This window comes from Spermophilus citellus (assembly GCF_964194105.1).
Source record: "Spermophilus citellus genome assembly, chromosome: 16".
In the NCBI taxonomy this organism is placed as follows: Eukaryota; Metazoa; Chordata; class Mammalia; order Rodentia; family Sciuridae; genus Spermophilus; species Spermophilus citellus.
Window position 1 is genome coordinate 74,342,969 of NC_138196.1, and position 121,896 is coordinate 74,464,864.

The 121,896-nt window shown below is 42.5% G+C and overlaps 2 protein-coding genes across 2 annotated transcripts; both read left to right on the plus strand.

Moving 5' to 3' along the window:
• The first annotated feature begins 6,304 nt into the window (after positions 1-6,304).
• PIWIL2 (piwi like RNA-mediated gene silencing 2) lies at positions 6,305-64,945 on the plus strand. The gene is made up of 23 exons (XM_081269230.1): positions 6,305-6,439; positions 8,071-8,283; positions 10,401-10,488; positions 10,633-10,771; positions 11,209-11,415; positions 12,116-12,226; positions 15,824-15,941; positions 16,343-16,467; positions 17,377-17,457; positions 17,770-17,883; positions 28,937-29,125; positions 30,025-30,109; positions 30,750-30,839; positions 32,630-32,770; positions 34,051-34,164; positions 35,129-35,317; positions 37,659-37,760; positions 38,969-39,085; positions 39,782-39,870; positions 40,926-41,031; positions 60,858-61,111; positions 62,057-62,164; positions 62,886-64,945. The coding sequence occupies exons 2-23, from the start codon at positions 8,119-8,121 to the stop codon at positions 63,040-63,042; spliced, it is 2,889 nt and encodes a 962-aa protein (XP_081125356.1). The 5' UTR covers positions 6,305-6,439; positions 8,071-8,118; the 3' UTR covers positions 63,043-64,945.
• An 8,224-nt stretch (positions 64,946-73,169) lies between these two features.
• SLC39A14 (solute carrier family 39 member 14) lies at positions 73,170-120,544 on the plus strand. Its single transcript, XM_081269892.1, has 9 exons — positions 73,170-73,329; positions 105,478-105,756; positions 107,450-107,636; positions 110,230-110,399; positions 113,052-113,174; positions 113,807-113,995; positions 114,116-114,323; positions 115,163-115,347; positions 117,405-120,544. Exons 2-9 carry the CDS (start codon positions 105,493-105,495, stop codon positions 117,549-117,551), a joined length of 1,473 nt encoding a protein of 490 aa, XP_081126018.1. The 5' UTR covers positions 73,170-73,329; positions 105,478-105,492; the 3' UTR covers positions 117,552-120,544.
• Positions 120,545-121,896: the final 1,352 nt, after the last annotated feature.

Sequence of the window (121,896 nt, forward strand, 5' to 3'; positions counted from 1 at the left end):
GCTTAGGATCAAACCCAGGGCCTCTCATGTCCTAGGAAAGGGCTGTACCGCAGAGCCACAATCCCAGCCCTATTTTTTGAGAGAGAGAGAATTTTTTAATATTTATTTCTTAGTTCTCGGCGGACACAACATCTTTGTTGGTATGTGGTGCTGAGGATCGAACCCGGGCCGCACGCATTCCAGGCGAGCGCGCTACCGCTTGAGCCACATCCCCAGCCCCCAGCCCTATTTTTTGAAACAGGGTCTTGCTAAATTGCTGAGATTAGCCTTGAACTTGCAATCCTCCTGCCTCAGTTTCCTGAATTGCTGGGATTACAGGTGTGTGCCACTATGCCTTGCAGTGTGTGCTAATTTTACAAAAATATTTTTTACCTGTTGATGGACCTTTATTTTATTTATTTGCATGTGGTGCTGAGAATCAAACCCAGTGCCCCACACATGCTAGGCAAGTGCTCTACCGCAGAGCTATAATCCTGTCCTGCTATTTTTTATTGTTGTTGGTTTTGTTGAGATGAAGTTCTCACTGGGTTGTCCAGGCTGATCTAGAACTATTGAGCTCAAGCCTCCTCCTGCCTCGCTCTCCTAAACATCTGGGATTATAGGCTCACTACCACATGCAAAATTGTGTGTTTGTTTGTGGTACTGGGGATTGAACCTAGAGGTGCTCTATCACTGAGTTACACCCCCAACCCTTTTTATTTTGAGACAGGGTCTGGCTAAATCACTGAAACTGGCCTTGAACTTGTGATCCTCCTGCCTCAACCTCCCAAGTAGCTAGGATCACAGATGAGTGCTGCTGAGTCCTGCTTTCCATGTGTTATTTTATTTAGTACCAGGGGCACTTAATTACTAAGCAACATGCCTAGCTCTTTTAATTTTTTTTTTTTTTTTGAGACAGGTTCTCACTAACTTGCTTAGCACCTACTAAATTGCTGAAGTTGGCCTTGAATTTGTGATATCTGCCTCAGTCTCCTGAGTTGCTGGAATTATAGGCGTGTGCCACCATGCCCGCCTCTATGTGTTATTTTAAATTGCTATCCTAGAAATGGTTAATTAACAATCGAAGTACCCTGATAGGAAATATAAACTCCAGGAGAGGTGGATGTGAGTGAGTTAAGACATTAACATAGACTAGACACATTTGTGTCTTTCCACAATGTCAGAATTTTTGAATAACAATAAATTCACAAGCTATATTACTTTCATTGGTTGTTATTCACCGAGTACTCAAGGGTCACTTGGTAGCCAAAAGCCCAGCAATCACAGGTTCTTTTATTCCAATCTTAATTATTAATAGCTGGAACACTCAAGTCATACATCACATTTTCACAATGACATATAGATTATAGAAAGACTCAAAAGGGTTATACAGCAGCCACAGAGCTTCAGGAGGCTGCACTGAAGCAATGGGAGAAAGCAAGAAATAAGAAGTCATTGCATAGTCAGAGAAGATTAGAAACCAGATGAAGTTGTTCAGGGTGCAGAGATGTTGGGGGCAAAGAACTTATTCTACACCAGGGCCCAGAGGGCAGGTAATTCAAAATTGGTCATGTCGGGCAGGAGACAGCTGAGCTGAAATCCCAGAGACAGAGTTGAGATTTCATGTTGACTCATGCTGAGTTCACTGCATGATCTGATCATGGGTGTGTGTGTGCTATCATTAACTAGGATTGGGGTGCTTCTCCTTTTATGGGTTTCAGGTGAGGGTGTTAGTCTGGTGAGACTGATGAGCTTGTGGGCCTGGTTTTTCTGATATGGGTTTGATATGCCCATGCATCCATGTACTTCTGATTTAATTTGCTAAGTTTGTGGGTGGTTCTCTTTTATGATCACAAACTTCGTGCCTTATGATTGTTCTGGACAGTCTTTTTTTTTTAATTTCACTACAAAATAATTTATTACAATGCAGCTTTAACGCAAGACACACCTACATAGAAGCACACGGCTCTCCTGATTAGCCACTAGAGGACCATTTTCTTCACTCTGCCTTACGGACCTCTTCCAGAAAATCTTTCTGATATTGGATCTCCTTGGCCGCAGAATTTGCTTTTTCTTTAGAGCTTTATTCTTCTAACTCTTGAAACTTGCCAGCGAGGACCTTCTGTTCTGTCCTCTTCTTCTGGTGGTCCCTAGTGGTTGCTGCTTGTTTTGTTCCATTTTTTTTCCAGCTTTTTCTCCAGCTTCTTGCCCTGTACTTTGTTGCTACCATCTTTTCCCTAGGAGGGTTTTAGGGTTTGGGGTGGGCAGAATGAAGATTCCTATCAGGAGAGCCCTGGAAGGTAGAGGGGCTATGCTGGGAAGAGCCCAGGTTGGACTCGCAGCGAACACAGATGCGACCATCATGATCTGAGGGCATCTTCTTCCCTTATACACGGAGGGATCATGGTAATGTAGGAATGCCAGGGATTTCGGGGAATATTTTGCAAGAAGGTGAATGGGGCAAACTGGTCAATTTCTGTTCAACTTTCTGGGAGACGGCCAATTGGGTTCATTGTCTGCGGGGGGGGGGGGGGATCCTTATTAGTCTCCTGGACATAAAGATATCCCATGTGTTATCTAATGTGGCCAAAAGAACATTTGTCATGGTTTCTAGATCTCCTATTCTCAACAGGCCATCAAGGTCAAACTCTTTCAGATCCATTTCCTCCAACATCCAATCTGTCCCAAAGAAGGTGTCGTCCTTGCCCATGTCTGAGACATTGACCCAGGTACAGCCAACCATTCCAAAGAGCCCACCTTAGCCTTATTGCTGGAGAACCCATGAGGTTGAAAGTGCTTGGCCACCTCCAGGTAGTCATCTGAGAGACCTAGGCTTGCTTTTTGTGTGTGTGTGTGTGTGCTGAGGATTGAACCCATGGCCTTGTGCATTTGAGGCATAGGCTGGCTTTTAATCTATTTATTTATTTTTCTCTGTGTTTTTATATATATGTGTGTATATATATATATATATATATACACACACAATATGTGTGTATATGTGTGTGTGTGTGTGTGTGTGTGTGTGTGTGTATATATATATATATATATATATATATATATATATATATATTTAGTTATAGTTGGACACAATACTTTCATTTTATTTGTTTATTTTTATGTGGTGCTAAGGATCGAACCCAGGGCCTCACATGTGCTAGGAAAATGCTCTACTGCTGAGCCACAACCCCAGCCCTTCCTTTTTTTAAAATATTTTTATGTGTTCTTATTAGTTATATAATAACTATATATTTTGATATGTTATACATAAATGGAGTATAACTTCTCATTCTTCTGGTTGTACATGATGGAGAATTACATTAGTCATGCAATCATATGTGCACATAGTACAGCAATGTCCAATTCATTCTACTATCTTTCCTATTCCCATTCCCCTTCCCTTCTCTTCATTTCCTTTTGTCTAATCCAAATTACTTCTATTCTTCCCTACCCACTCCTCCTTAATGTGTGTTAACATCCACATATCAGAGAAAACATTCGGCCTTTGGGTTTGGGGGATTGGCTTATTACACTTAGCATGGTATTTTCTAGTTCCATCCATTTACTGACAAATACCATAATTTCATTCTTCTTTATGACTAATATTCCATTGTGTATATGCACCACATTTTCTTTACCCATTCATCTATTGAAGGGCACCTAGGTTGGTTTCATAGCTTAGCTATTGTGAATTGAACTGCTATAAACATTGATGCAGCTACAATATGCTAATTTTAAGTCCTTTGGATATACACCAAGGAGTGGGGTAACTGGGTCACATGGTGGTTCTGTTCCAAGTTTTGTGAGGACTCTCCATACTGCTTTCCAGAGTAAGACCCAGGCTTTCTTCAGCTTCCAAACCTTGAAGGGTGACATCAAGTGTCCTGCCAACACCTCACTGTTGAGGAAGTTCACCTTGGTCACATGGAGGATTTTGCCTCCTCGGTGAATATACTTAATTCCAAGATGACTTTGTGGGTTACAGGGGGGATGCCATGAAAAGCTCTGTGGCTTAAGTTACTGCAAAAGCCCACCTGCTACAGGCACTGCTATCTATATGCCATGGTGGTCCCCGCACCCTATGGAGGGGAAGAGGGAGGGCATAGTAATGGAGGGCTCTGTATCTAGGGGCAGGCAGAGCAGAAATGTGAGCATTATTCTTTTCCAAGTCCCATCTGGTGGTTATTTAGTTTCCCAGACAAGTTACCAAGTCATTCTGCCTTAGCACTTATTCTCAAAATGGAGTAGCTCAGGAACCAGGCACAGCCTGAAATCTGCATTTCTATACATTATGAAATGACTCAGAGCAGGACATGACCTGCTCACAGCCTGTTCTGCACAGTTGATTAGCTTTTGAAAGATTCTAAACAAATGCCCATATTTCAGGGAGAGCTTCACCCATCCCCCACCCCCACTCCCCATTCCTGGAGATGGAACCTGGAGCCATGGGCATGGTATATTTGCGCTCTCCACCTGAGCTAAACACCTACCCCATTTTGACCATTGTCATTGGGGGGTGTGTATTGGGGACTGAACTCAGGGGCACTTGACATCCCCAGCCCTAATTTGTATTTTATTTAGAGACAGGGTCTCACTGAGTTGCTTAGTTCCTCACTTTTGCTGAAACTGGCTTTGAACTTGTGATCCTTCTACTTTAGCCTCCAGAGCCACTGGGCATTTTCATCATTTTTATCTCCAACTGATACCAAAGCTAGGAAAGGTGGTGCATGCCTGCAATTCCAGTGGCTCTGGAGGCTGAGGCAGGAGGATCACAAGTTCAAAGCCAGTTTCAGCAAAAGTGAGGGGCTAAGCAATTCAGTGAGACCCTGTCTCTAAATGAAATACAAAATAGGGCTGCATATGTGGCTCAGTGGTAGAGTGTTCAATCCTGTTACTCAAAAAAAAAAAAAAAAAGAGAATTCCAATCAACACCAACCAAGATGATATGAATTTTTATTTAGTGAATAAGTAGTATTCATGATGTATGAACTGGCTACAAATACTGTACAGAGGCCACCTTCTCTTGCATGAATGTTGTGTAGCAATCTAAGGAACCCAATATGTACCTTTTTTTTTAATGTTGATCTTGATTTAGATTACAAAACAGATGTGCTTTGAAAATTACTGTTGCCTTATATCACTTGCTGAATCCAGTCCCTAAAATACTGTTTCATGTATGATGAATTTATCTTTCATGCAGGTGTAGATTCCGAAAAGGACTGAGAGAGTTCCAAAAAGGACTGGGAGCTGGGACTTCATCAAAGTTACAGAATAGTTTATGTAACTGATTTTTATTGCACTTGTTACTGAATGTTTGCATAAGCAACAGAATCCTATTTATAACATAGCAATGTGACATCTAAGTTAGGCAGGTTAAGGGGTAGAGGAATTTACAATGTTAACTTGTACAAACAGTGAGGGGACATCCTGCCAATTTCATTCCTACCTTCCTACTCCAAATAGTATTCAGACTCTATTCTCATTCAAGATGGAAAGGAGGATCCTTGAATATATGGATTAAAACAAGGCATGAAATATTTGAGGCCTTAAAAGGTAAGGTCAACAATCCTCCTCTAGTTCAGTTCCATGCAGAGCTATCTGGAGGTCTCCATAGCATCTGCCAAATCTTCCAGAAATGGCCCCAATCACTTCCTATAATCTATAGGTTGATATGGGGCAAAATTACTTGCCAAAATGTTTGGAAGAAGGGTAAGAAATATTTCTTTGGGTGAAAATATGCTTTTATTGCAGAATCAATAATTTTCTAGTTTGAAGAAGCTCTACTCAGCTCATCCATTAATGTACCAATAATAATAGACAGCATGGGGCGGGGCGATCATCTCCTTGTACTAAGTATTTTACATACATTATCGTTTGTACCTTTCCATACAACCCTGTTGATGCCTACAGATTGAACCGGGGGCCTGTGCAAGCTAGGCAAACACTCCACAACTAAGCTACACATCCAGTCCCAAGATTACTGGTGTGTGTGTGTTTATCACTATATCTTCTAATTGGGAGAAATGGGGCAAGTCAATTTCCACAAGAGCATGTAAGCTAAATCTGTGCGCAAGAGTTGCCCACGGAAAGGGAGTTAGGACCTCAAAAAACGTTTACATGCTCAGGCTGCCGCTTAATTTCTAACAATTCTTTCGGATGAACCTCCTTGCAAAGAGAAGCTGCTCCAAATGAACTGCCTCTTTTTCAGACGAACCAATGAGATGGCTGGATATTGTGAGTGGCGTGTGATTTGTCCAATGGGCTAAGCCCCGGTTTTGCACTCCATCGGAAAACTGTGTGGGGAGCACGTGGATCCTTCCGCGTGGCGAGCACGTGGATCCTTCCGCGTGGCGGATGGGTTTGAGTGCGATGTTCTTCAAGGTGCCATAGGGCCTGGGGAGGACGTAAGACCAGGTGAGAGGACAGGAGTCAGGTGTGGAAGGCCAAGGGGGCCAAGCTGCAGGTAAGGGCTGGGTGGGCTTTTGCTCTAGCATATGGTGGTGGGTGGGGCCATCCCACCCACTCCAGACCCCCCAGGAGACGCGAGGTGCCCTGGGGCTCTGGGTGGGGCGGGGGCGGGAAGTCGTTATTTGAGGCCGAGTGGGTGGGTGGGAGGAGCGGAGCACTGGGAAAGTACAGAAAGGTGTCCGGAGGGAGGAGGGAGGACCCTCGCAAGGTTTGGGGGTAATCAGACCCGCACAAGGGCTGTTGGTTTGAACAAAAAGTCCTTTTCCCTAGGTGGAAAAAGGGTGGGGGGTGGATTTGCGTTTAGGGTCCTGGCTGGGGGTTAGGCCCAGGCCTAGTGCCCCAGCTCAGAGCAGTGCTTGAAGAGGCAGGGAAGGCTGCTCTGGCCTGGCTCCCTTCCCTGTTGAACCTTTCAGTCAGCAGAGAGCTAACCAATGAAATGAGGACATGGACTTTAAAGGAGTGCCCCAAGTTAATGGAAATGCTGGTGCGGTTCAGGGAAGGGTGGAAAAAGAGGATTCTGTGATTGGTGGGTGTTATAGCACCTCTCAGTATGTGCCAGTTAGGCAACTGATTGTTCTGGATTTTTAGTTGGGGTTGGGGAAATGTGGGCAAGGAATCCCGGGTTTTGGCAACAAAAGGAGAGAGCCATTGTAATTTGAGAATGAAGGCATAACTATTTAAGAAAGGATAGATTAGTTAAAAACTTTTTGCAAATCCTTGACTGCCTCCACCTTTACTGTCTTTTCTTCATATGCGTGGATTTCAAAAATTAAGAAGAGGCTTACTTAATTTTCAGTTAAGAAAGATTCTTCCGCCTGGGGATGTAGCTCAGTAGTAGAGTGTGTGTTAAGCATGCACAAAGCCCTGGATTCTATCCTCTGCCCTGCAAAAACAAACAACAACAACAACAAAACAACAATTTCAGGGATTAGAGGCGGGTTGGGACAGTAAGAGGAGCTGTAACAGAGAGGGAGTCCTGAAATTTGTAGAATACAAAGTGATTTTGAAGAGGCCTGGTGGACCTGAAATTTTGGGGAATGGGAAGAGTATTAAATGGAATTGTGAAATCCAGCCCATATTGTAGGTTCAGAGTAGGAAGGCTCTGTACCCTGGAGACCTCTGTTCTAGTGGAGTTTGAAAGAAACATTTTGTAGAAAGGAATTGGATAAAGATTCAGAGAGTTGACCAAAGAAATCATGAAGATGAGCTTAATGCAATTACAGACTGGAAAAAATAAAAATTTGGTAAAGGAGGGCAAAATCCTATAGATATTTATTAGAATAATTTTATGATATGGCCATGTTAAGTTTATAAACCAGAATCATCCCCACATATAAAATGTATATCCTTCTACAACAGGTGGTTAACTTAGAGAACTGAATTATCTGAGGCTGTTTGGATAGAAAATGTAAGTTTGAGAAGAGATTGGGCTTTTAAAGGATTGTTAATGGAAGGTGTTTAGAATTTTCCAGGCTCATATAGAAGCTTTCCAAGTGAATATGTTATAAAAGCCTGGTCACATCAACTTAAAGTAAATATATATGTATATTTTGTAATGCTTTGTGAGTCTTTCTCTAAGGAAAAGGAAAACAATTGGGAATTTAATCTTTTTCCCAATGCTGACAGGTAATTAACCAGAACAGGTTCAACATCTGTGTCCACTGCCGACTTGCAATGGATCCGGTCCGACCACCATTCAGGGGTGTACGGATGCCAGGCCGTTGGCCACAAACTCCTCGACCTTTGGACTCAGCTCTGGGTAGAGCAGGGCCTGCAGGCAGAGGCCATATGTTTGGAAAGCCAGAGGTACCCAGCTCACAGAACCGGTCAGCACAAAGGGTAAGACCACATCTGGTTGTACAGGATTGGCATACAGCTTAGCTGTGTGAACAGAGAAGGAGTGGATTTCAGGGTTCGTTGGGACCTGGAAGTCCATACCAAAATGAAGAGGTTGTTTGTTTTCAACAAATAGTTGCATCTTCTGGGTATAAAATTCAAATCCTAGAGTCTATAAAGTACCTCATAATAAACACTGGATGGGCTTGGGTAAGGGCCCTTGATCAGTCCTCTAGCTTTAGTCTATCTATCCATCCATTCATCCATTCACAGTTGGGAGGCTTAAAAGTACAACTTGTTGCTGAACAAGTACAGCTGTAACCTTAGCTGTTTGGAAAGCTGAGTCAGGAGGCTTGCACGTTTGAGGCCAGCCTGGGTGACTTAAGACCCTTTCTCAAAAGCGGTCGTGAATGTAGCCCAGTGGTAGACTACTTGCCTGTCATGGGTTCAATCCCCAGTACTGGGGAGCAGAGAAAATAAATAAAACCACACACACACACACACACACACACAAACACACACACACACACACACACACACACACACACCCTGTTGCTTCTTTCTGAGTGTTCAGATTTTTCACCCTGGTTGGGCTCTATGATATTGACAGCAACTCTTGCATCTGAGATAACAGTTGTTAGATTTTTCCTTTTAAAAGTTCTTTGTCCAAATCTTAAAGAAAAAGAGGATTTTCAACTATTGCTACTGCAGTGTGAATGGGTGTGTGCATCCTTAATCTGTTAATTATAGAGTAATTTTAAGAACAGTATTTGTCTATAATTAATATATGTCAAAGCTAAAGAGCATGTACAGGAAGAACTTAATAATGCAGTTATGATAATTTTTAGAGTTGTCAGTATCAGTTTAATATTCTGTTAGAAGAAAAGTGAACAATAATAATCTTGTGTGTTTATTCAGATAAATTGCTCGAGTCTGTGGGTGGCTTTTAGTCATGTCACAGCTCTAATCTGTGTAACTGTGGTAAACTTTTCAGACTGCTACAGGAAAATACTAGCAGTTTTGTTGGAGAATATTAAGAAAATTTCTAATACCCATAAAGTGATCTGTTCTTTCTGAAAATTTATTAGCCCATATACTTTTCCCCACTTATCTTGGGTAAACAAATAATAAACTAGAAAAGTGGAAAAGGTAATTCTTTTCTTTTGCATTTTATTCTACTTTAGATCAAAATTATGGAATTACCTCTCTCCCCAGTACTGGAGATTGAACCCAGGTTTTTACTCTTCCACTGAGCTACATCCCCAGTCCTTTTCTTTTTTATTTGAAACAGGGTCTTGCTAAGTTGCCCAAGCTGGTAATTTTTTATTCTTCTGCCTCAGCCCCTCAGATAGCTGAGATTACAGAAAGTACCACAGCACCCCGTCAGATTGTGAACTTCTAACTAACAATTTATGCTTGAAACTCTAATGTTCTGTGATTATTAGTATTGAAAACATTTTTGTCTTTTTTGTCCTGGGGATGGAACCCTGGACGTGTTAGGCAGGCACTCTACCACTGAGTACACCCCCAGCCTGAATTTTTTTTTTTTTTTTTTAAGTATCAGGGGCACTTAACCACTGAGCCACATTCCCAGTCCTTTTTTGTATCTTATTTAGAGACAAGGGCTCACTGAATTACTTAGGGCCTTCTAATTTGCTAAGGCTGGCTTTGAACTCTCAATCCTCCTGCCTCAGCCTCCTGAGCTGCTGGGATTACAGGTATGTGCCACCATAACTGGCCTGAAAAAAATTTTATAATTTTTTTTTTTTTTTTTTTTTGGTATCAGGGATTGAACTCAGGGGCACATGACCACTGAGCAACATCTCTAGCCCTATTTAGTATTTTACTTAGAGACAGGGTCTCACTGGGTTGTTTAGTGTCTCACTTTTGCTGAGGCTGGCTTTGAACTCGAAATCCTCCTGTCTCAGCCTCCTGAGCTGCTGGGACTTTAGGTGTGCACCATCATGCCCAGTTTTATAAAATATTTTTGTCCCTTAGTCTTAAAACATTATAGAATTTGGAGAAGTTGATTTTTATTATTTACCAAGGCTTCAAGAAAGCCATTGTTTCTAGGATTTTAAACTTCATCTTAAAATAACTTACTCATCAACTTTTCCCAGGAGTCTGTGGGTTTGGTGTCCATGTTCCGAGGCATGGGCCTTGAGACAATGTCCCGGACCCCTCTGAAACAGGAAGTGCCTCCTTTAGGTAAGTGAAAAACTAACTTGAGAAACTTTGGTTGTATGTATGATTGCTTGATGCCTAAAACTGTACAGTTTATCCTAAGAAAAATAACTGTGCTTTGAAACATACTCACTCACAGTCACAGCTGAGTTTGGTTCTTCCACTCAGGCAGAGGCATTTTGGGTCGAGGCTTGTCTGCTAACATGGCACGCAAGGACAAAGAAGAAACTCGTCCCACATTTCCTGACCCTTTGGTGCTGGCTGCTGGGGATAGCAAGCTGGCAGAGGCCTCCGTTGGTTGGAATCGGTGGGTAAAGTCACTTCTCATGCAAATATCAGGTTCAGGGTGAAAGAAAAGCGCTGGGAGGGGGCATGTTATCATTAATGTTGCCAAGATGGACATTTTCTGGGATCAGGGAGCTGCTGCTAATCCAGGAAGTCACTGGCAATGATGAAAAGTGGTTCTCCCTGGGTTGTCCACAGCTTCATTTACCTCTCAAAAAGCGCCTTGGTTGGAGAGGTTCCTTTATCTGGGTGAATCTCATGCTCTCTCCTGCTCTGGAAGATGGCTGTTGGCGAGCAAATCATGACATCACGATGTTGAGAGAATGCTGAGGCTGTGCCTGGGCCTCTTTGGCTGACTCCTCTGGGAAGAGAATGTAGACTCACAGAATGATCTAGATGAAGCGCAGATATAAACATGACTAGGAAAGTTCTAATTTGCCTCCCTTTTCACCATTTCAGAGTGCTTGGAAGAGGGAGTTTGGATTCCTCTTTATTACCATTGGGAAGAGCAGCTGGTGGTATAGGCAGAGGAGTCCAAAAGTCTCCCAGTGTGTTTAGCCTGGCCACTCAAGATCCCCCACGGCTGTCACCACCCCCACCTTTGCCCCAGTCCTCATTGCATGCTTCAGACTGCCCTCCTGTCCTGACCATCGAACACAAGGAAAAGTAAGTCCAGAGCACTGCCTTGGTGGCAGAGGGCTTTCTGAGGGGTGCCTTCTGATCTTTGCCTTTGGGCTGGAACACTGTTCTGTTCTGTTCAAAGCCCTCCTTTGGAGACAGTGTGTTTTATTTTTTATTTTTAATTTTTTTGCCATTAGGGAGATTGACAAACAGGTAGGACGATTCCTGAGGAAGTGCAGTGGGTTTCACAGTGAATACATATAGTGGTATGTACCAGAGAGGGGACTCATGGCCTGTCATTTTCCTACCATTTTCAAGTTCTTTTTTTATGTTAAGATGAGGAAATAATTTAGGAGAACATTCCAGCACTGCCTAACCTTCTGCAGAACCAGGTCTTTGCTCTTGGCTAGCTGGCCTCATCCGTTCCAGCACTATGGTTGGGACAGGTAGCGTGGCCCTGCCTATCTAACTAGATGCTGCTAAGGATTTCAAGTCTTCAAAGCTTGCATTTGTACATCTTGGTTCTTGGCTTATGTTAAGTGAAGGGTGAAAAAAATCACTTCCACAACCTTTTTGTTGTTGGTGTGGGTTGTTTGTTTGTTGGTATATATGTGGGTACTTTCTTTTTCATGTTGCCCTAGTCTCATCTCAAACTTCTGAGTGAAAGTAAGTCACCTGCCTCAGACCCTGAGTAACAAGAACTACATGCTCTGGCTGCATTCTTTTTTTTTTTTCCTTCCCCCAGAGAGCTTTTTGTGAAGCAAGGATCAAAAGGAACACCTCAATCTTTGGGACTGAACCTCATCAAAATACAGTGTCATAATGAAGCAGTTTATCAATATCATGTGACTTTCAGGTATTTACAGCATTTATTCTCTCTGTCACTCACTTCCTAGAGGGCAGGAATGATGTGGTTTCCTTGGAATAACTGAATGTTTTTCTTTATAATTCTTTTTTTCATATTTTTATTGGTGCAGTATAATTGTACATAATTTTGGGATTCATTGTTCTACATTCACACATGCACATGATGTAACAGTATTATGATAATTCTTGGTGGTCCTCCCCATGCAGTGATGTCTGTAGTCAGATCCTGGCAGGAAATTTAAGATTAATATTTTTGTGTTTTATGTTTTTAAACCATTTTACCAATTCAGATTTTAACTGAAGAAATACAGGTTTCTGTATGAAGCTAGAATTGGATTTAATGTGAAATGAATAAAGCTTAAGTTACTTAAAGCTTAAGGGCCTTTTACTTGCATGTGGCCCTTCCAAGTTATTTTGACTAATATGGTACTCCTTGTCTTAAATGCACTCTGTATCCCACAAAACCTGGGTCCTCCTCTGCCTGTGTTGTCATAGTCGACATTTGATTAAATTTGAGGGTGAAGAAATAAAGGAAGAGAACTTCAATTATGTGTCAATAACTTTAGGATTTATCATCCTTTTTTAAAAATTAAGATTTATGGGCTGGGGATGTGGCTCAAGTGGTAGCACGCTCGCCTGGCATGCGTGCGGCCCGGGTTCGATCCTCAGCACCACATACAAACAAAGATATTGTGTCTGCCGAAAACTGAAAAATAAATATTAAAAAAAAAACTCTCTCTTTAAAAAAAAATTAAGATTTATATTAGTTTGTGTTCTTCTTGTAAGATCTTAGGGGAGTTGTTAACTAGAAATTGTTAGCAGGAATTGTGAAAGTGAATGACTGCTTTGAAATACCTGTGGGAAAAATAAGACAGAAGTCTAATTTTTAAAAAATTGACAGTTACTGTTTGTCAGGTATAATATGATGTTTTGATACATGTATACATTATAGAAAGATTAAATCAAGCTCATATACCTATCACATCACCTACTTGTTTTGTGATGGGAGCATTTAAGGTCTCTTGGCAATTTTGAAATATATAACACATGATTATTAACTATGGTCACCATGCTGTGCAGTAGATCGTTAAAACTATCCTCTCATTTCACTGGAGCTTTGTGCCCTTGACCAACATTTCTCCTCTCCCTCTCCCCCACTGCCTTCCACTATTCCACTCACTGTTTGAGTTTGACTTTGACTTTTTAGATTCCACTTATAAGTGAGATTGTGGAGAATTTGTCTTTCTGTGCCTGGCTTATTTCACTTGGCATAATGTCTTGTAGGTTCATCCATGTTGCCACAATGATGGAATTTCTTCTTTTATAAAGACAGTATAGTATAGTATTTGTGTGTGTGTGTGTGTGTGTGTGTAATACACAGCACATTTTCTTTATTCAAGCACTAATAGATGTGTCTTGGCTATTGTGAATAGTGATGAAACAAACACAGGAGTGATTTGTACTGGTTTTAGTTCCTTTTTATATATATTCATAAATGGGATTGCTAGATCAAATAGGAATTCTGTTTTTTGAGGAACCCCCCCTACCTTTTCCCAAAGTGGCTATACTAGGGAGTCTAAATTTTTGAAGGGCAGCTTCTAATTGATAGTAGAAGTGGAAGAATTGAAGAGAAAAGAAACAGTTATGAAGACCAAAGAAAAGAAACAGTTACGAAGACTTAATTTGAATGAGGAGGAAGGGGTTGACTTTGGCCACAGGAAAAAATGTTGCTGGATTTACTTACAAGGGGGTTCTTGGTTATTTCCTAATTCTTCTGTTTGAATTATAGAGGAAAATATCTAAAAGATTTAAAGAAGCAGGGAGAACATAGGCCACTTTAAAAGCTTGTAATAAGAATGAGAAAGGAATAGTTCCAGTGGGCAGCAGGGTGGCTTCAAGAGAGGTAGGAAAGCCCAGCAGGAACAGGGAAGGAGCCAGGAAAGGGAGCAGGCCTGCTGGGAAAGGAAGGGGAGGAGTCCAGTGTTGCAGAGAGGGTAGAGACTTTCTCTGAGAATGGCTTGATAAACCTTAAGGAAACAGAAATGGTCCTTTGAGTTCCTGTAGATCTGAGGTCACTCAGCATTGAATGGGCCATGCAGAAGACATGGAATGTAGGGTTTGTGATTGTAGATATGGACCTGTGAAGCTGCAATGTGAAGGTGCTTCTAGGTCAGTGAGAGAATACTGAGCAGATTCAATGAAGTGGGCATCCTGCAGCTTCCCCATTGTACATGAAGGGGATCTAGGAAGAGAAACTTAAATAGTGTGTTCAGAGGGTAGCTCTGTGTATGCAGGTCTGAAGTGCTCCAGAATCTGAAACCTTTTGAGCACTGACATAACATCAGTGGAAAATTCCACACCATGACATTTCATTTAGTGCCCAAAGTTATTTAAAATACTGATAAAATGACTTCATGCTATGTGCATGGTATATATTAAACATAAATGAATTTCATTTTAAGACTGAGGTGCCATCCCCAAGAAATTTTATCTGCAAATATTCCACAATCCAAAACACTTTTGGTCCCAAACCTTTCAAAAAAAGTCATATTCAACCTGTATTTAAAATTTTTTCAAAGAAATGTGATGTTAGCATGGGAGTGTTTAATTTTAGGGACAACTATGTTGGATTACCACTTGATTTTTTAAAAGTCTTTCTTCACATACTTGAACACCCTTGACCTTTTTAACCTTGTGTTTGTTCAAACTTTGGAGTTGTAAAGTAAGGTTGTATATTACTGTGATATAATGGGACAATCGTACAGAGTAGCTGCTGATACTTTTTGAAGTTTAATATTTGTAACAATGAAAATTAATAAAATATTGAAATAGCCCTAAGTGAAAAATAGCCAGAGTAAAATCCTGTGTTTTAAAAAGCACCTTTTTAAAAAGTATATTCCTCTGAGGATTCTAGAGCTGGAATTAATAAACCACAGTTGGTCCAAAGGTCAAACGTGGCCCATAGCCTGTTTTTGTAATGAAGTTCTGTTGGCACATAGTTACACAGTAGTTTACATATGTTTATGGCAGAGTCTTATGGTAGACTTGCAAGACTATCTGCCCCACAAAACCTAAAATATTTATAATTTGCCCCTTATAAAGGTTTTTGATCCCCTGATCTAAAGTCCCCTGGCTATACACACTGATATGTTACGGTAAATGTCCTTGGGGTTAGAATTATGGATTGTTTTTATTTATTTATTTATTTATTTATTTATTTATTTATTTATTTATTTATTGTAATTGTATATGGACAGAATGCCTTTGTTTTATTTGTTTATTTTTATGTGGTGCTGAGGATCAAACGAAGTGCCTCACACATGCTAAGCAAGCACACTGCCACTGAGCTTCAGCCCCAGCCCTGTTTTTATTTATTTTTTCCTAAATTTCCCAATGTTTCTGTGATGAGCAGGTGTTCCTGAGTCCATTGTAGTTTTATTAGACATCTATGTATTTTTTAACATGACCACTAGATGGAGCACTTACAAACGCTGCTTCTCTGATAACCCCTTTACCTATTGCACAGCTGTAGTAAATATTGTTATATAAGCCAAATTGAAGTGAAATCCTTTTTATTATTTTCCAGCCCCAACGTGGAGTGTAAAAGCATGAGGTTTGGCATGTTGAAAGACCATCAAGCTGTCACTGGAAATGTCACTGCTTTTGATGGATCTATTCTCTATCTTCCTATTAAGCTTCAGCAAGTGAGACCAAAGAGGACGTTTACTTTGGGTGAAACCTAAGAGTGTCTGGTGTTTTGAGTGGTGGGAAACCATAGAGTTGAACCTTTTCATTTTTAGATGGAAGGCAGATATCTGCAGAACAAAATAAAAATTCTTCAGTTTGAGTTCTATAAGAAGTACCTTCTCACATAAGAGACCTTTGATCTCAGTAATAAAGAATGACTTAAAATTTCAACTTCAAATTTTATTGGGTTTATATTACCAAATAATTTCTTAAATCCTGGTTGTCATGCTGTGACTTTGCTTTTGTAGGCATCAAAGTGAGGGGGGAAACATTTTGAAATATTTTGGTATTGTTGGATTAGATTAGGCCTTGATAATTTTGTCATTTCTTTTTACTTGTGTATATATTTTTTTGTTAGGTTCTTGAGTTAAAAAGTCAAAGGAAAACTGATGATGCCGAGATCAGCATTAAGATTCAATTGACAAAGATCCTGGAGCCCTGTTCTGATTTGTGCATTCCCTTCTACAATGTTGTTTTCCGACGGTGAGAAAATAGCTGCAGTCTTACTTTGCTTTAATTTCCATTTTGTATTTGTAGTAGTGCTCTTCAAGAAGCTTATAGCATTATATGCAGTGTGTATGTGTATAGTTGGTTTAAATAAATAATTAAGTTATTAAATGTTTAATAAATAAATTTGTTATTTACAATATATAATAATCCAAAAAGGATTGCTAAGCATTTAATAAGTAAATGGATTATCTTGATGCTAACTTAACGATTATTTCACAAGTGATAGGCCAAGTTTGGGTAAATTAGATTGGGTTTGGGGATAATTGGAAATATTTGTTGGGAGAATTTTTCCAGTTCCTGAATTTCAGGATTACAGACAGCTCATAATCGTTTAATTTCTTTTGAGATTCCTTAATTTTCTTACAGCTTTTATTCCCAAACTGCCTCTTATTTGATGAAATAGAACTTATATAGACCTAATTCTATTTGCCATATTTGTTATTCACACACTTAGAAATTGGTATTCTCTTTAGCTAATGGTGACAAGTAATGTAAATTAACCCTGGCAGATAACTCAGTATTTGGCTAGCTAGTAAGGAAGAAAGACTGCGGTCACTTGCACATACTCCAAGATAAATGCTTTGATAATCTTTATTTTTCTTTTAGCAACACTGGTCTTAACAGAAAATTTGGATTGTACAAAGAAAAAAAACATTTCTGACCCTTTAGGTTTCAAAAAGAAATCATAGCTAAGAGAAATGGAGCTTAATTTTGTTATTTTTCTATTAGGAAACCCATTGTAGGTCTGGGGAATGTATCTCAGTGTTAGAATACTTGCCTACTATGTGTAAGGCCCTGGGTCATCCTAGCACTGCAAAAAAAAAAAAAGAAAAAGAAAAAAATGTATATATAGAAAAAGCTCATTCCTACTCTTTATTTCAGGGTAATGAAACTTTTAGATATGAAGCTCGTGGGAAGAAACTTCTATGACCCTACAAGTGCTATGGTATTGCAACAACACAGGTTGGTGGTTTTTTACACCTTATTTTTTACTTTTGAATATACTGGAAAGGAAATTTTCATTGTGACTATCCTACTAAGGACAAAAATTCAACAGTTTTATGGTAGTGAATACAATTAGTTAAACTTTTTTTTTTTTTTAGCTTGGATTTTTAGTAAACTTTAGTAATGTCAATTTAATTTAGTTTGTTTCCTGGGGCTTCCTCATTGTTATCAGGAAAGGGCAATATCAGCTCAAAATATTATTTTACTTGGGGGTATGGAAATGGCCGTTTTCCTTTGGGACTCTAGGGTAAAGGCCACCTCTCTCTCCAGATTGCAGATCTGGCCTGGCTATGCAGCGAGCATCCGCAGGACAGATGGAGGTCTCTTCCTGCTAGCTGATGTGTCCCACAAGGTCATTCGAAATGATTCTGTGCTGGATGTCATGTGAGTAAATGATGGGATCATCCTTTAACACGCTGATGATTTTCTGAAAGGTTCAGTAATAGCCAGTGGTAATATAGATTAGCCACTGTTCCATTTGCAATTTTAATTGTAGAATGGATTAAGAGAACTGAATGGATATGTTCTTGTCCCTCAGTCCTACCAAGATGGGCATCTGAACAGATATCTACTGTGCTTTGAGGAATCATATTTCTTGGGTGGTCTAAATCAAATTAGATCTAGATTTGAGCCCCTGTTCTCTGAGATTATCAGAAATCTTGTGTCAGGTATCACCCCATTATATCATGGGATATGGGGTATATGTGGCCGTGGTTCTTACTGTGACTGCAGTGTCCAGGCACTCCACCCCAGAGCATGACTGTGGTTCTTGGGACCCCTGCAACTGGTATGGCTACCTTTGTCCTCTGAGCCTTTGTGTTCTTATGGACCCCTGGAAACCAAAAAAGGCCAGTTATTTTCTGCAGGTCAGAAGGGCCGGGTCTTTAGAAACATGGTAGCTTTTCCTTTCATCACCTCAGCATGGTTTGTGTACCATCCTGAGTCAACTAAAATTTAACAAATGAGGTTAAAGTTCATATGTTGTTATTAAGTTCTCAGTAATTCATTTAATGTCCCGTCCTCCCAGAACTCAGTACCATCTTAGAATGTCTGGCAAATCCTGATGGGCTACAGTTTGACGGGTTGCTCTCCAGCTGGCTAGGCACCCCTGTCTTGGAACTCCCTCTTCCCCCTCAGGTTCCAATCCTCCTGCTTCCATTGTTGTCCCTTGCCTCACTGTACAGCATAACCTTTAGTATTTTCCTGAAGAAGAGTGCATAGGAGGAAATTATTTTGAGACCTTACATGTGTGTGAATGTCTTTGGGTCACCTTAGGGAGATCCGGTGTAAAGTTCTAGGTTGGAAGTACTTTTCCTTTAGAATTGTGAAGGCATCACTTTCCCATGTTTTCACTTAAGATTTGCTGTTAAAAGACCTAGAGCCATTTTGATTTCTGATTCCAGAGTCTTTGTATGTCTCCCCTCAGGCCTCCTGGCCCTTTCAAAACAAAAAGAAGTTTTCTTTACCTCAGACTCCTTAAAGGTTTTTTGTGTTCTGTATTCCTTTCTGTTCATGTTAGGATTGTATCTGGAATGAGTTTCTTTTTGTCTGAAGAAACTCCCTGTTGAATCTGCTGATGACAAATTCTCTCAACTTTTATCTAAAAATGTTTTTTATTTTGTGTTCAAATTAGAATTCTGGATTTGGCAGATTTTTTTTCAACACTTTGAAGATATTTCATTATCTTCTGGTTTACATTGTTTCTGTTGACAAATAATTACCAGTGTTACTACTGTCTCTTAACTTGCTTATTACCATCTTTGGTTTTCAGAAGTTTTACTGTAACATATCTAATTGTGGTTTCTGTTAAAGAAAAAATCATGATACTGTTGAAGAATGTCAAAGCAGCCAGGCATGGTGGTACTTGCCTGTGATCCCAGCGACTTGGGAGGCTGAGGCAGGAGGATTGCAAGTATTCAAGCTTAAGGCAAGCCTTGGCAACTTAGTAAGACCCTGTCTCAAAATTTTTAAAAAGGCGAGAGGTGGGTGATCTGTAGCTCAGTGTAGAGTGCTCCCGGATTCCACTCCTAGGATCACACACACAAAAAAAGTTAAGGCAGATTTTGTGCAGGAACCTTGTGGCAGAAGGGTTTTTCAGTACAGGAGAAAGATTGGATTCAACTCCAAATACAACAAGGAAAAGTGGGAATTTATAGCCAAGGAGTAGTGTGAGTGTCAGTGGATGGAAAACATCAGGGGTTGGGGAGATTCTGCCTCAATAATCCTAACAGGATTCTTGCTGCAGGCTGGCCCTGGGGGGTCAGATAGCACAGTGGTCAGATAGGAAGGGTGGGGATTCTGGCTAATCCAAAGTAGTAGAATTCTTGCTAAAACAATGTAGTACTGAACAATGTAGTAATGAAAATGGAAGCCCAAAAGTTAAAGCCTGGTTGCAGAGAGAATTCAAAAGAACATGAGGTAGAGTTTGGTAAAAGATCTTGGTTGTTTCCCAGTGTTTGTGCTGCCTGGCCCTGGCCTCTTCCGTTAAACAAGCACTGTACTTATTGACATGGCTCCAATGTGTACAATATGGTAAGAATGAGGTGATGTCACCTTTTTTCCCCCCCCTAAGACTAGGGGTTGAATCCAAATCCTCACACATGCTAGGCAAGCACTGAACTACATCCCCAACCCTTTTTATTTTATTTTGAGGCAGAATCTTTTTTTTTAATATTTATTTTTCAATTGTCAGTGGACACAACATTTTTATTTTTATTTTATGTGGTGCTGAGGATCAAACCCAGCGCCCCGCGCATGCCAGGCGAGCGCGTTACAGCTTGAGCCACATCCCCAGCCCCTTGAGGCAGGATCTTGCTGAACTGCTAAAGCCAGCCTCCAATTTATGATCCTCCTGTCTCCGCCTTTCAAGCAGCTGGGATTACAGGTGTGCACCACCATTCCTGACTGAGGGGATGTCACTTCTGAGAATAGATTATAGAGAGTTTGTTTTCTGCTTGGGTGCTCACTCTGTCTCATGGACACTCACCCTCGGGGCAGTCAGCTACTATGCTATGGGCAGTTCTGTGGAGTGGCCCAAGTGAGCTTGGAAGCGTATCCTACTCCATTTAAGCCTTGAGACTTGAAATCTTGCCACACTTCAGGAGCTCCTGAACCAAGGCACTCAGCTGACCAAATTCAAATTCCTGACCCACAGAAACTGTAAGATAATAAGTCTACAAATACACATATATGTAAATAAAATAATATATAAATATATGGACAAAAGTGTGTGATTTTATTGATTTATTTGCAGTGCTAGGGATCAAACCCAGGTCCTCTCATATGCTAGGCAAGCTTTCTACCAGGGAGCTACACCTTCAGTCCCTGTGTGATCTTTTTAAACAACTTTATTGAGATATAATTTGCACACTGTGCAATCCACTAATTTATAGGGTATGGTTTGATGTCTTGTATAAAACAGCACTGTACATTCATCACTACAGTTTTTCTTTTTTTAGGTGCTAGGTAGGGATTGAACTCAGGCATTATGCATGCTAAGTAAACACTATCACTGTACTATGTCTGCATCCTTTTTTTTTTTTTTTTCAATTTTATTTTGAGACAGGGTCTTGCTATGACCCTGTAACCCATGCTAGCCTTGAATTTTCTGTTCTCCCACCTGGACCTCCTGATAGTTGGGATTACAGGTAGACCACACCTGGCTCACTACCATCAGTTTGAGAACATTTCCTTCACCCCATAAAGAATCCCCACAGTACTTAGCTTTCACTTCCCATTCCTCCATCATCCCTCAGACCTAGGCAATACGAATTTATTGTCTGTCTATCCCACTGGCTCCAAACGTTTCATATGAATGGAATCCATGTGAAATGGCTTCTTTTTTAAATTTTTAATTTTTTTTTAGTTGTAGTTGGACACAATACCTTTATTTTATTTATTTTTATGTGGTGTTAGGGAGCAAACCCAGTGCTTCATATGTGCTAGACGAGTGCTCCACTGCGGAGCCACAACCCCAGCTCCCCCTTGGCTTCTTTTTTGTTTGTTTGGTTTTTGGTACTGAGGATTGAACCCAAGGGCTCTCAACCACTGAGCCACATCCCCAGCCCTTTTTATTTTGTGACAGGGTCTTACTAAGTTGTTCAGGGCCTTACTGAGTTGCTAAGGCTGGCTTTAAACTCACAATCCTCCTGCCTCAGCCTCCCAAGCTGCTGGGATTACAGTGACCATACCTGGCAGCATAATGTTTTTGCGGTCCACCCATGCTGTAGCATTTATCAGTATTTTTGCTTTTAGCGGCTGAATAACATTTCACTGTATCAATATATATTTTGTAAATTGTTTTTCCATTTGTTAGTTGATAGTCATTTGGGTTTTTGCCTTTTGGCTATTATGAATAATGATTCATGTACAAATTTTTGTTTGGACATATGTTGTCATTTTTCTTGTATAGATATCTTGAAGTGGAATTGTCAGGTCATGTGCTCTGTTTAACCATTTAAGGGCTGGAAGATTGTTTGTCAGAGCCGATAGACCATTTTCTATCCCCACCAGCTGTATAGGAGGGTCCCTGTTTGTCCACATCCTTGCCAATACTTGTTGTCTATTTTTAATTCTAACTGTCCTGCAGTGTGAAGTGATATCCTCCATGCATGATTTGCATTTCTCTGATGACTAATGATGTCTAGTATTTTTTTCATATACCCATTGGCCATTTGTGTATCTTCTTGGAGAGGTATCAGTTTAGTTAATTTGCCCAATTTCATATTGTTTTGTTATTGAGCTGTAGAGTTCTTTATGTATTTTAGTACAGATCTCTTATCAGATGTATAATTTGGAAATATTTTCTCTTATTATATGGATTGCCTTTTTACTTTCTTCACAGTACCCTTTGAAATGAAATTTTTTAAGTTTTGATAAAGACCTATTGTTACTTGTACTTTGGGTGTTATATATGAGAATTTATTCCCCTCAAAGCAGTCTGAGATGATATATGAAAATGGATTGCTATTCACTTGATCCAGAAAACCCCACAAAATCATGCAAATAGGTTAAAATCTTTGTGTTTACTTTAAAAACACCTGTGACTGCTCAGGCTATTAAGGATATACATATTATAGAGACTGCCAAGTATCTGAACACTGTCGCTTTATTTACTTTTTTTTTTGTGATTCTTTGGATTGAACCTAGGAGCACTTTACTCCTGAACTTTATTGCAGGCCTTATTTTTATTTTGTGACAGGGTCTCACTGTGTTTCTGAGGCTGCATTGAACTTGTGATCTTCCTGCCTTTAGTTGCAGAGATTATAGGCAGGTGCCTAGCTGAACAGTGTCACTGTAAAAAAAACAATATGTTCCATTCTATCCTTACAATGGTGGAGTTTAAGTTTAAGTGTTTCCAGGACACATGGTGGGGCTGGACATAGGGTTGATGGCCCCCAAAGCCAATCTTTGGTGCACATGCTTCATAATACAGAGAGTAAAGTTGAATGTAAGGGGTTAGATGTACTTTCTCTGGTCATTGAGCAAAGCCTCTGCACTTAACAGCTCTTAGTAGGATTAACCTGTATATGGGCTTCCCAAGCCACACAGGGATCCACACTGAGAAATACCAGATTGTTCCTAAAGCAGAAGGGGAGTTAGCACACAAGAAAAAGATATTCTAGAAGAAATTGAAAAAACAAAAACTTGTGAATGTCCCATGTGTGCTTAGACCACTGTAATTTTAAAACAACAATAAGGTCTCATCATGTTGTCCAGACTGGTCTCAAAATCCTGGCCTCAAAAGATCCTCTTGTGGGCTGGGGTTGTGGCTCAGTGGTAGAGCGCTGCCTAGCATATGTGAGGCCCTGGGTTTGATCCTCAGCACCACATAAAAATAAAGATATTGTGTCCAACTACAACTAAAAAATAAATATTAAAAAAAAAAAAAGATCTTCTTGTTTCAGCTCCCAATTGCTAAGTACAGGTACATGCCAATATGTCTTACTCTGGTCATTGTAATTTTAAGTCACAATGTTTTTTACAAGTACAAAGGAGAGTGCAAGAGTTAGGGTTGTAGTGTACCTTGATATAAGAAGCAGACCTTTTTCCAGGATGAGGTCCAGACTTTGACTTAGGCAAACTCATGCTGAACAAGAAAGAAAAGCACTAGCTAGGCATAGTGGCATATGCCTGTAATCCCAGAGGCTCTGGAAGATGACAGGTTCAAAGCCAGCCTCAGCATCAGTAAGGTGCTAAGCAACTTGGTGAGACCCTGTCTCTAAATAAAATATAAAATAGGGCTGGGGACGTGGCTCAGTGGTTGAGTGCCCTTGAGTCCCTGAGTTCAATCCCCAGTACTCCCTCTCCCCCGAAAAAAGAAAAGTACTAAGGTCATCCAGGAATTTGGGAACTCTATCTCAGAGTCCAGCCTCAGATAGGAAGGGGCTGTGAGATCAGTAACTCAACTGTCATTGACCACAGAATATGGACTGAATAAACACCTTTTGCAAATTTTGACAAGATTGGACTGCTCTCATGAATTTGACCAAATATTAGCAGTTTGTGTTCTGGTCTAATGTACTTCCAACTTGAGTATCCTTACTAATTTACCTTGACACTTTTGTCATAAATGTCTGAGGTAGGTTCTTAGGTAATTTAAAACTATAATTTCCCCCTGAATACTGCATTGGCTAGAACTCCTGAATTTTTTGTTGTTGCTGAGCATTGAACCCAGGGCTTCATGCATGCTAAAAAAAAAAAAAAAAAAGAGAGAGAGAAAGGGGGAATGGAATCCTAACTAGAAAAGTTATACTCCATGTATAAATGATATGTTTAAATATACTTATGTATCTCTAACGAGAAAAAATAAAAATTGTAATGAACAGTGGCCTTGTTCATTAGGTCCAGGGGGAAAAAAATGAATACAGGGCTTGAGGGTATAGCTTAGTGGTAGAATGCTTGCCTAGCATGCATGAGGCTCTGGGTTCACTCCCCAGTACTTCAGAACAAAATAAACATAAAACCATATGTACTGTTGATCAACATGGTATAAACAGGAAGCCAAAATTCATAAAAGGTTCTAAAATAAAATCTCTAATATCATTTTTAGAGAGTAGTTAGCTTTACCTCCTCACTGTCTCTGTGTATGATGTGTGTTTGAATACCTGTCCCTCTAATTAATTTTTTTCAACTCAGATGTCTGTTCTTTAATAAATATAATTTTTTTTTGTAGTTGGACACAATATCTTTATTTTATTTTTATGTGTGCTGAGAATCGAACCCAGGGCCTTGCATGTGCCAGGCAAGCACTCTACTGCTGAGCCACAATCCCAACCCCTCATGTTTTTTTTTTTTTTCTGTTGTTGTTTTTTCTGGTACTGGGGAATGGATTCAAAAACATTCTATCTCTGAGTTTCATCCCCAGCCCTTCTTTTTATTTTATTTTGACATGTGGTCTCACTAACTTGTCTGCAGTGGCCTCAAACATGGCAATTCTCCTGCTTCAGCTTCCCCAGTTGCTGGGATTATAGGTGTTCACCACTGTGCCCAGGTCAACTGTAGGCAGGAAAAATAAATCATAGTGCATGACCTAGAAAGCATTTTTAACAAGTTACACATACTATGTCATTTGATCATTTTTGAAAAAATTAGTTTTTGCCAATGATACCTGTTTTTAAACATTTTAAAATTTTTGAGGTGGTAGTGCACACCTATAATCCCAGCAATTTGGGAGGCTGAGGCAGGATGATGGCAAGTTCAGGACCAGTCTCAGAAATTTAGCAAAGCCTAAGCAACTTAGCAAGACCCTGTCTCAAAAAATATAAAAAGGGCTGAGGATGTGGCTTAGAGGTTCAGCACCTTAGATTCAATCTCCAGTACCAAAAAAAAAAAAAAAAAAAAAGAATGAAAGAAAAAAAATTAAGGTGGGGGAGGACCATAAGAGGTTAAAAAAAAAAAAAAAACAAACCAAAATAAAATTGCTGTGATTTTTTTTTTTCTTTTTTGGCCGGGGGAGTGGATGCTGGGGTTCAACCCCAGAGCCTCATGCATGCTAGGCAAGTGCTCTACCACTGGGCCACACCCCTAACCCTACTATGTGTTTTAAAATTGCTTTAAATTCTATGTTTTATATATATAACATTTACTATTTTAGCACAAAAATCACCATTTCAACCATTTCAAAATGATAACTTAGGGCTGAGGGTGTGGCTCAATGGTAGGGTGCTTGCCTGGCATGCACAAGGTCTGGGGTTCAATCCCCAGCACCAAAACAAAAACAAATAAACAAAAAATAGAAGTGCAAGGTCAGAAGCACTTCTCTTCTTTAGTAGAGATAACTTAGTGGCATTAGGTGCATTTATAATGCTGGACCACTATCCTCACTCTGTATCTCTAGGACTTTTTCATCATCTTAAATAGAAACTGTGCCTATTATGCAGTAACTCCCAAGTATGTCTGTTTTGATATTTATCTTACTTTAAAACGTGTGTGTGTGTGTGTAAATGAATGAAAATATTTAAGCAAATAACATTTTGCCAAAAAAAAACAGTTACTTTTTTTTTTAAGAATTAAAAGTAAGGGGGGCTGGGGATGTGGCTCAAGCGGTAGCGCGCTCGCCTGGCATGCGTACGGCCCGGGTTCGATCCTCAGCACCACATACCAACAAAGATGTTGTGTCCGCCGAGAACTAAAAAATAAATATTAAAAATTCTCTCTCTCTCTCCTCTCTCACTCTCTCTTTAAAAAAAAAAAAAAAAAAAGAATTAAAAGTAAGGGGGGGCTGGGGATGTGGCTCAAGCAGTAGCGCGCTCGCCTGGCATGCGTGCGGCCGGGTTCGATCCTCAGCACCACATACCAACAAAGATGTTGTGTCCGCCGAGAACTAAAAAATAAATGTTAAAAAAAATTCCCTCTCTCTCTCTCTCTCTCTCCCCCCCCCTCTCACTCTCTTTTTTTAAAAAAAAAGAATTAAAAGTAAGGGGGGGCTGGGGATGTGGCTCAAGCGGTAGCGCGCTCGCCTGGCATGTGTGCGGCCCGGGTTCGATCCTCAGCACCACATACCAACAAAGATGTTGTGTGTGTCCGCCGAGAACTAAAAAATAAATGTTAAAAAAAATTCCCTCTCTCTCTCTCTCTCTCTCTCCCCCCTCTCTCACTCTCTTTTTTTAAAAAAAAGAATTAAAAGTAAGGGGCTGGGGATATGGCTCAAGTGGTAGCGCGCTCGCCTGGCATGCGTGCGGCCTGGGTTCGATTCTCAGCACCACATACAAAGATGTTGTGTCCGCCGAAAACTAAAAAAAAATAAATAAATAAAATATTAAAAAAAGAAAAGAAAAGTAAGATAGGTGCAAAGTCAGTGGTTTTTTATTCTCTAATATTTGATATTGGAATCACAAGATATGGGCCTATATTCTTTATTTTCTGTAATCTTCAATTCATTTTTAGCATTTTCTTGAAGTCTTCCAAATTTAGCACCCATTTTCTATAGTCAGGGGAAAGGGATTTGGTGAGAGAAAATGAAAATTATCACAGGGCTATGAGAATAAATTATAACTTGAAAATTGTTTAAATGTGGCCTCTATAATAGTAGTTGCTTCTGACTTTCCTAATTACATGTCTATTCTGAACTGTCTTTACCAGTCTGTGTATTCAAACTGAGATAAAAAGGCCATACATTTTGGTGGGCCTTGTTAACTCTTTCTAATAATCCATTAATTTAAAACATCAAGCACACACATACTGTATCTGATGTGTATTAAGCACTAACGGTACGCATAGCAATGATAATGTTTGCAAACATTCAGTTTTATTATTTTGATAGGCACAGATCTGAGTGTTTTATATTTATAGAGTCATTTTGTTCTCTCAAGAGCATGAGTTAGGTGCTTGTACTGATGCCACAGGAGGAAACTGAGGCATAAAGAGATTAAATAACTTGTCAAAGTCTCACAAACTAAGCTGGGTGTAGTGCCGCATGCCTGTAATCCCAGTGGTTTGGGAGTCTGAGACAGGAGGATTTCAAGTTCGAAGACAGTCACAGCAGTTTAGCAAGGCCCTCAGCAACTTAGCGAAACTTTGTCTCTACATAAAATACAAAAAAGGACTGGGGATGTGGCTCAGTGGTTAAGTGTCCCTGAATTCAATCCCTGGTACCAAAAAAAAAAAAATAAATAAAAGTCTTAACAACTAGTAAGTAGCAGAGCCGAGCTTTGAATCTGTACAGTTGGCTCCTGAGTCTGGAGTTGGTGTTGAAATCTCTGAGGTTTTTCATTTACTGCAGGCTTTCTTAAGGCAGGTTCTGTAGAATACTCATTACCCAGAATAGTAGTGAATATTCTGAGGTGAAAATTAAAAGGTTGGGGAGGAATCTGTGGTTCAGTAAATTGGAGGAAAATAAACTCAGTGTGTTTCTGCAAGTCCTGATGTGGTAATGGACGCTGTGCATCTGTAAAAGGTGTTATAAGATGCAGGAGGCCTCAACTTTCTGATTGTGGACACTGCCCCCACCCCCAATCAACCTCTCAGAGACAATAGTTCATGAAGAATATATCATGAGTGACACTAGCCACAGGGTACCCTAAGTCCCACTTCCACCCCATCCCCAAACCCTGATTGTCTGCCACCCTTCCTCTGCCTGGAGAGTTGCTGATATCTCTGTCCCAGCCATTTGTGTGGCACTTTTCTCCTCTCAGTAGCTCCTTCTGTAAATGTTGCTCAACTTCCCCATGTGCCTTTACATGTGGCATCTGTGAGTTTCCTGTGCTGCCTTGGTCATAGTCTTGCTATATGGGTCACTCAAGAGGACATTTGTCTATCTCAGGTCTTCTCATCACTGTTTTTTTTTTTTTTTTTTTTTTTTGGTACAGGGGATTGAACCCAGGGGCACTTAACCACATCTCCAGCCCTTGCTATTTTGAGACAGGGTCTCCCTAAGTTCCTTAGTGCCTTGCAAAATTGCTGAGGCTGGCTCTGAACTCGGGATCCTCCTGCCTTAGCTTCCTGAGCTGCTGGGATCATAGGTGTGTGCCACTGTATCTGACTTACCTCTGGATCTTTAATGCCTGTATCAATGCTTGCCTTGTGATGAGTACTTTGTATTATAATTTCTTTCTTCAACTAGGAAAGGGCATGTGTGGCTTAAGGAATGATTTTCTTGTCCTGTTTGCGTACTTTATCCTAGTGATAATGCAAAATAATTGTTTTGTGATATAAGTACCTTATGTTACAGAATACAGTGAATTTTAATTTGTTGTTGCTTTTAATATGATTTTTATCTTTTCATTATCTTTTTTTTTGGTGTGTGTGTGTGTGTGTTAATAGTAAAAAGGAGAAAGGCAAGAGTCCCTCTCTTAAAAGACACAACTGGGGCCCTCTGGTGTCATAGAGCTATAATGAGATCACTAGGTCCCTAAATTACTTACTTGTGTCCTCTGTTCCTTTCATATTACCCTGTCTGTGCAAACGTGATCCGAAAGTCCCTTACCTCTTTCCAAAGGCATGCCATGTATCAGCAGAGCAAGGAAAACTTCCAAGACGAGTGCAGTAAGCTTCTGGTTGGCAATATCGTTATCACCCGATACAACAATCGGACCTATCGTATTGATGATGTAGATTGGAATAAGACTCCAAAAGATAGCTTCACAATGTCTGATGGGAAGGAAATCACATTCCTGGAATACTACAGGTAGAAAGAAGAGATTGGATTTGGCCCAAGGGTGGGGTGGGGTTTAGAGGATATTGAGTTCCATAATAACATTCAACTTCATTATTAAAATAATGAATTTGGCAAAAAACCAAAGGCTGAATATTCTCTTTGATAAGTGGATGCTGATCCATAATGGGGGAAAGGGCATGGAATGAATGGAGGAACTATGAATTGGGCAAAGGGGAGGAAGGAGAATGGGGATGGGGGTAGGAAAGATGGTAGAATGAGAAGGACATCAGTACCCTAGGTACAAGTATGATTGCACAAATGGTACAACTCTACATCATGTAAAACCAGAGAAATGAAAAGTTGTACTCCATTTATATACAATGAAACTAAATGTATTCTGCTGTCATGTATAACTAATTAAAACAAATAAAAATAAAAATAAAAACCTGCTCTGAAATGGAAAAAAAATGGGATTGGTAGCATACCTAAGATCCAGTGAGCTTGTTTATGGGGTTGACCTGAATGTGCTATCCTGACAGTTTCCATTCTTTTAATACTTTGGGAAATTACTACATAAATTAATTGTATTTCCTTACCTGGTTTTGTTAGAATTTTAGCCTGGTTGGAGACATTAAATTCCAGTCCTTAATTATTCAACTAACTTTTCACCTAAAAAAGTTGCCTGAGCCCATTAGCCTGAGGAAGTTGTTACCATATTTCTTTCTTGGACATTAGCCTTAGTTCTCCTCTTTAATTGCATTGTGACTCAAGCCTACTTTGTCCATTATCCTTTTCCAAAGGATTCTTGACACAAGGGTTTTATGTGAATTATAAGCCTTGATCCTGGTAAGAGACAGAGACTCAGTGTGTGTTGCTGTAAGAATATCGATGTCACTCCTGAAAATTTTTCTGCTTCGTCCCTGCTCTAGCAAAAACTATGGAATCACAATTAAGGAAGAAGACCAGCCGCTGCTGATTCACAGGCCCAGCGAGAGACAGAATAACCACGGGACGGTGAGTGTATTGCCTAACTTACACTTCCAGGGCAAGGTGGCTGCTTGTATCATACCCCAAGCCTCAAGGGAGCTGTGGAGCTGTGGTTACTGTGTGGTGGGAAAGCTGGGCAAGGTTTTTGGTCTCATCTGGCAAGAGTTGCTGCATCACACTGGTAGGATTTGCTCTTGAAGTCCCCACAAGGAGGAGCTAAATATCCACATGAACAATTTAGATAAAAGGGATAAGGCGAATGTCCTGTGCATAGACATTAAAACCTCTGGATCCAGTAGGGAAGGTATGTTTAAGGGGGGGTAGGGCCCTGGGGGGAGGAGAGTGCCCTGTCACCTGACTCCCTGCCTTAAATAGGAGGATCAGGATGAAAGGAAAGAGAGGCACACAGCTTGATGGGTTGTCTTCCCATTGTCTTGAGGCCAGGCAGAAAAGTATGTTTTGTTTTTCTAGGTTTCCCTCTTTTTTTGACAGTTTCATTATTTTTCCTTTTACCCTCTATAGCAGGCTGTTTGTGTTGTGACTGAGGGGACAACCAGTGACATGATTGTGCTCCTCAGTGTAAGCTGTGGCCTGGCCATGCTTCCTTGGGCCAGGGTGTCGCCAGCCTCTTTCACTGCTGCCCTCCCTCTCTGTTCTCTCTCCAAAGCTGCTAAAAGGCGAAATCCTCCTGTTGCCTGAGCTTTCCTTCATGACTGGGATCCCAGAGAAGATGAAGAAGGACTTCAGAGCCATGAAGGTTGGCATCTACTGTTTCCAGGGGGAAAACTCCTCCTGTGTTGAGTGGTCACCTGAGCTAGCAGTTTGACTTAGAACTGGACCAGATTCTGGCTCTCACTGTGGCTTGTGTTGTCACCTGGGCAAGCCCTTTCTTTCAAACTCCTCTATCAGAAACAGGATCTGTGACTCTTCCCTCACTGATGTGGAAAAGCATGTCACAGCTTCCTTTTGAGGTAATTAGGGCAGCAGAGGGACTGAATTTCAAAGTTAAACAGCCCTGTCTTCATCCTGAAGATATGGATGATGGGTGACTGGCCATGTGACTGCACATGAGGTTCTGGAGAGAACTAAAAGATAATAGCATGCCTTCCGATTGTTTGAAGATATGGAGACAAGCAAAAAGTCAGTGAGAAGATGAATATAGACATTTGTCTCACAGGGCTGTGAGGTGCCGGGACTGTGAACTAGCCAGAACTAGCTGAGAAGCAGAGGTAGGGACAGTGCCCCTCCCAGGCAGAATGTGGCTGAGCTTCCACCCGCTGCCTGCCACTCTAGGGTCCATGCTTGAGCTACTCTGCTATCTTGCTTTCCTTGCCTGTCCTGGACTTAAATGCCAAGTCAAATTTTTATTAGTATCCTAAAGATCTTGGAGTGAAGCTGAATATTCCTGTGGGAGATTTCTTTCTTCTCTGTTACCTTCTTCTATGATTATGTAGGTCAAGGCCCTTTCTTTACAACTGCTAGTTACCTAATGACTTTATGATCACAGAGCTATCTAGATAGCCCCATAGCTGTTGTTCTGCACAGCAGCTGTACAACTCATTAGTCCAAAAAGAACAAATAAAGAACTCACATGATTCAGAATCTTCATATACACTTGCTAGATATTACTCAATAAAAGTATTTAGCAGGCACCCATATGGGTCAACACTGTGGCAAGTTCTGGGCAACAAGTGCCTCGTGCTGACATCAGATGGCTGGTATAGTGTGACAAAGTGTAAGACTGAATGTGGTTTGCTCTTTTGTTATGTATGGCTAGACGCTGGCATATGTTTTTTCCTCTGACTTTTCTCAAATTTTAAATAGGTGTACTCAAGCCCTTTTTGCTTGAGTCTTTTTTCTTTTTTCTTTTTTTTTTAAAGAGTGAGAGAGAGTTGAGAAAGAGGGAGAGAAAGAGAGAACTTTAATATTTATTTTTCAGTATTTGGCGGACACAGCATCTTTGTTGGTATGTGGTGTTGAGGATCGAACCCGGGCCGCACGCATGCCAGGCGAGCGCGCTACCGCTTGAGCCACATCCCCAGCCCACTTGAGTCTTTTTTCATAGACTCTGTTTGGAATTTCTAAATTTAGAACAAGCTTTGAGGAAGCTAAAAGATTTAGATCTCATAAGAAAAAGTCAGTAACCTTTAAAATTCTTTTATTATTCAAGTTTTAATGTATACCTTTTTCACGTTTCTGAGAAAGATTTACAAAAGTCCTCCATGATATTTGAAAATTTCTGCTGAGTTAAAAAAATTAAATAGGGACTAAGGATATAATTCAGTGGTAAAGCATTTTCCTAGTGTGGCAAATCTGAAACAGCATCCCCAAACCTAAAGAGGTTTATGGAAATATTTCAGACACATTTGGGTTTGTATATCTAACTTCATATAAGATAAATTAATATTTACATTTTGTGTGTGTGTGTGTGTGGCAGTGCTGGGGATTGAACCCAGGGCCTTGTACATGTTAGGCAAATGCGCTACCTCTGAGCCACACCCCCAGCCCAATACTTTAACTTATTATCTCCATTTTACTTCTATTTAGGATTTGACCCAGCAGATCAACCTGAGCCCCAAACAGCACCATAATGCTTTAGAATGCTTACTACAGAGAATTTCAAAGAATGAGACGGCCAACAACGAACTGACACGTTGGGGCCTCTGTCTACAAAAGGATGTGCACAAGGTAAACCAGAAGATGTGAAGGTGCAGGAACAGAATCAGCCGAGGTTCTAGAGCTGTGTGAGGCCAGCTGACAGCCTCCTCGTTTGACTTCATTGTGGAGTTTTTGCTTTATTCTTATACCTTTTTTTTTTCATCAGATGGTACTTAAATTTCCTTAAATTATGCTAGTATCATTTAGAGATTTTTTTTCCCTCTATATTTTCAAGGGATCTAAGCTAATAATTTCTGGTCAGATAGCCATCAAGAGGAATAAGTATTCACTGACAACTTACTTCAATTTAGTTTTTCAGCCCAAATTATTATTAAAGTTCTGTATGTCTTTTCGTTTCCTTTTTTGTTGTTGTTGTTCTTTTATTCCCCAAGTTGTTTTTTCTCAATTAATTAATTTGTGTTTTCTTGAATATGCTACTGTTATTCCTTCTGTAGACCTAAAAGGTCTCCAGCTTGTGTACTGGAATTATCTGGTGGCCTTTTCCATCTGGGTTTGCCTGAGTTGCTCTAATCCCTGTCATCTTGGTTGTCTTGATCAAGTTGCTTAGCATCTCTTTGTTTCCATATCTGTAAAATGAGGATAATGGTTGAGTTAAAAAAATTAAATAGGGACTAAGGATGTAATTCAGTGGTAGAGCATTTTCCTAACATGGCAAATCTGAAGCAGCATCCCCAAACCTGAAAAAAATTAATTAAATAGGGTGAGGGTGTTGCCTCTTTTTATCTTATTAAGAAATTTTGCGGGCTGGGGATGTGGCTCAAGCGGTAGCGTGCTCGCCTGGCATGCGTGCGGCCCGGGTTCGATCCTCAGCACCACATACCAACAAAGATGTTGTGTCCGCCGAGAACTAAAAAAAAAATAAATATTGAAAATTCTCTCTCTCTCTCTCTCTCTCTCTCTCTCTCTCTTTCTCTCCTCTCTCACTCTCTCCTCTCTCACTCTCTCTTAAAAAAAAAAAAAAAGAAATTTTTAATTTTCTCTTTTTAAGTTTCCCATAAAATACTTTATATTTTATGCCTCTATCACTGGTTCTAAGGAGATAATGTTTTCCAACCCTTTTCATGAAAGAATAGTACCTATAAGCATTTTACCCACATTTGTCCAGATTTCGATTGACATGGATCTTGCTGATAGAAGTTTCATTTTTCTGCTATTCTCAAAAGTTGTAATGGGGCAAATCTATGACGTAGAGATGGCTAGGCCTCAGAGTCATCAGAATCAGTGTTTTCCCATGTAGTGTTCATAGATGAATGCTTAATAAAGTCATAGATACTTTATATTCTGTTTAGATTGAAGGACGTGTTCTACCAATGGAAAGAATTAACTTAAGAAATACTTCATTTATCACATCTCAGGACCTAAACTGGATTAAGGAAGTAACCAGAGACCTTTCCATCTTAACCGTAAGTGATTTTTGAAGGGATAAAGAGAAAACCATTATCCCCAGAATACTGAAATTTGGAAACAGAAATGAGAGAAAGTACCACTGAATTCCATTCTAAATTCCCTATTAAACAAGTGTCCTTCAAACAAAGCAGAGGAGGAATTGTTATGGGAAGTAGAGAAGGAAATTGTTGCCATAGTGATTCATCTTATGCCAGCTCATGGCCCACTCTCCTCCTTTCTTCCTTCTTTCTTCCTCCTTTCTCCCTCTTTTTCACTGAGGGCAGGAGGTGTTTTTATCCTTGAAAGAAGTCAAAACAGTACCCCACCAGGGCAACTGGCACATTAGCTATTTGAATCAAATAACAAAGTGGTGTATAATTATTTCTAAGTATTTTGACCAGCCTGGTCTTTGTGGCCATGTATAAAATATTTATATTTAAAAATTTTTGAGATTTTAATTGAAATGTATTTAAAGAAGCGGCACACTTATAAGTATATAGCTTGATGAATTTTCACAAATTAAATTAAACTTGTGTAATCAGCACCAGGGGTTAAGAAACAGAACTTTCCAGGCATCCCTCCATGCTCCCAGTTAGTCTACCCCTGAACCCTCCCCACACATTCAGAATAACTACTGTCCTGATATGGTCACAGTATAAGTACAATTCATTTGGGTTTTTCTGTACTACATATATACATGGAATCATGGAATGTATGTTCTTTTATATCTGGCTATTTTTCAGTCTTGTATTCATAAATTTCATCTATATTGTGGTTGTATACATCTTTTGAATAGTATTCCACTGTGAGAATATGTCAGAGTTTACTTATACATTCATGTGGCTGGTAGGAATTAGATAAGACCAGACTTAAGCAGGGTAAGTGAAAGTAATTTATTCTCTATAATAAAATCTCCTGAGTGTGAGTTTGGTATGTTTTAAATTGTAAGAAATACTAAAAACAGCTTGTGGTTGTTCCTAGATCCCCATGCATTTCTGGGCACTCTTTTACCCAAAGAGAGCAATTGATCAGGCCAGAGAACTGGTTAACATGTTAGAGAAAATAGCTGGCCCCATTGGTATGCGCGTGAGCCCACCGGCCTGGGTCGAACTGAAGGATGATCGAATAGAGACCTATATCAGAACCATTCAGTCCATGCTGGGAGTTGAGGTAATAAATTAACTTAATTTGAGTAAATGTATAGGATCTCTGTTTTAAAATACTTGATTACTCAATTGTCAATGCTTGATTACAGTTTGCTATTGATGATGTCACAGAACCTCTGAGTTGCACATGAAGTACTGAGCTGAGGAAGTATTCTCAATGCCCTTTGGTTATTTTTGTTTCTCTCATTTTGTGTTGGCACCCTCACTCATTCTACTGTTCTTTTTCTCACGTACTTGGCTAGGAGAATAGCTGACTTGACTTCAGTTCATTATCTATAGAACATGTTGTGCTCAGAAAACAAGTACTTGGGCCAGGTGCCATCTTTCACTATTCAGTACTGAGCTGTCACTGTCTGGTCTGGCTCAAGACTTGAATTGCTCTGGTGATGAACTTAGCTGAGGGCCCATTGACTGGGTCCTGATAACTGATCTGGAACCCTGGAGTTGAACAGGTCATAGCACTCACAATTCAGCTGTCCAGATCTTCCTGCTCTTAATCTGTTTGTAAACAAAATACAGGAAGAAGACTAGGGAGAGGACAAAGGCAGAAGAAAGATTTTTGGAAGTAATTTGCCCTTGAATTGAAGACTGGTGAATTGAATTATTCTGATGAGATCAGTCCTAGAATTTGATTATCTTGACATCCTAGTTTTCTTGTTGTGACCCACTTCTCTTGGTGTGTCATTCATAGATCATAGTCTCATGATCTCTCTCTCTCTCTCTCTCTCTCTCTCTCTCTTTGATTTTGAGATAGGATTTCACTGTTTCCCATGTTGGCCTCAAATTCCTTGGCTCGAATTATCCTCCCACATTAGCCTCCCAAATAGCTGGGACTAACAAGCGTGTGGTAGGGCACCCAGCTTTCATGTCCTTTCTTGGGTGTTCCCTTCATAATTTCCTCCCAGCTTCCCATGTATGTCATATTCTGCCATGGCCCCCCTCCAGCATGGTTAGCGATAAGTTCTGCTCTGCTTTCAAAGGACGAGCCCAGTTTAGTACACGACTCCCCATTTCAGAACTTCTTGTATTTCTATGTAAGAGCACATAGCCAATAGTTTTCATGTAGTGTGATACAAGTACCATTCATAATCTCACCACATGTACCTCATGTACTCTGTCTCTTTCTCATCTTTGGGGCATTCGGTTTTATTGTTCTCTTTGTGAGAGATCACAAAATCAGATGTGTGCAGGGACCGCATAATAAATAACATCAGTGAGTGAAGAGGGCTAGGAGGTACCTGTGGTAACTAAAGAGGGTGATCCCTATGACCACTGTCTCTACACAAGCTCACCATTGCCAAATTGACTCATTATTCATTTTTCAGTATAAGTTAGAATTCAGGATTTGCATATAGATATACCTCCCTGTGTTTAAATTAAGGAAAAAACCTTATAAATCACAATAGATACTAAACAAACACATCTGTTTGCTGTGTCCAGCCCATTGGCTCCCAGTGTGCAGTCTAGGTTTACATTGTTCTCTGTCCTAACAGGAGAGAGAGAGAGAGAGAGATGATGTTGTTGTTGTTGTTGTTTTGTACAAGGGATTAAACCCAGGGACACTGTACTTAAGATATATTCCCAGTCCTTTTTTTAACATTTTATTTTGAGACAGGGTCTCACTAAGTTGCTGAGGCTGGTCTCAGTAAATTGCAATTATCCTGCCTCCGCCTTCTGAGTTGCTTGGATTACAGGCATGCACCACCACACTCAGATAGTGGTCTTGATCAGGAGCAGTGTTCCACTGCTGTGGATGTATAGCAAGCAGTGTCTGACATAGGGCATTGGCAACCTTGTTTCTCTTGAGTGCTGCATACTTTGGAAGATCCTGTTCTCAACTTTGGCTCTCTAAAGCAGTGAGGGATAGAAGATACTGACAGGAGGGATGCTATCAGCATTATCTCTCTCTCCCTAACCAGAGAGTGAAGAGTAGCTACTATGGACTTGGTAATAACATCATTACTTCTGCATTTGACTCTGAACCTTTCTTATAGTATTGCATTTCACATTTCCTCAGAGAGTGGTCAACCACATTACAGGGAATTGAAAGCAGCAAGTAATAGAAGAACCCTTGCATATTTTCAAACCTGGTCCTTTTCCAGGGTCTAAAGTCTCCTCGTAAATAAATCTTTGGTGATCAGGACCAGCTCTATATAGTAAATAGTAACATCACACATCCATGAAGAGCAGTCCTGAGCCAAATGAATGCTAATTCAGATTCAAGAGCCTTTTTCTGTCCTTTAGTTCTTTGTCCATCCTAAAGGTCCTATGACTTTGCAAACTCAGTCCTATGAAAGTCCCTAGAGAGTTTGGGAACCTGATCCTTTATGCTTTATCTTTTCAAGGGGAAGATACAGATGGTTGTTTGCATCATTACGGGCACACGTGATGATCTCTATGGGGCCATCAAAAAGCTGTGCTGTGTGCAATCCCCAGTGCCCTCACAGGTAAGTAGAGTGGAGAAGAGGCAAGGCAGCTGCACCAGCCTCCTCTGAGGTTTGTGAAGATGAGTGCATGTGTTCAAAAAGACCATAAAAACTATTGGAAGCCATTACTTGGAGCCTTGAGCTAAAAGAGTCCCCTGTTGAGAGTAACCTGGCAAGGAGCAGGTAGTTCTTCAAAAGGACACCTTCCTGCTCAGTTCTTTTTTTTTTCCTGATCAGTTCTAAGAGTAGAGGCTTCACTTTGAGAGGAGAAGGCTGTTTTTCCTTGGTGGGGAGTGGGATTTTAAAAAGGTTTTACCATGAGCCGGCATGGTGGTGCATACCCGTAATCCCAGCAGCTCTGGAGGCTGAGACATGAGGATCACAAGTTCAAAACCAACCTCAGCAATGAAATAAAATAAAAAATAAAGGACCAGGGATATATCTCAGTGGTTAAACACCTCTGGGTTCAACCCTCAGTAAACTCCTACCCCCCCCAAAAAAAAAGTTTCACTCTGCACCAGGTGCTCTTGAAAGTTTTCATTTTTTTTAATATTTATTTTTTAGTTTTAGGTGAACACAATATCTTTCTTTTTTATTTTTATGTGGTGTTGTGGATTGAACCCAGCGCCCTGTGCATGCCAGGCAAGCTCGCTACCGCTTGAGCCACATCCCCAGCCCAAAAGTTTTCATTTGTTGAGGGTTTTTTTTTTGTTGTGTTATGTGTGTGTATTCATGTATGTACACACATGCCTAGAGATACCAGAATTAGAATTATTAGTCCCAAACATAGTGTGTGCTATCTCAAATTCCTTAAGTGTAGTGTAGTCAGTCCTCTATATCTGTGGGCTCTGCATCAGTGGGTTTCAACCCACCATGGATTGAAAATACTTAGAAAAGTTGTGTCTGTACCAAAAATGTATAATTTTTTTCCTTGTGCTTATTCCCTAAACAATAAGCTGAAACAACTATTCACATGACAATTACATTGTATTTACATGGCAATTACACTGTATTATTGTAAGTCATCTAGAGGTGATTTACAGTACATGGGAGGATGTGTGCAGGTTAGGTACACATCCTGTGCCATTGCATATGATGGGCTTGTGCGTTGTGGAGTTTGGCACTCTCGGGGTTCTGGAACAAAGGAACAACTGTGTTTACTTGGAAATGATTCATATTTCTGAGAGTTTGATAATGTCCTGCCTTTCCCATATCTGTTATCACTATAGGTCATCAATGTCCGAACCATTGGTCAACCCACCAGGCTTCGCAGTGTGGCTCAGAAAATTTTACTTCAGATTAACTGTAAATTGGGAGGCGAGCTGTGGGGAGTGGATATTCCTCTGGTGAGTGCTGCTGAGGTGTCTTCCCTCAGTTCAACTCTCCAAAGAGTGCTCTCCAGCTCTTCTCCTAGTGCTCTCCTCTGGTTGTCTCTTCTGCCCTCAGTGCTACCAGGAGTCTAAATGGTTCACTGTCTGTTTTGACCAGTCCATGAACTAAGAATGGTTTTTACATTTTTTAAATGCTGAAAAAAATATAAATATTTTATGATACTCGAAAATTATATGAAATTCACTTTTTAGTGTCCTTAAATATGGTTCACTGGGGCTGGGGATGTGGCTCAAGCGATAGCACGCTCGCCTGGCATGCGTGCGGCCCGGGTTCGATCCTCAGCACCACATACAAAACAAAGACGTCGTGTCCGCCGAAAAACTAAAAAAAATAAATAAATATTAAAATTCTCTAAATTCTCTCTCTCTCTCTCTTTAAAAAAAAATAAAAAAAATATGGTTCACTAGAATATAGCTGCACTCCTTTGCTAGTCTGAGGCTTTTTGTCTATTATAAAGAAAGAATTGAGCAGTTTCTACTGCAAAGCCCAAGAACATGTTAAATCGATGGAAGTCTTTATCTTTCTTTCCCAGAATTTGTTTTAATTAGTAAACTTAGAGAGAGGTTTCTTTGGGGTTCAGATAATAATTAAAGATGGAGCAATGGAGCTTGGATTTTGGGTTTGCTTTTTGTTTTTGTTTTCTAAATTAGAAACAATTAATGGTGATTGGGATGGATGTTTACCATGACCCCAGCAGAGGCATGCGCTCTGTGGTTGGCTTCGTTGCAAGCATCAATCTGTAAGTACTACTGGTTCTGTTGTATTTGGTTATCTCATTTTGATGCCTGATGTTGTAAATCCAGCACATGTTTTGGAGTCCCGTGTATTTATAATATGAATAGTTCTAACCTCCTCCCTCCTCTGTCTTCTTATGGCATTTGTTTATTCAGCCTCTTTACCAGGCTTGCTGCCCACTGCAGCCCAGCCTCCTGTGAGCGTGCAGGCTGTGCCTTGTCATGTTGGCTCCCCCAAGAAATGAGGTGGTTTTTGTTTATATGCTTATTCCCAGTATCTGCAGAAATTGAGAATGTGAGACTTCCTCATTGTTTATCTTTTACCAGCCACCACCACGGTTTGATGTATATATGCTTTCAGATTCTCTTCTGTACATACATTAACATGTATGTGATATACACATGTATGTGTGTGTGTGTATACCCACACACACACATACAGTCATATGTGGCTTCTGTGAACATCATAGAGTGTACTTACACAAATTAAGTTGTCCACATCATCACTAGGCAGTGTCATTTTATGGGCCCACTGTCATATATGCAATTTGTCTTTGACTGAAATAATATTATGTGGCATGTGATTGTTTATATATATGATATATACACATATGTCTGTAATTTGTACAAATAGGATATTACTGTGCATATTATTTCTCAGTGTGTTTTTTTCACTTCAAATGTATATTTTGGATATTTTCCTATATCAGAACAAATATATCTCAACCAGTTCTCTTGAGCTGCTACACAGAATTTATTGTATGTTGTGTCACTGTTTATTTATGATGACTACAAGGTAGTTGGTTATTTTTTTTCCTCTTGGAAGCAGGTTTGTAGCAAATACTCAAGAATTTTATATTTTTGATGTTATATGTGGCTTAAATGTATTTTCCCATATCCTCCATGTTCTCAATGACATAAATACATTTACTAGATATTTTGTTGATTTAATTCAGAGAGAAACCTGTGTGTGACATGCAGACCATGCCTTCCTATGTGAGTGTCTGTTAACTGTCCCCTCTCTCTGTCTCTCCCTCTCTCTGCGCACCCACCCACCCAGCACCCTCACTAAGTGGTATTCTCGAGTGGTATTCCAGATGCCTCATCAGGAGATTGTGGACAGCCTGAAGCTGTGCCTGGTGGGCTCATTGAAGAAGTTTTATGAGGTGAGGAGAACAGAAATCCTAAAGTTTCTGGGTTTTAAGGACTACCTCTCTGAACTCTTGAACGGGAGGTCTGATAAAGAGGGAGAGATCCCACATCAAAGGTGAGTTTCTAAAAGAACCATTGTTTGTTAATGGAACAAGCAGCTCACAGTTCTTCCTTTCAGCTCAAAGGGCCAAAAACTTCAATTTGGTTGGGTAAGTAATAAGTATTTCCCTAGTTGTCAGCCTGATGCCTGCAGACATAATTTTCATGCCCTTATCAGGGAAATTGGGGGTAAATTTCAGCAATTAAAGCAGCTTATGAATTACTCAGCTTTTTATGACTATCATTAGGTGCTGATTCTTTCATTTTGGTTTAGGACAAAAGCTTTCTTATATGTTACTCCTAGAACTCTAACTCCTAGAATGCTAACCATGGAGAATTGCTGTCATTAAGCTGATATTGAGTCTGGGACAGTGAGCAAGCAAGGTACTGATTTTTGTCTTGGCCTGTACATCAAAGGAAGCGCTGATAAGTGCCTTTCAGTCTTAGGGTTGGTGCTAGCCCTTTGCATACAGGTTAAACAGCAAGAGGTTTAACTATTTCATGTGATTGATGTTAGTTTCTCAAACTCCAATTTGTCTCTTTCTAGAATGTTTCCTACAGTGTCCCATAAATATTTTGATACTGTTGACATGTTAGATGATGAATTTTTATCTCTAAGTTCCGTATAATAAGCTACTTTGTCACCATGTTCTACTATACCTTTCTTTTTCTTGTTATTGTTTTCCTTCAAAGTTCTGTCTTGGAGAACCTCACTCAAAGATTACCTGTCAAACCTTTCCCATTTTCCCTTACTCCCTCTCTGCTCTTATCTTTTAGCAAGAATGGTTTATATTTCTCTCCCAAGACCCTTAGTTTATATTTTGTGTAGTAGTTATCATATCCTGCTAACTTATTTTAGTTATTTGTGTGCTTACTTACCACTCTTGAATTTTTTTTTTTAAGAATTATTTGGCTATTGATGGCTATGTAACACATTACATTAGAACTTCGTGGCATACAACAAGGTAACAAGTTACCTTAAAACTTCTTGCCATACCACAAGGATGTATGAGATTCATGGTCAGGAACACTGGGCTCCATTTTTTTTCCCATGTGAGTCTTGTGATATGGTCTTTCCATGTGGCCATTTGCCTTCCTGTCAGTATGGTAGGTGGATTCAAAGCATTGACATTTCATGAGATGGAGAGAACCAGGTAGGGGTCATGCTGCTTTTTATTGCCTCAACTGTGGCAGTTATACCACGACACTTTTGCTGGGTTCTATACACTGAGTTAGTTACAAAGTCCTGCCCAGGTTCAAGGGTAGAAAAAGAGATTCCACCATTTACTTGAGGGATGGCAAGGTTCTGGAAGATTGTGTGCAACTAGAGATACTGCTGTGACTATTTCTGAAGAACAGTCTGCCATAATATCTTACTTTTCTATCCTTTGCAGGGCCTTGCATACAACTGATACTCTTCTAGGGGAATTACATTGAATTTCTAGTGACACAGCTCTGTTCTAAGTCAACTAACTATTTTAATTTTTATTTTTTTGAATTATAAACTTTAAGAAATACTTATTAAACCCCATTGAACCAGGTCAAAGAGGAAATTAATCAGTGTTTATTCTAAATCTAGAATAAAGATAGTCATATCAGGATTCTCTGAATCATAATGTTTCATTGGACTCTAGTCCTTACCATCATCTTAGTTTTTTGTCTACTTTTGCCATTTTCCTGCTTTTCTGTATCTAGCAGAAGAAATCTTTATATTGAAACTATTTTGATCCTGTCTCTCCCAGAGTTTCTCCTGATTACTCAGCTGAGCTGCCTCAAAACAAATTTACTCCTAGATTTTAAGGTTCTGACCACCTGCAGACTCCCCAGTTTTGTCTTCCCCTAAGAGTGATGGTAGCCACCAGAAGTTCTAACACCTCTTAAGTAGTTCTCTTGTTACATATTTTCATCACCATTATGATTGGCACTTGCTACCCCTTGGCAACAACTTTCACCTTTCTTAGTTATTTTTTATCTAGCCTGTATCTCCAGTCTCCTAAACAGTATTTTTTTTTTTCTGTTTGAGACATTAGCTATTGTTTTTCTGCTACAGAAAATGGGATCTTACAGCACTGGCACATGGCTCCCTTCTTCTACCTCAACTTTCCCAATCTACTTATATTACCAAGCCTGGTTAAGTAGTTTTTTAGTGTACATGATATTATTACAGCCATCACATAATATATTTTGACTATGATTCCTTTCTTTTATTTTGGGTTTTTGTTAGAATTAGTGATTGCCTGTTTTTCTTTTTCAAATTTCTTCATGTTTATTATTTATTCTTTCCTCAATTTAAAACTTTTCCTGTTAACTCTAAACACACCTGATACTCTATCTAATACCCTTGTTTTCATGGAGAGCTTCTTCCTAGAATCCTTCATTTTGTTATAGCAAGATAGGAGGTACTTGACTCCATGTTTATTTATCGGTCTTTTGAGTTCTCGTCACCATCTGGGGACTTACTTTTGTCTCTCTTCTGTGTTCAATGTCTTTTTTTTCCTTGTGGAGATTGAACTCAGGGTGTTTTACCACTGAGGTATATCCCCAGCCTTATTTATTTATTTATTTATTTATTTATTTATTTATTTATTTTTGAGACAGGGTCTCACCAAGTTGCTTAGGCTGTCCTCAAACTTGAGATCCTCCTGACTCAGCCTCCTGAATAGCTGGGATTACAAGCATGTGCCACTGTGCCTGGCCAGATATCTTTATCTTTCTTGGCTTATTTCATTGTTTATTTTATTGTTTTTGAATGACTCTTCCAGTAACTTACTCATAACATTTTGAGAGTTAGATGCCTAAAAATATTTTTATTTTACCCACATACTTGATTGACAATTAATATGTAGATTTCTGGGTTTGGCAATTAATTTCTTTAGAATTTTGAAGACATTGCTTCATCATTTTCTAGATTCTACTGTTAATAAGTCTTTTTCCTCTTTCTTTTTTTTTCCTAAACATTTTTTATTTTTTGGAAGTGGTTGGAAACAATACCTTTATTTTATTTACTTATTTTTATATGGTACTAAGGATCGAACCCAGGACCTCGCATGTGCTAGACCAGCGCTTTACCGCTGAGCCACAATCCCAGCCCCTCTTTCTTTATTTTTTGATTTTAAAAAATTTTTTAGTTGTCAATGGACCTTTATTTATTTATATGCAGTGCTGAGAATGGAACCCAGTTCCTCATGCATGCAAGGCAAGCAGTCTATTACTGAGCTAAAGCCCAGCCCATTTTTTATTTTATTTCTTTAATTTTTTTTTAGTTGTTGATAGACCTTTATTTTATTTATTTATTTGTGGTGCTGAGAATTGAACCCAGTGACTCACACTTGCCAGTCAGGTACTCCACCACTGAGCCTCAGCCCTAGCCCCAGACCATTTACTTATTTATTTATTTATTTATTTAGAGGCAGAGTCTCATTGACTTGCTTAGGGTCTTGCTAAGTTGCCCATATCAGCCTCAAACTTGCCATTCTTCTGCCTCAGCCTCCAGAGTCACTGGGATTACAGGTATGTGCCATCACACCTAGCTAATATGTCTTCAATTTATTCCTTATTCTTTGTATGTGACCTTTCCCCTTTTATTTTTACTTTTGGCATTCTGAAATATCATGATATGCCTTGATATGGTTGTTTTTTCATTTGTTGTACTGAGTATTTGTTGAATCCTTTCAATCTTGAAAGTAAGCCTAGAGTTTCATGAAATTATTTCCTATTTATTTCTTTGATTTCCTCTCATCTGGTTTTTCTTCTAAATTAAAGTTTCCTAATTTTTATTTTCTATCTCCTGTTTTTATATCGTTTTTTCATTCTAGTTTTTGATTTCCTTAACTTTATGTTCCTTTCTGACAAGTATTTATTTCAGAGATCTCATTGTTGTTGTAGGAATTGAGTGACCAACAGTAAAGTTAAGGAGAACAGGATTTCTCTCACTTCTGACACCAATTACAAATTCACATTGTTCCCTGCTCAGTTTTGATAATTCACTGAAAGGATTTCTAGATCTCACTGAAAGTTGTTATATGGTCATGGGTCATTATAGGAAAAGGATACACATTAAAGTCAACTAAGGGAAGAGGTATATAGGAAGAGTCCAGGAGAAGTAACGCACATGGAAGGAACTTCATGGTTCTCTCCCTGTGGTGTCAGGACACATTAGTTTCCTCTCACCAATGTATGGTAAGACACAAGGAGAATTGCCATCAGGGTTGCTTACCTGGACCTTAGGTGTCCAAAGGTTTATTGGAGATCCCTTACATGGGCATGATTGATTGCTTGCTGTTGTGGATTTTTCTTGGTCTCTGTAATCTCTGTAAACTGAACTATGTGCAGCCACTGAAGTCCCTTACTAGTTAGCTTAATGATCAGGTAGGGTCTGGAGAGATTTCTTCAAACATCTTGAACAACTTCTCCCCATCCACTCATTGCTGGATGATTTTCACAGTTACCCTGGTGGCAAGACTGCAGGTGTCAAAACTGTAGAGCTGAAGAAAGGGGAAGGCCAGGGGACAAGTTAAAACCCTACAGAGCTTTCTGTTCTCACCAAGGATTATCTGGTTTTCCTGAATAAATGCTCTTCGGATTGTTGCAACCCTGTAGTTGGTTTCCACAGTTCTAAAAATGTTGCTTTTGACCATTGTGTCCAGTGTTGTTGCTTTTATAGAGGTCCCTTTTTTGCCATTTAAGAATACTTTCTTAAAAGTCCTTTTGTCAGTCCAGCAGTGTTCTAGGGGGACAGTGGTTAGCCTCTTGAACCTAGTAAGGGTGATAGAACTAGAGAACGTACATCATTTTGGTTTGGGATTCTAAAGGGCTAAACCCTAGAAATAATGGTGAATGAGAGGCAAATAGAACCTTACAGTAAATAGTAACTCACCTTTGATTTGGATAGGATGATCCAGGGCACTGGTGTTCCTCAGTATGTCGGAATGCTGATTCCCCTTGCATCTTGAAGAAACAAACCTAAATCATCTCTGTAGGAAAAACATTATTTAAGGCCCCACATTGTATATATTAAGATTAATTTCTTTGCTTTTATTTATTTTATTTTTACAGTGCTGGGGATCAAACCCAGGACCTTACGCATACTAGGCAACCTTCCTACCACTGAGCTATATCCCCAGCCCCTCTATTATTTATTTCTATTAAAATATTATGTTTGAAGCTAGGCATGGTGGTATACACCTATAATCCCAGCTACTTTGGAGGCTGAGGTAGGAGTGTCACAAGATCAAGACTAGCCTCAGCAACTTAGTGAGACCCTATCTTGAAATGAAAAAATAAAAAGGGCTGGGGATGTAGCTCAGTGGTAGAGTGCCTTTGGGTTCAGTCTCCAGTACCTGGGAGGACTCCGGGGGTGGGAGGTAGGTTGTTTGGGCACTCAGTTTTTAAAAAGAAACATCCTGGGAGCCATGGTACACAACCTGTAATCGAAGCAATTTGGGAGGCTAAAGCAGGAGAATCACAATTTGGAGACAAGTCTCAGCAATTTATCAAGGTTCTAAGCAAACTTAGTGAGACCCTGTATCAAAAAATGGCTGGGAATATAGCTCAGTGGTAAAGTGTCCCTGGATTCAATTCCTAGAGCCCTACCCAACCCCACAAAAAGGAGCACACTGTGTACATTCCCACTTTGGGGGCTGTGAATCCAAAATGTTACAAATTAAGAGTAAAGAATAACTATAGGTAAACCAAATCTGACTCATTTCATTCCCTAAATATGGACTAAGGTGAACTCTGACTGCTAGTTTAACTACTAGAAGAAATACACCCCATTTACCAGGAACAGATATATCTTCTGAGAGAGGTCCCATCATTTTAGACATCAGATTGTTTGCTAATTGGATTATTTCTGGCAGTTGATAAATAATAACCGGGATACAAGTAGAGAAAACAAAGGAACCAAAACCCAAGAAAAAAAATAGATAGCCAGTTCTGACCCACAGAGTATTCATATAATTGATCAGACACTTTATAAGCCTGATCCAGTGGAGCACATCGTAATCCTAGCTACTTGGGAGGCTGAGGCAGGAGGACCATAAGTATAAATCCAGTCTGGCAACATAGTGAGACCCCCCCCATCTCAAAAAATAAATAAAAATAAAGATGACATATTTAATATCTTCAAACTGATAAAAGACAACATTAAGAATTTTTTAAAAGAATTGAAAACTATGGGAAAAATAGGAATTTCTAGAACTGAAAATGATAGTAACTGAAATGAAACTCATATTAACATGTCATGTTATCTAGAGAGCCACTAAAGGAAAAGAGCATATGACTGGGCATCTGAGTGGTAGAGCACTTGTCTAGCAGCACAAGGCCCTGGTTTCAATTCCTGGCCCCACAAAACAAAAAAGCAAACAAAAAACCCATATAAGTATCAAGATTTGAGAGGGGGAAAATATTAAGAAATGTTTTTAAATGGAAGAAAGCCAAGAAAAAGAGTACAAATGAACAGGCAGATACTTGCACCTTGCAAACATGCTAAGTGAAAGAAGCCAGTCACAAAAGGCCACATATTACACGATTCCTTCATAAAGAGTTCAGAACAGGGAAGTATGTATAAAGATAGGAAGTAAATTAGTGATTGCCCTGTACTGGCCAGGGGACAGGATGATGGATAGGGCACTCATTAGAGTTGAGTTACTTTTTTTTTGGTACTGGGAATTGATTGAACCCATAAGCATTTTATCACTGAGCTAAATCTCTAGCCCTTTTTAATTATTATTAGTATTTTTTTGAGACAAGATCTCACTAAGTTGCTTAAGGCTTCACAAAGTTGCTGGAGGCTATCCTCAAATTTGTGATCGTCCTGCCTCAGCCTCCCAAATTGCTACAATTATAGGTGTGCATCACCATGCCCAGCTGGATTTATGTTTTGAAGTAAAAACAGTTATTGAATTATAGTAGTTGTCACACATATATGTGAATATACTGAAAACAATTGAGTTGTATACTTTAATTTGGTGATTTGTAGTATGTGACTTAAATCTAAAAGCCATTGAGACAAAAAGGAGATAAGTGGTTTGCAGAAAACAAAGAATGGGAGCAAGAATGAAGATCAATTGTTAATGGATACAGTATTAATTTAGGAGTAATAAAAATATGGAAAAATGAGAAATTATACCCCATCTAATTCAAATGTATGATATGTCAAGATCATTATACTGTCATGTGTATCTAATTAAAACAAATTAAAAAATTCTGGGTTCTCCCACCATCTATAAATACACTTAATAAAAAAAATATGAAATTAGATAGTGTTAGTGGGCATACAAAGATATATAACTTTGTGAACATATGAAAAATTACTAAATTGTATACTTTAAATTTAAAATGATGAATTTTACGGCATGTGAATTACATACCAATTTTTGGTGTGTTGTATGTGGGTACTGGGGATTGAACCCAGGGCTGCTCTACCACTGAGCTGTATCTGCAGCTCTTCTTATTTTATTTTGAGAAAGGGCCTCACTTAATTGCCCAGGCTGACCTTGAACTTAGAATTCTCCTGCCTCAGAATCCAAAATCACTGGGATTATAGGTGTGTGCCACGACACTCAGAATTGTTTGCCATTTTTTTTTTTTTAAGAAGAAATTGTGCATCGTGACACATGCCTATAATTCCAGTGATCTGGGAGGCTGAGGCAGGAGAATCGCAAGTTTGAGGCTAGCCTTAGCAACTTAGCAAGACTCTAATCAACTTATCGAGACCCTGTCTCACAATAAAAAGGGCTAAGGATGTGGCTCAGTGGTTAAGTACCCCTGGGTTCAGTCCCCAGTACAACAATAACAACAACAACAACAAGAAATTGCCAGGCATGGTCGTGCAGGCCTATAATTCCAGCAACTCAGAGGCTGGGGCAGGAGGACTGAAAGATCAAGGCCAGCCTCAGCATCTTAGTGAGATCCTTTCTCAAAAAACAAACAAACAAACAAACAAAAACTTTGTGGTAAAGCATCCCTGAGTTCAATTTCCAGTAACAAAAAACAAAAACAAAACAAAGAAGAAGAAAAGAAAGAAAGAAAAATTAAGATTTCCCCACATAAAATCTGGAAGATTGTTTTTTAATTTTTATTTTTAGTTGTAAGTGGGCATTTATTTAATTATTTTTATGTGGTGCTGAGGATCAAACCCAGTGCCTCACACATGCTCGGCAAGCACTCTACCACTGGGCCACAACCCCAGCCCCTAGAAGAAATTTTTATTATCAGACTTGTCCTCCAAGAAATACTAAAGAGAGTCCTTTAATGAAATAACTCTGTTATGAAATGACATTAGACAGTAACTTGGATCCATATGAAGAAATAAGTGCTACCGGAAGAGGTGACCGCATAGGTAAATTTAAAAGAAAGCCAAAAAAGTATTTTTGTTAGTAACTTTTCTTCTAAGAGAAAACTGCATAAAGCAATAACTATAAATCTGGTAGAATGTGCACATAATGCATAATGATGTCATTTGTACGACAGTAAAGACAAAGGATGTGGAAATTACTGAAATTAATTTTGTTAATTATCAAGTGAACAAGGTGTTTATTTGTTTGTTTATTTTTGGTACTAGGGATTGAAACCAGAGATGTTTAACCACTGAGCCCCATCCCCAGCCCTTTTTAACATTTTATTTAGAGATAGGGTCTCCCTAAATTGCTTAGGGCCTTGCCAAGTTGCTGAGACTGGCTTTGAACTTGGTGATCTTCCTGCCTCCCAAGTCGCTGCAATTACAGGTATGTGCCACTGTACTCGGTATAAATGAGATGTTTAACCTTATGTTAAAATTTTAATCTCAAGGGAAACTATTAAGAAAATAACTCCAAGGGCTGGTGTGGTGGTGCATGCCTGTAATCTTAGCCACTTGAGAGGTTATGGCATGAGGATGGCAAGTTTGAGTCCAGCCTGGGCAACTTAGTAAGGCCCTAAGCAATTTAGTTGAGACCCTCTCTCAAAATAAGTGATAAAAATGGCTAGAGATGTGGTTTAATGGTTGAGGGCCCCTGGGTTTAATCCCTAGTTTAAAAAAAGAGAGAGAGAGAGAGAAACTCGAAAAACTATATAAAAGTTCATATAACTAGGTTAAAAAAGGGAATTATAATGGTATCTAGAAATGTCTATTTAATACAAAATAAGGCAGTTATGAAAGAGTAGAAGAATTAAAATATATATAGGCACATAGAAAACAAATAAAATATCGGATATAAATCTCACCTTAATAATTATATTACCTGCCAGGTGCAGTAGCTCATGCCTGTAATCCCAGCAGTTCAGGAGGCTAGGCAGGAGGATTGCAAGTTTAAAGCCAGCCTCAGCAACTTAGCAAGACCCTATCTCTAAATAAATTATAATAAAGAGCTGGGAATGTGGCTCAGCAAGTAAGCATCCATCACAGATTTGAACCCATTATACGATTTATAATGAGGCAGGACGATCACAAATTCAATACTGGGTACCAAAAAAAAAAAAAAATGACATCACATGTCAGCAGACCCAACACCACTCAAAAGGTAGAGAGTAACAGAACGGAGTAAATGAAAAATGTAGAGGGCTGGGGATTTAGCTCAGTGGGAGAGCACTTGCCTAGCATGCTTGAAGCCCTTGGTTCAATCCCCAGAACTGCAAACTAAAAAAAAATTAAAATGTTTAGGTATGCTACCTGCAAGAGCCACATTTTAATTTCAAAGGTGTAAGGAGGCTGAAAATAAAAGGGCAGTACAAAATATACTATGGAAACGATAACCAAAATAGAGCCCAAGAGGCTACATTAGTAGAACACAACCTCGGCAGGGCTGAGGATGCAAGATATTTTTTAATAAAGTTTTTACTAAAAATGTATTTACAGAGGATGTAAGATTTTTATAAAATAAATTGTATTTTTTATAAATGCAGTGATCAAATCCAAAAATTAAGGAAATAATTTCATTTGCAATACCATAAAAGGAATATCTAGGAAGAAAAGGAAAGAAGTACAAGACAAATACTGAAAACCACAGAAAAATTATTTTAAAGATGTGGTATTTCTGTGTTGTCCAGGATTGCCTCAAACTTATAGGCTCAAGTGATCCTCCTGCTTCAGCCTCCCGTGTAGCTGGGACTACAGATGTGTGCCAGTGATCCTGACTTGCAGAAGTATTGTTGAAAAATATAAATAAAAGGAAAGACATCTCATTTTCATGGATTGGAGCATTTAATATTGTTATAAATGCAATACTCCCAGAATTTGAGCCTGTAGATGAATTAAAAATAGATAAATTGGGCTGGTCGTGATGGTGCACGTCTGTAATCCCAGAGGCTCAGGAGGCTGAGACAGGAGGATCGTGGGTTCAAAGCCAGCCTAAGCAACAGCGAGGCACTAAGTAACTCAGTGAGACCCTGTCTCTAAATAAAATACAAAATAGGGCTGGGGATGTGGCTCAGTGGTTGAGTGCCCCTGAGTTCAATCCCTGTATCCGCCCCCCAAAATAGATAAATTGGACTTCACCAATATTAAATACTTTTGCCAGGTACTGTGGCTGGTGCCTATAATCCCACCTACTTGGCAGGCTGAGTCAGGAGGATCCCTTGAGCACAGGAATCCAAGGACTGCCTGGGCAACATTGTGAGATGCCATATCAAACAAAACAAACCTCCTAATTGAAAACCTTCCAGCTCAGTGTAGAGTATCTAATGTGTGAGGCCCTGCATTCAAACCCCAGCACGGAAGGGGGAAAACAAACTTATGCTTCAAGGGATACTACTGAGAAAGTGAAAAGACGATCCATAGAACAGAATAAATTATTCCTCTGATAAAATTAATGAGGATGTAAGATTTTTATAAAATAAATTGTATTTTATAAAATGTTCCAGAATACAAAAAGAATTCTTACAGCTCAAGAGAAAGATAACCCAATTTTAAAATGAATAAACATTAAAATAGATATTTCCCTAAAGAGCATATGCAACTAGACAGTAAGCACATGAAAAAAAGCTAAATATCCTTAATTATTATGGAAATGGAAAACAAAATCTGTGACATTCCACATCACACTAAAACCAGGTAAAGACACAAGAAAGAAAACCTCAGATGGGTATTTCTCACAAGCATATGTGCAAAAATCCTTGACAGAATAACAATGTTATTTTAGCAATACAAAAAGAAGTATATACTATGACCATAGTGAGTTGAATAATGCCCCTCCAAATTCATGTTCCCTGGAATCTGTGAATGTGCCCTTATTTGGAAGTAGGGCTTTTGCAAAGATTGGACTGGATAAGAATGGGTCCTACTCTTGGGCTGGTGTTTGTCCAAAAAGAGGGGAATTTGGACACATACGCAGGGAGAATACTTTGTGAAGCTGCAGACCTTTGGAGGAGAAGATGATGTGAAAGTGAAGGCAGAAATTGGAGTGATATAACTACAAGCCAGAAATACCAGGGTTAGGCAGTAACCAGCAGGAGCTACGAGAATCAAGGAAGAATTCTTCCCTAGAACCTTCAGAGGAAGCATGGCCCCACTCATGTCTTCATTGTGCACTTCTAATATTCAGAACTGTAAGGGAATAATTTTCTGTTGTTTTGAGCTACCCAGTTTGTGGTACTTGGTTACAGCAGCCATGGGAAACAAATACAATAGCCAAGTGGGTTTTTATTCCATTTCTGCAAGGCTGATTCAGAGGGGAACTTCTATCGAAAATAATAACAAAACTGACAGCTAAATCAGACTTAGCTGTGAAAAAGTAGATGTTTTCCCTCTAACATAAGGAATAAGACAAAGATGCGCCCCTTTCAGCACTTGTGTTTGGCTTCACGTTGGAAGTCCTAACTATTGCAGTAAGAAAAGGAAATTAAAAGTGTACAGATTAGGAAGGAGGAGATGAAAATGACCTTCATTTGCATGATTATCTGTTGCTCTGGTTTGAATGTGTCCCCCAAGGCTTCGTGTATTGCAGTTTAGTCCCCATTATGAGGTACCTACAGCGTGGAATATCTGAATTGGTGTTTGGAGGCCTGGCCCATGGAAGGGATGAAGATGAGCTAATGTCACGAAGGAGCCCTCTTGAATCAGTCCTGGTAGCTCTGTGAGAAGAAGAGACCGGGAGACACAGTACACTTTTCATCTCTTGCTACACAATGCCCTGTACCATCTTGGCATTCTTCCAGAAAGAATGCCACCAGGTGTGGCCCTGCAACCTTGGAACTCCAGAACTATGAGCCGTAGCATGCTTCTTTTCACTTGAAGTCATCCAGTCTGTGGTATTCAGTTATTAGCAATAGAAAATGGACTAATACATTTCTGGAGAAAATCCCAAGTAATTAAAAAGCAATAAAACCAAACCAAACAAACCCTGCTGGAACTAACAAGTGGGAACTGCAAGGTTGTACAAGGTTAATATGTAATAGTCAATTGCTTTGTTAAAGGAAAAAAAGAAGAAGAAGAAAGAAAGCCACTTCTCTCTGTCCCAGCAATGAAGAATTAGAATTTGAAAAACATTTATATTAGCACAAAAAAATGGAACACTCATATCTACATTTGAAAAACTACTAAATTATGATGAAAAACATTACAAGAATAATCAAATTGAGAGAGAACTCCATGTTCATTGACAGGAAAACTTGCTATCATTATGATGTCAGTTTCTCCCAATTTTGATCAATAGATTTACTGCAGTGAATCAAAATCCCAGCAGGTTATTTTGTGGATATCAACAAACCCATTCTAAGGTTTTCATGAAGAGACAGGAAATGTGGGACAACTGACACATTACTGAAAAACAAAACCCAGGGCTAATACTACCCACTTGAAGACTTAACTATAAAGCTATAGCAATCGAAATTGTATGATATATGTATGTGTGTGTGTATTAGATGAACACAATACCTTTATTTATTTATTTTTATGTGGTACTGAGGATTGAACCCAGTGTCTCACACTTGCTAGGCAAGTACTTTACCACTAAGCCACAACCTCAGCCCCCAAATGGTATGGTATTGATGAGGGAAAAGACATACAGGTCAAGGGAAATGAATAGCCCAGAAATAGACCCATGCAAATAAGTCAAGTGGATCTTTAAGGAAAAAATAGCAATTCAGTGAAAGAACAGCCTTTTCAACAAATGGTGTTGGAACAACTATGGGCAATCCAAATGCAAAAAAAAAAAAAAAAAAAAAATCGACATACAGTCTTTAGACCTTCCACAAAAAATTAAATCAAAATGGAGCAAAAACCTACATTTTACATGCAAAACCAGAAAATTTCTGGAAGATAACAGAAAATCCAGATGACCTCGGATTTGGTGATTACTTTTTAGTCACCAAAAACAGTCCATGAAAGAAAAAAATCGATAAGGTAGATTTAATTAAAACTTTTGACTCTGGGCAGGGTATGGGGGTGCATGCCTGTAATTCCAGCTACTTGGGAGGCTGAGGCAGGAGGATCACAAGTTCAAGGCCAGCCTGGACAACTTAACAAGACCCCTGTCTCAGGATCTACAAAAAAAAAAAAAAAAAAAGAAAAGGCTGGAGTGTAGTTCAGTGGGAGTATGCTTCTGAGTTCAATCCCTTGAACCACAAGGGGGTGAAAAAAAGGCTCTAGGAAAGACATTATTAAAAGAATGGAAAGATAAGCTGCAGAATGGAAAAAAATATGTGCAGAATACATGTCTTGTAAAGGACCAAAATGTACAAAGAACTCTTAAAACTCAAGGAAATGAACAACCCTGGTGAAAAATTGACAAAAGACTGTTCAGGCATCTTGTTACAGAATACCAACTGATGGCAAATAAGCATATGAAAAAATTCCCAACATTTTATGCTCTTAGAGTTTCACACATTAAAACTGATGATGTGTCACTGCACACCTATTAGAAGTTCAAAATACTTGTGACTCCAAATGCTGATGGGATGTAGAACCACAGGAACTCTCACTCATTGCTAATGGGAATGTAAAATGGTACAGCCACTTTGAAAACAGTTTGATAGTTAATTATAAAACTAAACACATCTGGCCATACTATCCAGTAATCATATTCTAATATTTTCCCAAATGAATTGAAAATTAATGTCCACACAAAACCTGCACATGAAGCTTGGAAGCAACCAAGATGTCCTTCAGTTGGTGAACAGGTAAATAAAATGGTACATCCAGACAATGAAAGGTATTCAGTTCTAAAAAGAAATAAGCTACCATGCCATGAGAAGACCGAACCACCTTGCAGGGAGCAGTGGCATAAACCTGCAATCTTAGCTATTTGGGAGGGCAAAGCCATCTTGGGAGATTTAGTGTAGATTCCGTATCAAAGTTTTAGAAGGGCTGGGAATGTACTTCCCTGGTAGAGTGGTTGCCTAGCCTGTGTGAGCTCCTGGGTTCAATCCCCAGAGTGCCTCGCCCCCCTCTCAAAAAAAAAGACAGAACCATTTTAAATGCATATTACTAAGAGAAAGAAACCAATCTGAAAAGATTGTGTGCTGTATGATTCCAACATAGGATATTTTGGAAAAATGTGATTATGGAGACCATAAGAAGATCAGAGATTTGGGAGGTGTATACAGTTAGACATAGGTGAAGCACAGGAGATATTTAGGCTGTGGAAGTATTCTATATGTTACTATAATGATGGATACATGACATTATACATTTTCCAAACCCATAGGAAAGTACAACACAGAAGAACCTTGATGTAAACTCTAGACTTGAGTCATTACTAATGTATCAATATTTGTCCATCAGTTGTAATAAACATATCACCTTAATGCAGTATTGATGATACAGAAAATGGAGTTGGAGGAGGCTCGGGTTGTAGCTCAGTGGCAGTGAGCTCGCCTCGCATGTGGGGAGCACTGGGTCTGATCCTATGCTCCACATAAAAATAAAATAAAGGTATTATATCAATCTACAACTAAATAAAAAAATTTTTAATGGAGTTGGATGTAGAAGGAGGGTACATGGGAAATCGTACTATTACCTCAGTTCTTATTTTATACATTTAAAGACTGCAGACAGAAAGATATCTTCATATGCACTGAACAACTTTTTTAAAAAAAGATGGGCAATAAAAGTGTTATTGAGAATGTGGAGAAACTGGAACCTTCTTATATTGCCATTGAGATTATAAACTGATGCAGCTACTTTTTTTTAATTAGTTGCTCATGACAATACAGTGATCTTGACATATCGTACATTTGAATCAAATGGGATATAATTTCTCATTTTTCCAAGTGTACAGGTTGCAGAATTGCATTGGTTATAAGATGATGCAGCTACTTTGGAAAACAGTTTGGCAGTTATTTAGAAAGTCAAACAGATTTACCATATGACCTAGCATTTCTAGGAACATACCCAAGAGAATGGAAAACAAGTCCACACACAACCTTGTACTCAGATGTTCACAGCAAAAGCTGGGTGTGGTATGCACACATTGCCCCAGCTACTCAGGAGATTGAGGTAAGAGGATTGTGAGGTTGAGGCCAGCCTCAGTAACTTAGCAAGACCCTGTCTCAAAATAACAAAAACAACAGTAGAACAAATGTTCATAGCAGCATTGTTCATAGTAGTCAAAGATAGAAACAATCCAAATAAACGTCCGAGAATCAATGACAAAAGAAACGGGTTGTGTGTCTACTTTTTATTGCAATAGAATATTATTATTCAATACAAAGGAATGAAGGACTGGAACAAGCTGTAGTATGAAAGAACGATAAAAGCATTAAGCTGAGTGAAATTATTTAGACACCAAAGACCACATATTTTATGATTTTATTTGTTCGGTACAGGTCAACCCATACAAAGTTCATTAGTGAAGCCAGTCACTTGGGCACACGCCTGTAATCACAGTGGCTCTGGAGGCTGAGGCAGGAGGATCATGAGTTCAAATCCAGCCTCAGAAACTTAGGCCCTGAAAAACTCAGCAAGACCCTGTGTCTAAATAAACTATAAAAAAAGGGCTGGGGACATGGCTCAGTGGTTAAGTGCCTCTGGGTTCAAACACTGATACCAAAAAAAAAAAAAAAAGTTAATTAGTGGGTTCCAGGAATTGTGGGGAGCATGTTTGGGAAGTGACTGCAAGTGTTATGGATTTCCTTTTGGGGTGATAGATAAATTCTAAAATTAGTGGTAATGGGCCAAGTGTGGTGGTGCACACCTGTAATCCCAGTGACTTGGGAGGCTGAGGCAGGAGGATCACGAGTTCAAGACCAGTTTCAGCAACCTAGTAAGGCCCTACACAACTTAGTAAGACCCTGTCTCACTGTCATCCGTGGGGATGTAGCTCACTGGTAAAGCACCTCTGGTTTCAGTTTCCAGTACCAAATAAATAAAATTAGTGGTGATGGTTTCAAAATTCTGAAAACATCAAAATCTTCTTATACTTTAATGGGGTGAGTTTTATGATATATCAAATTATATTTCAAGAGCTAGGTGCGGTGGTGCACACCTGTAATCCCAGCAGCTAGGGAGGCTGAGACAGGAGGATCACAAGTTCAAAGCCAGCCTCAGCAAAAGTGAGATACTAAGCAACTCAGACCCTGTCTCTAAATAAAATACAAAATAGGGCTGGGGATATGGCTCAGTGGTCGAGTGCCCCTGAGTTCAATCCCCAGTACCAAAAAAAAAATACATTTCAATAATGCTGTTCAGAATAAAAAGCACTCCTCAACCTTGCAGCCTTATTGTTGTCCTGGTGGAACCCGCAAACAGGAAAACAGCTTCCAGTGCTGACTGGGCCCCTGTCATCCCTCCTCTGCTGCTGGTGGCTTTGAAGGCTTCCTCTCGAGGTGGTTACATTTTGTCCAGCTTTTCCAACTGTCCTGAGTTGAGGGTTTCTCAGTTCTTGGTCTACCACCCGAAGCCTTCCAGGCAGTCTTAAGCCAGATGTGACATTTAGTATCAGATTTAAATTTGTATCTCTAAGTCTAGCAATTCTCAAAATTTTTAGTCTTTACATTCTTAAATATTACTGAGGGCCTCAAAGAGTTTTTGTTCACATGGGAATATATCTGGAAATAGTTACCATATTAGAAGTTATTTAAAATTATCAATAAACTAGCCAGGCATGGTAGTACATGCCCTATAATCCCTGCTATTCAGGAGACAGGCAGGGGGATGGAAAGTTGAGGCCAGCCTTGGCAACTTAGTGAGACCCTGTCTTGAAAAATAAAAAACAACTGAATGTGGTGGTGCACATTTGTAATCCCAGCAACTTGGGAGGCTTAGGCAGAAAGATTGTAAGGTTGAGGCCAGCCTGGGTAACTTACACCCTCAGCAACTTAGCAAGATCCTGTCTTTTTTTTTTTTTTTTTTTTTGAAACTCCAGGGGCATTCAACCACTGAGAAACATTCCAGCCCCTTTTTAAAGACTCTGCCTTAAAATAAAAAATTAAAAGAACTGGGGATGTAGCTCAATGGTAGAGTTCCCCACCAGGTCAGTCCCCAGTACAGTGCGCGTGCACACACACACAAAAGATAGAGATACACAAGTATTCATGTGTTTATATATGTTAAATATATATTTATGTAGAGTAATATATTATAAATATGTGTATAATTTTAATTTATTCCTCCTAATCCTGATGAGAAGGTAAAATGATTGTTTTCTCCATATTTCAACTGAGGAGATGGAGTCCTCAGGGCATAGCTAAGGGGCAGTGGAATCAAACTCAATCCCAGATCTCCTGACTCCAAATCCAGTGTCCTGTTTGCTTATCTGTAAAATGAAGTTTCTTCCAAATAAGTTCCTGAGTCACCTCTTAATACAGCTTATCAGGGGAGTTGGTGAGATTGAGATGGTTGTGCCCCAAATTGGAAAATGGACTAGAGCTGGGCTTCAGAAGCAGGGGCCTGACGAGAAGGTGCCCCTGAGGGAACAAACTCCAGGTTTTCTTCATTCTCTTCAATCTGCTCAAGACTGAGCACAAGGGAGGAATTTCTGTTGGCGTGGCTTGAGCCATCTGCATGTCCTGTGGTTTATGTGGTGGCTGTCAACTGGGGGTGGTTTTGTCCTCCCGGCGGGCAGCCTAGAGACACTTTTGGTCATAACTAGGAGAGAATGCTGTTGGCATCTAGTGGACAGAGACCCAGCATGCTGCTGAACCCTGATGCTTCAGAGCACAGCTCGGCCCCCACAATGAAAAATTGTCTGGCCCCAAATTTTGGCAGTGCTGAGGTCAGGCGGGAACTGAAGTTCTGTTACCAAAAGAAGAAATAAGTACCACAAACTGAGGCAGTAATTTCAGTGACTGTGAAGATGGATTACATGTTTGTAAATTTTGGAATACTTGAGGTTTCTCAGAAAAAGGGGCATTTATAAAATATTTCAACCTCTGAGCTTAAAAAAAGATTATAGGTGATTATTTTTAGGAAAGGTTCTTTGAAATAAAATTTTCATGTAGGATAACCTATAAATAAATGCATATGTAATTAATATTTTAACTTAATTCATAATTTAGTTTTTTGAAGGGAATTGTGAACAACAACAAAAAAAATTAGTATGAACTCACTCAACCAGAATCAAAACTGAATTAAACCAAGGCCAGGTGTGGTTAGCATACCCCTGTAATCCCAGCTACTTGGGAGATTGAGGCAGGAGAATCCCAAGTTTAAGGCTAGCCTCAGCAACTTGGTAAGAACCTGTCTCAAAAACTAAAGGATAAGAGCTGTAGTTCTGTGGTAAAGCATCCCTGTGTTCATTCCTCAGTACCAAACAACAGCGACAAAACACAAAAACCTGAATTAAACCAAAGCACTCTTAAGGGGACTTCTTACAATTGAACTAAGCTTTTTTTTTATATTTATTTTTTAGTTGTAGTTGGACACAATACCTTTATTTTATTTTTTATGTGGTGCTGAGGATCGAACCCAGGGCCTTGCACATTCTAGGTGAGTGCTCTACCACTGAACCACAACCCCTGAACTATTGAAATTGAACACAACTAGAACATGATTATGTTCCCCAAATGGGAAAACAATTATTCTTCAAACTTATTCAAGACAGTAGATAATTTATTTAGTTATAATAAAACATTTCACATTATGCAGATTGTAGGATAATATTTAGTTAAAGAACCTTTCATTTCTCCACAACTTTGGATGTTGCCAGTATGTTGGAATCTGAGGATGGTGGATCTGTGGCTTGTGTGTTCCTTTGTTACAACTTTTCTAGCACTTCACCATGTTCTTTGCTTACACAGTTATTAGTGATAAATCCAAGTAGAAGGAAGACTGATTCAGCCCATAATTTTCCTACCGTTCCCCTTTTTTTTTAAGTTTATTGAACATCTAATTATTTCTGAACTTGTTTTTACTATTATATGTGTTTTCCTTTTTTTTTTAAGAGACAGAGAGAGAGAGAGAGAATTTTTTTAATATTTATTTTTTAGTTATCGGAGGATACAACATCTTTGTTTGTATGTGGTGCTGAGGATCGAACCCGGGCCAGGAGAGCACGCTACCACTTGAGCCATATCCCCAGCCCCCTACCGTTCCCTTTAACTTTGTTCCGTCTGTTTGAAGATAAGCTGTGTACATGTGACTCATAACTTGCCTATTTGGCTTTCATATTTTGTAATACCCATGCTGTTCCAGGTCTGTTTTACTACCCTGAGAAAGTCTAGAAATGATTAGAAGCTTTTTTCCATGCCTGTCAGACATGGTAACTTTGGAGCCAGCTGCCAAAGGGATCCACTGCCAGGTCTCCAGGTTGGGATTTGAATAAGTCTCTCTCACTGTGGTCCTTTGCCCGAGGGCCCCACGAGTTACCTCATTTGGGTGTCATTTCAGGTGAACCACTGTCTACCAGAGAAGATTGTGGTGTACCGTGATGGAGTGTCTGATGGCCAGCTGAAGACAGTTGCCAACTATGAGATTCCTCAGCTGCAGAAGTGTTTTGAGGCTTTTGAGAATTACCAGCCCAAGATGGTGGTGTTTGTAGTTCAGAAGAAAATCAGTACCAATCTGTACCTGGCTACTACTGAGCACTTTGTGACACCCTCCCCTGGAACTGTGGTAGATCATACAATAACAAGTTGTGAGTGGTAAGTGGGCAAAAAAAAGACAGTATTGGAGGATAGGTTGGAGAAGTTACCTGTTTCCTGGGTATTGGGATGTGGAGGATGCCAGAGAGATTGGAATGGAATCCACAGGTTCTCTTTTTCTTTCTTTCTTTCTTTCTTTCTTTCTTTCTTTCTTTCTTTCTTTCTTTCTTTCTTTCTTTCTTTCTTTCTTTCTTTTTTCCTTTGTAAAATTTTTTTTATTTTGGTGCTGAGGATTGAACCCGAGGCACTTTACCACTGAGCTGCATCACCAGCCCTCCTTATTTTTTGAGACAGGATCTCACTAAAGTTGCTCACTAAATTGCTGAGGCTGGCCTTGAACTTGCATACTCCTGCCTCAGCCTCCTGAGCTGCTGTGATTACACATGTGCATCACCATGTTCAACCAGATTCTACTATTGAAAAAAATAAAGCTTTAAGCTAGACATGGTGGCACAGGCCTCTAATTCCAGCAACTAGGGAGGCTAATGCAGTAGGATTGCAAGTTGTAGGCTTAAAAATTTAGTGAGTTCTTGTCTCAAAATAAAAAATAAAAAGGTCTGGGGATGAAGCCTGGTGGTAGAATGCCCCTGGGTTTGATTTCCAGTGTCAGGAGGAAAAAAGAAATTAAAAGAAGAAAAGTTTTAAAAACATTGAAAACCAACAAAGCTTTTACCGTTAAATACAGAATTCTGCCTATGTAGTCTTGTCCTAAGACCCAGAAGGCTAACCCTTCCACGCACAGGTAAGGGAGCGTCTCCCACCACTGCAGTAGCCCAATGAGTCAGGAGACCTAAATTCTAATACTAATCTGATTCTTGTGTGTCCTGGATCCAGTCATTTTCCTTTCTAAGCCTACATGGAGGAGCTAGAGTGATTTCCAAGATCCTCTCCAGCTCCTCCAGCCAAATCTGACCATGTCCTTCATTGGTGCTTTTTCCTTCCTAGGGTGGATTTCTACCTCCTCGCCCACCATGTACGACAGGGCTGTGGCATTCCTACGCATTATGTCTGTGTTCTCAACACTGCGAACCTGAGCCCTGATCATATGCAGAGGTGATAACTTACTCCTTTCTCACCCTAACTTCTGACCAGCTAGCTAGGTGGGGTCACTGCCTGCCCCCAGGTATACCTACCCCTTGAATTTGACCACAGGTGGTATTCTTTTGAGAAGTAACTGGTAATCCCGATCTTACAAAATTACTTGAAGATCTTAAAATAAATAAATACATAAATAAAACTGATGTCAGCCAGTGCCCCTGAACGTTCTAAAGTACTCTTATTTATTCAAGAGACAATGTCTTGCTGTGTGGCTTAGGCTGGTCTTGGCCTCAGCTTTCCAAGTAGCTGGGACTGTAGGTGCACACCACCGTGCCTGGCCGGCATTTGTGTTTTAAGAAATGCTGCACATGGTTATGACACCACCAGCTGTGAGACCCAGTGTCCTTGAGTTCATATCGTCTCAACATGCCGCTGAGGTCCTTATCCTACTGCAGACTTTTCTTGTAGGCAAAGAAAGGCATTTTCTTCATGTTGTCTTTCTTGTTTTAGTATAAAAATAAGAAAACGAGGGGATTCACCCATCCTCTGACTTACAAATGATCGAAGTAGAAACAATTACATGGAAGAATAATGATCCCAAATGCTGCTTTGTGTATTCCTGGGTTCCCCAGTTTGCTAGCAAGGGCGCTGTGTGTCATATCCCCGTGAGTGTGTGATCACACCCTGAATTGGAAGCAGAGAGTGATAAAGATCACATTTTCTTTTTGGCCTCCAGGTTGACTTTCAAACTGTGCCACATGTACTGGAATTGGCCTGGTACCATTAGAGTTCCAGCTCCTTGCAAGTATGCCCACAAGCTGGCTTTCCTCTCAGGACAGATTCTGCACCATGAACCCGCCATCCAGCTGTGTGAGAACCTGTTTTTCTTGTGACCACAGCCTGAGCATAGGCTGATAGGAGAAATAAGACTTCACAGCTCAGTCATGACTCTCGCAGAATGAGCAGAGACAGAAGTGGGATTTTGTGTTGGTGTTTTCTCTTTCTCCAATCTTGTAGAATAGGTTTTCCTTTTTTCTTTTATCCTGATATCAAGAAGCAAGTTTCCAAGTACCAGGTGGAAATTGCCTTCCTGTCTTTGTAGAGCAAATGATGGAAGTACTGTGCAGAGGCAGGCAGAGTCAGTAGATGTAGGGGAGCCATTAACAGCCTCCCAAGGAGTCAAGCACAGTGGCACATACCTGTAATGCCAGCAACTTGGGAGGCTGAGGCAAGAGGATCATAAGTTGGAGGCTAGCCTCAGCAACTTAGTGAGGCCCTAAGCAATTTAAGGAGACACTGTGTCAAAATAAATAGGGCTAGGTGTGTAGCTCAGTGTAACTCAGTAGTAGAGTATGTGTTTAGCATGTGTGTGGTCCCAGGTTTAATCCCCAGTGCTCCCATAATAAAGAGTCTCCCAAGCCAACGTAGCTGTAGAAATATGCAGAAGCAGCATTTGTACCTGGAAGCTATGGTTACAAATCGGCTCCCATTTCTGGCACCAGAGGTGAGAAAATGAATGAAGTCATTGCAGATTTCTTAAGTAGGGAGTTACTTTTTGGGAGCAACTGAGAAAGATTAAGTAAAAGGGTGTGAAGCAGAGTTTTTCAAAGAGAGATTGTTGCCCACAGGTGTGAAAGCAGGTGACCCGCCCCTGTGGCATAATCAGGCCCTGTGTGTTCATCTCCCCTGGGGATTGAGTTTATGATACCTGTCACTGGAATCGGATTTAAGGTGACTTGCAGCTATCCCTCAACTTAGTTTTTTCTATGCCTTCCAGTTGCTTTACAGCATACCGTGTTGCTTTCTTGCTCCCCTTGAACACACACACACACACCCCTATCTTTGCTCTTTGTGACTGATCTTCAGTAAGTTTCAGTCTTTTAAGTAACAATCAGAACACATGGAAAGAATTCAGCAGCTAGGAAAGTTCAGGACGGGGTGTGAGTTTTTCATCGGCCTTTCTCCCAGTGCTTGGCCTTCCTTTCCGAGTGAGCGTCTGTTTGTAAATGGAGCGCTCATTTCTCTTGCACAAGAACCTCTTCCAGCTATGGGCTCACTTAGCTGGGGATTTTTCGGAATCCCGGTTAAGATTTCCAGAAGTCAGCTTTGGAAAACGGGACGCTTCTACCAAAGTCCACACATTACAGTTTAGGAAGTTATCACTATGCCTGAGTGTTTCAGGGAAGCAATGGTTCTTGTTTTCTGTGTCTTCCTCCATTTCTCCCCTCCCCATTTTAAAATCTTTGGATCTCTTCAGACTTATTTTTATCATACCTTGCTTTGCTGGGTTTTAAAAGCCAGTTTTATTTAACCTTTTCAAATTGATATTTATTTATTTATTTGTGTGTGTGTGTGTGTGTGTGTGTGTGTGTGTGATAGAAGGGAGAGAACAGAGCAGAAATACCTATTTTATACAACAGTGCATGGGAAGAGGAACTTCAGCTTAAATTCCTTAAAAGAAGAAGCCAAGAGAGCTTTTAATTTGTGGCAGTGCCCACAGAGGTTGGGAAGGGATGTGTGTTGATAGAGATTTATTTGGAGTTGGCTACAGAGGGTGACGCTAAGGCTGGGAATCTAAAAGCCACAGATGGAACCACTGGTCTCTGGTTGGAGAGATCAGCTTCTGATAGTCTTTAGAAGCATTTTGAATTTCCCTTTTAAAGTTGGATTTCCTAGTGCTCTTTTTCTCTTAGATAATTAGAAGAGATAAATGCTTGAATATAATATAGAAATTTCTTCACTTTTTATTTCTGGTGTTGTTGTGTTGTTTTTCAGTTTTAATGCCAAGTGATTGAATCCTGGGTGGGAAATAAAAGTAAATTTGTATAAATGGTCAGTCATGTTTGAAATAGTATCATTTATTTATTATATGGATATAGTTCTTTTTCTGCAGACAGCTGTAACACTTAGAATTATTCATTTATTACTGTACATGCAAGGTGCAGTGTCAGTAGCCAGTTGATTGCACCCTGAGCTGAGTAGTTATTAGAAGACTTATTGGAGCTGTTTCACTTCTGGGACAAATGTAGCATTTATATTTTGTGTGTGTCACGTAGCGGGTGTAGCTCAGTGGTAGAGCACTTTCCTGACAGACTCTGGGGTTCCATTCCCAGCAATGGAAAGAAAACCAAAAACAAAACCAAAACCTTAACCTCTTATCCATATTTTGTTGTGTTTGTGTTCGTCTTGTTTTCAGATCTCCTTAGACCTGGAGAGTGCGCTTCAGGGTGGCCTCCCTTTTGTTATTAAACGCTTGCCCTTCTTTATGTACACTTTGCAGTGTGCCTCTGGTTCCTAAAACACCTTCCCAAAGTGTCATGGCTGCTCCTTTCATTGAGGCTCCTTTTAGAGCACTGCAGTTTTCTATTTAGGAACTCCACTCTTCATGATGTAGTGCTTCCTGGGCTCATTCTACACAGTGTGCAATAGGGCCCTTTTCACGGGGGCAGCATTTCATTGATTGATGTGGAAAAGGAAAGAATTTTAGAAATGTCTAGCTCTTTATATTGAAAATCTCGAAGTTTAGGACCTGAAATTAAATTCTCAAAGATTTGGGATTATTGAAGAAGATCCCATTTTCTCCTTCTGGTTTTATGCCTAGCTTCATCTGAGTTTCTTAGTAACTTTTCCAAAAAATGAGGAAAATCAAGAGAATGAGAAGACAAGCCATAGACTTGGAGAAAATACTTGCAAAATTCATATCTGGTAAAAAGTTCCAAAATATACAAAAAACTCTTTAAGAACATCATAATGAGGGACTGGAAGTGTAGCTTAATGGTAAAGCACAGGGTTGGCATTGGGGAGGCACTGGGTTCAATCCCTAGCTCCCTCCAAACAAAAAAATTAAAACCCCTAATTTAACATAATCTTACCATACAATCCACCAGTCACACATCTTGGCATTTACCCAAAGAAAGTGAAAATTTAACATCCACACAAAAATTTGCACACAGGTGTCTATAACAATTTTATTCATAATTTTAAAACTTGGAAGCAACAAAATATACTCAGTAGCAGAGTGTGGTGGCACACACCTGTAATCCCAGCTACTTTGGAGGCTGAGGCAGGAGGATCACAAGTTCAAGGTCAGCTTGGGCAACTTTATGAGAACCTGTCAAAAAATGAAAAAGGCTGGGGATATAGCTCAGAGGTAGAGCACTTGACTAACATGTGTGAGGCCTTGGGTTCAATTCCTTGTATTACAAAAAAGAAGAAAACAAAAGAAAAGAAAATGTTCTTAATTGTTAAATGCATAAACAAACTCAGGTATCCAATTGGTAAAATATTATTCAGTACTAAAAAAGCCATGAAGTCATAAAAAGACATGGAAGAACTTAAATGTTTATTGCTCATGAAGTCAATCTGAAAAGGCTATATAGTGTGTGATTCCAACATATGGCATTCTGGAAAAGGCAGAAGTTTTAGTGGAGGCAATAAAAGGACCAGAGGTGGGGAGGCAGGGAATGACTAGGTAGAGCACAGAGGGTTTACTTAGCACAGTCAAACTATTCACTGTGACACTGTAGTAATAGACACGTGTCATGAATTTGTTAAAACCCAGGGAATGCTCAACACTAAAAGTGTACCCTGATGTAAACGATGGACTTTGAATAAAAGTGATATGTCAGTGAGGCTCATTGGCTGTAACAAATGTACCACTCTGGTGGTGGACATTGATGGTGTGGGAAGCTGTGTATATGGGAGGGCTGGGGATATATGGGAAATTTCTATACATTCTGCTCATTTCTTCTTTGATATTAAAACTGTTCTAAAAATGAGGTTTGTTTTTGTTTTAAATAAGGAATAATAGTAGACTTCTGGCAATATGGTAACCTGAATTGAACCCAGGGGTGCTTAACCACTGAGTCATACCCCCCCTCCGTACTTTTTATTTTGAGACACTGTCTCACTAAATTGCTTTGGGCCTCACTAAGTTGCTGAGGCTGGCCTTAAACTTGAGATCCTCCTGTTTCAGCCTCCCAAATTGGTGGGATGACAGGTGTGTGCCACCACACGCTGCACTAAGCTGACATTTCTGACAAAGAAAAGTTGACCCAAATAGTTTTGGGGGGGTTTTGTTTTTTGTACTGGGCGATTAAACCCAGGGCATTTCTATTACAGCCTCTGTCCTTTTTGTTGTTTATTTATTTATTTATTTGGTACTGGGGATTGAAATCAGGGGCACTCAACCACTGAGCCATATCCCCAGCCCTGTTTTCTATTTTATTTAGAGACAGGGTCTCACTGAGTTGCTTAGTGCCTCACTGTTGCTGAGGCTGGCTTTGAACCCATGATCCTCCTACCTCAGCCTCCTGAGCTGCTGAGATTACAGGCATGATTACATGCATCACTATACCAGATTTTTTTATTTTTGAGACAAGATCTCACTATCTTGTCCAAGCTGGCCTTGAACTCCTGGGCTCAAGTGGTCCTTCTGCCCCAACCTCCAGAGTAGCTGGGACTAAAGTGTGCATTACATCCTCCTTGGCCAATGTAGAAAATATATTTTTTCGTACATAACTGAACTTGGAGAAAATGGAACAAAGAAAGGAAAGAAGTGGAGAAGAGGGGAAGGAGGAAGGAAAGATCATATCTAGGTACAAGAAAGGAAAGTCAGAGAGGTAATAGTTGATACCAACACAGCTCCCAGGATAATGGACAAAAGGGCAGGAGCACTTGATTCTAGGGAAGGCTAGGAGATGTGGCCTCAGACCCTGGGAAGTGCAGGATTGTTGGAGCTAAGTCTACTGGATGAAGAGGGTATAACCTAGAAGGGCATAAAAAATTCCTGCCAATCATGCATGTGTGTAGTCTGAAGTTTTATTGCCAGGTTGCTAAAGGACCACAGGCTGAAAAGTTAAGATAAGGTTGATCTAGGCTGGTGAAAGCTCCAGAGCCCTGCAGAACCAAAGTAGTTGACTGTATTGCTGGAGGGAGGGCTTCCTGGGAGAGAAGATTTAGGAGGGGAGGGAGAGAGGGTCCAACATTTGTCTTAAAAAGCTCCTGCAGATTAAAATAGAATAGGTGACAGACAAGGCGCAAAATATAAAGTCTGAGAATTTTCTAGAATTAAGGTCAGATATGAATCATCTAACTGAAGAAACTCAGTTGAGGATAAAGAAGAACAGTTCTACTGTTAGAGGCACTGTATTGAAACACAGAACACCAAACAGAGAAGTTAAAAACAACCAGAAATGAAAGGGGAAGGCTTAAAAGAAAGGATCAGCAGCATGACAGATGCCTCAAGACCAAAGGAGTAATTTAAAAATGTAGCTGTCAATGTGGAATTCTGCTTTCAACGTGGAATTCTGCTTCCAGGTAAACATTTAAAGGTGAGAACAAAAGTGATGATACTTTGCTGGCCTGCCTGTAATCACAGTGATTTGGGAGACTGAGGCAGGGGGATTGCAAGTCTGAGGGCAGCCAAGGATCTTAGGGAGACTGTCTCAGGAAAAAAAAGGCTAGGAGTGGTTTGGTGGTAGAACGCTGCAAAAATAAAAAATATAAATCAGAGCAGAAATGAATGTAATAATGTTTCATTATTGAAAAATTAGAGAAAAATGAAAAACCAACACACCCATAACTTGGTTCTTTGAAAAGATGAACAAAGTGAGCAGACCTTTAGACAGGTCAAGAATAAAAGAAGACTCAAATTACTAAAACTGGGTGAGGGGTGGTGATTAGAGAATACCATGAAAATTGTATGCTAGAAAATTAGATAAAATTAACACATGCCTTTTTTTTTTTTTTTTTTTTTTTTGTACTGAGGATTGAACCCAGGGGCGCTTAACTATAAGTAAGCCATATCTCCAGCCCTTTTTATTATTTATTTTGAGACAGGGTCTCCCTAAATTGCTTAGAGTCTTGCTAAATTGATGAGGCTGGCCTTGAACTTGCAATCTTTTGGCCTCAGCCTCCCAGGCCACGGGGATTATAGGCCTGTACCACCACACTGGGCAAACTGACACATTCCTATAGATTACTTGCTAACAAGTCAACAATTACTTTCCCCAGTTCTTTTTTTTTTTTGTCTGAAAATCCATAATAGTAATATAGATGATTCACAACTGAGGCATCTAGCCACATTCTGTTCTTACCCTTTGGCTGATAGTGTAGGGCAATGGGTCTCCAGACCTGATCATGGGTTGAAGAGGACCTTTACATTCCCTCTGGTCCTCCCTGAGTTTGTTCCATGCCAAAACAGAAAATCATTTTCAAGGAAGTACCAAAGAAACCTGGTCATCCATCTCCTGACAGGCTGTAGAAAAGTTATGGCCTTTTGGTCAAAGCCTTGGCCTTGAGCTAGCGCTGGGGGCCTGTAAGAGGCATCCTGGACCCCCTGCAGGCATGCAAGAGGCATTCTGGACCCCCGCTCATCAAGTTGCCTGCCTTGTCAATGCAGACCACCCAGGAGGCTAAAACTTCCTGAGTTCTCAGCTCCACCCTTAACACAAATAGGGTCATCATTCTCTGGCTTCTTTCACAAGACCTTTCCCTTCCCTTCCCCTCCTCCCCTCATCAACGGGAAATCTGTCTTCATACCTTTGGCAGGTAGGTGTGGCCTTTTGTAGATGGGAAACAGCAGCAATGAAAATGTCATTTTCTTGTGCCCAGTTCCCTTAAATATTGCCCAATATTAAACTTTTAGTGAGCTGGCCTGTTCATTCATCCAACAAATATTGATTGAGAATCTGTTATGTAGGAGATATTATGTTAGGGAACACAGCTGTACATGGAGATCTCTTGTAATCAAGGGAGATTAACAAAGTTAGATGTTGCAATTAGATACTTTGAAGGGAAAAGTTTAAGTATCATAAACCATATTAATTCTGTAGGTCATAATTAATGGGGGTTTGTCACTACTTTTTATCAATGTGTTGCATATATTAAGGGCATTTCATTTTGTGAAAAATATATTTTTTTGTAGTGCTGTGGATCAAATTGAGGGTTTTAGCATGCTAGGCAAATACTACAACTAAGCTACAACCCCAGCCCCCATTTTGTGAAAATTTTACTTGCTATATTATTTGTATTGGAGTTCTAGTGTTTCTTTTTATGCTTTAATGTGTGTTACCGTCAAAAGAGTTTGAAAGAATGGATCAAATACATTGAGGAACAATCAAGAATCTTGCTAAGGGAAGGTTACTTTGAGTTAGAATTTTGACAAGTGGGAATGGGAGTAATGAGGGGGGAAAGGGTATATATATTCAATGGACACAGAGAGAATTTGGGCCCCAAACTGGCACTTGATATGAAGATCAGTTCCATCAGTGACAAGGTAAGGTTTAGTGAGGATGTACGGAAAGAATTTTGTGTGTGGGTGGATACGGAGACTTAGGACCTTTTGGTTTTGAGCAGGTTAATAATTTTCTTTCCCTCGTGGACTACTGATAGCTTATCAGCTTTGGTTGCCCATTGGACTTTGGCAGCTCCACCTTCATTCTGATTGCAAACAAGTGAGAAGCTGTGATAGGCTGGGTGGTGGGGTGTCTTTTCCTTCCTCCCCTCCCCACTATGCACTTTGAGCAGTTTCCTTGACAGATGTCTTACACAGTACTGACACCTTAGCTGGAGATACCATGGGGACTGCTCTTGCCTTAAGAAGAGATTAACACTTCTTTGGGATGTGTATTTTGGGGCTTCATGTTATTTAGAACTATATGTTTGAAGCATTTTGTTTTGCTTTATCTCTGGGTGGGCTTCTCATTAATGCTTAAGGGAAAGGGCCTGATAGGGACTGACCTTTTGTGACAGCCCACTACACTTCAGATTAGAGTCCCATAAGTATGACATAATGTCTGAAAAACACTGAGTCCAACCAAGAAAGATAAATATAAAGGGTTATTACAGAGATGAAGGGGCTTAGGAGAAATTTTGCAAGAGATATCATTACCTTGAAATTACTTGGAAAATACAGGAGAGGAGTATCACAGCAGCTCTCCCCCTTGCCCACTGACGCAGTAATTACAGGGTGAGGATAATTGAATTTTAGAAAAACCCAGGGCCCAGCTATAGTCTCTTTCAGAGTGACAGGAAGAATCTGGCCTGGCTTCAGTGCTTGCTGTTTTACTCCCTCTCTACTCAGCACTGAAGAGCAAGCACCCTGCCGTGGAGCACCAGGTCCTTCTTGCCACCTGCTTTCCTTTCCTCAGCACTGTCTTCATGGGTGTGTCTCCCCAAGAATTGCATAGGGTGGGATGTTGTCTCCCTTCCCTTCACCAATTCAGAGCCTGGTATCAACTGGGGTATCAACCACTCACTGAGCTAGAACAGGAGCATGGATACTAATTGGGCACAGTTCTGCTAGAAGATCCTTCCTCTGGGTCTGCCTGACCCAGGTGGCAGCTGGTTTAGCCATAAGGAAATAATCCTAATGTCTAGTGGAATAGAACAATGGGAATTCAGTGGGTGGTTTATTTTCTCAAGAAATTTGCATTTCCGAGGTCTGATATCCATCTCAATAGGCCCATTCCACAGCGGAAGAGACTCCTGGAACACTCCGGACACTCAGCACAAACATGAACATCAGTCCTGGCTTTGGGTTAACAGACAAGTCACTTTAGAAGTCTGACTATCGTTATTGGCAGCCTAGCCAAGGGAACCAACCTGGATCCATCTAGCTGGCTGGATTGGCCTACCGGCCCACGTAAGAAATAGGTAAATAATGGAAAAAGGAAAGATGTAGCGGCTCCCTTTTCCTTTCTCCATGTTTCCCCATTCACAATACAGATGGGGCACAGGGCCTGGGCTAAGGTGTACATGGGGTAGGCTTATGCTGCCTCCTCTTTCTATATAATGAAAGGTGCACCTTTTTTTCTTTCTTGGTACCTGCATTTGAACGCAGAGGCACTTTACCACTGAACCACATCCTCAGCCCTTTTTTTTTTTTTTTTTTTTTTTTAATTTTGAGAAGTTGAGCTTGGCTTTGAACTTGCAGTTCTCCTGCCTCACTCAGCCTTCTCAGTCACTGGAATTACAGGAGTGCACCACCATGCTGGGCAAAAGTTAATATATTTTTTTTTTTTTTGTGAGAGAGGAGAGAATTTTTTAATATTTATTTTTTAGTTCTCGGCCGACACAACATCTTTGTTGGTATGTGGTGCTGAGGATCGAACCCGGGCCGCACGCATGCCAGGCGAGCGCGCTACCGCTTGAGCCACATCCCCAGCTTGAGCCATACCGCTTGAGCCACATCCCCAGCCCCAGTTAATATTTTTAAGAAGTAGACAAAGGAAAATCGAGCAAGGTTTTTGTTTTTTAAAACATTTTTAAATTGGTGCTTTATAGTTGTACATAATGGTGGAGTTTGCAGTTACATATTCATACAAGCACATAGAATAACAATATAATTGGTCTATATCAAATGATCAAGATTGATCAAACTGTATAAATTTATTTTTTTCTCATCATTCGCCTATTTCTTAAGCAGGCAGGAGAATCTGGCCAGCCAGAGAGATCTAGGCAACTTCCTTGACTTGGCTGCCAGTAACATTGTAGGGAAGTGGAGCAAAGTCTAGTTTGAAAAGTGAACATAATATGGTTATTTGGAACTTGAACAAAGCATTTTAGTTCTTTGGTTGGTGGAGGTCTGCAGAAGAATTATAGTCTACTGGGTGCCCCCTCCTAGAGTACATTTCGGAATTCGGGACGAGAGAACCTTTTTAGATCACTCAGCAGTGTTGGAATACATACATAGATGAAGTGAGGAACACTCTTTCTCCAGCAGCGTGGGATGGAGGCCAGATCGCGAGAGAGCGTTCCACATGAGAGAAGGTAGAATGAGAGGTTTCAGGAGGGAGGAGCCTGTGGGGCCTCTATGAATCAGTGATGGAATTCAGGAGATGGCTGGAGAGAGCGGAGCGAGCCAGGATCCGGGCGGGGATGCGAGGAGCTGGAGGGCGCGGGCGGGCCTGGGTACCCGGTGGTTGCACGCCGGCTGCCCCACGTGGCAGGCCCTGGGGAGAGCCGGGCGGGGCGGGGCGGCCGGGGGGCGGGCCCTGCCGCTGACGCGCGGGGTATATAGCCGGGCATGCGCGCGGCGGCGGGGGCCGGACGCTGGGAGGGGGGGCGCGAGGTTGTCTTCGCGGACACACCGGCTGAACTGCTCCTACGGCTGCGGGCCATCCTAGGGCCTGGCGGGTGAATCTGCGCGGGCCCCACTGCCGACCTCCCGGCTGCAGGTGAGGGCGCAGAGCGGACGCGCAGGATGGGCACCGGCGACGCACCTCCAGGCTTGGAGGCACCGGGTGGGGGTGGGGGTGCTAAGGACCGGGAGACTCTCCGTGTATCGCGCACTCCGGGGCGGCCGGGTCCCGGTGGCACCTGGCAGCGGTGCCGCGATGGCGAGGTCACATTGAGGTCCCCTAGGCTGGACTGCCTGGGATGTGTGAGTCAGACAAGGGCACCCAGAATGTCGATAGCCGAGCGGAAAGGTTGAGAAAGGCTTCCTGGAGCCTGGGAACACGGAGCGCCGGGTCAGAGAAAAAGCATCGTGGATGAGCAAATCCGATGCCCTGCCCCAGGACAGCTCTGATGGGGCTCCGGTGTCTGGACTTTGCTTTCCAGGAACTGTGTACCCCATCACCCACCAGACCATTTAACAGCTGAAGATCGATGTCCCAAATGTTCTAGCTGAAGCTGGTGCACGGCAGAGGGGGGTACCGATCTAAGCCTAGCTAACCGCGAGCTTGGCTCTTTGGTTATTTTTGGTCGGTACTGACGAAGTTAGGTAGTTTGGTTCAGGCTGCCCCCTTTTGGTGTTTTAGGGCTATGGGACAAAATAGCCATCCGAGCGTTTTCACCATGTGATCCTGAGGGCCAATTAAGCGAGGAAAATATCCTCTGCTCTAGGTTGTGGGTTCACTTTTAAGAATCTTAGTATCCGTGTGAAAAGATTGGCTTCTCTAGATAATTAAATGACGTGTGTGTCCTAGGAGAGCCTGAGTATGACTTGGTGAGGGGCTGAGTGCTCTCCTGTGGGGAGGAGGAGGGGCAGGAGTGCTTTGACCCTACCCTTTCTTCTGGAGCAGCTTGGATTTGGATTTATGGCTTTAGTGCCCTTCCCAGGAGATCTGCCATTGGGATAGATGCCCTGCTGGGGGTGGGTGGTGATACTAGGGTGGAGAGGGGACTGGTAGTGGAGAGGTCATCCTGCCTCTATTTGGGTTCAGCTCCTAACTTGCTTTGCAACCTTGGGGATGGCTCAGGTCAGCACTAAGATCAGATTGGATTTCTTATCCACAGTATGTACATGAAATTCTGTAATCCTTACCTCTTAAAACACAAGCCCTGGGGCTGGGGATGTGGCTCAAGCGGTAGCGCGCTCGCCTGGCATGCGTGCGGCCCGGGTTCGATCCTCAGCACCACATACCAACAAAGATGTTGTGACCGCGGAGAACTAAAAAAAATAAATAAATATTTAAAAAAATTATAAAAAAAAACAAGCCCTAAAAACTGAGAGGAACTTGTCTCTTCCTTGTTGAATAAGGGGAAGAATGTCTAGAATCATAAATTTCAGTAGTTGGAATTAAAGTCACATATTCTCTTTCTTCTTGGAGGCTTAGGTGGTTTTCCATCAGTTGTGGGGAACACAAGAGATATTGTAGTGGTCTCTTTCTGTGACTGCTTTGCAGGTGTGACTAGGGTACTGAACACTGGAGTGGGGAGACCCTGGGTATTATCTCTTCTTTCAGAAAGATAGGACCAGAGCCTTCTTCCTGCTTAATCTAACTTTTTTTTTTTTTTTTTGGAGGGGGACCTGGGATTGAACTCAGGGGTGCTCGACCACTGAGCCATATCCCCAGCCCTGTTTTGTATTTTATTTAGAGACAGGGTCTTACTGAGTTGCTTAGCACCTCGCTGTTGCTGAGGCTGACTTTGAACTTGAAATCCTCCTGCCTCAGCCTCCTGGGCTACTGGGATTACAAACACTGGCCCTGCTTAATCTAACTTTTATTGCTTACCTGGCCTTTGGGACCCTGGGGGTGGGGGCAATGCAGGAGAGGGAGATGAGAGCCAGCTATCAACTGAGAAACCAACAAACCTGAGGGAGTAGTGGCTGGGTATATTGGCCTTGTCATTTAGGCAAGAGGAGGAGCAGGAATTGTGGACTCCTTGAGGATATGAGAGCTCTGTGACTCTCAGAGCAAAAATCTAAACCCAGCATTGCTTCAGGAAGAAGAGCTAGGTTCAATGTACAGGGGCTGGTCTGAGTCCTGTGACAGCCACTATAGTGGGTCAGGAAGAAGGCCTGTCCCCTGCCTTCCAATGTAGACTCTTGGTGGGAAGAAAGAGCACCAGATTAAGAGTAAGGTGGCAAAACCAGAGCACTCTATCAGTAGAGATGTGCTGGGCGACGGGTGGAGGGTGGAGTCAGCCAGGTGGGTCTGTGTCTAAATCCTGGCCCCATCACTGTCCAGCAGGGGACATTTCTTAACCTTTGTGGGTCTGTTCTTATTGCCTTGTGGCACTTTGAGATTGTGCCTAGAGCAGGTAGAGGCCTCTTTGTTATCTTTATCATTTTTGTAGGATGGAGTGGGCTATTTAGGGTCACAGAAGCTGATAGGCAGATTGAGTTTAGGGCTGGTCTGAGCTCAGACATAGGACAGATTCACCTCTTTAGTACCTGGGCACGACTTCCCTGCCATTCTGGGTGGTCCACTTTTCCATGGCCTGATAGGGATTAGCCCACACTGGTCACTCTTAGAGAAAAGATATGTTTTCTATCATTAATTCTGGAAACTACTTTGATTTCTTCAGAGAAGAAATACTCCTCCACTGGACCAGTGATGGCCAGGAAGGACTCACAATACCTGTGTGCGTGTGTGTGCTTATGCACATGTGTGTACACGTGTCATGGGGCTGTTCCTGTTTTCAAACCCTTTCTACCTTCTTCCTCTTTCCTTACCTTCTCACACTCCATAATTGGGCCATGTCGAATATCAGCAGGCTTGGGATCCACTTTGTGCTGCCGTGAGTTGATTGTAGATGTTGGGAATTGGGACCTCCCTCTCCCCACTCTGCCAGAGTAATTCCTCCTATTCCCACTTGACACCTGAACACCTGGTGCCTTTGCAGAACCACAGACTAGCATGTTACCTGGAGGGGCTTTGTTTTAAAATGAAAGACATTAGATCCAGAGATGCTAATTGGTGCCTTGAGTCACCAGTTACTCTGAGGAAGACCAAAGAAATGTTTTACTTTCATTCATAAACTTGACGAAATTGCCAGTAGTCCCAGTCTTTTCCTTGGAAAATTGAGGGAGAGAGGTCAGTTGTCCCTGCATATATTGGGGGTGAAAGATGGTCTTTGTTTCTGCCTTAGGTGTTTCTTCTGGGAGGGTCTCCTACTTCTTTTTCTTTGCAGACTCCCTGGTAATAGGGGCATATGTGAGAAAGGGTCGCATTGTGTGTGTGCAGTACACAGACACACTAGATGTCTGCAGTAGGCCCTCTTGGCCGGTTGTCAGACTGCCAGGTGATAAGGGGGTCAGAGTCTACTAACATGGGACTGCTGCCAGCCAGGGCCTTATGCCTGCCCTACCACAAGGGCTCTGAACCCCTGCTGCCATGGAGCCTCCCAGAGGGGGCTCTTAGTTGGGCCCAACTGAGATCTGGAGGCAGAGCTGCCTGCCGGGCCCTCCAACCTGCACTAGGCCAGGTGCCTGCCTAGAGGCCAGACAGCCACAGAATCCTGCCAAGGGAGCCTGGCGGGCCCAGCCTGGGAAACCTAAGTCCCTGCCTTGGCAACAGAGGTCTGACTGTTCTCAGGCCTCCTAACCTTCTTACAGCATCAAGTCCCAGAGGGTCCTGGAGTTTGACGGAATGAGAAGGTGACAGTCCTAAATTTATAGCATTCAGTATTTGTTCTTAGTAAAAAAGTTCTGTTAAAAGTTAGGAATTTATGACCAGCACGGTGGCACATGCCTGTAATCCCAGCTGCTTGGGGAGAATCTCAAGTTCAAAGCCAGCCTCAGCAATTTAGCAGGGGTCCAAGCAACTCAATGAGACTCTGCCTCTAAATAAAAATATTAAATTGGATTAGTGATGTGGTTCAGTGGTTAAGCACCCCTGGGTTCAATCCTGGTTAAAAAAAAAAAGGGGGGGGGGAGAATTTAAGTTAAAAACTTATTTTAAGTAATATATCTCAAAAAACACTTATTTTTACTCACCAAGATTTTTTTTTCCCCTTTGCAGTGCTGGGGATCAAACCCAGGGCCTGAAGCATGTGCTCTACCACTGCAGTCTACCCCAACCCCTTCTAGATTGTGTTTAGGGCCAACTAAAAATAAAAGGTCTTTTATTTGAGTCTCTAGATTTTTTATTAGACTTCCAAATTGTATGTAAAAACTGCACCTTCATCCATCACCTGTGATTCCCTGATTTCTTTGTTAAGGTTTTTAACTAGGCTCTATATTCACATAGTTTTAACTAGGCTCTATATTCACATAGTTCAAAGATCAAAACAGTGAAAATCAAAAATAAAACTGCCCCTCCCTTTGGTAAATGCTCTAAGTGTCTAGACATGGGTCTGTCCTGCACCTTTTGTTTGTTTGTTTTCCTTAATTAATACAAAGCAACTTCACTTTTATTTTTTTTAAGAGAGAGAGTGAGAGAGAGAGAGAGAGAATTTTTAATATTTATTTTTTAGTTCTCGGCGGACACAACATCTTTGTTGGTATGTGGTGCTGAGGATTGAACCCGGGCGGCACGCATGCCAGGCCAGGGCGCTACCGCTTGAGCCACATCCCCAGCCCCTGTCCTGCACCTTTTGCACACAGCTTCTGTATCAGCTCTTTCCACATGTGCACATGGAGGATTCTTACCATTTTTCTCTGTAAAGCTTCATGGGGTTCCATACTATGGAAATACTGTCTTTTTTGAACCACCCCCCCACCGCCCCCGCCTTGGGTTGTTTTCACTATTTTCCCATTATTTACAGTGCTGCAATGATTAACTTTATACAAGTGGCATTGCCTATGTTTATGACTGGAATAAATTCTATGAAGTGGAAATGCTGGGTAAAAGGTGAAATACAACTATTTAATTAGCTTCCATTTTTTAAAAAAAGTGAATATTTAAGACATTTGCAAATCATTTAGAATCCTACTTCTTTTATACACACACCTGATTTAATTGTAATTTAATTTGTAACTAGTCTTTTTTTTCTTTTCTGTCTGGGGTTTGAACCCAGGGGCATTCTTCTGGGCTACATCCCTGGCCTTCCCCCACCTTTTTTTTAAACCAGGGATTGAACCCAGGGATGCTTAACCACTAAGCCACATCCCCAGCCTTTTTTTGAATTTTATTATTGGCAGGGTCTCACTGAGTTGCTTAGGGCTTTGCTAAGTTTGAACTTCCGATTCTCCTGCCTCAGCCTCCCGAGCTGCTGGGATTACAGGAGTGTGGCACTACGCCCATCTGTGAAAAGTCTTTCTAGATTAGGCATTTTCATACTTTTGGTTCCTAGGATCCCTTAATATTTGCTTTTGTGTGGCTATATCTGTGGGTATTTACTATATTAAAAATTCAAACTGAGAAATTCAGAAATAGTTATTAGTTCATTTAAAACAACAAAAATAAAGCCATTATGTTAGAAAGTATATCTATTATGTGCTGTAAAATAACTGTTTTCCAAAATTAAAAGAGTAGTGAAAGCCGGGCAAGGTGGCACACACCTATAATCCCACCGACTCGGGAGACTGAGTCAGGAGGATCGAAAGTTCAAAGCAAGGCTCAGCAATTTAGCAAGGCCTTAAGTAACTTAGACCCTGTCTGAAAATAAAAAAAGGGCTAGGGATGCAGCTCAGTGGTTAAGCACTCCTGGGTAAAAGCCCCAGTACATCAGAAACAAGCAAACCTATGTTCAGAGTCCTGAGAACAAACTTGAGTTAATCTCTGAAGACATATATTTATATCCTAAAATTATTTCCTAAAATTTCCAGAAATTTTTGGAAAATTCAAGACTACACAGGCACAGGTTTGCCATATGTTACACCACATATCATTTCAATTTGAAAAATGAAAGTGAAAAAGCATTTAATGTCTTAATATTATAATACAATAGTTTTTATCTCAGGGACCCCTACTAAAATCTTAGAATTGCTGTTCTCCATCACTTAAATTTAATTTTCATAGAAATGAGAACTCTTCTTTCATTTCATATTCAGTTTCTATTTAAATGAATTATAATCATAAAATTTAGTAGAACCAGCATACAGAGGTTTGAGCATAGGCCCAGCTGGCTTTTGCCAAATGGCCCCCCAGTGGTGAAGGGCTTAGCCAACCCAGTGGAGCTCATCTAAGAGTCTGCTCTATGAAGACAGGCCAGATCCGACTCCATCCCCAAGTTTGTAAAGTGAGCGTGGGGAGCGCCTACTGCCCTGGGGTGGTGTTTATTGAGCTCCAGTGACTGGAACAGATGAGTTACTCAACCAGGCCCATGGAGGGGCAGGAATGGTCTGGAAGCATCCTATAAGCAGAACTGAGCCAAGTTCTGAGAGTGAGGAAGACGGGAGAGGGAGCAGGGTCCTGCCAAGAAAGGTCATGTGAATACTTTAGAGTGGCCAGCTAGGCCAAGTGGCTGAAGGGAAGAGAAGTTGGGTCCAAAATCTTTGCAGGATTCAGCCTAAAGAACTCTGAGCTATTTCCACATCAAACACTGACTGCTCTGTGTCAGTAGCCCTGTCCTAGAGGTCCAGCTCTTATCCTGAGCAACCCTGTGACCCCAAGTCCATGTTCCCTCCACCAGTCCACTGAACTCCAACCTCCTGCCTCTTCCCTGGGCCTCCGAAGCATATCACACCTTCCTTTGCAGTCTACCTGAGCAGTCCTCGAAAGTCCTCCAGACACTATTCAGTTCCACAAATCCCCCAGATAGTTGTTTGGTATTTTTGTAAACTATATTTTCTTATTATCAAAAATAATGCATGCTTATTATAAATAAAAGTAGAATATGAAGGGAAAGTCTATGATCCTGCTGTCTGAGGTAGTCTCCTTTAGCATCTTGGCATCTTTCCTTGGAGTTGCTTTTTATGGTCCGAGTGGGTACATATTAATTCTTACCTTTGGTGTTTTTTTTTTGGTACCGGGGATTGAACTGAGGGGCACTCAACCACTGAGCCCCAGCCCCAGCCCTATTTTGTGTTTTATTTAGAGACAGGGTCTCACGGAGTTGCTTAGCACCTCGCCTGGATTACAGGCAAGCCCTGGGATTATGGGCGTTCGCCACCGCACCCAGCCCACGTCTTACCTATGCATCAGAATTTCTCCCTATTAAGTCTGTCTTACATCTGAATCATAAATTACTCAACTATTTCCTTTCATTTTTAAATTTTAGACTTTTTTATTTTGAATTTACATGTACCAAAAAGTTGCAAAAATAGATTCCTATGGCGTAGTACACTTATCGAGAACAAGTCACATTGGCACAGTGTTGTCACCAGGATCTTCATAATGTCCTTTTTCTGTTCTAGGATCTGAATTGTCATCCTCCATTGCTTTTAGTTTTTCTCCTTAGTGTCTCCTCCAAATCAGTTCCCCAGCTTTCCTTGTTAGAATTCCATACATTTTGAGCAACCCCGCCACAAGAATGATCTTGCATCTTTTCCAGAGCATGGTAACCAGGCATTCATCATTGGTGGTGTCTTTTTTGGGGGGGTGTTGCACCCGAGTCCTTTCCCTTGCTCAGCCCCTGCCTGCTCAGTGGGTCTTCTTATTGGTGCTGTTTACCTGATCACTTTTTTTTTCCACACTGGAAAAGTTACTGTCTTGCTCTTGCTTTGCACTTTCAGGCAGTGCTTTGAGTCACTGCAATTCTGTTTCTTCTTGTGCTTTCATCCTCTAATTTTAGCGCCCATCTGTGCATCTCTTGCAACAATGATTACTGTGGTATTTGCCTAATGATTTTCTATTTTCCTTCCATATTTATCAATTGGGAATCTACCCCATTTATATCAGATTTTATTATATAACTTAAAATCTTGTATGATCATTATTTGTGGCTCAGATTGTTTCAGCTTTGGCCATCTTAAGAGCTCCTTCTTTTGTCTCCTGTGGTTTTTTTTTTTTTTTTTGGTAAGCCCCTAATTTTTTCTGTGGGCCGGGGGTGCTGGGGATTGAACTTCAGGGCACTATACCACCGAGTGAGCTATACCCTTAGTCCCAGTCCTTTTTTTTTTTTGAGACAGGATCTCCCTAAGTGACTGAGGCTGTTCTCAAATTTATGATCCTCCTACCTTGACCATCTGAGTCACTGGGATTACAGGTGTGTGCCACCACAATGGCTTCTATTTATTTCATTTTATTTTTTATTTATTTTGTTGTGCTATAAGGTATTCCTTGCTTATCCTGTCACTTCCTTGCCCCAGCCCTAGGGTCTTCCACTTCTCCAAGGAGCTTATTATTAAAGAATGGTGTTTAGAAACTAAGATGTGTTTGCTTACTGTGCTTATTGCTACTGGGATTACTTTTGTTTCTAGGCCTCTTGGCAGAGAAAGCTGGGAAGTAGATGTACACCAACCTGTGCACACACCAATTTCTGTATCTGAATACACAGGTTTTGGGCTGGGGTTGTGGCTCAGTGATAGAGCGCTCGCCTAGCACGTACGAGGCCCTGGGTTTGATCCTCAGCACCACATATAAATAAATACATTAAATAAAGGTATTGTGTCAGTTACAACTAAAACACACACACACACATATAAACAGGTTTATACTAGTATTTATTACAGTCTTTAATTTTATTTTAGTCTTTCCCCTTTTGTTCTGTATAACTTCTTTCTCTAAAAACAATGAACAACCCTCCTAATCATTTTGTAATGTTGGGTGGTAGGTTTTTTCTGATCGTTTTGCTTCAGTCATTAGGATGCTGATCTAATTTACTTGACTTGACTCTGCTCACCTTTTTTTCTTTTTTAATATTTATTTTTTAGTTGTAATTGGACACAATACCTTTATTTATTTTTATGTGGTGCTGAGGATCCAGCACGTGCTAGGTGAGTGCTCTACCACGGAGCCCCAACCCCAGCCTAATCCACTCACCTTTTATATGACAGAATGCGGAGACAGAGGTGAGCACCCCTGATTAACATGGGGTTCTTCATCTAGAGCTGTCCTGGGATACACTGAATGTTCTGTCAATGTCTCCCTTCTTTTGTTTTTTGTAGTTGTAGGTGGACAGCATGCCTTATATTTTGTTTCCTTTTTATGTGGTGCTAAGGATCGAACCCAGTGCCTCACACATGATAAGCAAGTGCTCTGCCATTGAGCCACAACCACAGCCCCACACGACTTCACTCCTTCTCCATCTCTTGCTGCTCTCCTAAGCAACACTCCTGTCTGGTTCCTAGCTTCAGAATTCACTTAACACATAGAACTCACTGTACCTTGATGTTAGAAGCCAAAAGGGCTGTCTGGTGCAAGGTCAGAAGCAATTACCACTCATTTCCACGATTACTGCTCTTAGTGGGCATGTATTTGAAATTGATAGTGGGTTGGGTTAATTGGATGTTAACTTGACCAGGAAGAAGTACAGAGGTCCAGTGCTCTGCCTGTGACCAGATCTTGTCATTTTCTACTCTGGAGAGTGAAGGTCTGTCTGTCAGAACAGGCAAGCTTTTTAGTACAGCACACTTAGTGGTTTAAATCTACACCCATTTATCATTTCACAGTTCTATTTTGGGCATTGGCTGGGCATAGTGGTGCATACCTTATAATCTTAGTGACTCGGGAGACTGAGGCAGGAGAATTACAAGTTTGAGGCCATCCTTAGCAACTTAGCAAGACTTTCTCTCAAAATAAGTAAAATGGACTGGGTTCAATCCCCAGTACCAAAAAAAAAAAAAAAAAGCCTGGGCATTGTGTGACTGGCTTCTTTGCTGAGGGTCCCACAAAACTATAAGGTACACAAAGGCAAGGGTCACTGGGTTTTTATTGTCCTCTGGAATGGGTGTGTGGGGCTCTGCCAAGTTCATGTGATTCCTTGTGGCTACAGGACTGATCCCCCCCTTCTTTGTTGCTGGCCTGCCAGAAACCACTTTCAGTTCCTAGAACACCGCTACTTTTACTTCCCTATCTTCTTTTTTTTGGGTACTGGGAATTAAACCTAGGGGTGCCTAGCCACTAAGCCACATCCCCATCCCTTTTTATATTTTATTTAGAGTTGCTTAAGGTCTCACTAAGTTGCTGAGGCTGGCTTTGAACTCAAGCCGCTGGGATTACAGATAAGCACCACTCTTCCCAGCTTCCTTCCCTATCTTAATGTCAACTAAGAACTGCAAAATCCCTTTGGCAGATAATGCAGTATAATCAGTCTTGTGTTTACAGGTCCTGCCCATACACAAAGGCTGGGGTCACTGGGGTCATCTTGAATCCTGTGAACCACAGCTAAAGTGGTCTAACCTTAATTCGAGCATCAAAATGTTTACTTAGTATATTAGTTTCTGAGGGCTGCCTTAACCAGTAACCACAGACTCTGTGGCTTAAAACAACAGGGATGTACTCTCTGGCAGTTCTAGAAGCCAGAAGTCTGAAATCAAGGTGTGGGCAGGTCCTTCCAGCAGAACCTCTGGGAGAAATCCTCCTGTGCCTTTTCCAGCTGCTGGGGCTCTTGGCATTCCTTGACCCGGTGCTACGCCAGTGCAGTTCCTGCCTCCGTCTTCACATGTGCGTCTCTGAGCACCAGGTTGACTTCATCTTGAGATCCTTGTCTGATTTCCTCAGCAAAGCCCCGGCAGCTCAGTCAGGTTATGTTCTTTGTCAGGACATGAATTTGAGGGAAATACTATCCAAAAACTACATTTGGGATGTGAGAGAATGGCCTTTGTAAACCCTGGTCCATGGAGCTATCGAAGAGAAAGGAGATTTCTCTTGAAAGTGGACCTGGTCGCCGTGGGGGTCAGGGTCCAGCTTCACACACAGCCCCTATGTCTTCTTGTTGGCTCGGCTCTGAAAACCCCATGGAGAGGCCTGATGTTCTGGATCCAGGTGTTTCGCAGTACCAACACCTGTACAAAAGGCTGTTGAGTGTGACAATGTCCCTGCAGAATGGACAGGGCTGAAATGTGGGTCCTCTCTGCAGGGAGGGGAAACTGAGTCCACGTGTCCAGGTGAGTCACAGAAGGCCGTTGCTAGAGGGGACTTCAGGCCGTAAATCCAGCAGTTCTGAAATGTCAGCCTAGTGCTCCAGCCGGTTCAAGGCTGGTATATGGAAGTAGGAGTATACACATGGTGGATCTCACCTAGGCACCTGTGATCAGAAGAACTGAGGTGAGACACTCCCTCTACCTGTGGCCAGGTTAGGGAACCATGTACAGGTGAAGTCCAGCCTGCAGCTGAGGACTGGCATCTACCTCCAAGTGAAGATCTTCAAACAAGGGGAGAAAAAGTCTCCCTACTAGTTATCAGTAAACCTTTACCTTGTTGAAAGTTAACTTTGTGTGTGTGTAATTCTGGGGATTGAACCTGAGGCCTCGCACCTATTAGGCAACGCTGACCTCAAATTAGTGATCCTCCTGCCTCAGCCTCCCAAGTAGCTGGGTTATAGGCATGTGCCACTGTGTCCAGCTTTGTAGTATGTCTTTGAGCAAGTTGTTGTTCTAACCTTGGTCTCAGTATCTTCATCTGTACTATGGGGATGATACCACATATTCTCAATAATAGGATGCTTTTAGTTATTGTTTTAAAATTATTTATTATTGGGCTGGGGCTGTTGCTCAGTGACAGAGTGCTTGCTTAGCATGTGTGAGGCACTGGGTTCGATCCTTAGCACCACATAAAGAGAAACAAATAAAATAAAGGCATCCTGTTCATCTACAACTACAAATTTTTTTTTAAATTATTATTATTTTTAAAAGTTACCTAACAAATTTTTATTTTTTCAAGCTTAAAAATATTTTTCTTTTTAATACTGATTACTTGAACCCAGGGACACTTTCTCACTAACATGCCTCTTCAGTCCTCCTCTTAAAATTGTACTTTGAGACAAGGTCTTGCTAAGTTGCCCAGGCCAGCCTTGAACCGTGATCTTCCTGGCACAGCCTCCTAAGGAGCTGGGATTACAGGTGTGCACCACCACCCCAGCTAAACTGATATTGCTTTAATGTTTCTGAAATAGGGAGGCGTCTCATTGGTGCGTACATGTAATGCAGTGTTTTTTTTTTTTTTTAATCTTATCTGAAAAATTGTCCTCAATACTTCTTCTAATTAGGGAAGGACTATAGGATCTCTCTTAGTGATGTGGTCGGGAAGATCAAATGAAATAATGCAAACAAAATAATGCTTAGCACAGTGCCCGGCAGACAACAATCAGTCCCAGAAATTGTTACTACGATTATTATGAAATTAAGGAGGAAAGGACGGCGTAGAATTGAGAAGTGAATGGCAGTACAGCCAGTGCTGGTTTGGGTAGATGGTTGAATCATCCAGAGGTTCTGAGTCTGGGGCCAGTGTTCCTGCTCAGTGATGCTAGTGGAAACCCAGACCCTGCCCACTCTCTCCGCTGTGCCTTTCTTCACATACAGGGCTTTGTCCTTGTGCTTATCACTTTCCAGCCTGTACCTCTGGACAAGAAGGAGGAGGGGAAAGAGGTGGCATCCACATGAGCTGCAGCAGCCATTGGCCTCTGCCAGTGTCAAGGACAGATGTACCTCTGTCTCTTAGTGTTCATGAATTCCACAGCCCAGGTTTGCAAAGAAGATAGATCATGCACTAAACCATATTGATTGGGCTAACTGACTATTTAGAAAAAATAAAGTTAGGGTCTTTTCTTAAATTATGCAAACTAAGTTCTAGATGGGTTAGAGATTTAAAATTTAAAATATAAGAAAATACAGGTGTATATGTTTATAAATTATAAATTTCTAACATGCTACATACAAAAGGGAGAAACCTTGCGGGTGTAGCTCGTGGTAGAGTACTTACCTACCTAGTAAGTTCATGAGGCCTTGAGTTTTATCCCCCAAAATTTTATAACTGAAATAAAAATCTTAGAGGAAAAGTGTGATATGTTTGACTTTCCCTCCATTTAAAAATTGTCTCACTAATACCAGGTACTAAAATTCAAAGACAAATAAATCATTGAGAAGAAAGAATATTTGAACTTGTGGCAAGGTTAATATTTTCACCATACAGTAAAATCTTAAATAAACCTATTAAAAAAAATGAATGCAGCTCAGGAAAAGTGGACAAAGGAAAGTAATAAGCAGTTTGTAAAGCAGAAATATAAGGGTTTGTGAATCTAAAAATGGGTTTAGCTACACTAGTAATCAAAGAATGCAGAAGAAAAGAGCTATAAGAACACATTAGCAGAGATGGAATGACATTTATTTCTATTTATTTATTTACTTAGGTGCTGGGGAGTGAACCCAGGGGCATTCCACCACCGAGCCACATCCCCAACTAGCTTTTTTTTTTTTTTTTTTTTTTAGAGACAGGGTCTTACTCAGTTGCTTAGGGCCTTGCTAAATTGCTGAGACTGGCTTTGAACTCATCATCCTCCTGCCTCAGCCTCCTAAGCTGGTAGGATTACAGATGGGTGCCACCAGGCCTAGCTTGGAATGATATTTTAATACACAATGTTGGGGAGAATCCTGTGCTACACTCACTCAAACACAGGTAACAGTATGAAATTAGTGCACTGTTGAGGAGGGTTATTAAGCCTGTTATGTACAGTTTGGACATCCCTGTTCTGAAAATCTGGCATTGGAAATGCTCTAAAATCAGTAACTTTTACAGTGCCAGTGTGACAGTATAAGTGGAGAATTCTACACTATGAAACTTTGTTTCATGAATAAATCATTAGAAATATGATTAGGCTGTGGTGCACATCTATAATCCCAGCAACTCAGGAGGCTGAGGCAGGGGGATCACAAGGTTGAGAACAGCCTCAGCAACTTAGAGGGATCCTGTGTCAAAATAAAAATTTAAAAAGGACTGGGGCTGTAGGTCAATAGTAAAGTACGAAAAAAAATCTGGACAAGCAGGAGCAGAGGCATGGGGTCTTGTTCTGAGGGCTTGTTCTCAGCCCTCCCCAGTGTGTATTAGGTATGTGTGAAACATACATGAATCTTATGTTCAGATATCTCATGTATGTACAAATATCCCAAAATCTGGGTTAAAAAAATTAAAATCCGGAGCTCTTCTGATACCAAGCGTTTTGGACAAGGAACACTCAACGTATGTTAAGTTTTAATAAATATTTGTCTACTAGCCCCTGCCATTTGTTGCTGCATCTCACCCACCGTTCTTTCCATTCTGGGAAGCTCTTCTTCATCCCTAGGGCTTCCCCGTTCCTTGCTGGGGTGGGGACGGGGAGAGGAGGCAGAAGTGCTGGGGTTGCTGGGCTGCCCTCCAAGGGACCCAAAGAGACCTGCCTGGAAAGATGGTAGACCTGACCGGCTGTGGTTCTTTTACTTTTACCGGAAGACTGAAAGGTTCTGCCAGTCAAAAGAGAGCCCTGTACTACCGGGCACTCACGCTGTCCTTTCCTGGAAGCCAGAGGACTCTCGGGCCAGCCCTCAGGGACTCTTGTTTTCATAGAGCACAGAGTACAGAGGCTTGGGGCCAGCTGCAGCTTGCAGGCCTGCTTGGAGGCTGGCCCTGCTCTCTGCCAGACAGCCTGTGCCCTGCCTACCAGGTCTGGGAGACATCTTCCGGGCTGTCCGTGTTTCCGTGCTGATCATTGCCCACCTTGGATTATTTCCATCTGACAGGCTGGGCCAGTCCTTAGGATCCTGAGTCCCTGGGTAGTTTCCAGGGCAACAAGCCATGGGTATTCCCATCTCTTTTCCCAGAAAGATGCAAAAAGTACAAAGTCACCCTCTCCCCCCGGACGCGGGGAGCTGACACAAGCACCCATGGGGCAGCCTGTCCAGCTCTTGGTAGAGAAATCCCACGTCCCTGTTCCCGCTCCTCTTCCTTCAGCGCCCCCTCTGACATCCCCCAGGTGCCACACATAGGTTCCTCCCATGGCTGAGGCAGAGAGGCCTTGACCGCAGGTGAACTGCCATGTGTGCAGCTCTTCTGGCTAGCCTGTGGCTGTGACCTTGGTTACTCTCACACCACTCCTCTTCTTGGCAGCCACTCAGGAGCCCCCTCCCCCAGCATCTCTGCAGTTGGCACACTGAGAGGGGTTGTATGCGTAATGGGAGCAAAACTCAGAGTTTCCATGAGTAGCTGAGAAATTCTAGAAACAGCCTGTACTCATGAGCGTCCCTTTCTCTTTCCCTGACACAGGGAAAAGTGCAATGTTATTTTTGGTGGGATTATCGATGGTTGTTGGCTATTCTGGGCACCTTTGTACTCAGGGATGGGGGAAGGGAGGCTGCAGGCCTGTACCTGCCACCTGCCCCCCATCTAATGTTTTTTAAAAATTTTTTCCACCTTATGTTTTGTATTCCAAGTCCAGACCAACATCTATGGCTGTCTGGGGTCTTCAGCTCTATTGAGTGACCCTGCAGAAGGGGCTCTTCCTCCCAGTGCTACTCAAAGTTCACCTGAGAACAGTGAAATTCTAAAATGTGTGGCACCTATAAATGGGTAGTGGGAATGTAACATGTTCTTTGGGGACCAAAAAGGTGCCAGGAACTCCTCCAGGCTCTGAGAATCAAATAGGTCCCCCCAGGCTTGGTCCTCTTGGAGTTTGCAGTGTAATAGGAGGAGAGAGATATATAAAGAGGAAAAAAGACAGGCAGGATGCGGGTCTGAATGACTGGGAGAAGTCTCTTTGTAGGAGTGGCCTTCCACATTGACGAGGTTACATCTGAGCTGTTGTAAAGTTGTGGGAAAGAGCCTTCTAGGCAGAGGGAACAGCAAGTGCAAAGGCTTTGGGTCAGAATGACCTTGACGTGTCAGGGACAGAAGGCCTGAATATCTGGAACCTGGTAAGTGGGAGAGGTCCATCGTAAAGCCAGTGGGGTGGCCACACAGGGCTGTAACTTACAGGCCAGGTTGTTTACTCCTTTTTAACTGGGAAGCCAGTGGAGGGATTAAAGCAAAGAAAATGCTGTGATCAGATTCTTACTTTAGGAGAATGACTTTCATTAAGCTGTAGGCTTTAGATTTGGGCATTTTGTGTATACGTTGTACTTAGAGGAGTGACAGAAGGGGGGTTGGTGCTGAGTGCAAGCTGGAGAGAGCTTCTTAACTAACATTCCAACACTTCTTCCACTCACTCATTCCTCATGCTCCCTGGGCTTCACTAGGCAAATTTGGGTATGCTGTTGTTCTCGCAGAGTTTACAGCATGGTGTCTTCAGATTCAACTGGTACTTCCAGATCTTCCTTGAGGAAGTCTCTAGGAAAGAGCAGTATTCAAAAGGCAACTGTTATTAAAAATTTAGACTCTTCACTTATTGCATACAGTTCCTTCATGAACACTTCTGGATTGGTGACTGGTGCTGCTGTAAGAGTTCTTACATCCATGTCGTTCCTCCTCTCCATTTGGGATTGAAAGCCACCTGAACTGGAGCATGTCTCTATTGTAGGCCAGAATCAGGAGCCCTTGCTATGTGGCAATCTGATTGCCCTTTGGGGTGAGTGTTGCCTGGAAAGAGTAAGCCTTTAAGTCCAGTTAGAATGTTGATCCCTTTTTAATAGGCAAGCAGCAGTTTGTAGGAGGTAGAGGAGGGAAGAAGGGGAAATGCACGCTTCAGTAGTATGCTGTTAGGCAAGTCACTTCTTTGCTTAGAGTTAGCCTCCGTGCCCATACCTTGAGAGGGTTTTTGTTGTTTTTTTGTTGTGTTTTAATCTGTGCCCATGTCACCCTGATCTGGCACTTAGTGTGATATGAGCCAGACACCTGGTTGCCTTGCTCTGGAATTCATCTGTGTGTGCCCTTGACAGTGTCTCTGCAGAGCTCTGGGCCAGGCAGAGATGGGCAGATCAAGAGGCACCTTTGACAGAGGCTTTGAGAAGACATTCCTGTCCTCCTGCCCTTGACCCTGTGGCCTGCACTGTGCACTCTGGTGAGGTCATGCCTATGGACATACGCATTTGCACTTACACAGGCAGCAAGTACTTATGAAGGTCCTGCCAGACTCACTGAATTTGGTTGCAGGTGGAACGGAGGAACCAGAGGCCCCTGGATTGCATTTTTGCCCCTGGTGTTATGGCCAGACTGCAGGAGTCCCTGGAACCAACCAAAATAGTTAACTCAAAGTCTAAGCCTGTCAGTCTATGTCAGCCTAACCTTGAAACTAGACGCAGGGGCCAGCACGGGGCTGGTACTAGAGGGTAGGATTGGGGTAGACTAGAGATAAACACACAGGACTTCCTGAGGGTCTCCTGGCCCTTCACACCCAGTGGAGAGGTCTCCTGAGCCCCTGCAGCTTTCTGACACAGTTCATTGTCAGACTTTCTAGTCCTGGGGGAGGTGTGGGGATAGGAAGGCACGGGAGAAGCAGAGAGATGGAGCTGAGCCCAGGCAAGAGAGTGATGGCAGATGAGGGGGAAGGTGGGCAGGAGCCTGGGCAGAGGAGCTCAGGTGTGTTGCTGGGGGAGACGGTAGGGGGTGGGAGGGGGGCCAGCGGCGCCTGGCAGAGGATCCAGGGATTTTTCTTCTGGAGCGTGGAGTCGTAGGACGCAGGTGCTCTGGTGCGTGGAGAGCCCACAGTGAGGAAGCAGAGGATGTGGGAAGGCCTTTCACATCTGTCATCAGATGATGGCTGCCTGTGACCTTGGCCAGAGAATGTGCTGTGTGGGAGGTTGGGACAGTGGGAGGGAAACTGGAGGAATTATGATTCATAAATATGATTACTCAGTCTCCCCCTGCTGCCACCTCTCTTACCCAATTTGGAAATAGGGTCTTATTGCAATAATCTTCTTTCTCATGAGATGAGGGCTCATTTGTCAATGTGTTGGTAAGACTCAGGGCCATGGAGAAATCTAAGCCCGAGACCACTCCTGCCTTTCTGCTAGGGCCTGGTCATGTGCTGGGGCGCAGTAGCTATGCGGGAAGCTGTGTGCTGGGGGAGGGTCAGGCTTTAGTGTGCATAAGGAGGCCTATGGGAGACTTTGGATCAGGAAGATCTGAAGTGGGGCAGTGGGGGGCAAGCCTGAGGCAGAGTCTTGGTTGCAGGTGGAACAGTGGAACCAGAGGCCCCTGGGGTGCATTTTTGCCCATGGTGTTATGGCCAGATTGCAGGAGTCCCTGGATACATCAGGAGAATTCAGCCAACCTGTCACAGCCCCGGGATGGGGGGTCATCTTTTCTAACTCTGCTTGTATCCCCTAGATAAATTGTGTCTGAGTTTTCCATTAGAGAAGGGAACAAGCTCCTCTAGGATACAAATAGGAATTTATGTAGCTCTTGTGTTATATAGGTGACATGCTGTTAGGCAGGTCACTTATAAAGTTATAAGAAGCTTTGCTTTGTTCCTTTGTTGCAGTACTGGGGATTGAACCCAGGGGTATTCTACTTCTACATGACACCTCCTTTTCTTTTCTTTTCTTTTCTCTTCTTTTCTCTTCTTTTCTTTTCTTTTCTTTTCTTTTCTTTTCTTTTCTTTTCTTTTCCCTTCCTTCCTTCCTTCCTTCCTTCCTTCCTTCCTTTCTTTCTTTCTTTCTTTCTTTCTTTCTTTCTTTCTTTCCTAAGTTGCCCAAGTTGCCCTCAAACTGGGGATCCTCGTGCCTCAGTCTCCCAGATAGCTGGGGTTACAGTCACACACCACCATGCCTGGCTAAGCTTTGCTCTTTAGGCCAAACTGGCCTCTGCTTCTGCTCTTTTCCTGTCTGTTCTCCACATGGCAGCCAATCGGATTTTTTAAAATGCCAGGGGCTGGAGGTGTGGTTCAGTAGTAGAGTACTTGCCTAGCATGCATGAGGCCCTGAGTTGGATCCCCAGCACTGAGAGAGGAAGGTGGGAGAACATATCAGACCATAACTCTGATTAAAATGCACCCTCCCCTTCTAAATGAAGTTTGCAGCCCATTTTTCTCTCCTATGCACATCCTCTGTGTCCTCCCTGGCCACTGTGGATTCTTTTTTTTTTTTTCAGAGAGAGAGAGGAGAGAGAGAAGTTTTTAATATTTTTCAGTTTTCAGTGGACACAACATCTTTATTTTATTTTTATGTGGTGCTGAGGATCGAACCCAGCACCCCGTGCATGCCAGGCGAGCACGTTACCACTTGAGCCACATCCCCAGCCCCCCACTGTGGATTCTTAAGTCCTTAGATGTGCCATCTTTACCGAGTCTCCAAATGTAGCAACACCCTGCTGGAATATTCCACCCCATCCCTTCACTGCGCTGACTTTAACATGTCCTGCTGGTCTCAGCTAAAGTAGTGTTTCTTTGGGGGAACCTCCCTGACCTCCAACACCAGATGGATTGCCCTGCTGTCTTCTCCGATGTTTCCTGTGCTCAGCCTGGCACTGCCTGTGGTGGGTGGTGCTCCTCAGCTTCTTCCCCAGGCACCACACTAAGTAATGGTGTTTTACTCTCGGTGTCCAGGCCTGTTCATTAATAACACCTCCTACGGATAATTACAGTCCAGCATACTAAAGGTAAAGCATCAAAAACCCTGTGTTCTAGCGCAGAAGCATAGTTCAGTGGTAGAGCGCTTGCTTACCATGCACAAGAGCCCGGGTAACAGCCTCAGTACTGCTAATACAAGGAGACAAACAAAACCCCTGTGTGTTCCAGATGTCCTTGGACTAAAATCCCCAGTGTGATTCACTTCTGCCAGTTAGATGTGCTTGGTCCAGGCTTACGTGTGTACAGTCCTGTGAGAAGAGGCAGGGTCTCTTCTACCTCGGGATGGGCCCTGGGCCTTTGTTTTGCTGGTGTGGATCCTGGCAGGAGCAGCATAATTCTGGAGCAGGCAGCTTCCTTATGCTGTAGCCACTTGACCATGGCATGGCAGAGGCAGGGGCTTCCTGGCAGCTTAGTTCTGTAGCATGATCTTGGGAATAGCTCCTGGGAGCTCAGCCTAAAGTTTTTCCTCAGTCTACTGTTTAATATCCTGTACAGAATCCCTTTCTGATTATATTGCCCAGCTGAACAGAATTACACATTGCCCTTGTCATCATCATACTGGCAAAATTCTGGCCAAAGGTTTGCTCTCCCTACTGCGTGAGGGCAGGTAGCTGGTGTACGTATCCTTTGCATCCCGGCGACTACATAATTCCTGGCAATTACTGTTGGAAACCAGCAGGCAGTGAATTTTTGTTGAATGAATGAACTCTTGGACTGAGTTTTAAGTCTGGTGGGTGTGAGTTCAGCTAATATACATGAACTTCAGGGCAGTGGGCTTGTTTAGAGATGAAGAGGCAAGAGATGGTGGGGGCTTTGACCTCAGGTGATCTGGGGCAGCCTTGGCCTGTGGGCATCCTGGATGGACTGTCTGTGGAACTAAAATGGGATTTTGAGATGAAACTAGATTCTTTACTTCTACTCACGGGTGAGGTCTGCATAAGTTGCAAGCCTCTGCAGCCCAGGCTGTTTTAGCAGCTAATCACAACAGGGGTTCCTGCTGGTGCTACGTGGTAAAGCTGGAGAGTGGTGTGTTGCAGCTCTTAATGGTGGACCATGCCCTCCAGGGATGCAGCAAACCCCAGGAGCTCTATTTCTTCTTTCTGGATTCTTGTCTTGTGAATTTAAAGAATGAAATCCATAGATGAGAAAGAGTGAGGGTTAAAAGAGCAGCATTTATTCAAACGGGAAGGAAAGAGCTCTCACAGGGCTTGAGGGGACTTGTAGGGTTACCTCTTAAATGTGCTAGTCTAGGAATTTATGTAGCTCTCCGGGCCAATACTGTTGGTCCAAATTTATGCTAATCAGGCTTTGGAAAGGAACCAAGCCTGCAATCTCCATTTATCGGCCCCTCTTCCATTTTCTCACCCTCAGTGGACTGGGCCAGTCCTGCAGGGCAACAGGTCCTGTCTCGCCCTGCCTCAGGCCCATGCCAGCATGGTGGGCCCTGTGAGGCTGCAGCCCGTGCTCACTGCCAGCGATCCAGGCTTCCTGGGCCTTCTGCTGGCTTCTAGGTGGGAATTAGTGGGCTTGACTGCAGCTCGGAGTCCAGGGAGCTATATTACCGGGACAAAGGCTTGGGTTCAGAAGGAGGTGTTGAGCTGCCTGTTGATCAGGGGCGATGTGGAAGTCAAAGTCAGAAGGGAGGTTGAACTTTTCAACTTCCAGCAGAAATACTGCTTCCAGCCCCTTGTGTGCCCAGCACTTTACGAGGCCTGTACTTGCCGGGGCGGTGGGTGGCGGGTGGGGGTGAGGTGAGGATAGGAGTAGTAGCTTTTCCTTTAAGAAACAAAAATCTAATTAGGAAGGTTTCCTGGAAAACAAGGTAATTAGGCAACCAGAGTAGCTGGAGAAAAGTGCTGAAAGAGTAGTCCAAAAGAGCTTCCTGGAAGAGGAGGGAATTGGGATGACCTCTGAGAAAAAGCATTCAGGACTAGGTGAGGGCATTGCCCCAGAGGATGGGGGCCTGAAGTATTGTGCTATGTGTCCTGTGAGCTTGATCATTGCAGTTTCTCTGTGGTGGAGACCCATGGGGTTAGTGTCAGGTCCCACATTTGATGCCAGGTCTGTCTGACCTCATACTGTCTGATGACTTGGCCTCTAGATCATGCTTTTTATTTATTTGACCCTGATTGACAAAGCTGGGGAATTTTGCTTCAAGTTGGTGACGTAATTGGTGGACATGAGCACCACGTTTGCCAATCCACCTGCTGGATCCTGGGGTCTGACACATGGGAGTGAACTGAGAGGGACAGCAGGTCAGACTTTGGCAATCCCAGACACTTGTCTGGGAGATGTTCATGGGTGAATGGTGGGATTGGAGGTGACTCTGGCCCTGGCCTCGGGTAGGGTGCTGGGTGGGGAGTGCTGGCAGGCTCCCGGGGCCCTTCCTGTCCATTGCTTCCTGACTCGGTTAGTTCTGGAAGTCCTCTTTGCTCTGTCAGGCCCAGCCCAGCAGCAGGGCTGGAGCTGGGAATGTACTTCTTCCTAGTCTTCCTGGCTCTGGCCTCTGGGCCTGCCTGTCATTAAACTCACTCAGAGCTCAGCGTGGGGCTAAATAAGCCTTCCCTGGTTTGTCTCCTGTCTGTGCTGGCTGCCCTGGGCGCTGACCACCAGTCTCTGGCCTCATAACCTCCTCCCACAGGCGCTGACACACACAAGGGAGCTCAGTAAATATTGGTTGATGATGAGCAGCAGCCTGCTGGTTCTAATTTTGTTCCCTGCTTCTGGGTCACCACTGTTTTTATTTAAAGTTTTCCCATCTTGCCCCTCCCAGCAGTTTGAGGTTTCATGGGGAGACTAAATGGGCCACTGCCTCTCGGTGCCCCCCGCCCGCGCCTGCATCATCTGTGGAAATCTCCCACTCTGGGTGGCCTTTGGCTATACCAAAGCTGGAGGCTAAGGTTCTGGAAGACAAGAACATCCTTTTAGGGGTATGTAGGAGAACGATTAGGTGGGAGGGCAGAAGAAAGCAAAAGAATAGACCTGTTGAAGGCCCTGACCACTCCAAGGCTTGGTTTTCAGGCTGCAATATTTGCTGTCCACATAGTGAAACTTTCAGCCTAGAGTGCTGGTCCAAGAGGGAGTGGCTTTTTCTCCAGTGTTCATTGGATAGTGGAGGGGGGCATGGGACATATATTTTTTTCTCAAAGCTCTTTGAACCCCATAGGAGTCTCTAGGGTGGTATTTACTTGAACACCAACCTTCTAGACTGCTGTTTTTCTAATTGCAAATACAGGGACTTAGATGACTGTATCAGTGTAGTTTAACCATGACCGTGAATATCCAGAATATTCTAATTAAGGATTTGCAGGGCACTTACTGGCAGTTTTTGTAGTCAGATGTATCAGTGACGGCTTCTATGGGTTCTAGATTTTGTATTATACTTAGAAAGTTCTTCCCAACTCCTTGATTATGGCCACGCCCACTGCCAATTGGGGCACATCAATAGGTTGAAGTGTAAAAAAAAAAAAAAAAAAAACCTCTCAGACTTGCCACTCAGAAATAGTCGTCATCAATATTAGTGAATGTTATCCCAGGTATTTTTGCAGGCGTAACCACAGACAAATGGACATAGAAAAATAGAAATAAATGAAAAAGTTGTAAAATTTCTCTGAAAGCAACTGAAGAAAAAAGAAACTGCAATAAAACCAAAGGAATTATGAAGCCTTAAAGAAGAGATCATTTCCCCCCCCAGAGTCATGCATAATTACTTGTTTTCATTTTAGACAGTACCTGTTGACTCTGCTATGAAAAGTGAGAACATTGGAACCCTCACATTTGTTCTCATCTCCTTTTTTCCATGTCTTGATTGTGTTAATTGTATTATTAAATTGTTCATTTTTTTAAACATGTAGACTGTGTTCTGTAACTATTGTGCCTATAATGACTTTTTATTATTTCTTGTGCAGAGGGGGCTCAATGCTGACTCTCAGTCATCCTCTTGCTAGGGTTTTTGCATTCCTGAGTGCTTTATTATTTCTGTATTACTTAGTTGCATTTCATTGTTAGATCATTTTCCTCCCTGGAAGGGGGCTGTATTCTCTGATATCTTTCATCCTTGAGAATTTCTGCCTGTTTTCTTCACCAAATTCATGTGAGATCTTGGCCAGGGCTAATCTTCTTGATTTATGTTTTCTTTGTCTCAGAATTGTGTGGACGCTTTTGCACTCTCTTCTGATGCCAAATATTGTTATGGGAAGATGAGGATAGTATTAATTTTCTTCTACATATAAAAGAAGCTTTAGCATCTCGTAATTTTTACAATGAATTATTTGGGGAAAAAGAATCTGGCTGATGATGTAGCTGCAGTGCGTGCTTACCATGCTCCAGGTCTTGTGTTTGATCCCCAGTAAACACCCCACCTTCCAAAATAAAGAATTTCTTGTGCATGCCTCAGCCTTGAACATCTGAGAAGTACAGGTGCATTATTTCAGTCCTCAGATTCGGTTTTTCTTTTTCCTTGTGGTATTTATCTTTGGACATTCTATTCTTAGGTCAGCTGTGCTCATGGGTTATCTCAAACTTTCCTTTGTCATATTTCTGTTTATATTACTGGCAGAATTTGGTTCCCTATCCATGATGGTGTATTAGTTTTTCAGTGATCTTTGTTCCTCTTGGTAGTGAACCCACACCTCCTTGGGTCTCCTGTGGTCTCTTTGTGGCCTTGCCTGGTGGGATCGCTCTTCTAGCAGTTAGTCTAGCTGGGCGGCTGCTTTCCCTGGGGCCACTTATCACTGTCCCCGGCGTTGTGCCTGTTGGCCTGCCCTTACTTTTTTTTCCATCCTGTCATGGTGGGTGCTGTTCTGCTCAGATGTTCTCTCAGCCTTAAAATAAGAAAGTGACTTTCCTCCCACCAGGTTGCCCAGGCTGCCAGGTTGGGTGGGTGAGATGTGCCCCTGTGGACTGAGGCAGGGTGCAGGGAGAAGAGGCAGGCATGGAGCTGTCCTCCGCTTTAGGATTTCAGGAGTGGTCTCTGTAGTGTGGGTCAGCCCACTAGATTGGAAGGTGTTCTCCCTTTCCATTGGAAGGGGAGCGAGGAATATTCCCTGGAATTGGCCACTTTCCCCAGTGCAGTCTCTCCATGGAGCCCTCAGGAGAGCCAGCCAGAGGTCCAGCTTCACCTCCCTGCTGCCCCGGTAGCTCTTCCCACCACTCCTCAATTGAAGGGGACAAAGAATGGGTGATGGTTGGCCTCTTGCCAGATTTGGGGACCTTAATGAGGATTTTCATAGTTCCCTTGTGATCTGGGCCAGAGGTAGGAGAGGAACAGTGCACGGTACCAATTTCATTCCTCCTTCTACCCGTGGCTTTGATTTTTTTTTTTTTTTTTTTTTTTTTTTTTGGTACTAGGGATTGAACCCAGGGGTGCTTTACTGAGCCACATCCCAAGCCCTTTTTTATATTTTATTTTGAGACAGGTTCTCATTAACTTGCTTAGGGCCTCACTAACTTTCTGAGGCTGGCTTTGAACTCATCATCCTACCTCAACCTCCTGAGCCACTGGGGTTATAGGCATGCATCACCATACCTGGCTGCCCATGGCTTTGGAGTTAATATGTCTGATTAGGCCTATTTCCTTATTTTTGGATACTGTTGATTTTTTGCTTCCTTTTTACTATTTAAATATATATATATATATATATATATAGATAGATAGATAGATAGATAGATACACACACACACACACACACACACACACACATACATATACAGATATAGATAGATTATTATCAGGAGAAGGAGATTGTGCAGCCGTTTCAATTTCCCATTTAAATCTATATGGTGTTTCCACATACTTTCTCTTTTATTTATAATATTTTTTTAAAAAATTTTTGTTACCAGGGATTGAACCCTGGGGCACTTAAACCTCTGAGTCACATCTCCAGACCTTTTTTATTTTGAGACAGGATCTCCCTAAGTTGCTGAGGCTAGCCTCAAACTTGGTGATCCTCCTGCCCCAGCCTTTCAGGTCTCTGGGATTATAGGTAGTGACCACCATGCCCAGCAAAAAGAGACTTATTTAGCTCACAGTTCTGAGGGTTTAAGGGTATGTTGCCAGTGAGCTTAGCTCTGCTGAGGATCTCATGATGGAAAGCATCGTGGTGGGAACTCGAGCATGTGACAGAGGTCACAGGGTGAGATGGGAAGCCAGTGTGAGGACCTCTCGCTGGGCCCAACTCTTAAAGGTCCCACCCCTCTTCATATTGCCACATTGGGAGCCACGCTTGACTCTCTGGAGGACATGCACAGACCATCCAAACCATAGCCATTTCCCTCTTTCAAAACTAAGGAAATGGGCTGGGGCTGGGGCTGGGGCTCGGGCTCAGTGGTAGAGCACTTGCCTGGCATTTGTGAGGCACTGGGTTTGATCCTCAGCACCATATAAGAATAAAAAGAAAATAAAAGTATTGTGTACATCGGAACAACTAAAAAAAAAAAAAATTAAGGATACAGGATAAATGGGATTAATAGGGTTGATGACTTGCTGGAACACAAGTTCAGTGGACCAGACTTGAACACTCAAGTCCACACAAGCCTGTGTTTTGATTATGACCCATCACGTGAAGGCAGGTGTGGAATTTTCCACTTGTGGTATCATGTCATTCACTCATTGTTTCAGATTTTTTATTTTTTTTATTAGGGACACTCAGCTCGAACTGGGTTTTATGATTTCTTGAGCCTCCACTGTCTACCCCAGGCCTGGTTTGTCTTTTTTATCTGCAAGTTTCTCGGGATTTTTCCTGCATTTCTCGGGGGCTCAGAAATGTCCCCTGACTCACCCAGAGCCATTTGCTTTTGTATTGCCTACTAATGGTTAACCTTTTGACTAGTAGGTGACAGACTAGGAAGGGGGTACTGGAGAAAGCCCAGTCTACTTTAAGACTCTTGCAGGAAATGAGCTGTTGCCTGGGAGAGAACCCCAAGAGGTGGTGGGAACCACTCGGTCATAGCTGGCTGGGTCCTTGATGCCCCTAACCCTGGTGGCTGTGCTGAGTCCACAGGAACCTCAGAGTCACCTCCTCTCTTTCCTTGTACATATGAGAACAGAAGTTTCCTTTTACGCCCTCTGAAGTTCAGATGACTAGAAGACTGTTGAGGGGAAAGCTTAAGATGGTTTGCCGAGGCCGGTCAGTAGTGGGACCAGGGACTTTGGGGAATGGGATTCCTAGCAATATGGCTTCTTCTGCCCACATCCCTGCCTCCTAACCTACCTCCTCACCCACCTCCACCGTTGTGCGCTTTCCTTGATTTGGACTTTCAACCTTTTCTTAGTTTTAAGTAAGGTCTTCACACTGCCCTCAAACTGACCTGAGCATGCGACTGAGACCCCAACTTCAGAGCTGTCCCCTGGCAGGGGACTGTGCTCCCACATACTGAGCCTTTAAGGAGCACACGCTGGGCATTATGGGGAAGCATTACTAGCATACATCTTGGCCTCAGAAACAGTCTTGTCTTCACCAAATTTAGCTCTGGAGCACTTTGTCTTTTTCCTGTTTTGGGTCTGTACTCAGAGGAATCAGGGCGGAATTGAGTGCCTTCTGGCTACTCAGGCCCTTCAAGTTTCCATGGCCTATTCTACTTACCTCTCGGTGCCCAGCTTCTCAACTCAGCAACATGGTAAGTCACTACTTTGTTGTCTCAAGGAGAAGTCAAAGTTGGCCCCCCTCTAGTGGGGAGGTGGGCCTGGACAAAATGAATAGGAAACTTAGCAATAAATGGTGTCGGTGAGCAGAACTGCCCCTTGAGGGCTAGATGCTTCTGGGCCCAGTGAAAGGGTGGGAATAGGCAGGATTCCAATTTAGGAGCCTCTAGGATGATAAAGAAACTTGTGCTCCTTAGAGGGTTCCAGAACAATAGTCTTCCCCACTTTCTCCTTTGCACCTTGGAGACAGGCCTGAGGCACTAAAACAGTTAACTTCTCTGACCCTGAGCTGAGCTGGCTTCTCTTGAGTAGGAAGGCCTGGGGGTCGGAGCCAGCCTACACCCCAGCTTTTGTGTCTTTCCCCTCTTTGCAGCTCTTCCTAGCACTCTTGGCAGGCTTTCTTTCTTGACTTGAGGGCATATTAGCTCAGGTCCCTGGGGGCCTGGAGTGGCTCCCCTCAGGCCAGAACCTCTCGCTCTCCCAGGTTCAGTAAGAACTGTGTATTTTCTTCCCCTCTTTTTTCTTTCCTTCAAAGAATCTTTTATAAACTTTGGTTGTTGCTACTGCTAAGAATAACATGTAGTTGAAAGGCGGGGAATCTCCACTGATGCAGAAAGCTCCCCTTTCATGACTGCCAAAAGAACAAGGTCACTTGAATTGGGAGTGTCTTCAGCAGCTTGGGGATCTCTGGAACAGGATTCCTTTCTGCCCCTAGTGACTCTCCACTGATTCTTCAAGGGGGTGACTTCAGCTCTCAAGTGCTGGGCTGGGCAGCAGGGCTGAGTTTACTGGATCTGCCCACCTTTAGGGACTGACCTAGACTGCAGAGCCCAGTTGGTCTCCTGGCCATCACAGAAGCCTGAAGCTAAGTTACCAGAGGCAAGAACAGGTTTTCTGGCTAGGAGAGAAAAGGTCACCTGGGAGACGAAAAGGTGGCGCCATCACTTATCTGATTGCACAGCCAGAAGCTGCCTCTTGCCTGCCCTCCAGGCTTTCTGTCTAGTAGCCACATAAGGGGCTCCTGGGCCAGTAGAGAGCAAATGCTTTGTAAGCATACCTCTAGGGAATGCCCATCCAGGCGAAGATTCTAAAATTGTCCCTTGTTCTCCCTCGAAATGTTTTTGTTTCTTCAGAGTGTTTATCTGCAACTACATGTTGCAGATAAATTTGGGAAATATATTTGAAGTAGAAACAATCATTTTTTGTTGTTGTTGTTGTTGTGTTCTGTGATTCCACAGTAGGAACCCAGTAATTCAGTCTGGCTTCTAAGGCATCCCTGGGTATCCCCCTCCTAGCTTTTCAGGGCATCCTAAGCCAGGATCTAGAATGCTTACTGGAGCTGATGGAAATTGATTAATATCTGCTGTGCACAGTGGTACACACCTGTAATCCCAGAGACTTGGAAGGCTGAGGCAGGAGGATCGCAAGTTCAAGATCAGCCTCTGCAACTTAGCAAGGTCCTAAGCAACTTAGTAAGACCCTGTCTCAAAATAAAAAGTAAGAAGTGCTTGGGGGTGTGGCTCAGTGGTAGTACCTCTGGGTTCAGTCCCCAGGACAGGGTAGGAAGAGAGAAGGATGATGAAAGGAAGGGAGGAGGAAATTGGCAAAGATGTGAGTTGTGCAGGATTTTGTGGCTCTCCAGGTCCTGCATTTTGTCTTCATGCTGAGAGCACACTGGTTAAGTGTCTTTCAGACCTGGCTTTGATTCATGAGAAAGTCAATGTCTGGCTTTGCTGGCTATGGATCACACTTCCTAGTCTCTGGACTCCAGTTTCCTTATCTATTAAGTGGATAAGTTTCCCAGCTTCTTTTAAAGGAATCAGTGAATGTCAGGTACTTAGCAAGGTCTGCCCTTGGTCCATGCCAGATGCTGGGCATCATCTCTCCACCTCTTTTCCTAAATCCATGCATACCTCCACTCTCTGTGTTAATAGCAGAACACGTGCCCAGGATGGTTCACAGCTGCTTGGCTGAATGACTGCTTTCTTTGAACAATGAGTTTTAGTCATTTTGGCCTAAGACCCACTCCCCTCCCATTACCCTGCTCACATAATTTAACTTTTGGTTCTGGGTGGAGATTCAAGTTGTGAGTCTCAAAGTAACACTTTCAGAAACCATCATTTTTGCTGATCCATCCATTTCTGTATATTCCACCTAAGAGTTGCATTTCATGTGTCTAGGTTCTGTGTGTAGCCTGTGTGTAGAACCCAAAGCCTGAATGAACCTGGGTACCCTTGCATTGTAAGACTTAGGTAATGTGTGTGCTACAGGCCTGGAGTTGTGATAGTTGCCATTGAAAGTAAAGTTAGCCACCAGGTATTCCTCACAGTTATGTTAGTGGCTTCATGTTCAGGCTGAGTCAAAGTTGGAAGAAACCTGCTAATTATGTCTTAGAATAATTATAGCCAGGGGCTGGGGTTGTGGCTCAGTGGTAGAGTGCTCGCCTAACATGCATGAGACACTAGGTTCAGTCCTCAGCAGCACATAAAAATAAAGATATTGTGTCCACTTAAAACTAAAAGATAATTTATTTTATTTTTTCATTGTTGATAGACCTTTATTTTATGTATGTATTTATATGTGGTGCTAAGACTTGAACCCAGTTCCTCACTCATGCCAGGCAAGTGCACTACTGCTGAGCCCCAGCCCCAGCCCCGAAAAGATAAATATTTTTTAAAAAATCATTAAAGCCAGATTTTGAGTGCTTTAGTTCAAGCACTTGGCAAGGGCCTTGGGCATTCAGTCTTCACAATAATCCAATTAGGTGGGTACCAATTTTACAGATGAGAAAGGTGAGATATGGGGAGATTGAGTAACTTGCCCAAGGCAGCTTCTTTTTTTTTGAGCATCATTATGAATCAATTCAAGCCATGTTTATGTGGCACTAGGGCCCTTGTGAGCTGCACTGCTACCCTGGGTCATTCTGTGTTAAATAACATTCTGGGTTAAATAACTTACCCAAAGTCACATTGCTCTCCGGCCAGGGTTCAGGCAACCTGTTCTGAGCCACTCAGAGCCTGTTCCTCTGTCATAAGCTAAGACCCAGAGGTGGAGCAGCAGCACACTGGGAGGCATTTGGTGCTGGAGCCCTGGGATCCTGGGGAGGAAACCACTGCGGTGGTTGAACTCTTCCTGGTCTGGAGCAAGGAGGCTCATTTCCCACTCCGGATATTTGCTTATGTCACTAATTAAATTACAACCCTACTAAGGAAAATGATTAACAAAAGAAAGATTACAGTTAGCACTGATACCTTAAGCTGTTGTTTTTCTGTGTTTTCTTAACTTTGCTACGTAATTCTTTATTTACCTAATGTTATATCCATTTCAAATGGATATGATTTTTTTATATTTGAATAATATTCCATGAAATTGATATAATTTATTTGATTACAATACATCTTCTTGTGTATGACCTTTTAATTTATAATTTATTTATTTATTTATTTTGGTGCCAGGGCTTGAACCCAGAGGTGCTCTACGTCTGAGTTACATCCCCAGCCCCCCCTTTTATTTATTTATTTATTTATTTATTTATTTTTTTTTATTTTTTATTTATTTTTTTTTATTGGATGTTCACAACATTACAAAACTCATGACACATCATATTTCATAGATTAGAATCAATTGGGTTATGAACTCCCATTTTTACCCCAAATACAGATTGCAGAATCACATCGGCTACACATCACCCCCTTTTTTTTTTTTAATTTTGAGACAGGATCTCACTGAATTGCTTGGGGGTGGGGTTCTCACTAAGGTTCTAAGGTTGGACTTGATCTTGTGATCTTCCTGCCTCAGCCTCCCGAATCACTAGGATTACAGGCATGTACTGCTGTGCCTGGTTTATTTCTGAATTATCTTGATTCAGGTAAATTCTAGAAGTAGAATGATGCATTTGAAGGGCTTAAATATTTTTTATTATCATAACTTTTTAAAAAAATATTTTTAAGTTGTTGATAGACATTTATTTTATTTATTTTTATGTGGTGCTGAGAATCAAACCCAGTGCCTCACACATGCTAGGCAAGTACTCTACCACTGAGCTACAACCCCAGCCCTCTCATAACTTTTTTAAGAGTCCCATCTTATTTCTGCTGCTATTCAGCTTCATGAACATACGGTTGTTTTTATTGTGTGTTTTTTTTAAATTTTTATGCTACTGTTAAATTATTTCATTTCACTTTAGTTTTATTTATTTGTGGCCCTGTAGTTCAAGCGCAGCTATGCAAGTTCTCTACCACTGTACTGTATCCTCCGCCCTGAAGTGTTCTGTATTAAAAGTCTATTTTGCCATTTTAATAAGTAGAAAGATAGCACCAGTCAAGTTCTTAATTTGTATTCTCAATGTCCTGGAGAAACTGGGTTTTTAATTTTTTTTCATCCTCGATGATGTATATTTTTGCTAGTCTTATGTTTTTTCTCTTTTAGGTATAATATTTATATTTAAAGAATTTTGTTTTGGAGGATTTTAAATTTAACAAGCTTGGTGCAGTGGCTCATGCCTGTAATCCCAGTGACTCTGGGGGCTGAGGCAGGAGATTGCAAATTCAAGGCCAGCCTCACTGGTCTCAAAATAAAAAGGGCTAGGTGTATAACTCTGGTAGAGCATTCCCGGGTTCAAATTCCCAGCACCACAAACACAAAAACAAACCAAATCATAATACAAAAGCAGATAGAAGATCCTAATGAGCTCTTACGATATCCCAGTCTGTCTCATTCATGCTCTGCCACCACTACACACTCACCTACTTTATTATTTTGAAGCAGATTCCAGGCGAGAAGTCATTTAATCAATGATTATTTTAGTATCTCTAAAAGATAAGGTCTTTTAAAATCATAGCCACAATTTATTTTAATTAATTACTTAATTTTTATTTTTGTGCTGGGTGGAGCCCAGGCCTCATACATGCTATAGCACTTACTCTACCACTGAGCTACAGCCCTATGCCCTGTTTTTAACTTTTAAATTTAATTTAGCCAACCCTGTTGAATTTGTCCTTTTTCTTAATTTTCGTGTATTTCTTTTAAAAGCAGCATCTCTCAAAGGTTGGACAAAGGGAGTGGAAAAGGGCTGAAGTCAGACTTTGATGTTGATTGGATGCAGGGGCTGGGGGAGAGACCAGACCCTTCATGCTTGGTGTGGGGTTGGTGGGTGCGGGGCTGCTGGGAGGGAGGGAGTGGGGAGGTCTGTCCTTCACCTGGCTCTGTGCTCTGGTAGGTGTACCTGGTCACCATGAAGCTGCCGAGCCCAGCCCTCCCCAGCTGCTTCCTACTGACCTTGCTGAACATATGGAGAGCTGTTCCCGAGGCCCACGCCTCATCCATGGACATGCAGGCCGTCAGCGCCACCTCTTTCCTGGAGAACCTCATGCATCGCTATGGTGAGGGTGGCAGCCTCACCCTGCAACAGCTGAAGAAGCTGCTCATCCACCTGAATGTGGGAGTAGACCGGAATAACGCCACACAGCCTGACCAGGGACACAGGAACCTCTCCATGGTGAGGCTCCCCTCCTCTCTGGGCCACTACCATCTGTGGCCTCTGGGGCTCTGTCTGGTCAGGTGTAGGGTGGCTGAGCAGCCTGATTAAGACGGGTTCAGGTAGGTCTTGGTGACAGAGCAGGCAGGCCAGTTCTCTTCACCTGCTGTGTGGATCAGCACAGCCTGCATCCCCAGCAGGGCTTCCTCGATAAAGGGTGTTTTGAAGCCCTTACACAGGGCAGCCAGGATGTGGGGTTCTCAGCACCCCCAGACTGTTCTTTGGAACTGCACTTGGATGGCCTGGCACTGCTGATAAGCCAGGGCTCTCAGGACAGCATTTCCATTAGAGTTCACAGTTTCCAAAGCCTTTGTACGCTCTACCAGGTGAGTCTCACAGTCCTTTAGGGGCAGGGGGAATTATCTTTATTTTAAAGGAGAGAATTCTGGTCCCACATGAGTTCCTGGAGGGACCTGGACTAGAACTTAGAGAAGCGAGGTCTTTGGGCTCTTGGTTCTGCGTCCTTTCTTCCTATCAGCTTGGCTAATCGGAGTCTGAGGCTATTTGTGGCAGCCGAATCTAAGCCAGCCAGGGTCTTTATATATATCTGTTCTGTTCTCTGTGCTGAGTCCTGTGGGAAAGAGAGCAGGAGTCACATTTAAGGAGTGTGCTGTCGACACAGGGAGCTGGATGAGAGTGACATCGTATTCTGTGGGCTGGAGACTAATCATGGGGTTCAGAAAGGAGATGGGGTGACGAGTGTGCTGGAATAGCAAAGGCGGGTTCAGGCCTGAGGTGTGGAGTGAGAGGGGACGAAGAGGACCATGTGACCTGGGTTCAGAGTATGCTCGATGTCTGAGTCAGTGAGGAGGCTGAATGTGCCTTGGGACAACCTGAGCCTGAAGGCCTGCCACATGGATCTCAGGGCCTGCCAGGCAGCAGCAGTGTCCTGGGGTCACCAGAGTCTGTCCCTCAGCATTATAGGCCCAGAACTGGGTGTTGTCAGCACACCCAGAGGGCCAAGTCTCAGAAATAGATCTGAGTAAAATCAAACTCAGAAAAGGGCTGACGCCTACATGTATAAAGTATAATTAGAAGTAAAACAGCAGCGCTTCCCAGGAACAGTACGTGAGAATCACTTGCAGTCCTTCTGCAGGTGGCTTGTGCTGGTGTCTGCTGACCAGCCCATGCTTGCTCTGCAGCCGGCTTTGAAAACTTAGGTTTTCCTTGCCTGACTTCCTCAGCACCTCCTTCAGGCTGAGGACAAGCCTCTGGGGTTAAGGAGACTAAAGTTCCCCAGGCATTTGTCTTCCCAGGTAGCACCACAGTTTCAAAGGAGCCCACCCCTACACATACCAGTACTCTGGAATCTTGATCTTGATAGCTCTCTGGGCTACTGTGGTACAGATAGTTGGTATCTTCAGTTATGCAAATAGAATCACAAATCACTCCCTGGTCACAGCGATTGGAATCTTGTTTCCTGAAATATCTCCCCAACTCCATTTGTAGTTAGGTACGCTTAACACCTGTGACTTTCCTGGTGGCCAGTCTCTAAGATAGCTGATCAGATTTTCAAGTTTAGGGACTTCTTGCTCCATCCCTAGAGATATGTCTGCAGTTTGTCTTATCTCTGGGCAGGCTGTGGAGGCTGCTTGGCAGGCAGGGCGTGGGGTTTGGGTTCTAAGAGGCTCTCTGACCCTTCTTCTTGTTTCAGTGCTTTAGTTCTGGAGACCTCTTTGCTGCTCACAATTTCAGCGAGGAGTCTCGGATCGGGAGGAGTGAGCTCCAGGCGTTCTGCCCCACCATTCTCCAGCAGCTGGATTCTGGGGCCTGTACCTCTGAGAACCAAGAGAATGAAGAGAACGAGCAGACAGAGGAGGGGAAGCCGAGTGCCATCGAAGGTGAGCCAGGCGAGGCGAGAGAGGCCGAGACTGGAGTGTGGCATGCAGTGTGACCTGCTCCGGGGCCCAGGACAGTGATGATGTGCTGAGAGTCCCTGAGTTCACAGGCTGGTCTGGCACATTGCCCCGTGCTGAGCAGGTGCTGGCCAACATGCAGAGTGCGGGGCTTCGGGGCCTGTGGGTGTCTTCCTTTTTGACCTCTGGAGGGCCAGCCTTTAAGACCTGTTTGGCCCGCTTCATCTTTGTACCCTCCACCCCAACCCAGTGCCTCTGCTTCAGCCACAGCAGGCTGGCCGCAGACTGAGGGCCACACAGCCGTGGGCCCCTGACTGTCCTGAAGTCCCATAGCGCCAGCCCGTGGCACTCAACCTGGCCCGTGCCATTTGCTGTCTCTCCCTGCTCCCTGCTGTCATGGCTGACTCCTGTTTAGTCTCCCATGTTGTTTCTTCAGGCTCTCCCTCTAGTAAGCTCCTTTTGGGTGGCAACCTTGACCTTTTTTTCTTAAGACTTCTTCACAGCACCTAGCCAGAGGTGGACTCAACAGCTGCTCGAGCTCTGTCTGCCCAGGTTACCCCCGAGTGGGAACAGGCCCAGGCGGCCGCTGGCGTGCCGGCCCTCAGTAATGGAGGCCCTCGTCTGTTCTTGTTCCTCCGCAGTGTGGGGCTTTGGTTTCCTCAGTGTCTCACTGATTAACCTGGCCTCTCTCCTGGGAGCCCTCGTCCTGCCGTGCACGGAGAAAGCGTTTTTCAGCCGTGTGCTCACTTACTTCATCGCCCTGTCCATTGGAACGCTGCTCTCTAACGCGCTCTTCCAGCTCATTCCAGAGGTGCAGTAGAACAGGCGCGCGTCCTCCCCCACACCAGGCCCTCCTGGCTGATGTCCGCACCCCACCATGCTCCAGGCTCCCAGCACTGCCTCCTCTTACCAAGGGCCACCCATGACTCCTCACTCTAGATCTCAAGGGCCTTCTTTCTCTCCTCTGGGCACTCGGGATTGCCTCTGGCCTCTTCAGGTGACGTCAGATGCAAGGCTCCTCATGTTTGCTGCCCTGTCGGGGATCTGTGGCTGGTGGCTGGTCCCTATTCTTGGTGCTGCCTACCTTGCCTCCTCTGAGGGAACCCTGGGGGCACTTGGGTGTGGCACCAGTTATCCACAGCACTGAGGTGGGGAACGGCCACTAACGGATGTGTGGATGTGCTGTGTTGGCCATCCTTGTTTGTCCTCAGGCCATCTTTGTGCCATACAGAGCCAAAGGTAGAACAAAGACGATTTGAGAAGAACAAATACAATTAAAAATATAAAATAAACAGAAGGGCACCGCATCCTTTGTACCTTGCATCTTGACCTTTTCCTGATTGGGACAGACTTCCTGGTACCCTTACTTGAAATGTTTTGAAATGTTTGGTAATTTTGTTTCTTAATTGTCATCCCTGAGGAGCTATAAAAATAAGCCCAAGTTGACAGTCTTCCCGCCTTTTCAGCTCAGTCAGGGACTCTGGTGTGTACCTGACCCCCCTTGGAGTGGCAGAAGCTGCCTTTCACAGAGTCCCTGTCAGCAGCTTCCCCGCTCGCCCAACTGAAAGACGGATCCGGAGCGGATGCCAGATGGGATGTTGTGCGTGTGTCACCTTATCCTCATCCATGATTCTGAGATCACCTTGATATGCCCTCTCAGAATTTCACATGGATTTAGCAAGCACTTCAGGGGAGGCCTTATCTTGGGCTATTTTTTCAGCTCTAGAAATGGAACTTATTAATTTTTTAAAGATTTGAAATCAAATGCCTCATTGTCTGTTTGAATGAAACTGCTGTCACTGAACATGCTCCACCCCTGGCTCACAGGGGAGTGTCATCCTGGCACAGTTCTGCCCTGCCCTCTCCTGGGGCTGGACTCAGCTCGGAGTGTGTCTGACTGAGAAATGTGAGAGGAAGTATTTTTTTGTGACAGGGTGACTCTGGAATTCTGTTCTCTACGTCCAGGTCCCTTTTCAAGCAAATGGAAATAATTAAAAACTGCTGAAGTGCAGAGACAGAATATTATAGGCATCGGGTCTTGTTCTTCATCCCTCCTGCCCTGCACGTAGACATGACTTTGTGTATTTTGCACAGACTGCACCACCTCCAGGTTGTGCTGCATGTGCCTCTGTGACACAGATTGGATATACAGAGGCCAACGCTCAGCATAATGTGCAGGTCCCTCCACTTGTCGGTATGTCCTGTTAAAGAGAGTCAGTCCTCAAGTCCAAAGTCTGATGGACCTGAGCATACGTTGGACATGTGACAAGGTAGCACCCTGCACTTCCTGCCAGACACACCGGCTGGCAGGTATGACTCAGGCCACCAAAGACAGCAGGGGCTGGAGTCACAGGGTTCCAAGGCCACTTCGAGCTCCTTCTCATTTCTCTGCACTGATTGAAAGAAATTTTCATCAAAGACTCAAATCACTAACAGATTTTCTATTTCTCTCTCCCTCCCTACTTGTCTCTCTGATTTTTCTTTTTTTTTGTTTCCTTTGTTAATATCCACAACTTTCCCTATCACCTCCTCCCCTCAATGGTGGCTGCCCCGCTCCCTGTCCCGGGTGGGCTGGCAGTGTGGGGATACGGTCTCCTCTGTGTCACCGTTATCTCCCTCTGCTCCCTCATGGGGGCCAGCGTGGTGCCCTTCATGAAGAAGACCTTTTACAAGCGGCTGCTGCTCTACTTCATAGCTCTGGCGATTGGAACCCTCTACTCCAACGCCCTCTTCCAGCTCATCCCTGAGGTATGGCGAGCCAGAGCCCCTGGACCTGGAGTGCGCCTGTCTCCTCGGAGGGACAGTGGGCACCGTGGGAGACCTCCGATTACGTGGAAGGTGCAGGGAGGGGCTCTCAGGGGCCTTTCCTTTGGGAAAGTCAAGCCAGGACTTAGGTAAGAGGTAGGAGAGGCTGCGCAGTGTAGGGTGAAGAGCCAGGTCAAACCCTGCTGCACCGTCTCCAGGTTCTACAACCTCGGGCAAGCCGCTCTGCTCTGTTTCCTCATGTAAAATAGGAAAGACGATAGGATTGACCTCAAGAGAATGGAAGGGTCACATGAGATAATATTTGTAAAGTGCCTGGTGCCAGGAAAAGTGCTCCAACTGTTAATTGAAAAGATGTAGTTTAGCTGTGTCACTTTATGGCTCTCCATTTGGTACTTTCGGTGCAGAGTGGTATAAACACGTCGACAGAATCCATGGGTCTTAGTCAAAACATCAGTTCTCAGAATGGAGTTTGGGGACAGAGACAATCTAAACAGAACAGGCGAGTTTCCCATCACTGACAGCAGCTTTGTCCCTTATCTAGGTAAATAAGAAAAATCCTCCACGTTAGAGAAGGGCACTTAGTACTTGTAAGGTTTGGTAGGCCCTCTCGCAGATGCCTCATCTGCCTGGGTGCAATCTCTTCAACAGACCCATTAATTACAATAAGCACAAGACATCTCGCGTAGGTGGTCTGGCGGGCCCATAGAACAAAAGGGTGACTCCACATGCTTCTTGTAGTACTTTGTTTTCTAAAATGCTGTTTTGTGTTCCTAGTGGAGCAAATCTGAGATCTGTAGAGCTAGTATTGTTTTTTTTTTTTTAATATTTATTTTTTAGTTGTAGGTGGACATAATATCTTCATTTCATTTTTAGGTAGTGCTGAGGTTTGAACCCAGTGCCTCATGTGTGCTAGGCAAGCACTGAGCCCCAGCCCCAGCTCCAGAACTAGTATTGTTTAACCCATGGAATCTGACCCTGCACGAGAGCGCCTACCCTGAGCCTATGTGCCAGGTTTGCTGACCCTCGAAGTCAGGCTTTTGAATACTGCCGTCCTCCCTGGCTCAGTGTGGAGAGGTGGTAGTTGCTTCTTTTCACTTTACTTTTCCCTCAGTGATTCGCCTCTCCCAGAGAGCTGACCAGATGTGCTACTTCTACTACAGAACGTATGTCTTTTAGAAAACGACATAGAGCCGGGTGTGGTGAGCACATGCCTGTAACCTCAGTGGCTCAAGAGGCTGAGGCAGGAGGATTGCAAGTTCAAAGCCAGCCTCAGCAAAAGCAAAGCACTAAGCAACTCAGTGAGACCCTGTCTCTAAATAAAATACAAAATAGGGCTGGGGATGTGGCTCAGTGGCCAAGTGCCCCTTAGTCAATCCCTGGTACCCCCACCAAAGAAAGAAAACAACACTAGAGGCTTATGATTGAGTATGGTGCCTTTAAAACCTAAAGGAAAAGCACCTTTTAACAGCCAGGGTTCCCCTTCGCTGGTTAGCTCCTATATGCAACCTGAACCTGAAGGGGACTGGAGTTTATTCAAGGCCTGTTTCTAGTTAGGAGACTGAGGAGCAAGTCATTGAACACTTTGACACCATAAACCAAGAACTGAACTTGAAAGAGAATTCTCCTGGTTTCTGCTCCTGTCCTCTTTCCAATGGATTCTTTCTCCCTCTCCTTAATAAGTGAGGGTTTTCAGAAAGAACTCAGAACAATTCCCCTTCCCCAGCTGGGCGTGGAGGTGCACACCTGTACTCCAGGCTACTTTGGAGGCCCAGGCGGGAAGGTCACTGGAGCATGTGCACTCAAGACCAACTGGGGAGCAAAGCAAGACCTTGTCTCAAAAACCCTCCCAGCACAATTTTGTTGTTGTTTTTTAAAATATTTATTTGCTTATCTCTAAACTGGTAGGGATCTCACTATATTGCCCAGGCTGGTCTTAAATTCTTGGTCTCAAGAGATCCTTCTGCCTCAGCCTCCCAAGTAGCTGGGATCAAGGCGCGTGCCACAGAGCCAAGCTTCAAAAGCTCCCAAGATTAACACCTACAGGGGTGTTTTTTGGCTTTGTGGTCCCCATGAGGTTTGTGGTTAAGAAGATGCTGCAATTCTTGCTGCTCAACTGGGGAATGGATTTCCCTTTTAGAAAGCATAATTCCACCACTTCCCGTTCTGTTTGCAGACAGATCAGCTGGGGACATTAAATAAGATGAAAATAAACACAGGCGTCTTCTTCTTAAATATGGAATGCGCTGACAGGATGCTCTTATAACTAAGTGCTAAGAGAAATTAAGGCATACCTAACTAAGAGTAGAAAACCATGTGGTACATGCCTATTGTCCCAGCTACTTGGGAAACTGAAGCAGGAGAATCCCAAATTCAAGGCCAGCCTGGGCAACCGAGCAAGACCTAGTCTCAAAAAAAAAGTAGAAAGTCTTGGGAAGATGAGCAAGAAAGAACCTGGCAGGGCTGGTGATGTCACATCAGGGGAACATCAAGATTAGTTGATGGCAAGAGAAGGGCAGGCAGCGGAGGTATTCCCGGATGTCTCTTTCCTAGAATCAGGGAAGTAGTTAAGAGATGAGAGGGAACCAGTGGAGATATTTATTTTCTTAAACTCATTTTATTTTCCTGGGTCCACAGGCTTTTGGCTTCAATCCTCTGGAAGATTATTATGTCCCCAAGTCTGCCATGGTGTTTGGGGGCTTCTACCTTTTCTTTTTCACAGAGAAGGTCTTAAAGATGCTTCTTAAGCAGAAAAATGAGGTAAGGCCAATCATCAGTTTAAAAAAAAATGTCCGAGGGAACGCACCCACCTCAGAGAGCTGAGGCTGTTGGTGCAGGTGTGGCTCCACCAGTGCAATGATGTGACCTGAGTGAAGCCACAGGTGCCCTAAGGAGATCAGCCCAGCTCACCTCATGAGGATATTAGCCACGGTGGCAGCCCTACTGGAAACTGGGTCTGGCCAGTGAGCCCTTTACTACAGCAGCAGTTTATCCCCTTTGCTTTGTTCTGGATTATTTCCTAAACATCTGATGTCTGACTGTAAAGAATAGGACTGACTAGCGTAGCACAGATCCAGAAAGATGACCTTCCACATCCGGCATGTGGTTGTTCCCTATCAGTGGCAGAGTCAGCAGAAATGTTCGTGGCAGAGGAGGGGCTCTGAGTGCCTTTGCAGCGGCCCCTCAGTGCAAGGAGGGCACCTCAGGGACAGGCCTTAGCCTCACACGTGGTACTGCCACAGGTGACAATTCCCACACTTCTGTGCGTGGCCTGCCCTGGTTTCCTTGGGTGACCGTAGTGAGGTCTTTGCAGAGCTTGGGGCACTCACTTGGAGTAGGTGTTCAGGGGGTTTGATGAGGGTCACACTCACCCTCCCCTGTCACCCCACCAGCATCATCACGGACATAACCATTTTGCCTCGGAGACACTTCCTTCCAAGAAAGACCAGGAGGAGGGTGTGACAGAGAAGCTGCAGAATGGGGATCTGGACCACATGATTCCTCAGCACTGCAACAGCGAGCCCGATGGCAAGGCCCCTGATGTGGACGGGAAGGTCATCGTGGGCTCGCTCTCCGTGCAGGTCTGTGGCCGCCAGCTGCTGGGGAGCCTTCAGAGGCAGAGGCCTTGACGAGTCAGGCGTATGCTGAAAGCGTGTGGTCTTCCCCGTGACCCACGGGTCGTGGGATGTGCTTTCTCATAGGACCTCCAGGCTTCCCAAAGTGCCTGTTACTGGCTGAAGGGTGTCCGCTACTCTGACATCGGCACCCTGGCCTGGATGATCACCCTGAGTGACGGCCTCCACAACTTCATCGACGGCCTGGCCATAGGTGCCTCCTTCACTGTGTCTGCTTTCCAAGGCATCAGCACGTCGGTGGCCATCCTCTGCGAGGAGTTCCCACACGAGCTGGGTGAGCACACATCCCCTGGAGCCTGGGTGGCGACCTTGGTTACTGGTGCAGCCCCACTTTATAGCTCCCCAGTGCCACTCAGCGCGCTCTGTAATCCGTTAACACCGCAAGCTGTGTGGACTCTAACCACCGCATCCTAACAATAAGCCAACAGCAGCTTAGAACGATGAAGTTTTTCACAGGGAAATTTGTCTCCCTGTAGCTCATCCCCTGAGGCTCAGTGTTCTCACCTGTACAGAGGTTGGTAATAGCAGCTACCTTAGAGAGTCACCGTGAGGTAGGCAAGCCGCAGAAAGGGCTTACCATGTGCTGCTCACTGTTCCCACTGCTCAGTGAGTGTGGTCTCTTACTCCCTGGACCCTTCCAAAGGCAGAGGAGTGTGCTAGAAGTCTGACAGGTGGATCTGTGGATGAGGCCGAGCTTGGGAGGTGCTTGGTTTTATCAAGGGAGAGTGTAGAAAGCCAGGATTCTGGAGGCTCCAATGGTCCAATTTTGGCTTTGCTATTGGCTTGCGACTTTTCTTCCTCACAATTTCATTTCCGAAAAAGACAATTCACTATAGTAGTAAGGAAGGAAGTTCTTTGTATTTCACCTTCAATCAAAAGAAATGGGGCCATCTCTAGCTGGTCACCTACTTTCAAAATCCTGCATGTGGTTTCCAGCGTCTTGGCCAGTTTGGCAGATGGGGCAGCTCCTGAACAGAACGTCGATGGTCAGTCTCGATTCTGAGGCTGTCTTGAGTTTTACCCAGACTTCGTCCATAGCTGAGCCTTCTGACTCGCCCATGTTCTCTGTCTCCCAACTCAACTTCCTTTCCCTTCCTGTTCTCCCCTCCGTAGGAGACTTTGTCATCCTGCTCAATGCTGGGATGAGTATCCAGCAGGCTATGTTCTTCAACTTCCTTTCTGCCTGCTGCTGCTACGTGGGTCTGGCCTTTGGCATCCTGGCTGGCAGCCACTTCTCGGCCAACTGGATTTTTGCCCTGGCTGGAGGAATGTTCTTATATATTGCTCTGGCTGACATGGTAAGTCTACCATAGTTTATACCTTAGAGGCAAAATGGGCCAGATTATCAAATTGTGAATAGAGAACAGCTAGGGGGACATAAGTTAGTTTTTAATAATGGCTTTATTGAGGTGTCTTCACATACCACACAATTCACCTACCTAAGGTATACGATTAGTGGGTTTTAAGGAAGTATTAGATCTACCACCCTCCCACCCCCTGTAGGGTCTCACTGTGTTGCCCAGGCTGTTCCTAAACTCGATGACTCAAGCAATCCTCCTGCCTCAGCCTCTTGAGTAGCTGGGACTATAGGACTCCGGGTGTGCACAATCACACCAACCTATGACATGACAAGAGATTTTAAGGCCAGAAAACTTAATGTTTCTGTTAGGATGTCATTAAAGAAAATGTGCTCAATCTAGGGTCCTTAGTTAAGTATTATAAAATAGGTATATATAGATAAATAAAAAGAAGAAAGAAGAATTACTCATAATCTCTCTACCTCATAATTATAATTAACACTGTTTCTTTTTTATCTCAATGTATTGTGTATGTCTATAAGTGACTGTATTCATATTGAATATATAATCTTGTGTCCTGATTTCTTTTACTTAACACATCATGGATGTTTTTACATGTTGCATGCTCTTTGTAAATATTCTTTTCAGTGATGGTATTGCTCAATGAGAGTATATACTTTAGTTTCAGAATTAGAATTATTGGCTTAAAACGGATACATGGGTTGGGTTGTGGCTCATTCATAGAGCACATGCCTAGCAAGTGTGAGACACTGGGTTTGATCCTCAGCACCACATATAAAATCATAAAAAGTAAAGGTCTATGAACAATTAAATAATAATAATAATAACTAGCCTTTAAAAAATGGATGCATGGTTTTAGGCTTTATTTTTTCTTTTTTGGGTACTGGGGATTGAACCCAGGGGTGCTTTACCCCTGAGCTACATTCCCAGCCTGTTTGTTTGTTTGTTTGAGACAGGGTCTTGCTAAGTTGCTGAGGCTGGCTTTGAACTTGCCATGCTCTTGCCTCAGCCTCCCGAGTGGCTGGGATTACGGCTGTGTGTGCGCCACCCTGGTTGACCCCTGCTTTTAGGCTTTTATTAGCTTTCTTCCATTATCAGTGGTGTCCAGAAGCATACTGCCCTGTGTCCCACGTTAGTAGGACACAGTAGGTGTCAGTCCCCGCCTGCTCTGCTGCACCTTGTGCACGGCCTTGGAGCCTGAGCTCCCTCCCTGGTCTGTTGGCCTGAGGTACTCTCTGGCCTGTTGGCCTGAATTACTTTTCTTTACATATCCCTTACATATCAGCATATGTAAAGGAGATGCTTTACTTTATATACTGTTTTATTTTATGTATTCTTTGAGAATAATGTTTTTGGTGAGGTGGTGAGAGCAGCAGTGGCTGTTACCATCCAGACTCACCCCAGGGAAACGCTGTAGACAGTCTCTCTTGTGGGGAGCCTGCGCCGTAGGTAGGATGCTTTGGCATTCCTTAATGGTCCCACAGTGGTCACCTGCTTTGCTGGCCCAGCAGGGCGAGGCCCTGAATCAATCCCAGCCACCTTGTGGTTCCATTTTCAGTCCCCTCACACTGTTGCTTGGTTTCCCAAAGAGGTGGTAACAATGATTTGTCAGTAAAAAAGATCTTTTTAAGTGGTTTTATGTCCACAATAAAAAGGTTTTTTTCTTTTTATCAGAGTTTCTTTTTTTCTCCTTCAGTGGTGCTGGGATGACACCCTGGGCCTTGTACTTGCTGGCACGTGCTTGACCGTGCAGCCACGCCCGCAGCCCGAAGGCATGGACCACTAGCCAGCTCCTACCCCCAAATCCAGGGCCAGGTGTATAGTTCAGAAGATCTGCGAGAAAACAAATTATTCAGTTCATAGTGGTAAAGTCATGGTGAGCACGTGGAGGAAGGCTGTCATATTCAGGTTCCAGCTGCTGTGGCTGGGAATCTCCTGTCAACTGATTTGCCGTGTGTCTCCATCACTGACCTGCCCTGGACTCGTGAGGTTGAGGAGGAATCACAGATCTCTTATTTTTCTCTCTTTTTTCTCAGTTTCCTGAGATGAATGAGGTCTGCCAGGAGGATGAAAGGAAGGGCAGCATCTTGATCCCCTTTGTCATTCAGAACCTGGGCCTCTTGACCGGCTTCACCATCATGCTGCTCCTCACCATGTACTCAGGGCAGATCCAGATCGGATAGGGCCCTGCCAAGAGCCAGTGGGACTGCAGGTCGGGTTCTGGCCACGGGATGCGGCCTCCACAAAGCTCCATGGAGGAGGCAATCGGATTAAACTGATAACAGCCCGTCTGCCTGCTCCAGATATCAACTGTATTTAAAGTGCTCTGTCCTAGGAAGAAGCTGCCCTGGTGACGTTTTCCAGGTAGTGCCTCAACCCTCCCTGCCCCCTTCTTCACGGTGGCTCCGGAACCTGAATGCTGTGTACAAGACAAGACTCCCTTTCCTCTCCACTCACTCTGGACTCTTTCTCTTGGAAGCAGCACTGAGAGATTTTCAGTCTTTTACCCTGCAATGTAAAAATAGAGCTCGTGGTCATAACTTGGTTAGAAATATTAGGAGATGAAGAAAAAAGAAGAAAGAAAGAAGCCTCAGGAGGTGAATCTATACTTTGGGGCCTGTGGCCTGTGAAGCAGGTTCTTCTTTTCTTACAGAGAAGGGACAGGAGACAAGGGACCCCCCCCCCCACCCCAGTCTGTTGAGTTGCCTATTCTCTCAAAGAGAACTTAAGGTCAGCAGGTGCAGGAGAGAGGCAAGGACCATCCTGAGTGTGATAGGAAGCAGCCAGTAATGGATCTCCTCTTGTGATCCCCGCTTGTTCTCCTGGGACGCCGGGTGTGGGTTTGTGCAGCTCCTGTGTCCTGGCTGCCCAATTGAGCCCCCGTGAGGGTTCCGTTGCCTGGACCTTCTCTTGCGGCTTAATGCTAACAGAATGGAGGAGCAGAAGATCTGCGAGAAAACAAATTATTTTTGCTGTGATTTCCACCTCCCTTTCCCAGTTCCCTTCTAAGAGACTGTTCAGATCCCTCCCTAGAAGCACATTGTCAAGATGTGGAGGTTGGAGGGGAGACTGTGCACTCACCTCCCCTGGTCACGACTGGCGCAGTGTGGCAAGCCGACCTGTAGAATTAGAATGCAGTAGTTTATGCTTTACCATGACAAGGGTAGTCAGAAATGGAATGAGTGCAGGCGAAATTTATGACTTAGTAATTGCATAAATAAAAGTTTGAGTACCGGGGAACACCGGACTGTAAGGTCAAAAACTTGGGGCATGGCCGAAGGTATTCCTGTGGGTGGAATCTGAGTGGCACTGTCTTGGTTACTGCTTCCTCCCTGGCCCCAGACATCAGAAGTAGAATCCTGAATTGAACTCAGTATAAATTCCTCTAATTCTCTCCAGAACATGGATGGATGAACTTGGCTTTAACACTGTGGGCCAGCCTCAGGCACTGTGGAGCCCCTTCCTCAGAACTCTGGCTTCAAGGGGAGCTAATCTCCAGGTTCACTAGGTGAATTGATTTATTATTATCATATTGATAATGTGAGATTCTTTAGCCACTTTGGGGAGCCAGTCTCTCCAGAAGCCTTTAGTGGTGCCACAGCTGCAGCCCAGAGGCTGTGTTCACATGACGACAGGAGTGCTGGTTTATTGCCATCGCCTGAGTTTTTCTATCCTTCCTTAGAAAAACTGTCCACTGTTGTTAATTAAAATCAACATCTATTTTGTTTTTGTTCTTAGGAAATGTCCCTCAAACCAAGAATATTCCTGAAAAGAGTATGAATGGGAAAAGTGCTGGGGGTTCTTGTTAAGTCTCACTCTCAACCCTGCCTGTTGACTCAGATGGATTTAGAATAGGCTGAAGAAGGAGGAACCGTTAGCAATCAAGATTCTAGATTGAATGTCAGGACTGACTCCTGATAGAGTTAGGGTCCAGTTTTACCAAAGAACCAATTCCTTAAATGTTAGAATCTAACTTTTTATATTTATCACCATCATTGTTGTTATTGTTTTAAAATGATTTCGTCTTTTCTGTTTTATTTTTCTCAAACTGCTTTCAAGAGGTAGCAGAAAATGATACTCTGAGGCTGGGAGGGTAGCTCAGTGGTAGACAGATGGAGCTCCTGCACAGTATACGTGCAAGGCCAGGGTTTCATCCCCAGCACACCACCCCCATCACCACCACCCCCAAAAAAGACTGGAAGATTTACTTTATCTAACTCACGTTAATCTATTACAATTTTAATTTTAGCATTCCCTGTAGTTCCTGTCATTCCTTTAAAATATCCTTTGTCTTGGAGTAGAGTACTGACTTAGAGTTAGTGGGTTTCTAAGTTTAGGAGAGGAGATTAAAAAAAAAATGTAATCTTTAACAAATTGAAAAATAAATATGAACTAGTAGGGTGCTTGCCCTTTTCATGCACACCTATATTATTAACTCAAGAGCTTCACCTTCACAGACGACTGCCTCAGAGGGAATTCCTCTTTCGCCTGCATGGATGCAGAGGCCAGCCCACTTGGAGCTTAGGAGGGAGAGGTGGTAATGGAAGTTCCCATTGGCAACAGATCTGCCTCATGATTTGAAAATGTGGCAATTTCATTTTTACTTTTAAGTGTTGAATTTGCTGTTCTAGGCATCTGTACATATTAGAAGTCTGAGGAGTAGTGAGTTGTTAGAGGACTTTTCCACCTGGCACCCCAAAGGCACCTTCCACTTCTTTCCAGAAGGACCAGTTCCTATTAATGTCAGCAAGGAAAGTACATGTCATGTAGGCGCCATAAGCCAGGGACAGGGTCCTGCTACTTCTCACCTTCTGTCTTTGCCCCCAAAGATTGTGTGTCTAGTGTTACCTGGGGGCCATTCTTCAGTGGTCCTTCACCCTGGGTTTGTAAAATGAAGACTTCTCTGTTTGATCTATTTTTAGGAAGTCCTCTTCCAAAGAGACAGAAATATGCCAGAAACATGCTTTAAAAAAAATAATAATAAAGTCTGATTTTTTGCAAAAGAAAGAGGTTAGGTTTTTATTATTCATATTTCCCTTTACAGTTCTACAGTTACATCACAGTATTTTTTTAAAAAAAAACTCAGGTGTTATGAGAAAAATTAGGAAAGAAAATAACTTATGTGGACTGTAAATGTTTTATTTGTAAGATTCTATAAATAAAGCTATATTCTGTATTTGTTGAATCCATGTGTGATCTTTGTCAAAAAATATTGTGGGTGTAGTGAAGACTGTTGAACACAAGGTGGCGATGGTGTCTTGCTGACCTAACTAACAGGTTCGTCTTCCCAGGACCAGTTTATGCTTTCACTATGGGATTTGGAGGGAAATTCATGTGTCCTAATGTGCTCACTTTAAAAATGGGTAGCTTTGGGCTGGGGGTGAGCTCTGATAGAGAGCTTGCCTAGCATGAATTGGGCCTTTGGTTTGATCCACAATACCACAAGAAAGAAAAAAAAATTTAAATGGGTCTTATGACTTTACTATGTTGCATGACAAAAGAATTGTGATGTTTTTTTTAAAAAAATTTTAAGGCTGGAGAGTGCTCAATGGTGCACTTACCTAGCATACAGGAAGTCCTTAGTCCTATCTTCAACAACAACAACAAAAAATTGTTTATGTAGCCTGTGACTTCACTTGTTGCCCTACAAAAGAATTGTGATATTTAAGCTCATTGGAGTTGGAGGTGTTGCTCAGTGGTAGGGTGCTTGCCTAGCATGCACCAGGCCCTGGGTTCAATCCCAGCAACACACACACACACACACAGAGCTATTTCCTTGTTTTATATAAATCTACCGCTTGAAACTTGCCGAGTTGGCTTAATTCATTTAAACCACATGTGTCTGTCTTAGGAGAAAAGTCCTCTGTTATGAGACTTAAAACCCCTAATAGGGTTGAAGATCTGTTGCTTTTTCATTACAATAGTAATGAATAGTCAGGGGGAAAAAGTGACTCTCTCTTTTTTGTTTTGTTTTGTTTTGTTTTTTGGTGCTGGGGATTAAACCCAGGGCCTTATGCATGCAAGGCAAGCACTCTACCAACTGAGCTATATCCCCAGTCCTGATTCAATCTTATTACTGATATGCATTTGAGATCCCAAATGCCTACTATTCAATCCTTTTTTTTTTAAGAGAGAGAGAATTTTTCAATATTTATTTTTTAGTTCTCGGCAGACACAACATCTTTGTTGGTATGTGGTGCTGAGGATCGAACCCGGGCCGCACACATGCCAGGTGAGCGTGCTACCGCTTGAGCCACATCCCCAGCCCTCAATCCTTCCTTTTAAGAAAATTATTTTATGATCATTATTATTATTGGCAGTAATGGGGTCCAAGGGTCCTTTTCCACTAAGTTACATACCCAGACCTTTTTCTGTTGTCTCACTAATTTGCAGAAATTGGACTTGCAATCCTCCTGTCTCAGCTTTCCACATTACTGGGATTACAGGTGACCCCACCACACCTGTTCATTCTTCCTTTTTTTAAAATTCAAGAATAATATGTTAATATTGATCTTTTAATTGGCATTT

Coding starts and splice junctions, on each gene's coding strand:
- PIWIL2 (XM_081269230.1), top strand. CDS start 8,119: ATGGATCCGGTCCGACCACCATTCAGGGGTGTACGGATGCCAGGCCGT. Junction 39,086..39,781: donor GGGGAGTGGATATTCCTCTG/GTGAGTGCTGCT, acceptor TTTCTAAATTAG/AAACAATTAATGGTGATTGG. Junction 62,165..62,885: donor AGCCCTGATCATATGCAGAG/GTGATAACTTAC, acceptor TTTGGCCTCCAG/GTTGACTTTCAAACTGTGCC.
- SLC39A14 (XM_081269892.1), top strand. CDS start 105,493: ATGAAGCTGCCGAGCCCAGCCCTCCCCAGCTGCTTCCTACTGACCTTG. Junction 107,637..110,229: donor GAAGCCGAGTGCCATCGAAG/GTGAGCCAGGCG, acceptor GTGGGCTGGCAG/TGTGGGGATACGGTCTCCTC. Junction 113,175..113,806: donor TTCTTAAGCAGAAAAATGAG/GTAAGGCCAATC, acceptor TCACCCCACCAG/CATCATCACGGACATAACCA.